Source organism: Hydra vulgaris, chromosome 13 (genome assembly GCF_038396675.1).
Source record: "Hydra vulgaris chromosome 13, alternate assembly HydraT2T_AEP".
Lineage (NCBI taxonomy): Eukaryota > Metazoa > Cnidaria > Hydrozoa > Anthoathecata > Hydridae > Hydra > Hydra vulgaris.
The window spans coordinates 34,133,548-34,277,726 of NC_088932.1; the positions used below are offsets into that span (position 1 = coordinate 34,133,548).

The following is a 144,179-nucleotide window of genomic DNA, read 5'->3' on the forward strand; positions in this document are numbered from 1 at the left end:
GAATCAGCAGATGCTATATTTTTAGTTTTAGAATTGCATAGATTAGATATTTTAGTGTTTCTACAAATATATAGGAAATACCTCAGAACAATTTAATTAAAACCGAAAACATATCACTTAAAAAACTTAATGGACAATCTTGAAACAATTATAATGGCCACATTATGGGGTGATATACTAGAAAGATTCAACAAAACTAGTAAACATTTGCAGTCAGTTAAGATTGATTTAAAAACATTTGCAAGTTTATGCAAACCATAAATTCTATATATATTAGATCTGAGTAGTATGTTTAAAATCAGACTTGGACAGGAATGGCATGCGATTAAGCAATATTGCTGACCACACAAATGATTTTATTTTTTGACAACTTGACCATGACTGTTAAGATATTTAGATGATTTTTAGAAATGCGCTGAAAAAAGAAACGCTAGCTAAAATTAAATTAGGAAGAAAATTTAAAAAAATTAGGAAAACAAGCAAACAATTCCTTAAGAAAAAGAAAATGTAAAAGCACTAAAATAAAACTCAAAAAACTCAAACTCGAAGCAAATTACTTTTTGTTTTTAATCACGTTTAAAATAAATTACTTTAAAACTTTTAAGCGTTTTATCAAATTACTTCTAATGATTGTTTAATGAATGAACAAATTTTAATTAAATTGTTAAAAAGTGTTATATATATCATTTTTAAACTGCGTCAACATTTATTTTTTCAAAAAAATTGCACAAAAAAAAAATCTGTTTAAAAAAATACTAGTCTATTTAAAATAGTAGTTTTGAATCATGCTTTGATTAGTTAGTCTAGTTAAAAAAAAAAGTTTTAAACAACACTTTGTAAAAATAGAAACAAAAAAAATAAAGCAATTAAATCATTCCATTGCAACGGAAGATTTAATTCAACTTATAATTTAAATTAACTTAAAAAATTATCTTTTGAAAGATTTTTAGAAAGACATGGAAAAATAGTTTCAAACGTTTAAATTAATCATTTAAAATACATGCCAGCATAAAAAATATTTAAATATAACATTTGTTAATTTACACAAAATGTGTTTATTTTAGACTATCACTATATTAATTTTTTATTTTATTTAAAACCTTCGCGTAAAATAAAAACTTTAAAAAAAAATCAATGAAACGATCAATTAAAGTTATTTATAACCTAACAGTTTTTTTTATAGCAAACAAATTGTTAAAACATCAAAACCGCTGTGGTCAAATTGTAAAGGAAAAAAATTATAAGCGTGGTCAGTTATGATCACACACCATTCCTGTCCAAGCCTGTGATATCTATAAAGAGAGAGACCAATCAATAAATTGGGACACATAACATATAAAAAAATACACAAAAGAAAAAAAAATCAACTGCAGATGAAAATATAAGGAGAAATAAATTTTGAAATTTGAGACTTTTTAAGGACTAATACATATTATGCTATTATTGATAAACTAAATTGTGAAATAGAAAGAAAAAAATTGTGCTATGATGAAACCAATAAAAAACTTTAACTTTTTCACTTCAAATAATAAAACTATCACTATTAGAAGTTTAAAAAAAAGCAGAAATACTTCAAAACAAATATAGAAAATAATCTTTCAACTTCATTTGATAATGATTGTGTACAATTAAGAAGTTATTTAATTAGTTTAACTGAAAACATAAGACCTAAAACTAAAATAGATATTTGTAAAATGATCAGAACTGATAAAACTCAAGAACTATATAACTATTCTTAATGCTATGTCTACTATTAGTAGATATAGCATTAAGGATATATCTATGCTGCTCAATGTTCAATAGTTCAGGCAAAAGATTATTTTCAGCATTAAAGAGGAGTAACCGTATTTGAGGTTGGGAATGACTGGTGATTGTCTTAATAGGTTAGTAACTCTATCTATTGAATCTGCACTTACCATAGATATGAACTTTAATAACATTATAAATACATTTGCAAAATAAAAATCACATAGAAAATTATATTTAGTTTTTTAATGTTAAGTGAGTTGAACTTAATATATATGTTTGTGTTGAAAATGTTTTTTTTTTTTTAATAATCACTCCATATTAAAGTATACAGTTAATTGTAAAAGAGGGCGCTTAAAGGATTAGTGCTCCAGTGCGTCAAAAATATAAATACGTCTCTGTATTTATATATTAATATATACATGCATATATATATATATATATATATATATATATATATATATATATATATATATATATATATATATATATATATATATATATATATATATATATATATATATACCATATAACATTTTAAAGTTATGTTATACTTCAATCGGTTACAATTGTTACATCTTAATTAGTTAGCCTTTCAACTATAACAATTCAAACCAACTACAACAAATTTAACCATCAACTACAACAACTTATTGGAGTTTTCGCATGAGAAGACAGGACTCCAGCTCAGCAAGTGGCGTTCAACGAAACTAGAGCTAGACTTAAAAAGAAAAACAAAGAACTGAAAGATGCTGGGATTCTCGACAAACCATTTCGGAATGTCATCCACAAAAGAACCAGTCAAATATGCTGTATCAATGTCACAAAGTCAAATAAGCAAAAGAGATATATATTCGTCTCAACAACAACAGCTCTCAACAAATATCAACAAAGCAATACAGCAGCTACAACAAGCACCACTCAAGAGAACTCTTCTGCCTGAAAAAACACACAAATAACACCCAGCATTCCTGTAATAAATAAAAATAATCTGTCTCCTGTAAATCTCCGCTTTTGGGCCAACAATCCATGCCCATTAAATAAAAATAAACGCAACGAAGCTATAGCCCGATTATACAACTTGGACATTAAAAAAACACGACACATTTTATTCTTTACCAAAACTTGGTACAATAGAACGAGTGACACGGTTATAGTTGACTATCAAATTCATCGAAGAGATAGAGACGGAAAGTGGCGTGGCCATTTATATACAAGAAGAAATAACTACACTAGAAACCAATTTTGCACAACTAAACTCAGACTCCATTAAACAAATGTGGAGCATTATTAAGCTTGGCAACAACTCAATTCTTCTCGGATGTATATATCAATCACACGACCTAAATGACAAATATCTCAAGAACTGTATAGCTTCGAAAGCTGCCGCTTAAAGGTTAGAGTGAGATTTCATTCTAATCTATAGTGACTTTAATTTTAGCAACACATTTTATGAGTATATTGAGATTGGCTGTGTGGCGACAACAGCACTCATGCTAAATGAACAACCAGGAGACATGAGATTTTAAGTTTGCTTAAACGAATGCCTATTCACACAATTGAACACCTTTAAAGCATATCGTAACAACAGATGTTCAGAGTCTAACAGTACTCTCGACCTAGTAATTACAGACAAACCAGATCTCTTGATAGAAATAAAAGAGGAAGAAGAAACAAAACCAACTCAAAATATGTATTCAACTCTATAGAAACAACTGATGGAACAATTTCAACAAATCTTCAAATGATTTGCACAACCCTGAACAATTATTTCCAATCAGTATTTGTCAACGAGCCAGACGGACCTGTGCCAGAATTAGAACCCCGAACTGACAAAAAATGTATATTAGACAAGAATATCTTTTCAATTATAAATCTATGTCTCTCTATGATAAATCTAAATCTCTCGGTGTTGATAACATTTACCCTCGTGTACTCACTTCGCAGAAGCTTTCACATTGCCCGCAGCGTTAATTTTTAAGAAATCCTTCTCAACCAGCAATGTACCAGACCTGTGGAGGAAATCCAACATCATGCCCCTTTTTAAGATAGGAAGCAAACTAAAAGCATTGAATTATAGATCAGTTTCTCTCACATCCATACCATGTAAAATATTTGAGAGCATATTACATGAAAAAATAATGCTACACTGTAACTTAAATGGTTTAATAAGCATAGTACAACACAGATTTGTTCAAAGAAAAAGCTGGTTGACTAATCTCTTCGAAACTTGCAACTTCCTCACAGAAGCCGCACACAAAAAGTATCCAGTCGATGTGATTTACACTGATTTTGCAAAAGCATTTGATAAAATTTCACACAATCGCTTGAATGCATATGACATCAACGAGAAAGTATTTATGTGGATAAATGCTTGGCTCATCAATAGGCAACAGTGTATTGTCATTGATACTCATTCAACTATAATATTCACATCAGATTGGAAAAAAGTCACAAGTAGCGTCTCTCAAGAAAGCGTCCTCTGCCCTCTCCGTTTTGTACTATTTATAGACAATCTGCCAGACAAAATTACAAGCCAGTTCAAGCTCTACGCAGATGATAGTAAATTTATGAACATCATAAGGTTGAATGAAGATATGCTAGCTTTACAATCAGACATTGATTAAGCCATAAAATGGTCACACAAATGCAAAACAATGCATGTCAGTCGAGGTAACAGAAAATTTAATCAAGTCTATTCAATGACAAACACAGAAGGTACTCGTCGAAACCTAAAGAAAACTGAAAATGAAAAAGACTTAGGTGTTCTGATATCAAATGACCTTAAAGTCTGTGCCCAAGTGGAGTCTGCAGTCTGAGTAGCCAAATACAAATTGGGCCTACTCAAAGAAGCATTCCGAAGCAGAAACATTAATCTCTGGCGAATGCTTTACATCACATACGTGCGCCCACACCTGGAATTCGCTATTCAAGCATGGTCTCCTCACCTAAAAAAATATGTCAATAGGCTTGAAAGAGTTCAGCGCAGAACAACAAAAGTTTTCTCAATCAAACATCTCTCATATGAGCAACGCTTAAATTTATTTAGAATGATAACACTGGAAGAGAGAAGAGCCAGAGGAGATCTTATTATTTATATATTTAAAATTGTAAATAAAATTGATGATGTTAATTTTTTTGTTCCTCAAAGGATCTCTAACAACGCATATAGCAGGAGAAGTCATAATAAACAACTACACAGACAAATTATTAACGATCGGGAAAAGCGACATCACTTTTTTACTAATTGTGTCACACCATCCTGGAATATGCTACGACAGGAAGCAATTGACATTCACATGGTCAACTTATTCAAAAGTTTCCTATCATGATGGACAACTTGTCTCGTCAACAATTTGCCTACACATTAGATAGTATAGAGATGCCTGGTGTTGCATCTATTCGCCAATATACTTTATAATTAATGATTGACTAATTTACAGTATTATTAAATTTTGTAAAAATATAAAAAATTATTCTTGATTGTAAATTTATTGATTCTAAATAAAATCAAATTCAAATTCATTACGCTATGTCTTGGTTGGTTATACTTTTAAAGGTAATAAGTACCTTAGATTGCTTAAGTATCATAAGTTATTTTAACTTTTAAATGTAAAATACAACTTTTAAAGCCTTAAAATTTATATTGACCATTAACAAGTCTCTTTTAAAAACTAACCCACAAACTTAAGCGTGGGTTAATTTTTTTTCAATTTTTTTTATTACAATAGTTTTGACAAACGTGTTATTGCTTTTTCAATAATCAAATACATAAATAATCAAATACATAAATAATCAAATACATAAATAATCAAATATATAAATAATATTGTTAACAAAACAATTTTATTAAATACTGTAACTTATGAGTTACGGTGTTTAACAATGTGTTTGTTGAGGCATTAGTAACTAAAAAATATCTTTTTTAAAACTACAAATTATCATTGTTCATTTTAATTGTAAAATAGATTTGTCTTAATAAGTTACCTTTTTTTTGTAACTAATTTGTCATGAAAAAAAAAAGTTTGAATTCGCAAAGTTACATCTAATTACTTTATGTAAACTTATAAAAGTGCAACTTTTAAAAAGTGTAAACTGAAACGTACTTTAATGTAAAAAAAAATCTATATTAACTACGCCTCATATCTAGATTTTGTTACGTTACATTACATTGTTCTTTTTGTCAATAATACAATCATAATACTTCACGAGTTTTTATAAACCCACAAGCAAAAATGTATATAAAATGTCAACCTTTCTTATGATAACCAACCATAATATATACAGTGATTAGCTTAAGCCAATCATGTGTATAGTTTGCACTTTCTGTGCGATATCTACACCCACTAATCTATCTTACTGATATGACTTCACTGTTTTACTAAGTCATGGTTATCTTTTACATCTCTTTCACTCTCAGGATGTTAGCCAGCCTGATGGCACCGCGTATAACGTGGCATTTCCAATTGGTTTAAATTTCCCAAAGGTTCTTAAGATCATGGTCAAAAAAAAAAAATTAAATCAGTCTCAGATTTTAAGTGTCGCACTAGACTAGTAAAAAACGCAATTAGTACGCGCGACAAGGAAATGAATGCATTTAATGAATTCAGAATTAAGATCGATTTTTTTAATGTGAAAAAACGTGTCGTAATTAACAAGCAAGATTATTCATTCAAAAGTTGAAAAAAAAATTTTTTTTTTTTTTAACTGACGTCATTCTCTGGTTAAGATTATTCAATATGTTTAATAAATTATTTGATTAATTTAATTTTAATATTCAAAAACTCTTTATTTACATTCTTGCTGTTTATCTTAAGTAGGAAAGTTACAAAGAAATTTGCATATTAATAAATATTATAATTTAAAATAAGTTAGCTACGTTTTTATAATAAAAGATTTATTAATAATTTTGGTAAAAAATTTATTGCTGGTAAAGTAAACCAAAAATAACAATACAAAAAATCAAAAATAAAGCTTGCAATGAGACGTATTATCTATATTATATATGCGTAAAACATAAAAAAAGATAATTATATGATATTATAATATTAATTATTAACCAATATTTATAATAATTACAAAAATTATTTTTCTTTTAATTTACAAAAACAAAAATTACGTAGATATTTAATGTATATTTGTAAATTAAAAAAAAACAAAAAAACAAAAAAAAATCAGTTTTTGTATTTAAAATATATTTTTTTTACTAAAATACCTAATTTACTAGATATTAAAATATGCCGATTAAATTTAGTTGCTGCCCTCATGCGGTGAAAGAATCTCGATCTGCCCTTTAAATGCCTTTGTTACTTACTCGGTGTAGTTAAGGCAATTTAAAAATACTATAACGTCTGTATGATATTTTGTTGACTAAGAAATATTTTCGTTAAATAATCAGGTCTGTGTATTATGAAAAGACAAAAAAAATTAAAATGATAAATTTTGCGGTATCATAAAATATAAATGTTTAGAGCGAAAAAACCTAGACCGTAGATTCTTTTTTTTTTTTTTAAAAAAGAAATCTTCTTAAAATCCCAATTGCTTTTCCAAAGTTGAATAAGATTTTAAATAAATACGTTTTTTAGGTAAAATAAACATCATATTTCAAGAAATGATCTGTTCTGTTCGTTTATTGGTGTTTTTTCTTAATTATAAGCTCTTTTTTGGTCGGAATTCTAGTATTTTATGTAAAAATTGATAGAAATTTTGTATTTTGACAACTACATAAAGCTAATATACGTCAGAATCGATTAGAACTAGGATCTATAGTAAATTAAGTTACTTTTTTAAAAGATTTTAACTAAATTCATGTTAACGCCAATGAGCGAAAGTGATCTAAAGACTCCAAAATGGTGTTTTTTAAACTCACTATTAAGGGTAGTAAAAAGGTTCAGAAAATTATATAAAAAAGAGAAAAGTTTCTTCAAATAATAAAAAAACCTAAAGCGTAAAAAATTATAACATCTAAAGCTTTTGTTTGAACATAATACGCTTATAAAATCATGTAATTCAAATAAAAGAATTCGAATAACTTGTAAATCGCCTTAACTACGCCGAGTATTTAAATTAAAGTAGCATTAAATTTGACGGAAATCGGCGAGCAAACCAAGTTTTTCAATTAAAAGTTATAAAAACTTCGAAAACTTTCATTTAGCTTTCATTTAAAAGCTATCGATTTAAATAATTTTTTTAACTTTTAAATTTATCTAATGATAAAAATTATAATATACAATATGATAAACAATAATACGATTACCTATGTAAAAGAGTTAAAAAAATTTTTTAAGTATTTTAAAAGTTTTAGTTTTAAAATACTAAAGTATTTTAAAACTTAAATATTCATTATCTTTCCATAAAATTAGGATTGCCAAACATCTGGATTTTACGGAAATTACAATTTTACAGACTTTACAAACCTGTAATAATTTTTTTTACTGTTTTCCTTCGTAAAAGCCGTAATATTCTGGCAATCCTACGTATAACGTTTAGTGTTTTGTATCGACTGTCATCATTTAAAAAGTTGTTTTAGCAATTTGAAAAGTTACAAGAGGATCTTGAAAATCGTCGAAAATATTTGTTAAAAATTAAATACTATTTAGCTTTTTTTTTTACATTTATAATTCAAAAATGAAAATAAAAATAAAAGAAGACAATATATTTAACTAATCGTTTAAACCTTTTAAAACTGGATTTAAAAGCGAAGTACGCAATTAAAATAGATCAAGGTTTAAATGAATAAATTTATCAATCCATTCATTAAAACTGCAAACAATTATCTTTTGTTCTTGTTTTCACTCTACAATATCAAACAAAGAAGAGAAGCGATTTAAAAATGAAAACTGAAGAAGATTGCTGAAAATGGAACAAGTTTAATAATTAGAATTAAATATTTACGAAATAGAAAAATATTCTTGAAAAATAAAATAGAAAAAAATTCCTATGAATATAAGCCAGCAAAAACAGAAAATTTATTTTTATTGAAACTTAATTGTATCTAAAAATCTACTTTTTTAAATGTCAGAATGTAATGATCGTTTTTTTTTTTTTTTGGCCGCACTTAAATTCCCAATTTCGCTAAAATGCTGTATGAATTTTTTCCTCGCTAACACCCTGACTCTATATATAGCTCATTCTATATATATATATATATATATATATATATATATATATATATATATATATATATATATATATATATATATATATATATATATATATATATATATATATAAATATATATATATATATATATATATATATATATATATATATATATATATATATATATATATATATATATATATATATATATATATATATATATATATATATATATATATATATAGCTCTCTCTCTCTCCATATAGATAAATGTACATATGAAAAAACAATTAAATAGAAAGATACCATAGGTTACAATGTTACATGTAATTAGGTCAAAATGTTATGTGTTGTTACATAACATTTTGCACGTAGCGTTATGTGACAGTGTTAATTATTGCTACATTACAATGTTACTTCTCAGTTACATAAAAATAACAGACATTTTGCATGTAACGTAACGAATCTTGTCTACGTTACAATACATAACACAACTTTAAAATATTATAGGGGTATATATAACAAAACACAACAACATTAAAATGTACCTTTTGTTTCACTGAATGAGTGCCTTTCCATATTTTAAAATGTTTATCAGTTATCTAAAAAAAAATTAATTCTTTGTTTTATTATCAAATATAGTTACACCACAATTACTTCACCAACAGAAACTGGTTAAACTGAAGAAATAGTTAAAACATTAGGACATGATTTAACAGGCATTAAAACTTTTTTTTTTAATTTTATATATATATTGATTATTAGAAAATTGCAGAAAAATATCAAAAATTTTATCAGCAAATTTATATCCTGCAAATTACTGAAACTAAATTAATTGAATTAGTTAAAGACTGAAAATTAACTTTTGACACATTTAAGTAAAACTACTGGTCAATGTTTAAAGGATCATTAAAAAAACAATGTAGTAAATATATATATATATATATATATATATATATATATATATATATATATATATATATATATATATATATATATATATACATATATATATATATATATATATATATATATATATATATATATATATATATATATATATATATATACATATATATATATATATATATATTGCCAGATTGGGTAAAATGGCCACATTTTGACCGATTTTGTTTTTAATAATTTGCTCAATGCAAGAGCTAAAACTTATAGATTTTATTCAATAATTATTCTTTCAAGGCATGTGAAAATCAGCTATAATGTATCTTTAAAACTTTAGCCACAACTTATTAATGAAAACCATTTTTGAAAAATCTAAAAATGGGATAATTTGGCCTTAACAAAAAAAACCTAACTTAAACAACAAAACATTGCAATAAATGTTTGAGAAATTAATAAAAGTTGCAAATCAAAAAACTAGATTATCAAATAAAATACAAAAAAAAAATAATACAAGCTTAAACTTGTGAACTTTATTTAATAATTAACTTTATTTAATTGCTCTGTCATTGCTCAATTTTAAGTCATGAGAAGCTCTTACTCAGCAGAAATAGCAGTTCAGCACAGTGTCCGCATCTATTTTTGGTCTTACCACATAGATGATTTCTAATAGTTGGTCTGGAAACTTTATCAAATAAATCAATAAGTAGCCATATTACCCCAATTTTTAAAATAGCCTACTTATCCCACTCACCTTAAGGTAAGTGCTTTGACCTTAAAAATGCACTTACTTAAGTAACTCATAGAGGTCTGGTTAAAAATTTGGCTCAATTGCCCCACAAGTATTTGCTTGGCAATAGTAGGCGTTTTTAAAATCTGAAAAGACATAAAAAATAACATGCAAAAAACATTTCACAAGAGTATTATTATTTTAATTTTTGTAACAGACATTAAAATATCAGGTTAACATTTGGCTATAAAAAATACGTTGAGTTGGACACTGCATCTTCAAATCTTTAGCATATTTTAGCAAAAAACTGATAAATATGCTTAACTGGCCGTATTACACCATCTGATGGTGTGTATATATATATATATATATATATATATATATATATATATATATATATATATATATATATATATATATTATATATATATATATATATATATATATATATATACATATATATATATATATATATACATATATATACATAAATATAAAAATATATATATATATATATATATATATATATATATATATATATATATATATATATATATATATATATATATACATACTTAACATTCTGTTCAGCAACAAAATTATATACATAAATATATGTTGGTAGTGGTGTAGTGGTAGAATGCAGTAGTAATGCGGTAGTGGTGTAGTGGTAAAGCTCTCACATTCTTTTTATGCACTTCTGAGAGGTACATATTTATAATGTGGTTTGTACAACAGCAAGCAATAAATAACATTTACTGTCCTTTTAAAAGTTTGAAGATTTTTTATCGCAGTATCTCTTTTTAATAGACTGCATTGCTTTAATAAATTTTTGTTCATAACATTTATGTTAAAATCAAAGATTTATTTAGCAAATCAGATTTAGTTAGCTAAAATCAGATTTTTCCTGTGCAAGGCAACACAACAGTTGCCTTGATCAGTCCAAATATCACTAAATAAAAATTGTTACTAAAAATAGGTATAAAAAAGGTAAATAAAAAGGTAGTGGGATGGTTTTTATTAATTTCTAATCACCATCCCACCTATCCTAAAATTATAGATTTCGTATTTTGTGTAGATTAAATAAAGGAATTATAAATCCCTAGAGTATCCCTATAGTAAAAAACCTATATTAAAAAACAACTTGAGGTCCGTTATATTCTTAAGAGACTGTCACCGTAAAATATTGAGTTGAGTTTCACATCAAACGTCATTAAGCAATCAAAAAACAATGGTATATTTAAACATTTTATTTTTAAACAAGTCTTATTTTTTGTATTTACCAATTTTTAAATAATTGAAAAAAAATCCGGTCAGAATATCTTCCAAAATGTTTCACTTTCATTTATAGACTTGCCGGCGCTTCACGATTATAGAATTATAGAATGCCGGCGCTTCACGATTCCTAAAAAATATTCATAAAAAAACAAATTAATTGGATGTTTTTGTTTACGTTGAAAAAAATAAAAACGAACTTAATTTTTTTCAAGTTTTTTGTTTTATTTTAAATAGTGTTAAATTTTGTTTTTAAAATAATATATATATATATATATATATATATATATATATATATATATATATATATATATATATATATATATATATAATAATTATTTTTTCTTGGGTTTTGTTTATATTCAAGTGCGTTAGTCTTTGTTTTATTCTAATCCACTTTATTTTACCCATTGTATATTTATTATATAGGGCCTTGAGCCTGTCAATAAATTTTGATTGATTGATTGATTGATACATGCGTAAAGTTATTAGTAAAAATATCAAACTGAAATATGGCTGCAATAAACAGCCTTAAAACGGCAAGAGACACGATTTTAATTGCATACTCAGAGGACATATTAGATGATTATGAATTCGCACTGCTCAATGAACTAAACTATTCAAGAAATATATATCCTTACTGGGACTACAATAAGTTTAACCTATCGTTGTTGGATGATGCACAGTGTTGGACCGATCTACGTTTTCGTAAAATTGACCACATTTGCTAAATATTTTCAGGTTACCTGATGTAATAAAATGCTCCCAAGGAACAATCTGTAGAGGAATAGAAGCCTTATGCATTATGCTTAAAAGATTAGCATTTCCATGTCGCTATACTGATATGGCAAATACGTTTAGAAGGAACCCTACAGAAATTTGTCTGATATTTAACAAAGTAGTTGATCATGTTTACAATTTGCATAGTCATAAACTATTACTTTGGGATCAACCAATGTTACAGTCAAACAAACTTCGAGAGTTTGCTGATTATATTTATCGAAAAGGGGCACCCCTTAATAACTGTTTTGGTTTTATCGATGGAACTGTTCGTAGAATTGCTAGGCCTAAAACAAATCAAAGAATTGTCTATAATGGTCATAAGAGAATCCATGCACTGAAATTTCAAAGTGTTGTAGTTTTCAATGGCATGATAGCAAACTTAGCTGGTCCTTTTGAGGGTAAAAAACATGATAGTACTATGCTATACGAATCTGGTTTATTGCCACAGTTGCAGGAGTTTGCGTGGCATGATGGGAGTCCTTTATGCTTATATGGCGATCCAGCCTATCCACTTCTAGTACACCTGCTAGCACCATACAGAAGTATGAATGTTACGCCAGACCAACTTGCATTAAACAAAGCTATGAGTCCACAGCGTGTTAATGTTGAGTGGGTATTTGGTTTAATGACAAATTATTTTAAATTCATAGATTTTAAACAAAAAGTCTCAAAAACTTGGCTTAAGTCCTATTGGAAAGGTATATATAGTTTGTTCATTGTTACAAAATGCACACACTTGTTTCTATGGGAACATTGTTTCAGATTATTTTGGTTTGGAAGCTCCCTCCCTACAAGAGTATTTTCAATAATTTAATTTCAAATCATATTAATACTTCCTAACTTATTAATAGTATTGCCTGTTGTAAATCTTATAGATAGTTATTGATAGTCTTGTTTAACTTTCATGATTCTTTAAAATATACAAATAAAGTAACAAAAATAATTATTTATTCCAAAAAGAAAACGCAAACAATAGTTTTGCTTAACAAAAATATAGAGTTTATTAAAAATAAAAACTAATTTCTTTTTTCTAATAACATTTTAAATATTTCTGTTTGTTGAGCTAACATATGATTAAACATATTTTGAATATTATTTTGTTGTTGCTGGGCAAGAACTCTTGCTTCAGCTCTTTCTTCTCGCTCAATGGGCCTATTTTCCTTATCTACTTTTATTTTTTCACGCAAAAATGTCAATGTATCACTTGATGATCTGCGAGAAGGTTTTGGAGACTTGTCTTCAATATCAAGGGCTTTTTGCTTCCTTTTTTCCCCAAAACGCTCCATAGCAGTATTTCTTATATCTAAAGCTTTCATACGATCTTTATCTACTGCATTTTTTCTTTCTTTAGATTTTTCGTCTTTCTGAGCATCTGTGTCATCACTGATTTCACTTAATTCTTCAACCAAAATATCATATTCAGTTATTTCTTCTCCGCCTTCACCAGTAAGTTTTTTTTCTTTGTTCGCCTGAACACGATGCTTTTTTATATTAATCGATAATCGATCTCGTACTCCTCTGCTTGTAACACAGAAACCATTTTTGTTTAATGAGTCAGAAACCAGCTGCCACAGCTGCCCACGTTCTTTACTTCCAGGCTTTTGTATTAAAACACCTAAAGCTGCCACTTCTCTCATCATCATTAGATCTTTTTCAATATTCCACTGCATACATGTTCTAAATTAAAACAGTTAGTTAATGTTAATGCTAATTCATGTCAAATCCTGATCATAAATTGATTGATAAATTTTGATAAACATTGATATTTTCATATTGTATTTGTATCAAATGTAGTTTATAAAGTTTATATATTTATAATTGATATATAATTTATATATATATATATATATATATATATATATATATATATATATATATATATATATATATATATATATATATATATATATATATCCAATAATTTGAATTTTGAAGTTGTTTGAAGCATTTTTAAACTCTGTTTTTTCCCACAAGACAATGACCATTCACAAGGTTGTATCCATGCTTGTTACAATAAAGTTTGGATTTGAGACAACTCAAAAATTGATGAAGGATCCTTTAATCCAAGAAGTTTCAAACTTCTTTTTGCTGTATAGCAATAGAAGATTTCCACTTTAGGGAAGTGTAAAGATGGAGGACACTTTGGCCCATTTCTTGGATCCCCAAGCAAAAGGAGCAATGACAGAAAGACTAGACCGTTTTGACCTTGCAAGGAACATATGTTATATGTATATATGTGTATATATATATATATGTGTATATATATATATATACACATATATACATATAACTTATGAAATTATATATCAAATATAAATATGTAATTTATATAAACTATATTTGGTACAAATACAATATGTAAATATCAAGCTATTTGATATTTATTCAAATATAATAATATATTGCATGCGATATATAATTATATTTGCATAAAATATCATCATAATTTTATTACATCAATGTAAAAATATATTACCAAGTAAATTAGCAATATCTCTCAAAATGTTGTGACATGCTTAAATTTCAAAACATTTCTAATAAATTTAAAGGTTGAAAAATCTTACAAAACAACAATTTACCTTTTTTGGTTTGAAATTGATAAAGAATATGCAGTATGTGAATTTAATTTCGAAATTAAATGTGAAATTAATAAAGAAGATATAATTTCTGAATTTGAACTCGATGAATTACATGTAATATCCATTTTTAATGAGCCGTTTATTAGAACGCGTATAAGAGAACGCGACTTCAAAAAATCAAAACGTTAAAAATTATTCTGCACCAGTCTTATTTTGGGATTTCCCAAACACTTTTAACGTTCCTGTCTTGTTTTCTAAATCAGCCAATTAGCATCGCGACGTCCTTTCCCAAACCACTTAATGACATAATCCTTTGGATCGAAATGCGTAATTGGTGGACCTACTGATGAAATGAACTCGACACAGTTTTTATTAATAAAGAGTTTCGCAAGGAAGATAAGATTATATTCAAAGTAGAAAAAAAACGCTCACATTCAGCTGTTGTAACAATCAAGGTATTTATAGCAGTTCTCAGAGGCTGAAGATCATTAGGGGTTTTATTACAGTCACCAGTGGAAATGTATTCACGAAACCCTTGGACTGCCGTAATTTCACAAATATTTAAAGTTTTTGCTAATTGTCTAATATCGTTATCTCCAAAGCATGGATCTTGGTCTGCAAACCATTGTGGCTTATCAAAAATTTGTAAATTTTTTATTAAATTATCGTATTTTTCTTTGTTTGAATTATTTTCTTTGTCTTGTAAAGATTTATGCGAAGCTCTAGTTTTAAACATTCTAGAATCAAGATTTTCACTTAGTTTACTAAAAAATTCATTTTGATTAATTTTAGAAACTTTTCGGATCTGTAGTTTGACGCCTTTAAATTCAAACTTTTCTACTGCAAGCTGCGTTTGCGAATAATATTCACCTGAATTATTTCTCATTGATTGAAATATATGGTATTTTAAGGTGATAAGCCGATGTGCATCAGGTAAAGCAGTTTGCCTATCTTGTAATTTTTTAGAAAGATGTTCTAGTTCTATTAAAGCATCTACCATTAGTCCCATGTTGAGTATGAAATTGATATCACATAATTTATTTTTAAGACCTGGATATTGGGCTCTATCTCCTCCATTACGCCTTAAATCCAATGAAGATTTATGAATGTGTTTATACAATGCTGCATAATTATTCCAAACAGCCATCACAGATCGAGCGCTAGACGACACCCATCTAGTGCCTAGAATTCGTCCAATGGAATTTAGTTTTACACTTAAAGCCATAGCAACAGTTTCCAGTTCTTTTTTGTTTTCAGGAGATGCACTGTAAATGGAATATAATTTATCAAAAAAGCTTTTCATGTGACAAATTGGTAAGATATCGCGCACAACATCATTTACTGCTAAATCTAATCGGTGATTGCTACAATGCCATAAAATCAAATTAGGAAACTGATTCAAAAGTAACTGGGCCACGCCTGCCTTTTTGCCAAGCATATTAGAAGCACATGCAAAAGACGCCCAATTACGTAACAAAAAATTGTTGTCAAAACCAAAATCGTGTAAAGCACATATAAAAGAGTTTGCAATAGACGAGGCTTCTGTATTTGTTAATTCGATAAGATCAAAATAAATACTATTGACAATATTTATTTCTGGAATTTTCACTCTCAAGCAGATTGACAGAGCAGACTTTTTGCTCATCGTGGTAGATTCGTCTATCATAAACCCTACTTTATTATCGTTATAAAGAATATATTTTACAAGCTTAGTGCGCATTTCATTTGAAATGTGATAAACAATATCAGCGCATGCGTGATCAGATTGTAAAATTCGTCCCATGTCTAAACCATTTTCTACCTGTAATAATATTAGTTCTTTCAAATCAGAAAATGGACGATTCATTTTTGCAATATGATAAACAGTGCGAAATATGCGGTAGGTAGTTTTGTGCTGATTGATCTGCATTTTTGAACTAAACATCTCTATGGTGTTTTTTTTGGACTGAGAAATAATTTTATAAGTTCTTTTGTGTGCAACTGATAGTTTATGGCTTGAAAGCTTTTTCCTCATTGATTGCTGTTTTTTTCTTTTGTTTCGCCATACTCCTTAACGTTGCACTCGCTAGCCAATTTTATTCCTTGAGATTTTTCGGCACCTAAATTATTTGCTGACATACAAACAGAACAACCAAGACCTGTTAATGAAACTGTCAACCAGTGAAATGTTTTTAATTCCTCCTTCCACTGTAAATTAGACCAGTAATCTGGAAAAATACCATCACATTGAGGAAAGGATTGGCAAGTTTCAATACTCGAAAAATCTGTCACCTCTTTATTTATTTCAGTGTCATTTTCCAAATTACTTTTAGAACTATCACGGCTTAACTTTCTTTTCCTTCCGCTTGCTAGCCATTTATCCATATTTATAATAAGTAAATTTTTTTTAAATCATAACATTTAATGTTGAGTAAATCTACTGTGTACTATATTTTATTTCACCAAAAAAAACTCTAAAGATACTTTAACGAAAAAAAAAGCAAATGTCGCTTTTTGTTGCTTGCTAACTTTTTATTTAAAATACAAAAAAAAAGACGCAATGTTTTATAATTATCGATTTAGTTTTTGAACTTTCTACCGCAAACTTTTATATAACAGCTGAGACTTTAGTTCATTTAAATTCGCATATTGCCGCAAACTTTAAAATTGTTTTTACAAGTTTATTTATAGGAGGAAAATAAAATCTCCATTAATTTATTATGTACCGGGATGGCATCCCACCCCAAAATATGCATTAAAAAGGAGTGGGATGGTTTTCAAAATTTAAAAAGGTAACGGTATGGCATCCCGCCCCATCCAGCCTCACTTCGAGCACTGATGATACATAAAAGATGTATGCAGGGCGTTAGTAGGGCGTATGTAACAACCTTTAATATATTAAAAATCTTGTTTTCTTAAATAAAATTTTTATTTTTTGTTGAAATTTTTAATTTTTTTTTACGTTTTATATATTTTATATATACTATTCAATATTATACATAATATACATTTAAACATTATTAATATTCAAATATTTATTATGATACAGAATTTGGACCAAGAAAACGGTTCCGTAAGGTCGGATTTATGCTTACCTGATATCGATATTATGTTTAAGGATGCAGATTACAGGGTTATTCGTTTTTATATGCGCGTTTATATGCGAGTCAACCACCCATAAAATCTCTAATATAATTTTATATAAACAATAAATAGGCTTTTATGTTTTTTTTATAGAAATATTTAAATTATAAACTAGGTTGTTGCTGCTGCTATTTATTTAAAAAATGGCTGCTAATTTATGTAACTTCGCATATGGTTGTAAAATGGTATTAAGTTAACTCTGTAGTATCCATAATATTTTTAAGCTTCCTGAATAAACCATCCATATTTCGAGGCTTTTCTCTCTGTTTGTAAGTATGCTTTAAAGAAGAAGAAAAATTATTCTATTAGATTAAGCTGTGGCGTGTATGCTGAATAACTCTTAATAGCTATGCAATGAGTGGCTAGTGTTTGCCTAACAGAAAGACTCCAGTAGAATTTAAAAATGTCCATAACAAACACTGACGCTTCCACTGCATTCCTAATTGCTGGACCCAACATTGTAATGAAAGTACAAAATGAATCTGCATTCCAGCCTCCAGTTTTTATTTCATAAGCCAGCACTCCCATTGTTGAAACAGCACAAATCGAACTAACATTCTTGCCACGATTAAAGTTTTTCCAAAACAAATTGTTCTTGTTTCCTGGTAAACGAGATTAAGGATACTTAAGGTGAAAACTTTTTACATTCGATTATGGTTTATTTAATTTAGTATAAGGTCTTTGTTTAATTTTATTATTAAATTTATTGATTGATTAAATTAATAATAATAACAATAATAATAATAACAACAATAATAATAATAATAATAATAATAATAATAATAATTGAGACTGTGTTCTTGAGAGTCTGAAGAAAGAATCTAACAACAGTAGATGTTAGATATTAACAGCGTTTTTTTTGCTTAACTTGCTAAGTTTGTTTGTAAAATTAATCACTGAAATGGAATTAACAATATCACCTTCCAAACGATTCCAATTTTCGGTTCGTGAAGAAATAATGCCTCGGCAAGAAGTTTGGAACATACTGTCTTCTCAACCTTTGATTGTGCCCTCTGGTAAGCCTTACCAATACTTCTGGTTCACGATGCCAATTGATAGTATCATGTTTGTTTAGGACTTTATACATTTGGATAAGATCACCGTTTTCTCTTCTATTCAATAGATTTTGTAAGTACATTTTCTTTAACCTTTGTTCGTAACTGTCTCCTTTTTTTTGTTGCCAATTTTTATAGCTTTTCGTTGAACCCTTTCGATTAAGTTTATGTCCCTAAAAAAATATGGATTCCATACTTGAAAGTGCGGCCGAACGAGTGACGTATATAACAACTTTCATCTGGATAGAGAATTGCGTGTTTTAGCATACCTAATTTTTGATTTGCCTTACTTACCATTTTTTCAATATATTTTTCCCATTTTAAATTGTCCGAAACATAAACACCTAGGTCTCTTTCAAATTTCGTTACTACTAGTTTATGTTGAATTGTATCTGATTCTGTAGCATCATATTTTAAACTATATGTTTTTTTCGGATTATCACGATCAAAATTTACATTTATCTTTATTAAAACTGATTAGCCATTTATTTGTCCAGGTAAATAATATATCAAGATCATACTGTAGACTTATATATATCAAGATCATACTGTAGAATTAAGGCTTAACAAACAGATTTTTGGTCATCTAGTCTTTAAAAATTAAGTTTAAAAAATATTTTTGATTGCTGCTTAAGATTAGTCATTCCTTGACGTAAAAAGTGATATATGCATATTGAGAAATTAATTTTAACAAAAGTTATTCATGTTTTTTTTAACATGCCTTAAGTGGGCCTTTTTACCCCCCTAGAGGGGAGTAATAAGGCCCACTTAAGGCATTTAAAAACATTTTTTATCCAAAAATTAAAACAATTTTTAGTAAAATAATTTTAATTTTTAGCATCCTTAAACTTATATTTACTTTTTATTGAACCCAGATATCCTATAGTGAGCTAAGTCCAAATATCCTATAGTGATCTAATTAGGTCTTTTATAATACTAAGTGTAAACATTAAATGCTCACTATTTATTTGGGTTAGGGTAACAAAATCAGTTTTTGTTATGTCTAATAACATCTGTCCAACAACATGATGTTACATCTGTAAATATAATGATTTATAACACCATCTGTCCAACAACATCTGTAAATACATTAAGTTATAATAACATCTGTTCAACAACGTTTGAAATTTTATTGATCTCTAATAACATCTGTGTAAAAAGTATATGATTACTACAGATGTAATTACATCATTTTATTTGTCTAAGTGTAACAACATCTGTGCAACTGCATCTGAAAATTTTACAGATGTAGTTACATCTTTTCAATTATGCTAAGAATAACTAATTAGGGCTGCCTCACTTCCCGGTACACCGAGGCATGCCCCAGTTTTAAGCTCTGTTTCCCAATGTCCGTGTCAAAGGACTTGTTGTCCCGGTCAATATAAAATTATTAGGCGTACTTATAAAATCTCCTACAACTCATAAAACTCTTAAAAATATTGATATGCGCACGCGCTGAGTACCACCTTTTACAACAAGAAACATTTTTTGTTACGTAAGTGTTTACTTGATAAAATTTTTCTTAAGAAAAAGAATTTTGGTTTGCAAGCCATGACTTCCTAAATCAGTATTTTTTTTAATAAAAAAAATGAGCTTAAAATTTTAAATTACTCAACACCGTGCTTATTATCTGTTGTATTAAAGTTGATCTCTTTAAATTATTAGCATCAGATTGTTATTGAATTTTAATTACTCGTTTTAATTTAAATCCTTTAACAAACATGCTAAAAAGGAAATGTCACTTTTCAGACGATATTTAAAAAAAAATGGCCTGATATTTAAAAAGGAAAAAATGAATACGAAGCATTTTGCTCCATTTGCAATATTTTTACACCGGTGAGTCATGGTGGAAAATCAAGCATAAGAGATTACGATAAATAAGGTAATCACAGTTCCAGATTAATGCCTGCATCATCATCAAGAGATATATCGTCTTTTCTGATAATACAAAATTCTCCAGAATATATTTATATGTGCTGCGGAATTAACAACTGCATATAAAACTGTTAAACACCATCAGACATTCAGTTCATTATACTGCACAACTAAACTCAATTCCATCATATTTCCAGATTCCAAAATTGCAATCTACTGCAAGAACAAATGCAACTGCTCTAATTTAAAATCTATTAGCATTTCATTCCGTAGAGATAATTAAACAGGAATTACAAAAGGTTTCTTTTTTTCGAATTTCTTCAGATTCAAGTAATCACAAATACATGAAGATGTTTCCAATCTCATCCATTATTCCATGGAATGTTATGGGCTAAAGTTAAACTCCTTAAGTTACAAACCTTTCCTAATGAAACTTGCAATACAATAGCACCGTTTTGTCAGATATATTGAACAATTATAATATTCCAGCTAAAGGCCTGGTGACATTTGGGGCTGATAATACTAATACTAATTTCGGAGGGAGAGAAAGGCACGGAATGAATAATGTGTTTTATAAATTAAAAGAAACATTGTCTGCAAATATAGAAGAAGTTGGTTGTCCTGCACACATTATTCATAATACAGCTTTTACTGTCGCCAATGTCTTGTTGGTTGATATAGAATCTGTAGTTTTAAAATTTTATAAGTTTTTTTCAATATACACAGTAAGGAATGAAAAACTTAAACATTTCTGCGAGTTGGTTGAGTTAACATATAACAACATATTATCACATTCAAGAATTAGGTGGTTATCGCTCTTTTCAGCAATTAAAAGAACATTAAAGTTGTGGGAACCATTAAACGATTTTTTCTTGGAAGGAGAAAATCCCCAAAAGCAATAATAGATTTTTTCAAAAATCCATTATCACAAGTATACACTTTATTTGTACACAGTTAGATGAAATCTTTTATTGAAAGAGAACCGAGTGAAGAATGGAAAATGAAAGTTGGGCATGCTAAATGGTTGCACTATTTAATAAAGACTGAAAAGAAGACAAAGAAAAGTTAATTTATTGAAAATGTTCCATTACTTGTTCAATACCATTAAAGTAAGTTATAGTTGTACAAAAAATTTAGAAAGAATTATAAAAGGCCACAACTACGCGTTAATTAATAAAAATGAACATATAAAAGAAAAAAACACTGATTATTGTAATTGTAAACAAAAAATAGATTGCCCTCTAAATGGAAAATGCCTTTCGAAAAATATAATTTACAAGTGCATTGTTTCCTCACAAAATAACCCTGATAAACAATATATTGGCTTAACCGAGGGGAATAGAAAAAACGTCATGCCAACCACAAACAATCGTTTAAACACAAAAAAAATTCAAGAGACTATGCTGTCAAAATATATTTGGGATTTAAAAGAAAAAAAAATTTAATTTACAATGGTCTATTCTAAAATCTGCCCCTGCCTATAATAACATTTCCAAAAAATGTATGCTATGTTTGCAAGAAAAATTTGAAATAATTACTCATTTAAATCAAGAAAATTTATTAAATAAAAAATCTGAATTAATTTCTAAATGTAGGCACAAAAATAAATACTTCTAAAAAATTATAAAAACAAATGACCAAATTAAACTATTCCCATTCCAAAGAAAATTATTTAATATTTACTTTCTGTAACTTCCCGTCTTCCCGTTAACAAAAAAAATATAGTAATTGAAAAAAAAATTTTATAATAATTTATAACTTCTATAATTTGAATTTCTATGAATTGAATTTTTTTTTTGAGATTGAGTAACTCTTCCTGATGATCCAGCAATGGTGAAGCTTAAAGTAAAAGGAAAAAGTTAGATAAGTGTTTTTTACTAATTTATATGTATATATATATATATATATATATATATATATATATATATATATATATATATATATATATATATATATATATATATATATATGTATATATATATATATATATATATATATATATATATATATATATATATATATATATATATATATATATATATATATATATATATATATTATATATATATATATATATATATATATATATATATAGTATTGGACAAAACATTTACAACCAACATCGAACAATGCTAAAAAGCGTTCCTAATTTTACATGTCTTAAAAACGAAACGACCTATACTATCACAGCAAACAGTTCAGGAGTCTGGAGTCATAGCATGCCATGACATGAGCAATCAGCTGACAGGTGACAGCACACAGGCAGAATTTCGTTGACAAGTGCCATTTTGCAGCGGACAAAACAAGTGCAACTTTTTTGGTTTGTTTCATTTTCTTAAGTCTGGTTTGTGTTAACGTCACGGAAGTTTTTTAATAATTAAAGGAAGTATCCAGAAGTTTTCAGAAGCGTGCAGAAGCTTCCCAGAAGAAGCATCTGGAAGCATCCAGTAGCATCCAGAAATATCCAGAAACATTCAGAAGCATCCAGACGCATCCAGAAGCTTCCAGAAGCATCGAAAAGAAGCAGAAGATAGAATCTTCCAGAACAGGTTCGCACAGGTTTATTTTACTATATAAGAGACATGTAAATCGACATGTAATTCAGTCAGTATATGGAAGTCAATCAGTCAGTATTATCAAGACAGTTTATCGAAGTGAGTTTTATCAAAGTGTTTTATCGAAGAACATCAATACAAGAAGTGAAATACAACAATTGTTTCATTACATCAATACAGTCCACATCCAACCAAGACGTTGTGTTCCACAGAGCATTATTGTATCATCACAAGGTAAATGTAACACGGTAAGCCTTGAGAAGCGTGATTATTTATTTTTATTATTTTTATGACTTCAAGTGCAAAAATGGCTCCCGACAGTCTTGGATTGGAACTAAGAAAGAAAATTATTGGCGATTACGTAAGTGGAATGTCACAAAAAAGTATTTGTAATAAATATCGCGTGAAAAAATGGACCGTATCAAGACTATGTTCCAAATATCGTTCTACGGGGAAGTTGGCAGCAGATAACAAAGGTGGAAGACCGCGTTTCACCACTTCTAGAGAGGATTCTATGATCGTCAGATCCGTCAAGAAGGATCCCAGGATATCATCAGTCGAGATTCAAAAGCAATTAGAGCTGCCTGTATTGGACCGAACAATCAGACGACGTGCTGTTGAAGCCGGATTGTTTTCTCGACGCCCTGCAAAGAAACCGCTGATTTCACTAAAAAACCAGAAGAAAAGACTCCTGTGTACCACATCTCATATTAACTGGAATGTGCAGAAATGGCGAACTGTCCTGTTCAGTGATGAATCGAAGTTCAACATCATTGGGAGCGATGGCATTTGCCATGTACATCGACCGGCTGGAAAACGCCTAGATTTACGTTACTCCCATAAGACCGCGAAGCATGGTGGATGATAATGTAATGGTCTGGGGGTGTTTTTCTTCTAACGGTCTAGGTCCAATACATCGAAACGGTGGAATAATGGACCGTTTCATGTATAAAAATATCCTGAAAGATGTTATGTTACCTCATGCTGAATGGAATATTCCAATAAAATGGGTTTTTCAGCAAGACAACGATCCGAAACACATTACAAAAGTAGTCAAGCAGTGGTTTCAAGACAACCACCTATCGAAGATGGATTGGCTGCGTCAATCTCCGGATCTCAACCCTATCGAGAATCTGTGGGAGATCGTCAACCGCAGAATTAATCGTGAAAGTGTTCGTAATAAGGATCAACTGTTTGAACAAATCCAAAAGGCCTGGGCAGCGATTCCACAAAGTTTCATTGATCACCTGATCGAATCTATGCCTCGAAGATGGAAGGCTGTAATCGACAACAAAAGATTCGCCACGAAATATTGATAGCGAAATACAGCTTGGTCAACATTTTGTCAAGTTGCACTTGTTTTGTCCAGAAGGAAATCAACTTTTTTTAATACTTTTGATTAATTTATTAATTTTTGCATTATTTGGTTGCACTTGTTTTGTCCGATACTGTATATATATAGTACCGGTTTTAAGGGGGGCGTGGTCGCTTGAGGCGGAAAAGTAATATAACTAGAAACTATAACTAGAACAAGATTTTCCATTGTTCTTTGTAGCATCTTCCGTGCGATATTTCCCCTTGGAATAATTTTGAAAAGCAGCAAATAATTTAAACTAATGCAAAAGTAAAGAAAACAATTTGCATTTAAACAAACTTTGTGACGTGCTTTTAGAAGCAAAAATTAGGTGTCAAAACCGTTTGTTATCAAGTTTTTGATATGCATGATGCTTTAACTGCATTGTCAGAAATTGAAAGATAATGAATTTACACATAAAGCGATAATATATATTGGTTTTATAGTTACTATGTAATAATATAGTAACTATAAAACCATTATATATTATCGCGTTGAGAGGGGCGCCTAGAATGGTTGGGCGCACCGTCCTAGGCCCCCCTCTCAGTAAAAGTACTACAACAAAAAAATAAAATACTAAAGAGATATGATAAGTTCCTTTCCAAAAAAACTTTCTTTAAGAATGTAACAATCCTTTAACTAAACTGAGAACTAAAACTAGTATTGATTGTCTAAAACTGTGATATTTGTAGCAAGTGTCGAGGTGTTCAAACGAAACGGTTAATTTAAATAAGAACGTGATTTTTGCTGTGATTACTTTTTGATAGTTTGAACGGTAATTAAATACTAATTAAAGTAATTAAATAATTATCCAGTCAGTTTTTAAGAGAGTAATTCACTTCGATTTTAACTTTCAAAGGTTACAAACTATATTTTAAATCTTTCCTCTTACAACGTACGCAACGGCGCAATATTGACTTGCCACTTGAATAATTATTCTACTAATACCTTGACCACCACGATAGAATTTTAAAATCTTACAAATTTTTCTGTTGTCGGTATGTTTTTCAACCGAGATTTCGGCTTTTACCGAATTTATAAAAATTACCGAAACCGAATTTTCGGTGTCAGTTCAATTTGAAATTTCGGCCGATATCGAAACTAAATTTCGGTAGATCACTACTTTTAGTTCATTAGAGTTGAATATTTCAAGCCTAATTGCAGGAATTTATTTTTTACCTTTTAGTGCAGCAGATTACCAAAACATTTGTGCAAAAGTGGATAAAAGCATGAAACTTTTTTTACACATAGAGAATAAGTATACAATGCATTTAAAATATGGTGACACGTTGAGTTAGTTGGATCTCGTTCGTAAAAATCAAAATTGAATTTTGTGTTTATAATAAAACGCAGACCAGATATATTTGAGCTCGAGGGCATTTTATGAAATATTTATATGATTTTCTATATATATTTATATATCGAATAAATTTTTTTGTTTATAATTAATCTTGTTTTTATTTAAATTAATATATTATCAGTTATATATCCAAGAACTTCTAAAACACTTCTAGTCTGCGTTTCGTAAAATCGCGAAATTCATTTTGCTTAGTTAAACAAAGACGTATAAATACTTTATACTAGCCTGTGGAGAAGCTTCGAAATTTATAATGGAATCGATTTTTGATTAATCAGTTCGAGATTCAATTCAAATTTAAAAGAATGATTCAAGTTTTTTGAATTCTTATTTGTTTTGATTTTGTTGCGTATTTTTTTAAATATTTGACGCTTTGGCGCTATCAAATTAATTTTGTTTATCCGTAAATACCTTTTAATCAAACGTTAACAAGAAGCAGTTTAAAAATAAGTTCATTCAAATATTTTTCATTCAAATATTTTTTTTTTGAAAAATAGTATATAAAAAAAACTTCAGATTTCGAGTGAAGATTTGCTTCGATTCGTGTGCTAAAAATGCCGATTAGCAGGGCCCTTATCTGTACATCCTTGGTTTATAAGTATAAAGTTAACATATAACTTAAAATTTTATACTTTTATGGTTTAGCTAGCTTCATCTATAAAATGAATTGTGAAATATATATATATATATATATATATATATATATATATATATATATATATATATATATATATATATATATATATATATAATGTAATTATTTTAAATATAAATATTACGCAGTAATATTTATATTAAAAATAATTTAATTATTTTAAATATAAATATTACGCAGGTTAAAACTTTCAATACATAAAATTTTAAACAAATAAAAACAACATATTAAGTTTAAATTAAACAAGAACCAAATTATATATATATATATATATATATATATATATATATATATATATATATATATATATATATATATATATATATATATATATATATATATATATATATATTATAGGTTATGAATAAATATTATAGAACTGAAATCCAAGCTTTCACTTAAATTTTGAAGGTAAAAAATAACATAAATATGAATTAAAATTTTGTTAACAAATCCGGCAAATCTGGTTCTGGCCGAAATTCAAAATTTTTATTCCGGTACACCCCTAATTTTTATGCTCAAAACAATTTTTAAAATAGTACAATAGTGTTTTGTGAATATGTTTTATTATGTGATTTTGAATAAAATAAATATTTTTTTTTAGATTTGTCTACTGCTTGGCCTAATGTGTAGCGGGATAAACATAAGCGTCAGTACCAAGTTTACTAATAGTAGGAACTTCAGTCTCGTGACAAATTCCGTCGACAAAATTTTCGCAGTTTTTTATATATAAAGAATACTTTTTCGCAATAAATTTAGACAGGTTTTTTATCTTTTATGTCATAGTAAAATATTTTAAAAAAAGTATAATGATTATACTTTCATAAAATATCTGCTAGATTTTAATATAAGAGTTTATCTGTAAGAACAATTTTAGTTAAGTTTTTGTTATAATCTTAGCTAAAAATTATTTTATTTTCTATGTTCTAGCACCCTTTAAAATAACCTATACCTTTAATGTAACCTCTACCGTTTTTTCTGTGTATTTTTTTCTTGTGATAAATTGGTCGGTCTAAAATAACTTTGAAAAAACTAAGTTTTGACTTATTATAAATTCGTTACTTCATCTTCAATTTTAAAATTAAGTTAAAACCTGCTTGATTCCCTTCTTTCCTTCCTTTCAGTCCGCCTTAATATTATTTCAAAAATTATTTCGGCAATTAATGTAACAAAAACTATTTATTACTTTATTATTAAATATAGAATAAAACCGGGTCAAACCGCACACCATATCTTTTCACACACTGATCGAAATTATCAATTAAAAACTAAGCGGATATGGCTATGAAAAAAATAAAAATAGATTCAAATGCAGAACTATCTCCTCTATTCGAGTTGATAAAATTATATGTCGATTCAACTCCATCTTTTTCTTTTTTTATACAACTTTAACGGGGAGTCAAAATATATTAGGAACTCGAAATTAAAAAAAAAGAAATAGCCGAGATAAAACAAAGTTACACTAAAGAACAGCTGTAAAAAAATAGCATTCCAATAGGAACACAATATTCAAAGTAAAATTTAGGGATCAAGTTCAAACAAGACTTGATTAAACAGAAAGTTAAATTTTTTAAACCATTAATTATATGACTTACTGGAGAGTACTTCTTGTTTCTTTAGACAATCGAATTCAATTTAATTGCTACTGTGATAAAAGGCAGAAAGCTAACTCTCCTTTCAAAAATAGTATGTCAGAAGTAGATTAGGTTCAACCCTTCACTTTTACCAAGAGTTGAAGTATTTACCTCCGGAAAATATTGCGAAAATGCTATTTCAAAAACCAGAACAATATTGCTGATTGATAATCTTGACTCTTATTTTCTCCTAAATTTATTAAAGCCACTAGCTAAAAGAAATCAAACTAGATGTGACTGTATGATATAAAAATTTTTTAGTCATTTTTTTCAAAAAAAAAAAAGCCCCGGGCCCCGAAAAAGTCTTATTCCGCCATTGGGGAGGGAGGGGAGTGAGGGCAATACTACTGAGTAGGTCAAATAGTAGTAGGTCAAAAATTTTTTCTTTTGCAACATTAGCCAAAAGTCGCAAAACCTTAAATATAGAAGTTTTTATAACGGAATCAAAGATTTTCTGATACTTTATTTTTAGATTGATTCGTGAATCAGCTCGTCAAAGAAAACGAAGACAAACACTTAAAGAGAACATCAAAACTGTGTGTCAGAATATCCCTGAAGCATCAAGTGCTTTGAAAGTTTAGTCAAAACAATACCGGACGACCGCGTCTCAAAGTTGATCAACCAGAGCATTTATCAACAGTCATAAAAATTGTGCATAATTCATCAGCAGCTGACGAACGTCGAAGAACAGAATGTCACCGTAGCGTCTCCACTTTGAATGACCTTAAGGAAAAGTTGACAAAGATAGGCTTTAGCTTGAGTAAGAGCTATACCTTCGTCATTTACCACGATGTGGAAACATTTCTGAAGGAAGAAAACATGTCAACACAGTTCCAGTAAAACTATTACATCCAGAAAACTCAAAGCGAAAAAAAATGACGATAGAATGTTTGCCAAATCATTCATTGATGACATGTTTGAAGTTTTCAAATTGTTTGGACCAAAAGCTGTGCTTTTCATTTCCAACAATGATGCTAGGGTCCCATCGGGTCTTGCTGAAGCAAGACGCAATGGGACCCTTTCAAGCGCCGTTGCTGGTGCATACGTTGTTTGTTGTTACGGGTTACAATGTCAAACGCATGGACCACAATTTTGTCGTTAGCCCACAGCACAAATTGATCCTATCAGTGTATGGCGTATGCAAACTTAACAATACTGGAAATATTTCTTACAGTGGGGACACCTTTATACACATAAGAAATGCAAAATATAGAGAGTTTTGATGTTAGAGAGCTTTTTAAAACCAAGTTGATTAAACGCTTTGTAAACAACCGAGTTGATACTTAACCGGGTCCGGAGCCGGGGCCGGGTTTGTGACCGGGGCTGCATAAACATTTATACATCCTAAAGTATAATTTTTTTATTCAAAGTTTGTGTTATATTTTGTATATATATGCATGGATAAGCATCATTATGATCAACATGATCATCATAATAATCATTACCATCATCATCATCATCATCATCATCATCATCATCATCATCATCATCATCATCATCATCATCATCATCATCATCATCATCATCATCATCATCATCATCATCATCATCATCATCATCATCATCATCGTCATCATCATCATCATCATCATCATCATCATCATCATCATCATCATCATCATCATCATCATCATCTTCTCTTTCGGCAAATACTAAACCATATAAATACTAAAGTTTATATAAACATGAAAGGATATTGTATGCCAGCATGTAAATAAACAGCAAACATATATGTTTATACCCATAATATGTATGCATAAAGCGCATCTCATAAGCCCTTTATTCCTTCTGGACTAAAAGTTTGGAAGCTTTTATTCCAACTCTTCAAGTCAAACCCTATTCTACTCCGTATTTTTTTTACCATCTTGAGCAGTTGCTTTATTAATCATTTATTTAATCTTTTTTACAAGAAAATCTCTCTTATAAACAAATGTCTTTTTATTATTCTAAGAAGCCAATGTAAAAAGGTCCCGTCTGATGTTAGACTCTGTTATTATCAGTTTACTAAATTTTTTATCTTATATCAGATGTTGGGTTCTAGAGACTCTTGGTTAGTCTTTAACAATTTCATTAACTAAAGTAAGTCTAACATTTAATCTTATTAATTATATAATATTTAATAAAATTAATTTTTTTAAAAGTGATAAAAAGTGGTTCCATGTTCTTTCTAGAAAACACATTGACCTCTCCAACTATCCTACGACTAGTTTCTCTGTTATTAGTTTCTTTACATAAAGATTTTGAGATTATTAAATTATTTCTTACTAACTGCAGTAATAACGTTATTCTTGAAGGCTTACACTCTTCTTTATTTCAAGTAACTTTAAGGGTACCACACGATATCTTGTGGTACCCTTAAATCTTTGCTCCTGTATTGTTTCATATCTACAATATCAATCTTCATGAAAATTTAACATTTAAAGTGGCTTTATTTGTTGACGACTCAACTTTATACTCTTGTCTTGACAAAAAATCTTCACTTTTTGGTTGCTTAGAACAAGCAGTTGATTTTTAATCTGATCTCTCTTCTGTATTAGCATAAGGCTTGCTGTGGCTTATGGATTTAAATTCTGGACTTAAAATCTGCAATTTTTGTTAGACAAGAAAACTCATTTATTTACTGCAAATAAAATTGTAATAATATTGGTTTTCCTATATTGATAAGTAACAACCCTCTTAAGTATAAAATGTAAGTATAAAATTATATTATATAAAATGTTATAAATTTTTTCTAGCCCCGGCTATCAACCCCTGCTAAATCTTATAGTTTAGCCGGGGCCGGGTTTGAAAAAAGTCTCATTTTTAGCCGGGACCAGGTCCGGGGCCCCGGTCACTTACTAACCACGCTTCCCTAAAACCTTAACAACTGCTGTTGACCTCTTTCGCTTGCTTAATTTAGATGCCTTTCTTCATAGTGTGAATGCTGGCCTTTCAGCCTTTCACCCCGTAGAAAGAAGAATGGCACCTCTTTCTCATTTTTTGGCAGGATTTGTTCTTCCTCATAATTTTTTAGCAATCATCTCTATTAATAAAAGTGAAGATATCAGTGAGGAGATATAAAAGCTAATAAAAGTGTGGAAGCAGAGTTCATGCTTGTATTATATAACATATTTGATTTAAGCCACCATTTGAGGAAAAACTTTTTTAGAAAATTTTTCTTTACTTCAAGGTGGTATCCCTAGAAAAAAGCTATTTTCTTTTATAGTGATAGCAAATCGTTCTAATATCAATTTTTCAATACTAGAAATAAGTATGAATTTAAAAAGTATAATTTTATAACAAAATGGACATTTTTTAAGTCAGCATTTTTTTACAGTTTCATGTGCAAAATTAGGAAAAATTTGGGACACAATAATTTTAAAAGAACTTATGCATATGATATGAAATTTAGTACTATGATATTACACATATATAAAGGGAATGAGCGAAAAAAAAAATCTATAGGCAGGCTTAAAAACTAATAATGGTGGCCAACGTAAAAAAATACACTTTTGAAACCCTTTATCCAAATACAAAATTGAAATAAGAGAAATCAAATAATGAGTCATTAACTTCTTTCCGCTCAGTTTTTAGGTATATGTTTAAAGAATGTTTCCAAAAAATTTCAAGTCATAAAGTTTAATAACGGGTGGCCCAAGAAAAATAGGTAGTACTTTTATTATAATTCGTTATTTTTTAAGCTAGAAAAGTGAATTTTTTTTTAAAAGATTTATTATTAAATTCTTTACAAAATGACATGATTTATTTAATGTAAATAGTCTCCATTATTTTTTGACATACGATATAAGCGATTGGTCCAACTAGTACAACTTTCTAAAGCTGCATTTACTCTAATGTTTTTTACAGCTCGTTTAAGTTCTTGAATTAATGTTAATTTTGATTTAATTTTATTCCATTTCATTTGGTGAACGAGTTCATCCTATATTGAGTAATCTAAAGGATTGAGATCGGGGGAATTTGAAGGCCAGTGGTTTTTGTCAATAAAGGCAGGAAAATTATTATGACACCATTGTTGAGTTAAATGATGCGTATGTGAGGTTGCCCCATCTTGTTGAAATGTCCAATCATCACCAAACATCTCGTTTCCATATTTCAAGGCCACTGGCAACACTTTTTTTATATACCAGTCATGATTTACTGTATCTTTGTCCAAAATAACCAGTGGTGTAACACCTTTTGAACAAGCTCCCAACCAAACCATTACCTTTTGAGGGAATTTTTGTTTCTGTTTAATACCACCATCTTTATCAGCTTCATTACGATTAGTGGACCATATGCGATCATTTTGGGCATTGTACATATCATTTAAATCAAAAACTTTTTCATCTGAAAACAGAATTTTCAGTGTTTGTTCTTTTCGAAAATGGTTTCTTATTCAATTTGCAAATTTAATTTTCTTGACTTTTTGACCATTTGTAAGCAGTGGTTCAACTCTGTGTTTGTATGCCTGCAAATTGAGAGCCTTTTGAAGTATTCTTTGAACACTGGTTCTGGAGATATTGAGTTCATTAGCTAATTTTCGAGATGAAATCCTCTTTTTACGTTTAAGTCGACTTCTGATTTTTTGAATGTTTGCATTTGTTCAAACTGATCTTCGACAACCTGATGGACATTTCAACTCGATAGAGCCTGTCTCTCTTATCATTTGACACCACCGATTTATTGTACGAAACCCATTGACACCCTTAATATCAGCAAATATTTTTGATGGACCATCACCATTTTGGTATTTAGAAAGTACAAGCTTTTGCAAACCTTTAGATTTCATTATCTACAAATAAGATTAAAAACCATAAGACAAAGCCATTTAGACAGATTAATAGAGAATTTAATAATAAATCTTTTTAAAAAAATTCACTATTCTATCTAAAGAAATAACAAAATTATAATAAAAATACTACCTATGCCATTTATCTTGGGCCACCCGTTATTTATGAAAGTATGAGATTTGAAAAACTTAAAATTGCATGAAAATCATATTTCGCAGAAAATACTTTTTAAAAACTTAAATCCAAAGAAAAACAATACAAACTTTTATTCTAAAATCCAAGTTTTTTATCTTTATACTTCAAAAGACCTCTCAAATAATATATCATTGGAAAGAGTATAGAATACCATATAAAAAGTATATATATACTAAATTTTGATTTTTTATTTCATGTTTTTTTCTAGGGGAACCACCTTAACAAAAACCGGAAAGTTATTAAGAAATAATTTTCCCGGCACAGAGAAATTAACTTAATGTTTTTTGTCTTTAATAATTTGAAAAATTAATGCGTCGGGGAAGGAGGAGGGGGGGGGGGGGGAAGGCTTGAATTTATAATAAATAATGCGTAAAGGAGGGAGGTCGTTTAAAGCATACAAGTGCGTACAAGGGGGGAGGGGGTCCTAAATCAGTGGTTTTACTGCGTACGTACTTTATGGAAGCCCCCTTAACGAATTCGTTAAAGATATTTATAAGAACAATCTAGACTTAGGCACAATTCCATTTGCAAAACGAAAAACACGTAATCTAAAATTGGAAACAGAAAAAAGAGTTTACTATTTTAGAGTAAATGCCAGCGAGTTGAACAGAGTAAATCAACACCAAAGAAAGTTATTGGTATTGTGCTTTTAGGAACAAAAAAAAGTGGAGTTATAATGCGACAAATATAGCAAACTTTATTACCACCAGTAGGCTGAAGTATGAAAATTAAGGTATTTACTGCATAGTGTTGATAAGGCCAAGGGGTTTTCAAGGAAGCTGAATGTATGTTCTGTTAAAAAAAAAACAACTAGCGATTACTCTAACAGTTTTCTTCCATGATTCATATATGTTTAAAAAGTGTTCATAGTCACTACCGTTGACGGTACTTAAGGTACCAATTGCTTCCAATCATCTCAATTTTCCTCAGAGAATCGTCATATATATATATATATATATATATATATATATATATATATATATATATATATATATATATATATATATATATATATATATATATATATATATATATATATATATATATATTATCATAGTCAAACATTAATTTGAAGTCGCTTGTGGCAAAAAATTTTGAACTATTTTACCGGATTTTTATAATATTATTGAAAACGATTTTTTAAATGTTACTATTAATCAAAATTAATCGGCAAATTTTTTAACTCTATGAAACTGTAATGTAGATTTAAACAAGCACACTACAGGAAATGTAGCAAGTTTGTCTACATAATGTACGCGAGTGAAACATCTACATTCAATCTAGATAACTAAAAAACTACAAATTTGTAGATAAAATAGCTTTTTTGATTTTATTCCCTTATTAAATTTGGTCGGGCTTTGTATACAAAGCCCGACCTAACTTATTAAGGGAATAAAATCAAGAAGTGACAATCAGCATTTTTTTGTGTTTATCATTTTAGTTTTTAAAAATAATCATGATATCCATTATAGTTTTTAAAAATAATTATGAATAATATTATTTAAAAGTAAAAAAAATTTAGTGATTTAAATGACATTTAATCAACTATCTGTAGCAAAATTATTATTAAACCGACGATGCCTCTTTTCTCTTATATATTATTTTTTATAATACTGGCACGTTTAATTTAAAAAATAGTAAGATTTTGTCACCATTTGAGAACTAAAATATATATAATTTTTATTTAATGTACCTAGCTATTTTTTTTAGTTAATTGAAATCTTTGACAAAATTAATATACAGAATAACCTAAAAAGTCCTTATTAAAAACCTTTTTCATTTTAAACAACTTTCCAAATTTTTATTCAACACGATGTTTTCGAATACTTAAATTAGCTTTATCGAGATTTCGACACGTTAACCAAATATCCAGCCACATATATGCATATTATCACTCAAACCAGAGCCGTGGCTAGGCTCCCCCACACCCCCCAACTGGGGGGAGCCCAGCATTTTTAGGGGCCCTTTTTGTAATTTGAAAATATTTTTTTTTGTTTTTTTTATAATAAGAATATTTGAATATATATATAGTTACTGTTACTATCAATAAAACATGGCTTTTTAAACACGATATTACCAAAATTAAGCAAGCGTGAAAAAAGCAATAATATTTTTCATGTAGAAAAAAAATGTTTAACTCCCGAGGTCCGAATTTTATGAAAAACGCGAGCTTTATATAAATCTGTCAAACCGTTAAAAAGAAACCATTAAGCAGCAGCCACTCGTGCGAAGAAATACATTTCTCTAATTCGCATATTTTATTAGGTGCAAATATATTATTATTTGTATCAGGTAACCAAAAAAGTTCGTGCGGTTTTTCCGTATATAATAAAAGCACACAAAACGACAAAAGTAAGTACATTTATTCATCAAAATAGTCACCATTAGCATCTAAAACCTTTTCCCAACGTAAAACAAGCTTATTTATTCCACTTCTAAAAAATTCTCGGTCCTTTGAGTCTATAAAAGCTTTCAACTCCTTTTCAACCGCGTCCTGGTCTCGGAACTGCTGTCCTTTTAAATAATTTCCCAGGGAAAGGAAAAAATGGAAATCAGTAGGGGAGAGGTCTGGCGAGTATGGTGAATGAGGCAAACTCTCCTAACCAAGGCTTTGGAGCTTGTCCTGAGTCACGCGAGCGGTGTGCGGTCTCGCGTTGTCGTGGAGAAGCAGAACTCCTCTCCTGTGCACCAGTGCAGGCTGCTTTACAAGCAACAGGTCGTGAACTCGTTGCAGCTGTGCTGAGTAGACCAGTCCAGTAATGGTTTGGCCTGTTGGGAGCAGCTCGTAATGCACCACACCAGCTGTAGTCCACCAAATGCAGAGCAAAACCTTCCGCTCGTGGAGATTGGGCTTGGGTGTCTTTGGGATGGGGTCATCGGGGGACAACCAATGGTAGCAACGCTTGGTATTGTTGTACACAATCCATTTTTCGTCGCATGTCAATAAACGATCAAGAAAAGGCTCAACATTGTGGCGTGATAAGAGTGATGTGCAGATCGTAAGCCGTTGCTTCTTGTTGTCAATCGACAATTTGTGCGGAACCCACCGACTCAGCTTCCACGCTTTCCCAATCGCATGCAGATGCAGGCGGATGGCTTCAACACTCACAGCAAACCTCACTGCAAGTTCTTGGCAAGTTTGGCTGGAGTCAGACTCGACAGCGTCCTTCAGTTCATCCTCATCAACCAACAATGGGCGTCCAGAACGCGGCAGGTCTTCGATGGACTCATCTCCCAAAGAGAATCGCTGAAACCACTTCTGTGCTGTGCGTTCACTTACTGTACCTTCTCCAAATGCTGTGCAGATGTTTTTGGCCGCTTGTGTTGCATTCCTTCCAAGTTTGAACTCGTAAAGTAAGCAAGATCGAATAATCGTTGGTTGGGTTGCCATCCTTTCTTTACACAAAACCTTTCCTGTAAGCTCGTTACAAGACTACACTATATATGCAGCAACTGCGCGTGACACACGCGTTCTATTACGCAACAAAGCTACTTGCCTTGTGCAATGTGGGTGTTGTAAAAAATGCTAAAAACAATTCAATTACCAAAAACCGCACGAACTTTTTTGGTTACCTAATATTTAGATTACATATTTCAATGTTTATTTATTTATAAATTATAAATCGTTTTTTATTTTTGGCGATTCACAATTTATCTTGGTAATAATTTATTTTATTACTATGTATATGTTATTACTTTTGCTTTAATACTATGAAATAAAGAGTCTATTTGTTTCAATTAAATCATACGCATTGTTTTTAAAGAAACAAATGTATAGCATTAGAAAACTGTTACGCTTTGCATTTGTTTATTTTAAAGTTCAAATGATTATAAGGCATTATCATTGTCATTATCATTGAACTGATTTTTTTGTTTTTAATATTATTATTACTATTATTATTATTATTATTAAGCATTGTTAGTTTTTTATATATAAAAAAAAAAAAACAATAAAGGTTTCCAAAAATTTATAATTATATTTCGATAGTATATCACGATATAATTATTGGTATGAAAAAAGTGAAAAGTGGTGCCACTAAGAGAAGAGAAAAAGCTGTAGCCATGGAGGAAATTGCCCCAAGCTAACACATTTTTTGAAACCATTAGTTCAGACTAGAAGTGTTTCGATACCAACAGAAACTACAAATAATTCTGATTGTCATTATTTGAATACTAGAGTAGAGTCAGATAGGTTGATATGCAAGTCTACGTCAAATGGCATAACAATTCCGCCTATTTTTCTCAGTGATGATCCTTCTGAGTGGCCAGATAATGTTTCTGACGCACAGAGGTGTGACATTGTTAAACGTGGTTTCAAAACTTATCCCAATCTAGTTATTGCGTTACGAATCATTTTTACTTTACCAGTCACTGTTGCAAGTGCAGAACGTAGCTTCAGCAAGTTAAAACTAATTAAAACATTTCATAGGTTAGTAAAAATAATCTTGCTTCATTATACATAAATACGTGTAGCTTTATTTCTTTGTATTTTTAAATAGGTCAACAATGGTCGATGAACGTTTGTCTTCCTTTGCAATGCTGTCTATTGAGAACGAGTTTGCAAGAACATTAAGTTATGAAGGCATAATAAATAAGTTTGCAAGCATGAAAACACGTCGCAAACCCTTTTTTTGATGGTTTGCGACGTACTTCTATTATCTGCCTAATGCATTTACAGTAGTTAAAGAAACTCTTCACTAGTAACTCTATATTAATTTAACAATTATAAAATATATCTAATTGAATTTAAGCGTTAATTTGATTGCATTTAGTCTTATGAACGGCGACGTTAAAATATGTCAGGTACCCAGCTGTTTTGAAGTAATCTGTAAAATTTATCCACTTTTTTTTAAAAAAAAAAAAAAAAATTGGGGCCGTAATGGCTAGTTTTGGGGGGGGCCCCAAATCCACAAGCCACGGCACTGACTCGAACAATTAACTTAGCAAATAATGCTGAAAAATACTTTATGTCGAAAGAACTTGTCAACTTTGAAAAATGCAAGACAAGTATATTAAGTTGTAAAAGCATTGCAAGCTATTTGAAATAACTTGCAATACTTTAACTACTGCAACTTCAAAAATTCAAAAAACAAAACGCTGTAGTTAAAGTGTGTAAGATATAAAAGCAGTAACTTTCTGATTCATTGACAATATACATTGTTATAGTTACAAAAACTAAAAAATACGTATACAATATAAACCATAAATAATAAACATTTAAATATGCATAATCTAATAAGAGTATAACTTCTTTATACAGTGAATAAGTGCGATAAAAATTCCCTACATAAATAACAAAAAGTCTTTTCGTATCAAAACAGGTTGCCTAAATTAAAAACAAAAGGTGAAATTTAATAGGTTCTATATATATATATATAATCTTTGAAAGTCATTTTCTTGTTATACGATATTTAATAAAAATTTAATAAATACAGCGTATAAACTTTTTTGAAAAAACAAATATTTGTTTTTATTTCAATATATATTATTCGATATTTCGTTGATCTATTGTGATCAGCGTCATCAGGTAACTGAGTAATTAAACTTATATTACTTAAATTAGAATTAAGTAGCAGTATACAATATATACTGTTTTTCGACATCCTAATAACTGATAATTTATTTCTCGTATTTCTAAATATATTTAAAGAGTTTTAATCATAAAATGTAAAAAAAAATCTTACTTTTTTGAAAAAATATATATTTGTTTTTATTTCAATATATATTATTCGATATTTCGCTGATCTATTGCGATCAGCGTCATCAGGTACCTGATGACGCTGATCGCAAAGTTTAAATACTCAATGACAATTACAAGTATATATAAAAACGTATTTTGTGATCAATTCTGTTGTATTTTCTAATATAGAAAATAATATTAAATATGACTAGTGCAGGACATGTTGGAAAAGCTAGTGGAAGAAGAATTCTTTATTTGTTGGGGTACCCTCTACATATACTTTCTCCAAATAGACTTCCTATCTGTGGGGAAGTTTGTCGCAGAATTTACTGGATTAACCAGGTTATACAACTTCAATCAATACATTTTTATCCAAAATTGGATGTCCTCTGGCGAATACAGGCAAGTGGTATGTGTTATGCTAATATCAGAAACGAAATTTCAAATGTGCGCATCAAAAGAGAGCTGGTTAACATTTGGAACATGGCAGGCTTTGATAAAAAATTTTTATTCAGCAAACGGTCAATTAAGTAAGTGACTAAATATAAAAATCTCTTGTTATAAAATTTAAGTATTCTGTGAAAGATATTTAGAGTTTTAAAGATGAGAACATTAGAGATAAGCAAAGAAACCATGAGTCAACACATTCAAGAGCTCTTAGACAAGGCTAATGCTTTGTTTCCTAGAGGCTGTAAAAGAGGATTCTATTTTTTTAAAGAGATGTTTGAAAAGGGACATGGTCACGATGTCCTACAAAAACGACAAAACATTTTTGTCATTTTTGACAAAATGACAAAACATTTGCCTTCAACTCAGTCTGAATGATGTTTTAGATAAGTGGATTCCATTTATATTATATAAGGTAAATAAGTTAATGTATAAAAAAGTGAAGTATTATTACAAATATATATAAAACTTCTAGTTAAAACAACTTTAATGTTACATAATTTAAAAATTGACAATAATTTTTTTAGGTATCAAGTAAGCGTGATATTTTCTCTCTTATTCCGAGCTGGGGGAGTAGATATTGACAGGTTAAACATTTCTAAGTTGCAGATAGCAAGAAAAAGCCATGAAGTTATAGAGAATGAAGCACTTATAGTAAGTGAGCAGAACCTGGATAAAATTAGTGGTTTAAAACTTGTTTTAAACCACTAACCTCATTTTAAAACAAAGTTTGTCAAACAGTACAGGACCGAGGTCAAGATTTTGGAAACAGTAAAAAGGTTGGCAATTGGCGTTTTCTCTCCAGAGTCCGGTTCACTTAGCTTTCTTCTGGGAGAACTTGAAGTACCCTCCTCCAAAAGAAAAGGTTTAGCACTTGGCTATCCAAAGTCTTGAGGGATATTATGACCTAACAGACCAGACCACAGCATTGTGCTGACACAACTCACTCGAACATGGTGCAATTAGAAATATTCCAGTTAATCTATACCTAGTCCAACTCTTTGGCTAATCTGCAGGTATGATATTTTACTATATAAGTTACAGGCATTTTTTTACTTTTATTTTTTCTCAGAGTAATTTACAGAAAGTGATAATATTAAATTTATTTATATAATCACTTTCATTCCAGCTCAACTCAATTTATGCTCGGCACTATGCCACCTCAGATTTTGATGATTTTTGGTATACAAGCTTAAATAAATGAAAGAAAACTTCAGTCCAAATTTTAGTGTCTAACTCCTTACGGTTTTAGAGATTTGGATACTAATTCCCAATCTCTTTATTGACTTTTTTTCAGCGTCATTTATTTTTTAAAGCTAATTGCATAACACAATTAGCTTTAACTTATGAAGTACTTGCTCAATAGTGTTAAAAATTTGTACCTAACTATTTTTTAGGGTGAGAAACTCAAAAATGATTTTGAGCTTCAATATGAAAATTCAATTTTAAAATGGTGTAATACTTTTTATAAGTTTTCTGATGCTCCGTACTAAAAGAAGTATATCTTGAAATGCCTAAAAGATATAACTTTGAAAATTTTTCCTGTTTCAATAAATAACAAACTCCTTATTACAACAAAACTGCAAGTTTTTTTTTTTTGAATCTGATATATTTGCATTGAAAGTTTTATAAAAAAAAAACTAAGAAAAATTGTTATTTTATAATGAAAAAAAAATATTTACATCAATTTTTTTGCATTTTTTAAAAGGTTTTAGAATCGCAGGTACAGTTCTAATAAATAAACTTGTTTGCATTTCACATTTAAAATCTTTATCTTTTAATGAAGGGTTTTTTATTTACGAATCTTTAAATAATTATTTTCAAATTATTTTTCAGAACTAAAAAATAATATAAATATATGAATACTAAAAAAAGATGTTCGATTGGAATAATAAATAAATTTGTCACAAACAAACATATGTGAAATCCAATAATACCAAGAAAGTCTCGATAATACCAAGAAAGTCTTGATAATGTAGAAAAAGACTTGATAGTTAGTTGCTCTGGCATTGAAATTGATGAAAATACAACAGTTTGCTTACACCATGAATATGCTTACTTAAAATTTTGCTCCAAAATCCACATAACATGCTGTGATTCATTTAATTTACACAATAGAAAAAAAAAAGAAGATATTCTTAATTAACCATGAAACTTTTTTTAAGTTTTATTGTAGTCATATATACATGTTTTTTTTTTTTTTTACAAAATAATCACTAAAGCAATAATTTTCACTTATGTTTTTAGGAAGATCTAAAGAAACTAGTTTACAACTTGCTGGAAAATTGAAAAACATTGGTATTAATGTTATTCCTGGAGAGAAGATTTTTCCATCATGTAAAATTAAATTGATGTCATTTAAGGATGATGGACCAGGAGAACCGACATGCAGTCGGTTTTATGAAGATAAAGGTAATGAAGTTACGATAAATAAAGATAATGAAGTTAATGAATTGTTAAAAGAAAACCTCAATTCTTCCTTGACAGCTATGAATATAAGCCCTCTCAAAACGCTTGCTATGAATAGTCATTCAGGAGTTGCCCTCGGTAAAAAGAAATTATTACCTGTTTAAAAAACATTAAAGTTAGGTATTGCAAGGACTTAAAAAAAAATCCTGAGCAGTTAAGCCAAAAAGATTCCTTCAATAAAATATCTGAGGAAGTTAAACGTAAAGCAAATGACATGGACAGGGCGTGATAAATTGATGAACATTTGTTAAAAAAAAGACAGAAAAATGAACTTCACGTTTCCTAACTTTTACTTGAGCAGATGTTGGCGTTTGCTTAAAATTTTTAAAAACAAACGCATAACTTCAGCAATTTTTTTTACAAATAATTATGTGATTGAGTGGTTTTTATTTATTGTAAAAAATAACATATTTATTATAAAAAAAAAATAATTTACTAAAATTTAAAACGCATTTTCAACGACTTTAAAAGAAACCATGCTAATACTTTTTTCAATATCGTTACTTTTAAGTTTAATAATTAAGTACGCAACTGAAAAAAGTAATTATTTTTTAGCATGGTTTTTACATGCGTTTACAAAAGCATGGGAAACTTTAGTTAAAATGAATGCATTTGCAATTACTTTAAAAGAAACCATGCTTAAATATTGCTTTCTTCAAAAGCGTGCTTTTTTTAATTATCTTTAAAAATTTTTTTAAGATTTCCAAAAATATATAAAATTTAATAGAATATTTAGAACTATTATGTTTATTAAAGTTTTCATTTTTTACTGTGCGCTTAACAACACAAATAATACGATATTTTATTATTGAATACTTAATATTATTATAAATATAATATCATAATTGCCCGCACTTTGCAAATACATGAAAAATTGTTTTGAATTAATATAAAATTGATATAATTAAATAAGCATCTTTGATATATCTAATTATTATATATCTTATTAACTAGAATAGAAGTTATTTGAAAATAAAACTCCCTTATAATTTTTATAAAAAATTATTTGAATATTCATAGCCAACGACACTGGTTTCAAAGTGAAGGTGCACAACCATCTATTTCTAAAAAAAAGTCCTCTATATCTAGAATTTCTCTTAAAAAAAAAGAAAAGAGCCTATAGAAAAAAAAGGTGGTGGTGGTGGGGCATGTGCCCTCTCCCAGCCTTGTCAGCATTTGACATACCTAATAAATGAAACATTCGTCAATAAATAAAGAAGCGAACATCAACGTTTATTTTAAAAAAATGATTTGTTGCATCCTGATGAATATACTAATAAAAAAAAAAGAAAAAAAAATGTTAATTTCCAATTGGAATCAAAAAAATTCAATTACTAACACTGGTTCTAATATCTTGATCTAACAAATGTATAGAAAAAGAATTTAATGTGAATAATTATATGGTGCAGATATCATGCAAACTGCTGCAGAAAAATAATATTTTATCTTTCCCTGACAAAAAAAAAAAGAAAGGTATATCTCAATATAGACTGTAAATAAAATTATTGAATTTTTATGCAATGATGAAAATAACAGGCAAATGTATGGTAAAAAGATTTTGTGAGTATCAGCTCACAGATATTCAATAGCATTTGATTCTCTCAAATCTAAGTATTGTATGCTAAGTTTAAAACCAGTTATCCTGATAACTGGTTTTTAACTTAGCATACAGTACTTTTAGATAACTATAAATACTTGTTTTTCTAACTTTTACTCACATCGACCAAAATGGTGCATTACAGTATGAGGATCCTGCTCTCAATTACTGACCAGGAAAATAATAATTAGTTTTTTTTTCTTTAAACATCTTTGTTTCCAACAAGGCGGCAAGCAACCACTAATTAAAGTTGGAAGTTACTGAAAGAAGATTGCAGAGCAAGATAACAATTGACGGACGACTTAAAGGATTGCAAACTATATGAATCAGGAAAGCAAGATGAAGGAAGTGAATTCCAAAGGACTGATGTTCAAGGAAAAAAACTAGATGAATAAGAGTTTTTAGAGCACCTATGAACAGTCACAGAAAAAGGATGAGACTTAATTGAATGACGAGAACACGAGAATGAATATTAGTAGATGACACAAGAAACGCCAGCTCTTTAGAGCAGTACCCATTATAGTATTTGTAGAAAAGAGAAAGAGAAGCAATATTACAACGATGTGATAATGGTTGGAGGTTGGCTGCAAGACCAAGTCCAACTATGTTTACAATACGTTTTTGCACCTTGTCTAAAAAAGAAAGGACATCATTAAAAGATCCACCCAAAATATGGCAACGGAATTCCATACAAGGCTGGATTTGAGATTTATAGAGATAGAGAATAGAATCCGAAGTAAGAAAGTGTCGAGCTCAATAAAGAGATGCAATCTTAGCAGATGCTAATTTTGCAACAGATTTGATATATGTTTTCCAAAAAAGATCGTAAGTAAGAGTTAATCGTAGAAGATTAAGAGTGGATGACTCATCGAGTACATTACTGTTCATAAATATAGGAAGATCTAAATTACTGCTTTAACGATTGGCAGAAAAAAATTGAGTTTTATCTGAACTGAAGTTCATCAGACACTGTGAGCCCCATGCTGTAGCAGAAGTGAGATCTTTTCAAGCTCAAATGCCCCCTCCAAGCAATCAGAGTGTGTTGGCTTCTTATCACGACAAGAATAAATGGTAGTATCATCAGTAAACAATGCCACCTTAGATGTGAGAATATCTGGAAGATCGTTAATGTAAATTAAAAAGAGTATAGGGCTAAGGATTGAACCTTAAGGAACCCCTGAAGTTACAGAATACGAAGAAGAGTGCTGTCCATCGACAACAACTTTTATACTACGATTGGAAAGGAAGGATTCAAGAATCTTAAAGATGTTGTCGGATACACAATAAGAAGAAAGCTTATGGAGAAGACCAGCATGCCAAACTTTATCGAAAGCTTTTGAAATGTCAAGAGCGATGGCCTTAACCTCTCCATCTTTATCTAATGCACGATAAAACCTATCAGTTATTACTGTTAGCAAATCAGCTGTAGAACGAGAAGATCGAAACCCATATTGATGGTCAGAAAGTAAGTTATTAGATTTAAGATGAGAAATTAAGTGTTTGTTAAATAAAGATTCAAAAACCTTGCTTATGATAGGAAGAAGACTAATGGGACAGTAGTTAGACAAATCAGATGGCTCTCCAGAATTTTTGAAGATAAGGATAAAAGATGCCGCTTTCCAGCAGGCTGGAAAACAAGACTCTGATAAGCACTTGTTGAAAAGTTTTGAGAGCATAGACAACAGCTCCGAAGAACACTTCTGCAAGACATAACAGGTATGTTGTCCGGGCCATGAGCTGTAGAAGATTCTAAGCAGGAAATCACTTTAGATACAGAGGCTAGAATGATACGAATGTCAAGCAATGAATCAACCTGTTTATTGGGATAATCAGGTAGAACGCAACTAGTGGAACAAAGAGATGATATTGATGAAAAGTCTTTAGCAAACAATTCAGCTTTGTCTTTAGGTGAGGTGACAAAGTCTGAACCGTACAAGAGAGGTAAAATTAAAGATTTGCCCTTATTATTGATATTATTAAAGATTCTCCAGAAGTCACGAAAGCCTAATTTTTGAGATGATATACGAGATTTCATGACCTGAGAATAGCGGGCTTTGACGTCAGACAAAACCTTTTTACAATGGTTTCTAGCAGTAATAAACAGACGCCTGTTTTCTGGAGAATTGTTTTGCTGATAGATATGGAGGTAACGGTTTCGATTGGCGATTGAGGCAGCACAATGTGAGGAAAACCGTGGAGGAGAGAGTGAGGCTTGACCTGGAATCGTTGAGAGTTATGTAAGAAGCACATTTGTCGACAGAAAGACTAAAGATTTTTACCCAAGGGTCATCACGAAAAAAATCACGGAAAGAATCCCAGTCAGCTTTAAGGTAGTTGTAAGAGGTACGATAATAGGGGGATTCAGGTGATGAAGAAGAATGAGATATTAGTTTTATAGAGATCAAACTGTGATCAGAAGCACCTAAGGGTGAATGTGGAGAAACTGAGCACTGACTAGGATCAGAAACAAGATATAAGTCAAGTAAAGAAGGTAAATGATTCGGGTTGTCTGGAAAGCGAGTTGGAAAGTTGACTATTTGAGTTAGGGATTGAGAAAGGCAAAAGTTGTGGGCTTTGATGCCTGCAGAATCACTGACACTAGAGCCAAGCCAATCAGTGTGATGAGCGTTAAAGTCACTGATAACAACAATATAGGCTGATGAATAAAGAGAGAGGGCTTGGTCAATATGATCAAAAATAACATCAATAAGAGTGCAGTCTTGATATAAAGGAGAGTGATATAGAACAAAGAGAAAGGCGGTAGAGTGAAGTGGTGCTAAACAAAAGCACATGAAAGAATAGTCTGATGATTCAAACGGAGTTTTACAACAAATGGATGAATTCTTACGAATGTAAATGCCCAGGCCAAGCATATGACTATTGGAGTCTTTACGAATTAAAGGAAGATAACCATCAACAATAAGATCGCAAGATGAGACAGCCGAACTTAAATTAGTCTTATAAAGAGCAAGTAGGTCTGGTGAACTTTGCAAGAGATAAGACTCAACAGAAGAAGAGTTACTTCGAAGACCATGAATATTAGTGAATGATAGGTTTAGAGAACTTGGTGATGATGATTTTTTGTGTTTTTGGTACTTTATTCATTTTTAAATTTGTTGAAGACCTCGACTCAAAGCATAGTTAGTTGGGAAAAACTTGCCAGATTTTTTAGTCGTTAAGAGAACATTTAAGTTTATGTATGTTTGTAAAACAAATATTTTTGTTTTACGGACATACATACTTAGTCAGCTTATTTTTTGAACCATTCTATTGGTTCAAAAAATAAGCTGACTAAGTGAAATAAAGTTCTAGAGTATTCTGTTCAAATGTTTTAAAAACTGTATTACTCAAAATTTGTTAAATTTTGAGATTTCTAGCATAAATTGTTTTAAGAATATATTATCAAACAAACTATTATTTTAATACTATGGCTTATTCTTGGAGCCACATCTGCAAAGTTGTAAATCTTTTAAACTATTATTGTTTGTTTACAAAAATAAATGTTTTATATATATTTTTTAAATAGTCAAAATTTTGAAAGTTTATTACATATTATAGATTTTATTAGTATATTCTTATTTTTTTTTATTTAAAAAGTATGTGTTTTTTATGTAAATGTAATTTTGTGTATCTGTTTTTTATTCTAATGTAATCTTTTAAAGCAATTTTTACGATTTATTTTGTAAACAAAAAGACTTTCAACAATAATTGCATTTTCAATGAAATGATTAATAATCATCAAAGATAATAAAACTATTTATAAAATAAACATACAAGAAGTTTCTGGTTATCAAACACAAACATGCATGCAAAGTAACTTGCAGATGAACAAGCACGGCGCCTGAGGTCATGACAGAACACAGATATATATATATATATATATATATATATATATATATATATATATATATATATATATATATATATTCATATATATATACGTACTCTTGAGTACTAAATAGAAGTGGGTGGGGTGGATGTTTATTAATTAATTTATAGAAAATTTTCCCATTCATCCTAAGCTCATTAAGCCCTCCCATTTATTAATTTTTACTTGTTATCAACAAAAAAATTATTTCTCAAAACTAAAAAAATTTGAGTGAAAATCGGCCTTTAGAATTAAAAAACATACTAGTAACAGATAAATATTGAAACGTTCAGTGTAAATTTGGATCTCTTTTCAACTTGAACACTTATATACTTTTTTCTGTTTTAAATACTGATTAAAATTAAAAAGCTTACTCACTAAACATCATTTTTAAAAGAGCGATGTTTCGAAAATATTTGTTCTAAACATAATTTATTTTGTGTTAAGTTTTTTTGTGTTTAAAGTTATTTTCTTTTCCTAGTTTATATTTTTTTTGTAATTGTCTCTCATCGGTTTAATTAATTTTTTTTGCGCTGTTTTTCTGTTTTTTGAAATGTTCTCAAAATGACTAAAAAATCTGGCCAGTTTTTCGCAATTAAATATTCAGGCTTGGTCAGTAATCGAATGCAATTGCTCCCGCTTCTCGACCAAGCCTGCAAAATGTGAAGTTAATGATTAGTGCAGTTGAATTATCAAAGGATTATCACTTATTAACATGCTTGTTTGTAGTAGGGCTAACAAGAATTGCACAATACCTCATTGCCCTTTGTGCCCAGAAGACTCTACATTGAGACATTATCTTGAAAATGAGTTATACTCTCAAGAAGATGAAGATGATGATTATTGTATCGATTACAAACAATGGAAGCAATAGAACGATCTGAGCTAGTGAGTCTAACTGAAATCACAAGAAACTTCATCAATACTCTAATAAACAAGTTACAACAACTTAATGTTCATTCTTACATTGCGCAAAAAGTCAAGCTGCTTTTTTAAGGAAATTAAAAAATAAGTTAAGTAGTACTGAGATACTTGTCCTATGTGATTTCTCAGAAAACTAAGAGTTTGTTGTACAAGATAAAGTTTAAAGTTTTCACTGGAACAAAATTCAAGCCACATTGCATCAAACAGTAATTTATTATAAAGTAAATAATGTCCTTAAATGTAATTCATTATATTTCATCTCAGATAATTTGCTGCATGATGTAGATATGATAAACCATGAGATAAAGTTAACAATTGAATATATTAGAAGCAATATTTCTCACCAAATAGAAACTGTTCATTACTTTTCAGATTGGTGCGATAGCCAGTACAAAACTGCAAACACTTCATAAATATATGCCACCATGAACAAGATTTTGCTATAAAATGTACATGGTCTTTCTTTGCAACAAGTCACTGTAAATCACCCTGTGATGGTATTGGTGGGACTGTAAAAAGACTAACTTTAATTGCTAGCCTTTATCAATCAACAACAAACCATATACTTACAGCATCTGCAATTTTTTATTTTTTCCAAAATGAAATCATAGGCATTAGTTTTTATTACATATCTAAGGAGTCAAACAAGATAATCTGAAGAGATATGGAGCAAAAATATGCAACTGCAAGAACATTACCAGGCTCTCGCAGCTATCATAATTTCATTCCAATAAGCAACACAAAAATTGGAGCAAAAGTTGTTTCTGAACAATCAGAGTACTCATTTGTTTTCAATTTTCAAACTGATGAGTTTATTAAAGAATGCTTGTTTAATATAAGCATTGGAGTGTTTGTATGTTTAATATATGATAACAGTCCATGGATCAGACTAGTTGAGGATATTGATGTTGAAAATAAAGACTTTTAAGTTAGATTCATGCATCCATTTTACCCTTCAAGATCATATTGTTGGCCTTCTAGAGATAATGTGTGCTGGGTTCCATCAACAAACTTTAAGAAGAAGGCCACTACAGACAAGTAGGCTACTTAATTGTGGATTGTGGTTGTAATCCTCTCTCAACTTTATAATTCTGAAACACAAACCTTGACAAACAAGGACGCTGTGCGGAGAAACAAGTTAAGCGCAGTACTACCAGGGACATGGTGAGGATCGAACTTGGAACCTCTTGCTTATGAGCGAGCGTTCTACCACTACACCACTACCGCATAAGGTTAAGTAATAAAGTAAAAACTCTTGTGCCAGGTTCTGCAGCAGATAATTTACAATATAAGTAATGTCATTGATGGTGTTGGGAAATTCTTAAGACGATTTGCAACAAATCAAAAAATAAAATGTTTTCTTTTTTTTGTAAATGCATAGTAGATCTCTGACTGATTCCACCTTTAGCTACATAATTTACATTTGCCATGTGAGCAGACATTTCAAAAACTTTCTTGAAGTTTGAATTAATTTTTTACTGTTATAGTGGTTTCTTGAAAAGATTTTTCTTTGCCTACATCCACGAAGACATCAAAAAAAGATGTCATTCTATCTGCCAACAGATCCTCCGATTTCAACTGTTTAGACTCACTTGTCAACTTTACATGCCAAGGGGTGTCTAACAATGCCTTTCAATGTAGATTTTATATCATCTTTTCTTAAACTGACACTTACTCTGTCATCAAAAAAGATCATCCCAACCAGATTTTAAAAGTGAAATAATTTAAAAATACTTTAAAAACTCTTGTGCCAGATACAGATTTGGCTTCGTAAGTCTTGTTTATGTCAAAGAGTGAAAGCGCCACTAGGAAATTGAGCCCTTTTTAACGACATCAAATTTTTCTGAAAACCTATCCAAAAAAGGCTGTTGCCAGAAGAAAATCTTGTTTGGTTTTCAGAAAGGTTCAATTTCCAAGTGGTGTTTTGACTTAAACAAGACAAGTAAAATTCAGTAAAATTCTAGGATTCACTAGCAGTCTTTTTTTTAAACATCTCTTCCAACAAGGCTGCAAGCAACCACTATCAGAGTTGGAAGTTACTGGAAGACAAAATATGAAGTTTATAAAGCAAGATAACCATTAACAGACGACTTAAAAGATTGCAAATTATATGAATCAGGAAAACAAAATGAAGGAAGCAAATTCCAAAAAACTGATGTTCGAGGAAAAAAACTAGATGAATAACAATTTTTAAAATAGCGCTTAGGAACAGCCACAGTTAAAAGAATAAGACTTAACTGTGACACAGTAAAAGGATGAGACTTAATTGAATGATGAGTAACACAATAATGAATTTTAGTAGATACCCACCACATCCCTGGTAGTACCGCACTCAACTTGTTTCTCTGCGCAGCGGTCTTGTTTGTTAAGGAGTTATAGAGTTGGGAGAAGGTTATAACCACAAGTAGCCTCCTCATCTGTAGAGGCCATTCTTGGCCTTGGGAAGGTGAATTACAAAAAAAAAAAAAAAAAAAAAAAAAGCACCACAAGAGACGCTAGGTCTTTAGAGCAGCGCCCATTATAGTATTTATAGAGAAAGAGAGGCAACATTACAACATGAATCAAGTCTGAAATAGATTTTTTGTGCATAAATAGATTTTGCCATCCATCTCACATCTTGCAACCAGAAAAATAAAAGTAAAAAATGCTGATAATCATTCCTTGACTGCTGTGGTTTAAGAGCACCCAGTAAACACAAAATTTTTTTCTGATGTTCTTTAATATTGGATCTTCAAGCAATTTATCAGTTGCTGTACAATAAACATCTTGGTTCATTGATAGTCATTGTTTTTAAAATCCCTTTAACAATGCAGTTGATGGAAATGCAGCAATAGTGATTCTGCCAAAAAAAAAATCTTTTATCCATACAAGCAGCCTGTTGTCATCTATTCTAGATCCTCTGATCCAGAATAGAGGCAAAATAATGAAAGAACTGCAAAATAATATTATTTAAAAAAATTATCATTATATAAATTTCAAATGACAATAAAGAAAGTTCACCTTCTGTGAGCCTAATTTGTTGACATTTTCATACATTCTTTATATCTCATTTTCATCTTCTTCAAATTGGATTGAATCCATTTTATAGTTTTGTTTATAGTTTATTACTTGAAGAGTTCAGCAGCTCAATTCCAATTCGATGTCAATTCAATTTATTAATTTATTATATTAATTTATTATCATTTTTAAAGTAAAAAGAATATGCCTGTTAGAACATGGATGTTAGAATTCAGCACTCAAGTTAAAATGGAAGTCTGAATTGTAGAGGCCAGATAAGAATCATTGACAATGAATTGTAAATAAAAACTGTTAATATTACTCAATTAGATTGAAATTTTTATAATATGGACAAATACAAATCACATAAGGCAATGACTCTACAAACTTTAATTTTTGAGTATGATTTTTTAGACCACCTTATTATACAAGGGGTAAGTTAAACAATTGCATATTGTAAAGTATGATTTAAGCATTTAGAAAGTTTATTTTATCATTTGAAAAAATGGTGATCATTAAGTTTTACGTTGTAAAAGTTTTTTTTTTTTAAATAATATAAATAATTTTCTTAATTAAAATATACTTTATTAAATTTTCAAATAATACATAGTTTTATCCAAGCATAATTATTAGGTCCAAAACCTGATAGAGCGAGTGTTGTTTTAAAGAAGCACTTGCTTTATTATTTGAAGTAATGCCAACCCGCACATCTTGATGCGTATCATAGCAAGGAGCATGTTTTCTGGATGTGCAAAAAAGTTATTCGCTTGTATTACTATCAATGATAGTTTTACTACTGACATACCTGACATACCTAGATAAATTGATTGTCATTTTTAAATGTCTTGTCTTGCATGATGGCTTACATTTTATTTTGAACTAAATTGTGGAGAAAAATTAAATGATTAACTCCAAAGTGTCTTTAACCCTGGGCAAAGGTTTGCTACATTTAACATAATGTTTTCACTTTAACTAGACTGTTAGGTTTTTTGTTTTATAAATTTTAATTTTTTTTTATTTGTACTGGTACTTCATAAAATTGATGTTTACAATAATTAAATTAAAAAAAACACTTTTTAAAAATATAATTATTCATTACTTTTAAATTAACATAATTATTTTTAACTGCATATTTTTTTAATCAAAATTAATTAAACATAACCCAGGCCTTGCTTTAGATAAAAAATGCTTAATGTATTAGCAATACGCAATTGCAATTTTATTGTGAATTGGATATCAAAAAATTCTCTTTATCTTTTTATTTTTTAAAGACATTAACTCTTATAAATTACTGGAATGATATTAATTACCACAAAACAAGTTAAATATTATTTAACTTGTTTTGTATTATTACTATTAGGAAAATGTTTATTTTCTTTCATTTTTTTTTTTTATATAATTAAATTTAATATTTTATTTAAAACTAGTAAATCAAAAAAAAATTCTTTTTTCAAATCCATGCTTTATGCAAGCAGAATTCTATTGGGCCTAGAAATTCTTTTTTTGTTATCTTTTGTAGAAGGAAAAATTACTGTTACATTTTTAAATTTTTTTTTTTATTAATTCAGTGTTCTTATGGGGAAGTACAAATTAAATTTTTGTTAACTTAATTAACTTTTTTTGGTCAAATTTTTCCATTTCCTTGTATTGTCATCGAAAATGATTAAGTGTGCAAAATTTGAGCAAAATTGGTTGAGAAAAAAGCTTTCAAAAATTGATTTCAAATTTTGTGGCACACAAACATATATATATAGAAAGTAACCTTATATAAAGCATGGAACAAAATTTCATAAAAACAAATTCTTTATCTCACATTTGTATAAATGAATTAAAATATGATAAATTTTTTGAAATGATTATTTCTTAAATAGAGTAAACTGGGGTAAGAGTAAACAGTTTAGCTTCAGATTCAAATATTTTTTTTAAGAAAAAATATTAATTTATATAAATGTTAATTTTTATAAAATGTAAATTTATATAAATGTTAATTTTTATTTTTGTTTTAAAGAGAATTTTTTACATATAAATATATAAAAACTAAAAAAAATATTTTGAAAATTTTAAAAAAATCGATTTTTATGAAGAAAAAAACATTTACTTTTACCCTTTTAATTAGGGAAAAGTAAACTAGTTCATTTTTGATAACAATTTTTTAAGATATTAAGAAAATTAAAACTAAATAAAGATGTTAAGGAAATCAAGCAAAATTAATTAACAATAAAATAAAAACTAATCTTATTAGAAGTTAAATTTATAAAAAAAATATTTTAATCAAATATACGAACTATTTATTAATTAAAAAAAAAAATTTTATCGACAGAAGCAGGTTCACTGCATTTTTTCATGCAAAAAACTCTTCACCAATATTGTATTATTTGGGTAAACACGATTGACAAACCCAAGACTTGCAACTAAAAGCTTCACATTGGTTTTGAGTTGGCAATGCTTCTTCCTAAACTCTGCGACACTTTTTGCACCTCTTGATGTTTTAGTCTTGTCTCCGTTTTTTTGAATGTTGCACTTGCTGAGTTTCATCTGAAGCTTCACTGAAGTGAATTTTGAGTTTCTTTAATTGCTTTGACTTTTTGGCCTCATCAACTTACTTTAGTTTCTCGAGAACCTCAGATGTACTGAGACACTGGCCTTCAACTCTCAGAATGCTGACTCTTTTGATTTTTTTTTGCGTGTCAATATGGTGGTGCTGTAAAACATTTTTCAAATTGCCTTCAAGTCTTTCTGTGAAGTGTTGCAACAATTGATACGATTGAGCAGGAGTCACTGGTGTTGTTGTTAAATTTTGAAGTTGGCGAATCGTTGCAGTATGATGCTGACTGATCTTAGATGATGAAATAAGCTCAGTTGAGGATGATGAAGCAGGCTCAGATAAAGACAATCAAGCAAGCTGAGATGGTACTTGAAATGTTTGAGCAATTTGTAATTTTGATTGATCAATTTTACTTATATCAAGTGGGAATAAACCAGTGCTTTGAAATCCAGCAATTATTTGTGTTCATGTAAATGTATCACCGGAGCTAAAAGTTTTGCTTGAAGTTTTGTCAAGTTGTTGAAACTTTTAGATGCATAAAATTCTGTAAGTAACTTGCACCAAACTCATTTAATGCAACAATACACACCTATGTCTAACGGTTGAAATATGTGGGACATATGAGCCGGTAAACATATGTGAGTAACATGTGTGACAAATCCGTTCAAAACTAAAATGTGAATACCTGTAATTTAAAAAATTTGATTAGTTGATTAATTGATTAAACTGCTCAATTTAAGTAGACCAAACTAATTACCTGGAATTAATTTGTTTGCGGTATGAATACTTTGTGAGCCATTTAATAAGTGTGAGCAATTAGCATGTTTACTCTTCCCTCGAAAAACATTTATATTAGTTTTTTGCTCATAGCTTTTTCCGGAATTAGCAAATTCAATTTTGAAAAGAGAATCTTGATCGTCATAAGATTTTCTACAAAACAGCTTTTTTTGCTAAGTAAAATTTAATTTTAGTTTTAGAAGTTTTGAAGTTGATTTTTGGGTGAGAATTTTGAGGTTTGCTAAGGCAAAATTAAATTTTAAAAAATAATTTTACAAATTTAAGCAAAGATTATTTTTCCAAACACCATTTGTTAAAATTATATCGTTATAAATATAAAACTTATAAACACCATTTGTTAAAATTATATCGTTATAAATATATAATTTATTAAAAAAAAATTGCTGCGCTCTACTTTCGATATAAAAACATGTTTAACTTATGTTTTGTGCAAATTCTTGATACAGCCTCAGAACACGTTTATTTAATATTTAATTTCGAGTAAAAAAAAAATGCTTAGGAAAGAAAACCGAAAAAACTATTGCGATAAAAATGAGCTAATTTTTTTTTAAGAATAAATAAAATTTAAATATTGAACAACATTTTTTAATAAACTTGACAGTTAAGTTAAACCCAAGCATTAACTTTAATTTTAATAAATTTAAGTATTTTCTTAAATCAGAATTAATATATATTTTTTAAATCGAAATTAAATTATATATTTTTTTATCAGAATAAAATTGTATATTTTTATTTAATTACTTTTGAATTAAATTATATATTTTTTATCTGAATTAAATTATATTTTAATGTTTTTTACTTCAAGCTTAAAGTATTAAGGCTTTTCAAGCAAAAAAATTGATTATCACAATAAAAAAAATTAATTATAAATTATTTATTACTACATATAAATTTAAGTCAATTTTTTTAATGCAATCAAAAGTTGCATAAATATTCTTATGCTTTCAAGATGATAATTGTTTTTATTATATATATTTCTTTTATGATTTTTTTTTATTTTTACGTTAAATATAAACAATTTTGTTTTCTGTTCGATAAAATAATTAGCTTAATAGAGATTAAGTTTTTGTAGTTTTTAATTTTATTTGAATTTTTTTCATAAGTAAATAGCGCTTACATCTAACATATTTGCCATTCAAACTTTTTTACATAATCTTCATTCAGAAGTTAATGTGGTTTTTAAAAAAGTGAATTATTTCTTTTATCTTACCGCCTATAGAATAATTTAAAAGTTAAAAAATGATGAAAAGTTGCTTAATGGAAATTGCTCTAGACATTGGAAATGTGTACATAAATTGCCGGCAGCCTAATGCTTTAAAACAAGACCTGATAACCATTATTTTCAAATGCTTTTTAAACAAGTATTAAGGTTTTTTCAATATGTTTTTTTATATCAATGTATTGTAAAAACATTTTTTAGCTTGAAGATTTTTGTTCTGTTTTCAATATATAAATTACAATGTACAAAAAAGGGGTTTTAAACAGTTTTGCTTAAAAATTAATTTAATTAAAAGTTTACATAATTTATCATATATTTAAAATATTAATTTATCAAAAAATTATGCATAATAAATTTATTTAGGTAAGTTAATACATTAATACTGCTATTACTTATAGTGCATTGTTAGAAATTCAGCTAAACAAAATAACATTAGGGTAATTAATTAAAATAAATAGGTAAACAATGCTTGTGTTTTCTTTGTAAAGTTATAATCTGGAAATGTAAAACTTTGCTTAAAGCAACACCTGATATCATACATAAACTACATGTTGTAAAAATACTAATCTAATGCATCATTATTATATGTTAAGATAAAAAATTATGTTAGAGCACATTAAGTAGAGTTTTACACTTATAAAAACTATAACAAATTTGTTTTAATTATTACATTTTTAAACCAAATCAATAAAACAATCTACTTAATAAAATAACTTATTGCAGTCTAATAACAAACAAATTAACATTGGATCAACACTTTCAAAAAGTATAAACTATAGTTCAATACGTATACAAATATAATTATTGGCTGGTTAACAAAGTGTAATTTAGCTGTTGTTTAAATTATCAATCTTGAAAAAGTTTTTAAAGACTTATTTTAATTAAATCAATTACAGAAAAATATTATCTAACTGTAGGGTAATAAATTAGCCTACAATTAGATTATAACTAACTAAAAAAAAAATACGACATTACTTTATTTCTTATCACGTGGACAATGGCATTGTTCTTTTTCTGGAACTTTACTCATAACTGAATCTTTATGATTCCCACAACCTGTAAATATTAAATAAAATAACAAGATTAACAACCAACTCTGAAACATGCACTTTGTTAAACAAGGATGCCTATGCAGTGGAATAGGTTAAAACACTGGACCGAAAACAAACCAAAAATTTTAATATAACTTTTATAATAAACATTAAAAATGTACAAGCTAAGATTAATATTCCGAAATTTCGCTCATAGAAATCTCAATATTTAGTTTCATTTGTGTTCAGTTCAGTATTATGAAACACTTGTTAATAAAAAAGATTTCTGTTTTTAGATTGCTACACAATCATTTTGTTCTCATCCTCTGAATTCAGCAATGTTCAGCAGGTTTAATACTGAAATGTCTATAGATTATTTCATGAAGTGTCTATAGATTATTTCAGTGCTGGAAATAATTATTTTAATTATTTTAATCAACACTGATTAGATAAAATGCAAAATATCAAAAAATAAACAATCATATTATTTTCTGGAAAATCAAATTTAACTTTTGTAATTTCCACCTATTTTTTTAACTATAACACTTTATACATTACACTTTTTGTGTTTGCACAATATATTATTGGGTCACATTTTGTTAAAGTCTAATGATCCACAAAAAAAATATTATTTAAGAATAATTTTTGAGCAAAATACAATATTAATTTTTACATTTTTAACTTTTACTCATATTTTTATTTTTTAACTCTCAATAAACCTATTCACTTCTCCTGTTAACTTCACATTTTTAGCATATTATTTTTTTTCATCCAAATCAAATTTTGTAATTGTAATCTTTTATCGAGTTTTTTAATCGTTAACGAGTTTTTTAATCGTAAATTTCTTTTGTAAAGTTTTAATTTTTTTTTAGCGGATGGTTCAGATACTGATTTCTTATTAAACTATATAATTATCTGTCGTTTTTTGCTTATCATCATCTCATGATTATAATTTTTTACTTTCTATTTAATCAATTTTAATACTCATTGTTTTGACGCTTAATGGTTTTAAACTTTTGAAACCTTTATAACAATTCAAACAAATTTAAATTGTTTAAATTATTACCAAATGAATTATCAACAAAGTGTAAAATGTATGCTGATGATTATTAAACTAATTAACATAATTAGCCAAATTCATTTTAGAGGCCTGGTCTCGAAATTAATTTGACTTAGGGAAAAAAGTAAAGATGGTAACTTTGTTATTAAAAAAAATCAATTAAACAATAATGTCGCCTCTGCTATTAGTTCCTAATTCATCATGATTAAAAACGTAAATGATAAAAAAAATAGAAAAAGAGTCTTATGTGGTACTTTCAAGGAATTGAGTAACAAAATGCACATGTATTTACGTTATTTAAAGCTAAAAAATATACTGAAGCCTAATAGGCTATTGAATATTGTTATTGAATAGCAAACGTGCATTTTTAATGCAGCCTAACTTAAAATACCTAATATTATAGCTGAATGGTCATCAAACAAGATGTTTTGCAATAAGAAAATTAGTGAATATATCATTTACAAATATTGCGACCATAAAAAGGAAGGAAACTGCGGACTTCCTGAAAAAGCATAAAGAATGCTACAAAGTGACAAAATAAAATAGTTACCTGGTTATATGCTACATGCATTAAATCTATGAGTATAATATATATAGTGACTATTTGAGATCAGTTTTTTTACTTTTTGATTGATTTAATTCTGAAATAGAACATTGCAGTTGTTCTGTTAGTTCTAGTAGGTTGTGTTGTACTGGGTTCCTTACTTCCACTTTTATGTTTTTTAAAACACAGTAATGATAAAATACTAACTACAATGAAAACCATAAAGGAAAAGAATTAGGCTCTATCTTGAACAGAACAATTACAAAGTGTAACCAATTTTTAAAATTAAAAGTCCTAAAAAAAATAAAAAAAGACAGGACATAATTGCTATATCAGCAGATCCAGAACTAAGCTATTTTTAAAAGGATGTATCATTAGTTGTTTAAAAATTCAAATAACACTTTTAAAAAATGGCTGTTTAGTTGTAACATATTTATTTTGTACTAATGAAATTTAAATTTGAACGCAATTCATTTGTCTGTCAACATTTACATTATAAATACTCACATAGAACTGCCTTTGTTTTATCAGATTATATTTGTTTTAATACCTAATTATTTGATCCAATTATACTTCATATAGATAACAATAAAGTTGAAAACATTGACTTCTATATCAATACAGAAGATTCAAATGTTAATAATACGTGAGGAAAAAATAACACTTTTAAAAATAATACAAAAAGTGCCACTAACATCATCCCAAATACTACTGAAAATACTGATGTACAAAGCACTTATGACGGTTTAAGAGGCATAGCATATTTCTCATTAATAGAGAGCTTTTTAATAATGGTATTGTAAATATTGATCTCAGTAACCGCATGGCTCCAAAACGATGTGGTATTAATAACATAAGGATGGAACAAAACACAAAAAAGTGGCAATGATTACAGAAAACATAAAATTGTAGCTGGTTGACTATCTTATTTACTTTTTTTTTTGGTAAACTTTTAAAGTTTTATATTACGTTAGAATGTTTTTTAAAATTGGACATCTACACCAGACCTATGCCATTTAAAAGATATTTAAAAAGGTAAATTATTTAAAAACTTCTTTCTAAAGCAAAAATTTAAAAAACGCCTATACTTTATAAGCCTAATCAACAATAAATATAATATGGTTGTAGCCCTGATAAATTAGGTCCATCAAGAAGTTTGTTAGACTAGAAAACTCAAGTGTTGATTGTGTTAGGCCATGAACAACAATATGATTGTAAGAAAATGAATAACTGAAATTATCTTTAAATCAAGTTTTGCTATCTAATTTTGTTATGTTATAAGTCAAATTTGGCAATCTAGTTTTGTTATGTTAAAACCATTAAGAAAATTTATAGAAAACTTAAAGCTTGTTCCCATTGTAATTTTGTTAAGATAAAAGCAATTTTAACACTTTAAAAATTTTATTTTTGAACTTGTATGTGTATGAAGGGTTCCTTTTATAATTTTTAAAGCTATAATTTTCTCTTTGCTGAACTGTATCTTTGTTTCAGGATATCACTTTGTTTATAAGATAGATTCAAATTTTATTTTACCTAGTCGGTTTTTTTTAAATCTTTTTTCTTATAGTTCAACTGGGATAACAATGTCTGGCAAATTGTTTGTGTTTTATCTTTTTTTTTATAAACTTGTTTTAAACAACTTCATATAGGTTTTTTGAACACTTTGTGATCTTGGTAAACGATAGTATTTGAGTAGACCATATTAATTTTTTGATTTAAAATTATTATAAAGCATAAATCAGAAGCACAATGCAATTGAAGTGTTTTAAAAATCTAGCCAGAAAAAGTATAAATATTAAGATGTAGAACACTTGTTGATACTTTATCAAACTGAGAAGCTACCATTTTTATTTTTTTCCCTACATCGTAAACATAAGTGTGCAAACCGCATCAAATGAATTTGGCTAATTAGATCATCTTCTGATAGAGAAAAGACTCAAACAGATCTAAACAAATGAATGAAATGGTCAAAATTATGACTATTAAAATCTAATGTTAGCAAAAATATTAAGTATATATACACAATATATGATTCAGTGTTAAATAGAGTTAAACTACCAGAAACCAAAATTGAAAAATATTTAGGAGTTATGATTTCAAACGACTTGAAATGGTCTAGCCAAGTTGATTATGTGTCTGGTAAACCTAATAAAATGTTAGGAATAATAAAACATTTATTTAAAAACTTAGACATAAACGCATCTAACCTATTGTACACCTCTCTTGTAAGATTGTATCTAGATTAGGCAAATTCAGTGTGGTAACCTTACTTACAACAACACAAAAAATATTGAATCAATGCATTGTAAAGCAACACAAATAAAATGTCTTCAAGGGAAAAACTATGAAACTAGACTAACCTACTTTAAATTAACAACTTTACAAAATAGTAAAAAAAATAGATAATTTAACATTGGAATACCCACCTGATTTATTAGCTTCAAATACGAAAAGTCACAATATGAGATTTCATAGACAATTAATTAAAAATCCAAAGAGATACTATTTCTTAACAAACCATGTTTTTAACAGTTAGAATACTTAGATCAAATCAATGCAGATTCTAAAACACTTGAAGAGTTTAAATCAAAGTTGGACTTTTAACACAAACTGTTAAAGCCTAGATTACCTAGGCTTCGTACATTGTCATTGTACATGTACACAGTTATTATTAAATAAACAAATAATCTAAATATTGTTATGATCTCAAAACATGTTTATACCAATAATCAAAAACATTTAGCTGCCAACATAACCTTCTGTTTTTAAAGGTGTTTAAATTTTTTTATTATTAAGTTTGCCTTGAAACTTGCTGATCAAGTTTGATCGGCCAGAATTAATATTAGGAGATAAAAACATAATTTTTTCCAATCATTAATTGTAGATCAGCCATTATTTTCAGCACATTATTTAAAATTTTCTTTTTGAAACAATTTCTTTATTTTGCAGAATTCCAGGAAAGTTCTATACATGTGTTTTAATTTGTATATTTTAAAATGTATACTAGATCCTTTATTTTATACTTTCACAATTATACATTTATTGATTAAAAATTGGTTATTGATAATTGCTTTCGTTTGTTTGATAATTTTTTTCCATGAGAAAAATAACATATCCACACAATCAATCCTTTAAGGTATTCTTGGCTTGAAACACATGAAAATAAAATGAACTTTTACTTTGATTTATTTGAAAATGGAATTTTTATCAAAAATTTTTATATATCGAAAACTTAACAAGTTCAAATACATAGTATATGATTTTTGTATTAATAATAATTACTATTTATTTATGCACAATAATAAATAATTAAAATATTTACAAGGCTTTCTTAAAATGTGTAAAAGATTTAAAAGAAAAAAAAGAAGCTTCAAGAGTATGAAGTAAAGAAGCTTACACTGATTATATATGCTATCTAGTACTACTCAATTGAAAGTAAATCAGCAAGTTGTATATGAGGAAAAATATGAATCTAATTCAAGAGCAACTTTCTGAACAGGAATATACAAACTTGCCCCCAAAAAATCATATGAATATTCAGAATTTAACCAAAACACCTTATGAGAAACATCAAGTTTAATATTTTTCAAATTTAAGTATTGATGTAAAATAAATAACAACTGAAGCAGGTTGGCCATGTGGGCAAATTTATCACAAAATCATCAACATTATCATCATCAAGCTTTAGCCTTTCCTTTTTATTCTGTTTCTTTAATATAAACAATCTCAAGCATCTCCTTTCCTTAACTTTAGCTTGTTCACAACGCATGTAACATAATCTCACTGATTTCTCTTACTTCTACTATTTTCTTTGATGCTGATACCTCTAGATGCTGATACCCAACCCACTTTAACTTTTTTTCTGACTAACGTCATTTGATACAACATTTTTTCTAATCTCTGTCTAAGTTTATAGCTCCTTTTCTTGCTTTGTTAGCGTTATACTACATATCCATCTGATAAATATAACGAATTTACAATATATGAATTGTTAAACGAAAATCTCAACTCTTCTTTGACGGCTACGAACACAAGTCCTCTCAAAACGCATGCTGTGAATAGTCACTCAAGAGTTACTCTCGTAAAAAGAAATTAATACATGTACAGACTGACCTGAGCTAGTAAGATAAACAGAAATCACAAGTAACTCTGTTAATACTCTAATAAATAAGTTACAAAAAGTTACTGTTCATTCTTACATTGCAAAAAAGTCAAGCTGCTTTTATAAGGAAATTAAAAAATAAGTGGCACTGAGGTCATTGCCCTTTGTGATTTTTCAGAAAATTATGAGTTTGTTGTACAAGACGAAGTACAAAATTTTCACTCGAACAAAATTCAAAAAACATTGCATCCAACAGTAGTTTATTATATAGTAAATAATGTCCTCATTATTTACTATATTTATTGGAAACAAATACAAACAATTTTAAGACTTGCACATCATTTTTTCGTCTAAATGGTTGTTGATAAACTACATAACATTAAATTTAAATTTTAAAACTTAGCTGTAAACATTCACTGTATATTATTTCAAAAATCTCTGTGAAAGAGAGTCAATAATACTTATAAACTCTGTGACGTACTTTATGGATGACCCTTATCGGCTTATGGCCATAGAGATTAAATTTAAGGGTGGTCAAGTTAGCTTTGGATTTTTTTTGTTGAAATAATATCCCTTAAAATTTAATTGCGCCTGCCATAATTTATGGAACTTGGCTATAGAGATTCCTGCCATGGCTACAACGGTTATATTACACGTTACTAAAGTTTTATTCTATCAATAAATGCTCTCAAATAAATAATAAAATGTAGATGATTCAACCATGAAAATAAAACTTAATCACACAGTTGGTTTTAACGTGTCTGATTTAGAAAAATATTCAGTTAAATAGAAGCTAATGAATTAAAATATTTAATTGCTACCAAATAAAAAACCCTACTACTTGATTTTTTTAACTTAATAAAAAATAAAAAAAATATTTAACATATTTAACTTGCTTGTGCAATAGAAATAAAGCATGATGTGTTAAATTACAAAACTAGACTCTAGATTAACTAGATTAAAGAGCTCTTGCAGATAAATTTAATGTTTTCAAGAATACAGGATTCTTACCAACGTAATACAGATATGGTGGATTTTATATCCTTAACTAAAAGAAATCTTGGTTATACAGCAGTTAATTTTCGTTTGTTTGAGCTTTATAAAAATTTTATTTAATTGAAATAATATCACAAAATAGACCTAGATGTTAGATCTATGTTATTAATGGTTTGAAAAAATAGACCTAGATGTTAGATCTATGTTATTAATGGTTTGAAAAAATAGACCTAGATGTTAAATCTGTCATTAATGGTTTGAAAACATTGAAAAATACCATAGATGTTTATACACATACATTTCATTTAAACAAGACACTTAACTCTTCCTCCAACCCCATCTACAGCCCCTTTTCGAAGTTGCAAAAAATTTCCACTTGAACGTTTTATTTTATTGCAAAGGTATAGGTTGAGTAAATTCATCTTAAACTTATTTTTAAATTCTGATGACGGTCAACCAGTAAAAAGAGTTTTAGTATCATTATTACATTTTTCAAATATAAGTATTCATACAATTACCCAATAAAGAAAAGGATCTCACTTCTGCTAAAGGATGGAGTTCACAGTGGCTGGTGAACTTTAATTCAGATAAAACTCAATTTTTTTCAGCCAATCATTATCGCAATAATTTAGATCTTCCTATATTTATGAACGGTGATGTGCTCGATGAGTCACCTACTCTTCATCTTCTAGGATTAACTCTTACTTCCAATCTTTCCTGGAAACCATACATCAAATCAGTTGCAAAATTAGCATCTGCTAAGGTTGCATCTCTTTATCGAGCTCGTCACTTTCTTACTTCGGATTCTATTCTCTATCTCTATAAATCTCAAATCCGGCCTTGTATGGAATACTGTTGCCATATCTGGGGCGGATCTTCTAATGATGCCCTTTCTCTTTTAGACAAGGTGCAAAAACGCATTGTAAACATAGTTGGACCTGCTCTTGCAGCCAACCTCCAACCATTATCACATCGTCATAATGTTGCTTCTCTTTCTCTTTTCTACAAATACTATAATGGGCACTGCTCTAAAGAGCTAGCGTCTCTTGTGCCATCTACTAAAATTCATTCTCGTGTTACTCATCATTCAATTAAGTGTCATCCTTTTTCTGTGACTGTTCCTAAGTGCTTCAAAAACGCTTATTTGTCTAGTTTTTTTCCTCGAATATCAGTTCTTTGGAATTCGCTTCCTTCATCTTATTTCCTGATTCATATAATTTGCAATCTTTTAAGTCATCCGTCAATCGTTATCTTGCTCTACGATCTTCATCTTTTCTCTTTCAGTAACTTCCAACTTTAATTAGTGGCTGCTTGCAGCCTTGTTGGAAGCGAAAATGTTTAAAAAAAAAAAATGTCTCTAGTGTCTGAACAGATAAAATATGTTTTCCAATTATTGTTGTTGAAAACAGTACCAGTAAACAACAGAACAATGTTCTTACTCCACAGTGCACTTTGTACTTCATTTGAATATTTTCAAATATATGCCATTGCAAAATTCACCTAATGAAAGTATATTTTTCGGTCTTAGCTTACAGAATGTAGAAAAAGGCATTATATCTCATAGGATGATTGAAAAATAGAGTAAGCCTCTCTCAAAAACATTGTCAAAAAATATTTTCTTAGCTTTTTTTTTCCATTCTATCAAATAATTTTTTTCTTGTTGAATTTATTAATTGAGATTTTTTTTTGAAAAAGTAATCAGCATTTTTATTAAAAAAAAAAAATGTTATAGGGGTAAATTTTTACACAAGGTATGATTACTTTTGGAGTTATTTTAATCAACATAGATTTGAATATTCTCAGCTTTCTAATTTGTTTTTTATCGCAGCTTTGTTTAAATGCTCTGACAGTTTTTCAACAATTAACGATAATATGATTTCTGAACTTCTTTTAAAAGAAGTGTATTTAAATTGCTTTGATAAAACATTTTCATCTTTTATTTGCATAATAGCATTATCTAGTGTTATAAAGCAACCTATTGAATCTATCTATCCTGAAATCGGTTTTAAAAGGTTTTTTCTAATCACAGTTTTTTTAACACCCTTATAAAGCCTCGTATTCAAAAATTAAATTGTCAAGCACTGGTAAAAGTGCTTGTGACTACAAACTTGCTAATAATGATTATAAAAGTATTATGAGTTAATTAAATCAGATTTAAAAAAAGTAGTGTACTTGTTTTTCATGTGTATATACACTTCTTCTTTCAGATTTTTTTGTTTTTCTGAAGTATAATATAACTTGCGCTAATTGGTATCTTTTTAAACTAAAAAGCATTGCACTCAAAATGGTAAAATCATGTCATAAGATAGAGTATGGGTCTATAATTTCTTTTTGGTGATTGACTATATATAGAACTTTGCTGGTAAAAAGTTTCATAATTTATTTTAACTGTCTACGCTACTTTCTATGCCTACAAAGTTAATGTAATTTATCATATTTAAAAAAAAAAACGAAATTTTAACAGGCTGCTGCAAGTGCTAAAATAACTTTTAACACATAACTTTAATTTTTTCCACAAGTGGTTACTAAAGTACACAAAAGCAACAAAAAATTGGCACAGCTTGTCTGTTGGTATTGGACTGTAGCACATTAAAGTTTCCAAAATTTTTTCTAGTATTGTGTTATTTAGCAACTTTGAGGTACAAGAACTCAAAAACTGTTTAAAATCAGTCAAAAACACTTACAAAAACAGATAATTTGGGTGAAAAACTATTACCCTAAAAAATTTCATGTGATCATCTACTTTATTTAAAAAGTTATGATCTGGTAAAAATCAAAAAAATCTACTGTAAGCTCCAAATTTTTCAGATTTTGGTCAATATTAATTCAATTATAACTTTTGAATGGTTTGGTCAATCAAGCTGAAATTTTCGAGATTGTTTTTTTTTCTTCATAAAAGCCGTGGTTGGTCAAAATTTAAAGCAAATTTGAGGTGGTACCCTGGGGCACTTTTGAAAAACTAGGTGATTTCATATGAAATAACCCTATATATATATATATATATATATATATATATATATATATATATATATATATATATATATATATATATATATATATATATATACACATATATATATATATATATATATATATATATATATATATATATATATATATATATATATTTATATTTTATAATTTGTTTATATGTATAATATTTAATTAATTATTGTTTCATTTCTATAAACATTTGCTTATATGAAATAGGTCATTCTATCTCAAATCAACTCCCCAAAAAAATCAATTTTAGACTAACAAAGCCAAGAAAAATCATGTAACCATTTTTGAAAAAAATGTCTTTTTTTGCTTTTACCTATTAAAGGGAATTGGAAGCAATTATCCAGAACCCAGACATTATTAATTAGAGATAACAGTTCATTATCATTTGTTTTTGATTTTATGTATGGTGAAATATATTTTGAATAAGATGCTAACTGAGTAGTAGTAAGAAGTAGGAAAGAATGATTTAGACTGAATTGGTTTTTGTATTTTGTTTTCTGTAGGTGGAAACTTTTTTTTTTTGATACCAAGTAAACTTGTATCGCTCATAACAATGGTTGGTCATTTTTTTGGAAGATCTTTAACCAGTGTTACAAAATGATTTGGTTTAAAACATAAATTACTTATATTTTTTGTCTTATCTAAATTGCACTACAAAATATTTACTGGAAAATTTTTACCACTTTTACACATAATTGCTGGTATCGTTGATCATCTGTTCAATGTTCAAATCACCGGATTGTTGTTGAACTGATTCTGTTGGGGGATTTAGGTCTTCTAGTGGGGCGAGGTCTTTTGTTGAAACAGTATCAATTTTTCCATTTTGAAATTTTATTCGAGCGTAGTGGGGCGATATTGTTTCTAGCAGTTGATCTCTGTCAACGAGTGGATCTCCTTTCATTCGTACTTGACGTCTGTAAAGGATTGTGGAATCCTGTTCTGTTAAGAAGTTAGGTAAAACAGTGCCTATTATTGATGAGCGTTGAAAGTTCATCATCCTCTGATGGGGTGTTTCGTTAGTGACGGTACACAGAAGTCCTCTTATAGAGGACAAAGCCATTTGCAATACTATTTCCCATTTCTCTTTTCCTAGACTTAAGGTTTTCAGAGCTAGACTAACAGCTTTTAGTATTGTTCCGTTTATTCGTTCACACTGACCATCGCCTTGGGGATGGTAAGGAGTGGTTCTAGTTTTAATTACTCCGTTCTTTTCTAGAAAAACTTTAATTTTTAAGCTTTCGAACTGAGTTCCACGATCTGTATGAATAGATGATGGTGCACCAAATAATGAAAAGAGGCTAAGAAGGTGTCGTATAACAGTTTCAGCTGATATGTCTTGACAGGGGAATGCAAATGGGTAGCGTGAGTACTCGTCAACCACCACGAGGATGTATTTGTTTGTTGTAGTGGATTGTAAAGGTCCAACAAAGTCCATCGATAAGCGTTCCCAAGGCCTTGTTGCCTGAATGAGACAACCTGTGGGTGGTTTATAAAAACGTGGTTTGAGTTCATTGCAAGTTGTACATTGGTTTGTTAATTGTTTGATTTCTGCGGTGGAGTATGGTAGATTTCTGGTTTTGCAGTAATGTATCATTCTTGTAACTCCGGGATGGCATAGCTGGGAATGGATACTGTAAAACGCTTTAGTGTTATTTACAATCGAGCAACATCTTGAAAGGGCATCTGCTACAATGTTTTGGTTCCCCGGCCTGTATGAGATTGTATAATTAATATCAGCTAATTCTAAACGCCATCGAGTTAATTTTTCATTTTTTATTTTTGTTGCATTCTGTTTATTGAAAATAAGGGAAATGGATCTTTGGTTGGTTATTATATTAATATATGGTACTGAGTTAATCAAATGCCTCCATCTTCTACAGCACTCCACTATGGCAGCCGCTTCTTTTTCAACTATCGCATGCTTCCTTTCGGCATTAGTTAATGTTCTTGAAAAGAAGGCAACTGGCCTGCCAAGTTGTAATAGTGTTCCTCCGAGTGCTGAGTCGGAGGCATCAGTTTCTATTGTTAATGAAACTTTTAAATTAGGGGAGGCTAGACAAGCTTCTTCAAGTTTATTTTTGAGTATTTTTATTGCTTCTTTGGCATGTGGGGTTAAACCCTTTGTTGGAAAATTGTCTCTTGCTTGAGTAAGTGGGAGAGTTAATGCTGTGCAATTGTGTATCCACTTAGCGTAATAAGCAAATAAACCTATCATTCGGTTTAGCTCTTTTAACGATCTTGGCTCAGTCATATTTATCAGTGCTTCGTATCTTTTTGGGTCTGGCTTTATAGTTCCATTTTCAATAATGTGGCCTAAGAATTCGATATGAGTTTTTTTGAAGTTACTCTTTTCTTCGTTTATCTCAATGTTGGCGATTTTAGCTGCGTGTAGAAAGCGACTAAGATTTTTATCGTGCTCTTGGGCATCTTTTCCACCAATAATTATATCGTCAAGATAAGCGTATGTGTTTTCAAGTTTATTATCCTGAATGAATTCATCCATTACTCTTTGGAAGATTGGTACTGCGTTTGTACATCCAAAGGGTAAGCGTTTGAACTCATATAATTTGCCATTAGCTTCAAATGCGGTTAGTTTGTAATCTTCAGGTCGTATTCTCACTTGATGATACGCCGATTTGAGATCAATTGTGCTAAAAATTTTATGGACTGCTATTTTAAGTATTAAGTCATCGATTCGTGGTGTAGGATATGAATCGAGCGGAGTGTGTAAATTAATTGTATTCGAATAATCGATCACGAGGCGATTTTTATTTCCTGTTGATACTACAAAACATTGAGCTCACCAAGGGCTGCGGCTTACTTGAATTATGTCTTTTTTTTAGTAAGCAGTTTATTTCATCTGTTATGACGGAGATATTTTTGGGAATACGTTGTGAGGTTGTAGCTACTGGTTTTATTTTGTTAATATCGATTCCAGGAATTAAGGCGTATGTTGAACATTTCATGCTTTTTGTTGCTAAACAGAATTTTAGAGGCTCTTTGTTTCCTTTAAAATTAATGGTAATTGAGGAATGACATGTTAACACGTCCATTCCTATAATTACTGGTGCTACCAAGTCGTCCACAACGAGAAATTGTACTTTTAGTTTTTCTCTAGCCAATAATAATGAACCATGGAAGATACCTTTAACTTCTAATGTCAAGTTGTCTGCCAGTGATACCTTTGAGGTAGATTGAGTATCGTATGAAAATTTCCATTGTCGAAGAAGTTTTGATGTAATAAAAGTTTTGTCGGACCCAGTATCTAACAGTGCATATGTTAGATTTTCGTTTATGGTGACGTTAATTAGTCTATCAGGTGAGTCAATTGCTGCTATGACCGTAGATATTATTGTGTTATCATCCTTTTCGTTATATTCTTTAACAACTGCTGCTTTGGTATAAGTTTTGTTTTCTTTCTTAGAAAGACAGACAGTTGCCCAGTGGCCCTTTCTATGACAATGTGTACATGTAGAGTTTCGTGCAGGGTATTTGATTTTTGAGTGTGGATCATTACCGCACAAAAACATTGAGATTTGGTAAGATTATGACTTGCTGCAAAAGTTGGTAGCGTGGTAGTATCTGTTATGGTTGTTGTCAAATTAAGGGCATCTTCGGTGGCCAATTCCATCGTAAGAGCTGTTTTATAAAGTGACTCTAGATTGTCATCCGTAGCTTCAAGCAGTCGTTGACGAATAGAAGGTGAGCGGATACCAGCTATAAAAGCATCACATATTAGTAGGTTACTATGCTGATCTGCTGTTAGAGCTTCTGTTGGACATTTTCTGGAAAATTGTTTTAAGTTACTCATAAAGCTTTCAATCGATTCCCCTTCCTTTTGTTTAAAAGAGCGAAGTTTATGGCGCATCATGATCGCTGTCAATCGTTTTTGATACATGTTATCAAGAATTTTGATTGCATCGTCGTATGATGTAACATCCTGAATTATCGTAAAAGCCTTCACTCCGCATAGAACGAATAAGACTTGAAGTTTACAGTCCTCTGGGATTGTGGCTTTATCTAGATAAATTGATAGCATTTTTTTCCAGTATGTATAGTCTTCTTCGTTTGGTTCGTCGCACAGTACTTTTTTGAATATTTTTGCATCCATACTGATTTATATTTATATATACTAAATTTTTATATTTGATAAAATTGTTGTAAACCATAATAAAATAGTAAAACCATAATAATAGTATTGTTGTAAACTATAATTAAAAAGTCTTTCATGTATATTTTGGCTTTTATCAAATATAAGAAAAGGGCTATATAAGAACTACAAACATCTATCGTATATAAATAGCGTAACTAATAACCGTATGTATAATAGATTATATATAAATAGCGTTACTAATAACTGTAATATTCAGAAGACGGGAAGTGACGTCATTAATATTATATTGCAATATTACTTAAATTATAACATACACATTACTGTAAACATCTCAAACATCAATAAGAAACAGAAAAACTGATAAAAAATGAATACAAACTTTTAAAAGCAGAAATTAATAGACTAGTCAAGTTTGAGGTAAAGTTAGAAGTAGAGGAAGACAAACCGGATACAACTATTACATTTAAGTTCAAACTAGATTTAATCATGTTTGATGGTAAAATCTTTAATGCCCTTTCTAACACTCTGTCCTCCCAATCATGTAATGTTTGCAGAGCCAAGTCTTAATAACCCAGCATTGATCAGATCTAAACCAATCAATGAAAAAGCTTTATCTTTGGGGCTTTCTACTCTGCATTGTTGGCTCAGATCTTTTGAATATATTTTAAATATTACAATTTTACATCTGATGTTTGAGATGTATGGGTCTACAGTAATGTGTACTAGAGGGCTTTTTATTTAACCATACATTTTCATTCATGATGGTTAATTTAAGTGGAACAATAGCTGTCTGGAAAAGACTTTGCTTGTTAACTTTGGCCTAACCAATATTTTTATCAGTATATTTTTGTTTATAGACACTTTGACTGGAGGCACCATTAAAACCACCTTTAAAGTGAAGTAGACCTTTACACCTCCCCCACTTTTAGCAAACATTCGCATAGTCTTGGCATTCCATAAAAAATAATATCCTTTTCAGAGTGTTTAAACATACCCTGTAGAGTAGTTGAGGCAGATGTTTCTGTCACAATTAAACCCTCATGATAATTGTGTCTCTCATTTATGAAGTGAAGGATAAATATCTGCATAATGTATTATCAATAAATTTATAATAATTTGATACCGTTAATGAGAAAGGTCACACTGAGTTTTTAAGCTCAATCTTTGGTTTTTATTTTTATTGGAAAACTTATTTCCGTGCTTTAAACTTTTTAAGAATTTGTAGCACTTTCATGAGAACAACAAAGTCTTTTTTGTTAGGATCTCGAGTGGCTTTTTTTTATTGAAGCTAATGTCAATGCTTCAACCTTAATTTGGCAACATTAAACAAGATAATATTTAATATTTAAGTGTGTAAACTATTTTTTAAAACAGGCTTGAATTTAATTGATTTATTATTACCTTAAATCTTCTGCTTCTATCCCCTAAATCTTCCCAGTCCTTGCACTTTCTACTTGGACTTGCTGCATCTTTGTCCAACCAAGTTCACTTGTGTTCCAGAAGTCTTAAAAAAATTTTTTGAATGTTTCCGCAACTTTCATCAGAATTTATATTTAAATATTATTAGAGTTTTTATTAGATTTATCATTTCAGGTTTGTCAATACTTTCATAGTATAGACCCTCAAGTCTAAAAAATTCATAAAGAGCCTAGAGTAAACTATCATGAATTTCTATCTTCAAATTTTATAAAAACTTTTGCATTGCCTAAAATAATTTTCAAACTTGCAGTCCAATCTGGTTGATCAAGCTTCCATACACATTCCTAACCCTTGAATTGAGAACTAAATGTATTCTTTTTATGATGAATGTAAGCAATGAACTATTGTTCGCTACTTTATATGTAAGTTTTAATTAAAAACGGAAAAAAGATACAAAAAAAAAAAGAAGTATTTGAAAGGTTATTTTAATTGGGGCAAATTGGGGCAAATGATTTTTTTTTCTGCTTTCATATATACCTATCAATGGGAAAATGTTAAAACTACCATGGAATCTAGTGGAATCTTTAAGTTTTTGAAAATAACTCATAACTAAACTAATTTAAAAAAATCAATTTACGACACATTTTTGAGATTTCAGTAATGAAAATCTAAAATTAAAATTTATTGTCAAAAATATTGTTAATATATAATAAGTACATAAATAAAAAAAATGTTTTATATATAATAAGTATAAATAAATAGTGAACTTACCAGCCCATGTTTTTTTTTTACATTTATCACAGATTACTTCGTAACACATTCTTCGGCTTGTAATTATTAAGCTAAATTTGAATTTAAAAAAATTTAAACTCAAAAAAACTTCACAACAAAATCTCAAAACAATTAAAGAAAATTAACAAAATAAATAAATTTAATTCAACTTCGTGTTAAGAATTTCTTAACTAGTATTAAGTTGCTAGACAAATAAAATGGCTGAGCATTTTAGCGCTTTAATTGTAAGGAAACTAGTAAAAGTTAAACTTTTTATTGCATACAAACAACTGTACATTTTAAACAATTAAAACTTCAATCATCTTTAGATTTACATTTAACATTTCAGAACAGTAGTTAGGGTTAACCCTAACTACGGTTAACCTTAACTAAAACTAATTTATTAGTTTTACTTGGTTGAATATCTCTTACAAAATAACTGTTAAAGTTAAAAAATATATTAGTTAATTTTATTGCCTAAACTATTTTTAAAAATACTCACAAAACATAAAATTAATTGGAAACTTTGTATTTGCACACAAACAGAAAAATTTTAGCTCTAGAATTGTTACAAAAGTTAGTTCTAGCATTTAGTTAGTTACAAAATTATTACAAAAGTTAGTTCAAGAATTCGTTAGTTCTAGAATTGTTACAAAAACAAACAACTTTTTAAAGAAATAAAGTTTTATTTTCAGCATATACTTGTTCAACTTTAATAAACTTTATCCAACATGAAAAAAAAATTAATTTGTCACCTTTGTTAGATATAAAACGCTTTTCACATGAGAATTTTATTCTGGTTTTGTATAGGATGTTAAATAGATCACTAGGGGCCTTAATCTTATGAATAAATTAAATAGTCAAGCATCACAGGAATAAACTCATTGATTATAACCAGAGTGATTATGATAGTAGTAATACTTTAGTATTGATAAAAATATATATTATATATATACATTTATTTTTTGTGGATAACCCTTGTCTTACCAGGGTTAGCGACTATTTAATTAGTGAGTATAAAAAAATTAATCAATCAAATTCAAATATTTAGATAAAAGTAAGAACATAACAGTAAAGTTCTGTTTCTGAGTTTCTGTTTTGTGAACAAAATGTAACAGATGTTGCATTATTGCATTGTTGTTGTGAAACATTACAGCGTAATGGTTCACAACAACGGTTTGGTATTCGAGTCTCACAAATATTTCTTTGCACAAATTCTAATCTCTAACAAAATCAGATTAATCATAAATCAAAGCCAGAGAGTTAGATTTTTTACATGACATGTAGCACAAAAAATAATTACTAATAATTACAATACTACATGATTATAATTTTCATTAATAATTGTTAATATAAATTACTGTCTACCTGACAACGCACTTGATAAACCAAAAAAAAAAAAAGTTATCCACTGGCTCTGGCGGACTGGGTCGGCATACTATGAGTCACTAAGCGGAAATAGCATACTTACGTTTCTTGATTTTTTTTTTTTTTTCATTTTTTAACGGTTTCTAAGGTTTCTTAGATTAGTAGTTTTTAATTAAAATAAAAATTTCAAACACATGTTTTTTATTAATTTTTTTATTGCTAATTATAAAATTAAATTTCTGTATTATACTTAAAATTAACTGGGGTCAACGAAAAAAAAAAGTGAACGGTTTGGCAATTTTTTTTATTTTGCATTTATTGAAAGCTAAAACATAAAATCTTAAAAAATGCGAGGCATTGTTTTGTAAAGAATTTTACGGCTTTATCTAAAGATGTGAAAATTATTTTTAAATTTAATTTTGCCTTAGCAAACCTCGAAATTCTCACCCTCGTAAAAAAAAGTTTTTTTTACTGAAAAATTAACTTCAAAACTCCCAAAACTAAAATTATATTTTACTAAACAAAAAAGGCTGTTTTGTAGAAAATTTTAATACAATCAAGATTCTTATTTCAAAATTGAATTTGCTAGTTCCGGAAAAAAGTTATGAGCAAAAAATCAATATAAATTTTTTGGGGGGAGGAGTAAACATGCTAATTGCTCACACCTATGCATTAAGATAAGCGCGGTTAAACTGATTAATAGTTATTAATTATTTAAAACGTAAATAAATATGGCAGCCTTTGCTATTTATCTAAAAAAATTTAAAGCAAAATGACTCATGCTTACATTCGTAAAACGCAAACAACATACAATGAAGAGCAATTGCAACTTGCAGTAGAACAATTCAAAAAAGGCGAAATATCAAACTAAAAATAAAGCTTCAGAGGCATACAATATATCAAAGGCAATACTTCACAAGCGTGTGCACAACAAAGTTCAATCACATGGTAGAGGTATAACTACCGTGCTAAGTGCAGCATTTGAACTTGTTCTTGTTTCAGTACTTATCAGTTTAGCCAATTGGAGTTTTGGCAGAACCTTCGCAGAGGTCATCGCAATAGTTGGGGAATATTTAGTATCTACAAATCAAAGTCATCTGTTTCCTCTAAATGGTATATCAGGACGAAAATGGTATCAAAATTTCACGAAACGACGAAGTCATAAATTAAGCGTCAGAGTAGTAGGCAATATTTTGTCTCTCAGAGCTTCCTCTTATACCGAAGACAAAATAACAAGTTATTTCAATATATTTCAAAAACGATTTCTTGAAGCAAATATCAACTATAACACTGAAAATCCAATTTCTTGATGAAATCGGATTTTCAGACGATCAAGGTAAACAGCATGTAGGCTCGTTGCTAAACGCCCTTTATAATTGAATAGTAACAACGAAAAAGTTAACTACACAGTCGGTATTTGTGTCAACTCTACACCGTTACCACTCAGCTACCATTCGTAGTTTACAAACCAATATCACGTCTGTACAAAGACTGGTGTGTAGGAGGACCACTAAACACCGTATTTACAACATCCAAGTCGGGTTGGATGGAAGAGTAACAATTTATTCAATGGCTCACTAAAGTATTCATGCCGGCAAACAAATTAGTTCCAGGTAAATAGTGTGGTCTACTTAAATTGAGTTGTTAAATCAATTAATCAACTAATCAAATACTTTTTTAAATTACAGGTATTCACATTTTAGTCTTGGACGGACACGTCATACATGTTACTTACATGTTACGGACACGTCATACATGTTACAATGTTGCACGTATTTACATTGACAATAACATCAGGCTGATATGTTTACCGGCTCATTCATCCCACGTACTTCAACCGTTAGACGTAGGTGTGTATTGTCACGTTAAACGAGTTTGGCGCAAGTTACTTACATAATTTTATTTAGCTAAAAATTTCAACAACTTAACAAAAGAAAATTTCATTTAACTTCAAGCAAAACTTTTTAGCTCCAGTGACGCATTTGTACGAACACAAATAATCGCTCATCTAACATCAGTCAGCATCAAACTCCAACAATTCGCCAACTTCAAAATTTAACAACAACGCCAGTTACTCCTTCTCAAACGTATCAAGTGTTGCAACACTTCACAGAAAGACTTGAAGGCAATTTGAAAAATATTTTACAGCGTCACCATATTAACACGCAAAAAAAAAATCAAAAGAGTCAGCATTCCGAGAGTTGAAGGCCAGTGTCTAAGTACATCTGAGGTGTTCGAGAAATTAAATCAAGACGATGAGGCCAAAAAGTCAAAACAATTACAGAAACTCAAAATTCACTTCAGTGAAGCTTCAGATGAAACTCAGCAAGTGCAACGTTCAAAAAAATCGAGACAAGACAAAGACATCAAGAGGCGCAAAAAGTGTCGGAGAGTTTGGGAAGAAGCACTGCCAACTCAAAACAAAAATGGTACCAATGTGAAGCTTTTTGTTGCAAGTCTTGGTTTTGTCGATCGTTTTTACTCAAAAATACAAAATTGGTAAAGAGTTTTGCATGAAAAAATGCAGCGAACCTGCTTCTGCCGATGAAACTCTTTTTTTTATTTATAACTAGTTTTTTAATTAAAATAGTTTTTTGTAAACTTAACTTCTAATAAGATTAGTTTTCATTTTATGTTTAATTAATTTTGCTTGATTTTCTTAATATCCTTATTTAGTTTTAATTTTCTTAATATCTTAAAAAATTGTTATTAAAGATTAACTAGTTTACTTTTCTCCAATTATAAGGGGAAAAGTAGACAATTTTTTTGAAGATTTTCAAAATATTTATTCTTAATTTTTATATATTTATATAATGTAGAAAATTCTCTTTAAAACAAAAAAAAATAAACATAAAATATTTTTTCTTTAAAAAAAGTATTTGAATCTGAAGCTAAACCGTTTACTCTTACCCCAGTTTACTCTATATATTTTCAACTAAACGATATAATAATTAATTAAAAGCCAAGTAGAGGAAAAAAAGAGGTAGCCAGTTTTTATTTTAATTTTTTTATGTTATAATAAATAAAAATGTTTAAATGTTCAATAAAGAAAGCTATCGGTTTACAACTCTTTATACTTCAGTATACTGAAGTATACGTATACTAAATTAATACGGAAAAGAAAGAAAAAAAAAACTGCGATTTTATATATATATATATATATATATATATATATATATATATATATATATATATATATATATATATATATATATATATAAATATATTTTTAAATATAGACAAAAATAAAGGTATGATGTCCTGAATAAAAACTGTTTCAAAATGTTCGGATCTCGGATTGTTAAGATATTTCTTTTGTAGGTAGGAGCGCAACGTTTAGTGCGGTAGGACGCTGGTACATTTTCAGGCGTGCCCAACAAATTAGAGACAAGCGATATCCGAACTAACAAGTTATTTTTCCTGTATAGAATAAATTAATGTACGTGCTTGTAAAACATTATGTGCTGTTCAAACTTTAGTAAGCACAACGAAATTAATTTGGAATCTGCCTGTCTGTTGCCAACCTAAATGTATAATATATTTTTTATGTATAATATTTCATAATTCTTTGTGATAAATTAATTAAGTGGAGGCAGACAGTTTTACTATTATAAATCGCAAACAACATTAAAGTTGAACATTAAGCATTAAATTAAGGGTGCAGCAAAAGATGCATCGATCTTAAATATCGTTTGGGCATTATGTCAATAGAGAATTTTACGTAGTATTTTTTTCAAAATAATTTTATATTGCTATTTTTTAAGGCTCAATTTATTACTAATATTTAAATTTAAAATCAAACCGTCAACTCATGCTTATATTAAAAAAAAAACTTTCTAACACACTTTTAACAGACAGCTACTTAAATATTTACAAAGCAGTAATTTAACAGCTTAAAACACGATTACTTCAAGATTAAGTTTATTTGAAAAATTATTGTTGTGATTTTAATTATGTAATAGAAAACTAAAAAATATTTTCAAAACGTGCAAATGCTCACATAATTTTTTAGCGATAGTATTTTATCGGCAATTTTTTGTCTTGGCACGTTCTCCAGATTGTTGTTAAGTATCAAAATGATCATAGTTTATTGATATCACCAACATCAAAAAATCTCATCACTTATATCTAAATTGAAACCTAGAAAATCAATAGGCCAGAAGCAGTTTATGTAGCATTAACGGTTACATTTTATCTTAATAATCTAAATAACTCTGTCCACTTCTCATCAGTCCATATGTTTGATGATGATACTAATATCTTGCATATTAATAAGTCTCATCATTCCTTGTATAAGAATATAAACTTAGATCTAAAAGCTTTAGTTCAGTGGCTAAATGCAAACTATCTCTGAAATTTTTAAATTTCTCTGAACTTGGAAAAAACTGAACTAATATTTTTTTCATCTCCAAGACAAAAACTTTTGTACAACAATCATATAACTAAAATTAAAATTAATAATAGACGTTTATATCTGACACGTTGTTAAATATCTTGGTATTTTTATAGTATCGAACCTCTCATGGAATTTTTATATAGATGCACTCCGTAAAAAACTTAATCGAGCTAATGGCATGCTTACAATAGTTCGCCATTATATTGATAAAACCAACCTTAAGAATCTGTAGTTGGCAATTTTTCAGTTTCATCTCAATTACTGACAAATTGGCAACTGTAATATTAACAAATTGTTATCAGCACAGCGTTAATCAATCCGAATATCAAATTTTCAACTCCATATTATTTTTAACTCCATATTACAAAAACTTCAAAATTCTTCAAAAAACTTAAAATTCCTACCTTGTCAGCACTAGTAAAATTTGCTAATCTTCTTTTCGTTTTGACTCCCTTAATAAAATTTTACCTTCTTCTATTACATTCTTTTTCATGGAAACTTGATTTAAACATTTAACTAGAAACATCAATAATGGAAAACTAAATGTACCTCCCTATAAAACTTTGAGGTAAGTACTCAATTACACATCAGTGCATCAGTAAATGGAATCGAAATCTTGTGTGCACTGTGAATGAGTTTGAAAAATTAAAACTATAATATTATTTGTCTTTAATATTATAAACTAATATTAAAGACAAAATAAATTTAAACAAGTTTTTAAAAAAAAACTATTTTATTTTCTTATTGTTATTAACTTTTTTTAGTATTCTTATTTTTCTTTTTCTTCTTAGTATTTTTACAGAAACTTTATTGTCTTCGTCATTATTATTTATGGAAATTATATATAAATATATAAATAATAATTTATTGACAAGGAAGGAGTGACTTCTTCCTTGTCAATCAATTATTTATATTTATTCTTAATAATCATATCGTGTCTATTTGCACGTTTCGTGCAAAAAATATTTTGTCTACTCGCACGTTTTTCACTAGCGAATAGACTATATCTAATTATAGTCTATTCGCACGTTTTAAAAAAAGATAAACCAATCAGCTAGTTTTATTAAAGATTGAAAAACCTAAGATTTTTTTTTTTAATTAAGTCCTAAAGTCAAAATTATTCCGAGAATAGTTATTAGAATATAAAAATAATTTTTAAACATAGTCTATTGTTTGGCGCACATTTATAATTAGTGAGAAGTATCCAATGGTTCTAAACGTGTAAAATGAAAAGCGTATTATCTTGATTTAGTGACTTGCCATTTTTGTCGCAAAGAGCCGCTGGAGTTATATCGTGATGCCGAATACAAGAATACGATTGGTATGTTAATATTCCGAAAGTTTTTATAAATAAGATGTATACCATATTAAATATGTTGTGAGCCAGTCAGAAGTGTCAGAAGATAGATTGTATAACGTTTTCGTCGAACTTTATTGGTTTATCAAAATGAACTGTGTTCAAATATTCAATTGATGAACTCTCAGACTCCGGCTCAATTTTTGCTTGTTTTATTTTATACAAGAATCATCTGAACTTGAAGTGATCGAATTTTTTTTATTAGTGCCTTCCTAACGGTATTTACTGATGAACTGACTAGTTTCGCCATTTTTATATTTGCATCTTTATTTTTATTATTAAATCAGAATTTGCTGAGAGGTTTTTCTTTTTTCTCGAAGACGACCTTTTGGATTATTCCAAAAAAACCCACCTACTACTATAGTAGTAGGTGAATTTTTGGCAGCAGATTGAGGCGGTATGAAATCGGCGTCTCGGGTTTTTGTGTTCATCCTGAGCCCTTTTTTTTAGTTTTGTCAAACAAAATTCAAAATATGGATGATATATTGGTTTGATTTCAGCCTCTATATCATCAAATGCAGGCTTATATCTTTTGAATTTTTTTTCATGGAATAATGGAGCAATACAGTTCACACTCAACTTTTTTGATAATACAGACTTTTTAATATTTTTGATGTCTATAACTTGTAAACTTTTGTCTAAGGACAATCTTTCGACACATTTATTAACTTCTTTTTTCCAACAAGAATAAATTCCTACAACAAATTCAGATGGTTGTTTTTCGTAACAATTGTAATTAGAATCAAACACGGCAAGAATGTGACGACAAAACAAATTAAAGTAACTGAACTCGTCGCAGACGCATGTGACATGGTTTTCGTGGACTTGTACTAGCTTAGAAGCGTCGACTTTGTTGTTTTGAATAACCAAATAGCAATCGTTTTTATTGTCTGAGGTGTTTCAAAGACGGGTCACTGGATAATTGACTGTCTTGCATATCGTCCATTGCTCTATAACAAGATTCATGGCTTTTGAATTTAGCAAACTGTCTAACAAACCAAGAAGAGGCGAGATTTTTGTTTGAATGTTAGTACTTATCTTCATATTTTTTAGTGTGTTTTCCATTAGGCGAAGCAATAAATCTTTGATTAGATTAAAAAGAACCTCGATCATTTGATAGAATTTTATAGAATGCTTGGTTTCGCGATTTATTTTTTGGTGAAAAGCTTTGATGTGATTATTTGTTTGAGTTCCAAAGAGTAATTGACCCTAAATATTTATTCATTATTTTTAAATAAACGTCGTTTAAAACTAAAAAAACAACAATCATAAAAGGCCTATACCTTGCAAAAGAATTGAATCAAAAGTTTCTTGCACTTATTCCAATTGTTAAGAAAATATTCTTGAAAAGATTTTTGCGCGCTCAGAAGCAACTGTTGTAATTTTTGAGCATACGCCGACTCGTTATCAGCGTAAACAAGGTTGCTGCATTTTGACAAAAGCTCTTGATTTTTCTCAGCTGATATATCTTCTTTGGAAATAATGGTTCTGAACCACTTTATCACATGAAATGTGTAAAGATAAATTTTGATTCCTTTGAAGTGAGAGCCTATCAGCACAATGTTTTGTAAACCCTTGTCTTCAAATATACTTTGGATTTTTTCCGAATCGACCGCTGCATTAAATGATTCGAAAACAAAATTAACATTTTCATTTCATTCATTCTAAGCAGCGCAAAAAAAATTAGCAAGCTTTGCAAAGAAATATTTTGTGCGACCAACAAAAAAGGATGTAGTCTTCAGCGTTACAACAATACGCACCATCGAGGTGCGTAATTTTTGAATACTTATTAACCTATCTTTCTGAGTTTTGAGCATAAAAAAAGCAGCTTCACACACGTCCTTCTCGTTGATCCTACTTTTCACTGAATTCATTGAATCACTCGCCAGTTTTTTCATCAACTCTTCGAACATTTCGCTAGGTGTTTTATCGATTTGTTTATCCAGGGCTGTTGTTAAGTTGTAAATGCGTTTCGGTGTGGTTGCCGTGCCTTTTTGTTATTTATACTTAGCAATGTTTTAGCCACTTTACCTGTTGTTGGTGAATATACATTTTTTTAGTATGTATTCAAATTAGAATTGAAATTATTAACGTAGCTAGATTATCCATTTGGTAGGCCTGGGCAAAACATAATAAAACTTAATATTTTTGGTTAATGCCACGGATGTCTCTCGCCCAATCGCCGTTTTTTTAAAAACTCCTTGTCAAATTAGGAGTAGTTTATTGCTAAAAACGAATACAAACTAATAACTGTATTTGTGTTAAATATAGAAAAATGAAATAAATGTATAAAATTTCGTGTTTCGAAGGCCCTCTTTTCTTTGCAGGCCTGAAGCAAATGCTCCATCTGCACCGTGGTTAATCCAGCCCTGCTTATTACAATTACAAGTGACAGCTTACAACCTTGTTGAACTAATTTTAAAATTTCTTTTATTTCTGCTTTGGATGGCTTTCGATTAGATGGATATCGGGCGTAAAGTTCGGCTAAAACTAGATGGTTATGTGCGTTGTCTAAATTAAACTTAGAAATCACAAGCTTGTTCAAACTTAAATTGAATGACAGACAAAATTTGCATAGACAATTAATTTTCATTGATAATGTCTTACGCTTGCCACTCTTTGTATTTAAGTTTTTTCTCAGAAACCATGTTGAATACACCCAAACTTAATGCTCTGATACTTGAAAAGAGTAAACAAACGAAATTTATCAGGATAAGCGATCTTTATTCTATGAGATTTGATGACAGTCAGAACTTGGAAAGTGTCATCGCAATATTGCTGTAAAGTTTGTTTGAATTCTTCAACTTGATCGTTTCATTTTTATTTCGTTGTTCCATGCCTAAACAAATTTTTTTTAATCAAAACTTTACATTAATTTGTTAGATATTATTCAAATACTCGATTATTAATTACGTTTCAAAAACTAAACTTTTACACACACTTCAAGGGATCGTCCATAAAGTTCGTACGCTCGGAGAAGAAGATGGGTTCTGCAAATGGCGTATAAGAGATGGGTGGACAGTAGGTCAATTATATAATTATGGAGACACTAAATATCATAAAATATTGGGTTGGTAGCTTAAAAGCGTAAGTACTTTTAGGGAGGTAGAGGGTACTCAAAAGAGCGTATGGCAAAATGCGGATGGGAGGAATGGAGGGAAGGGGGGGGAGGGGGCGAAAAAAATTTGTACGCACTTTATAGACGACCTTAACTTAAATAGTGATTTGCTTCAGAAACTTTTTGTTGGTTGGAGAAATGCGGAATGCAAAACGTGCGAGTAGAGTATAATGATATATAGTCTAATTTCAAGTGTGTATCTTTTTATACTGACGTGCAAATAGACAAAGACAGCTGTTAATGAATACACATTTCTATTTGCACCGTGCTCTGACTTTTTTTTTTTTACTAAGAAATATATAGGTTTAATAAATGCGAGGTCATTCCCAGTTAACCAGCCCAACTGGGTCCCAGCTGAGATTGACTGGGATTGAGCTGGGATTACTGGGATTGGGTTCGGGCTGGGATTTGTTCTGGGTGCCAGATGGGTCCCATATGGTGTGAAAATAATGCCGCAAATAAAATCTGGGTTTTTATTGGGATCGGCATGGGCTTCCGTAAATGGTTTGCGGCTGGTTTGAATTGATGGAAGCGTGTATTTTCTAATCAAAGCTGTTTTTTTGGCATCGTTTTTATTAAAAAGTTTTGTTGAAATAAAATTACAAGATTCTTTTAAAATGTCATATGCAGTAAGAATTTGGAGTAAATATACACAGGAACTTCATTTGGTTTTTTTATTGTATTTTTGTAAAAAAAAATATTTACATAATAATATTATGTAAATATCAGTTTTAAATTTATTTACATATTATTAATATGTAAATAAATTTAAAACTGATATGTAACATATCAGTTTTAAATTTATATTAAAAGTGTAAATATGAAGAAAAAAAACGTGGCATACTCTTAAACTTCTTAAATGCTGTAAATTTCATAGCCATGAATAAGTTCAAGAGTGTGTCAACGTTTACTTTTTTACAGACTTGTAAAATGTTTTTTTATGTGATAGACAAATGTTGAAAATTTTTCAAATTAGTTTATATGGTTGACTTACAGTTATGGCTTAGTCACTGAGTTACGAAAATAAACTAAACTAATGTTAGTGTGTTTCGTTTTTAATTATCTTTTTCAAGCAAATCTCAATGTCACTTTACAAAATATGGTAAGGTTTTACTAAGTAACACTGTCGTATCTAAACTTTACATGTTATTTACAAATACATAAATATTTTACGTTTTTCTTTAAGTTATATAATTTATAATATATTACTTATATTATAAATACTGTAACTGATATTATAAGTTATAATATAAGGTTTTATATGAAAAAATGTTTAAATTATATTGTAAATTATTTGTAAATAATAGTAAGTAATAACAAAAATTATTAGGTGTTTTTCCATTTAACTTTATTTGTTTGTACTAACAAAATATTTCTCACGTTTACTTTGAAAATATTTGCAGTAACAGTAAACCTAATCCAGTAACTGACTATTTGAAAGATTTTGTTGCAGAATGGAAATATCTAGAAAAGTCACCATTTGAGGATAATAAAGGTCATAAGTTTATCGTAAAACTAGATGCAGTAATATGTGATGCCTCTGCAAGAGCATTTTTAAAGGTATGAAATCTCATACTGCATATCATAGCTGTAAGTGATGTTTACAAAATGGTTTGGAAAAATTGTTCTTCCTAATTTATCAGCTCCACTTAGAACTCACAAAAGTTTTCATATGCAAGCAGATAAAAAGCATCACATTGATGAATTGATATTTAGATTGATTTTTAGATTTATCATTTGGAATGGTTTCATCTTTTCCACTTGATTATATGAATTTAGTATGCTTAGGAGTAGTTAGAAGAATGATTAATCAATGGGTGCATAGGTGTAAAAAAAATCAAAGTTTATCAAAAAAATCATTAACAACCTTTTCTGAAAAACTAGTTTTATTTAAACATCATTTACCAAAAGAATTTTCACGCAAACCTCGCTCAATATGGGAATTTAAATGCTGGAAAGCTACTGAATTATGTCAGTTTTTGTTATAGACTGGTCCGGTAATTTTAAAAGGTACCTTGCCAAATGATGTTTATTTAAACTTGGATTTATCTGTTGCTATACGTACTCTTTTGAGTCCATCACTTTGTGAAAATTATCTTGATTATGTTAAAAGTAGAAGATTAAAAAAAGCTTGTGCGACGACCTCAGTTTTTGTGCTTTCAAATTGTGAGAAATATTTTTGAAGGGCATTTGAATCCCACTAATCAAGGTCAGTTCCCATACCATATCGTCACTGTTTGCAATATAAACAGTTTAATAGTGCTAAGTTTTTTGCTTTGATTAATGATTGTTTTAAAGTAAACATAAAAGTTGGTGTTATAAGAAATTTTTTACAAGTTCCAAATAGCGAATGCAATGAAGCCTATATTGTTTTTCAAAAATATGAACTTTTACAACCATTTTTTACAAATCCAATGAACTCTGACTTGCCTTCAATTTTTTTTGCAGAGAAGGTATCCTGTTTTAATAAAATATTCTTGATTGCAGATTTAGATTGTAAATATGTAAAGTTACCATTTAAAAATGGATTTGTAATTATTCCTCAGATGCATCTATACTAACTTTAATAAAATTTTATGATATTTCTTTACTTGCTTTTTTTATATATTCTTATTTATTGCATTCTATTGTACCTTTTTTTTCATTACATTCCGGGTACCCACAAGAAAATAACTGGGTTCGAGTCCGGGTACCTGGCAACAAGTCCATATTTAAAAAAGTGGTATAAAATCTTGAAAAATCTATGGGGTTACATTATTTTCACAAAATAATGTTGATTAATTTGCGCTAATTAAGTTTGCCTAATATATCAAGTTTCTTAATATTAAGTAATAATTAATAGGTTAATGTTTGGAATCACTTGCCGTCTTAACCGTCTAGGTTGTTAATGTTTGGAATCACTTGCCGTCTTTAACTTTTTAAAATACTTGATGATTTTCGCATAAACCTCGTTAATGCAAAAATCATCAAGAGCTTTAAAATTAAATCACACAAAAAATGGTTATTGACTCCATAACACTCTTAGACTTATATCAAAAAGTTTATTGGTTAAAGTTAAAACTTAAAGAAATCCTGTTAATAATATTTCAACACAATTTAAAGTACCACTTAAACATATAGTTACAGTATTTAAGGTAATTGTTATTAAACTTTTCTTTCATGATATCCGGTGCCGGGTACTGCAGAATTACCGGGTCCCCAGGTCTGAACCGGGTACCAGGCACATTTAGTCAAGTCTTACTGGCCTCTAAAAAACCCAGAAAGTTTTTCTAAGGCAAAAAGTCGGTGTTTAGAGGCAGAGTTAAATTGGCCTACTTATACTGCATGAATTTTGGCTACTGCTGGTAACTGTTTTTTTTTTTTTATAATTATATAAATTTTATTTTGCATGCCTTATACATATGGTTAGTAGTATTACATATGGTAGTATTTAAATTTTAATCATGTCATTTCACATTAAAACTGATGAAACAACTCTATAAAAGTCATTCCAAGTCAAGACAAACATTAATATTAAAAAATAATGTTGTTTTAGATTCACTTCCCGAGGCTTGTCAGAAAGTAATATTGGCTGAAGACACTTCGAACCTTGAAGTTGAAATTAACAAAAAACGAAGAAGGTGAGTTCCATAAAATTTTGTTAGTGTAGTCTATAAAAACTGTTCTAAATATTCTTGAGGAACATAGCAGTTAGAAATAGTAAATAAGGAAGTAAGCAGAAAGTTTCCTTCCTGCCTCCTTGATCTTACAAAGAGAGAACATAGTAGTAGTCCAAATAAAAGTTAGTTCTTTTGTAACTAATAGTTGTCTTGTCAACCTGCTAACCTAACAGACTACTTCTTTTTGGTAATTCCTGTCTTTTGAGACTTACGAACCTGCAATACCATACTACCATATCTTTATATATACATACTATATGTTTTATATATATGATATATTTATATATACAATTATTTATACTTATATGTATATATGGCTATATGTTTATATATGCAGCAGTGTCTACTCAAATAATTTATTAATTTCTTTAAATAATTTATAAAATATTTAGAATAAATGTTTTAAAAGCTGATAAAAGCGACACAAGTGAAGTTGAATCTGATAGCAGTGAAGAGTTTATTGAACAGTAATCTTTTGCATTAGCGATGTTAATGTTGATATTAACAAATACATATGTGTGTATATATATATATATATATATATATATATATATATATATATATATATATATACATATATATATACATATATATATACATATATATATATATACATATATATACATATATATATACATATATATATACATATATATATATACATATATATACATACATATATATACATGTGTATATATATACATATATATACATATATATACATATATATATATACATATATATATATACATATATATATATATATATATATATATATATATGTATATATATATATGTATATATATATATTATATATATATATATATATAAATATATATATATATATATATAATATATATATATATAATATAATATAAAATATATATATATTTTATATTACTAACTAATTTTAGACTTTTTGTGTAGATTAAAGTGATAGCTGAAATTGGTGGATTTGATCTTTGCGATTTATAAAACGATCAATGAAATTTCTTCTTGGCAACAATCTCTCTAGAAAGTTAAATCTTACTGGACAAAATCAAAAGCAACCATTTAAAACATTAAATTTATGTGAAGTTCTGTTTAGTGAGTCTATATATATATATATATATATATATATATATATATATATATATATATATATATATATATATATATATATATATATATATATATATATATATATATATATATATATATATACATTTATATATATAAATATATATATATATGCATTGTAATACATTGTAAAATTTAGCTTGCCCTTTTTCATTTGTTTTAATTTTGACCCTGAAATTGTCAAAATCAATACAATTCCAATTTGTGAGCAGAAATCTATAACTTTTTGGTGGGTTGGCATTGGTTTTTTTCGAACCAACAGGTCATGACTTTTTTTGTTATCTAAATTTATTTAGTAATTACATACAATTATATCTAATATGTGTACTTAAAGCTATTATTTTCTAAAATTGAAAAAAAATTTTTTTTTTCAGATAGTGTGAAAGTCAATGAAACTACTGAAGATGCAAATAAAAAACAAATTAAGGCAGAACTACCAAAGAGGTTTACTAATTCACAGGATCGTGATAGTGATTGTTGAAAAAAGGGGAAAATAGATTAAAAGGCATCACAGAATAGTTCTTTGCAAAATAATACTTTTAAATAAAATTTTTATTTAAAATTATTTTGAATTGATTTTCAAATTCATTTTTTCATTTGAGTTAAGTTTAGGTAACTTTTACCCAACATTTTATATCTCAATTATTTATTGTATGTATGTATTTGCATATTTTATTTGCAATAAACTTGGTATAGATAAAAATTGGATTGGTAAGGGACTTCTGTGAATAATCTTTTAATGAAAATAATGTAAAACAAATTATTCTTGATCTAAAAATATGTGCTATAATAATACCATTCACATTTCCTAGCAATTCACAGTCCATCTTCTAATCACAGAATTTATCTATTCACAGAAGCCCAGGTCAATAATAGGAAAAACCTGTATATCTTACAAATTCTATATATTTTTAATATACAGAAATAATTTTATTTATTTTATCAAACTCTGTAAACTAATAGTTTGAGATATTAAAGCTCGGGAAAAATAAATATTTCCTGAACTTTCTGAAACAAAAATATTCAAAATAATGTTGTCAGATTAAGTGTAAAAAATACACGCTACCATTATACAATGGTAGCGTGTATTTTTTATCAAGAGCAGTTTCATCGGCATTGTTTTCAATAAAAGTTTTTGAAAAAAAGATAAGAAACACTTTTAAAAGACATGGTGCCTCCACAATTTATTGCGTCTATTTTACATGTTGATCGATCTTTAATCCGTGATAAAAAAAGTGTATTTTGATAGCAATAATCAGACATTTATTTAAGAAACAATTTGGTCTAAATGTTGAGTTTTTAGGTTTTAATATTTTTTTAAATTAATTATCACAGGATGTTTTATAATGTTTTTTAGTATATTTTGAAATAAATTAAATATACAATCATAAAATGCTTCTTTAGTGCAATATAAAATTGAAAATGTAGTTTTGATATTAAATATTGCAAAAACTGGATGTTTGAATAATCATGAATGTTTTTGTATTTGCACTTGCTATAGTAAGTCAATTTTCAATGTGTTATTATATGATATAGTCATATATAATATATTTATTTACAAAGTTATAAAAAAGATATCAAATTTTTTTGGTAATACATTTTTTTAAATGTTATTATTGTATAAAACTTTATTAAATTTTTTTAAGAGGTTCAATAGTATCTATGTTTTGTTTTGAGAGTTGGCTTGTGTTGATTTATGATTAAAAAATGTTAGTTTTTTACACATGAAAGTTATGTAAAATCTCCCATGAAATAGTTCATCTAAATCTAGTAAGTTTACACTTAATCTGACAACATTATTTTGAAACTTTTTGTTTCAGAAAGTTCAGGAAAGATTTATTTTTCCCGAGCTTTAATATCTCAAACTATTAGTTTACAGAGTTTGATAAAATAAATAAAATTATTTCTGTATATTAAAAATATATAGACTTTGTAAGATATACAGATTTTTCCTATTAATGACCTGGGCTTCTGTGAATAGATAAATTCTGTGATTAGAAGATGGACTGTGAATTGCTAGGAAATGTGAATGGTATTACTATAACGCATATTTTTAGATCAAGAATAATTTGTTTTACATTATTTTCATTAAAAGTTTATGAATATATATGATAAAAAACTTTTTAAAAACTACATATACAGTAGTTTGACATGATTTGGAATATTTGAAGGATTTTTCACATAAACTTCATTTGGTAACTCAATGGTAGTTTGTTTTTATTTTTATTTTCATTTATCTGTTGATTAGTAAAATAATATTTACTAGTAATAATATATATATGCATGGTAAAGTGCGTATGTTATTCATGCAATATTATTTCAGTAGTCAATTTTTAATAGTTTAATGGCAGCATGTATTGTCATCAATACATGCTGCCATTGTCACAATGTAGTAAATTTTAAAAGTTATCTTTGTATAATGATTTTTTAAACCAATTTATTAGGGTGTTGTATATTTTTTAGAATTTGCTGTGAAATAAATTTAATATATAATCACATAATGTAACTCAAAGACTACATGGAATTAAACAACAAATTTTTGTTCACGATAATTTAAGTACGTTATGTTTGAATAATCATGAAAATAGCTGTTACATATATTAATATATAATACTCAACACTTGTTTATAATTGTAAATTTTAATTGTGAAAATGATTTTAATACAAAATTTATTGTGGTCAAACTACAATTGTTTTTAATTTTTTTTTAATGTTTAAATTATAACAAATAATTATTTTCAAGTAATTATGTTGCCTAAAACGATTATTGTTTAATTAGATATAATCAAAATGTTATTGATATTGATTACTTTTGCATTTATTAAGTTATGTAAAAGATATTAAACCCTCACCAAATGATTTAAGGGTTTGATGTTATGTTAACTCGAGTCAAGCTTTTAAATTTTAAATGGTAACATAATAGTCATGTTGTATTATTGTTGTTTACAAGTCTATTTATGTCATACCTAATTAATAACATCAAACATTAACCGTAAAATAACTTGGTTTTAGATTCCCTGCAGGATGCCTGGTTAAAAGAAAAACTGAACGAACTTTAAAACTAGATGATGGCAACTGAAAAAGTTGAAACACCGTTATTCATGGTGTCATAGAGGCTTCAGTTCTCCAATATTTATTTTTGTATTTTATTATATATGTTATGTTTATTTTGTTTTTTATTTATGTTATTTTTGTAACAACAAACTATGAGAATAATTAATTGTCCTGCCCTGGGTCTCTACTTCAATCTGGCTATGGGTATCTTAGTTATATCTCGTATATCGATTTATATACTGTATTGAGCTTGTGATTTGTACGTGTGTTTTTGTTTGCCTAGTGTTTGTTAGTTATTTGCAAGATATGGCATGGTATGGCACGCTGCATTGTACACTCTAAATAATATTATCAATAAATATTTTTATTTAAACTTTGTGAATATATATGCTATAAATATTATATTATTTAAATGTTTATCTTTAATTTTTAAAATTAGTGTAAAAGTGGATGAAAGCACTAAAGAAACGAAACGATAAACTTTAAAGCAGAATTTTGTCATGCGATTATGGTGGCGATATGAGAGAACTACTGTGGCAGAATATTACTATCATAAAACAGTTTGGCATCTAATCATTGTATTATAATAATTTTTTGTTGCTTAAAAATATTATGAAATTCAAATCCGTTTTTTCGATTGACTCGTAAAAATTATGTCAGACCAAATATTCATTTTGCCTATCACATTTTATTGCCCTGACGGCAAATTTAATATATAAAATGTGACGCTTTTTTATCAAAATATTGTCACATTTCCAGATAAAAAAATCAGCGTAAAACAAACTATAAAAATTTGAGAAAACCCGAGGTAATTAAAAAAATATCTGGGTTCGATATTGGTTGGATCCCACTGACAGAATCACAATGGGTCCCAGCATTTTCCTCACTCAACGCGGTTAATGCATGTACTGGAAAATACACGAATTTTGCGTTTTTATAAAAAGGTTATATTTCGCTGCATTTTTTTAACCCGAATAATTTTTAGAAAAAAAAGTTTTTTTTTCTCCTAGCGCTTTAGTTTGTCTAAAATCAAACAAAGTTAAATTTTTTTTTAATTACTCAAGTTTAGATATAAAATTTTGCTTTATAGTTGATGGACCATATTTTGGTATAAAATAGTGCTGCTCTCAATGAAGATAAAACATTAAATTGAGAAAACAACTTTTTCAAACAAGTTTTAAGTTATATGTTTAATTTCTAACCAGTCATATGTCTGCAAACATATTAAAGGTCGAAAAAAATTAGTTATTTCAAGTTTAAAATCTGTTTTTTCCATTTTATATGAAAGTTTTTATTAGTATGAGTGTGAAGAACACACAAATTGACATACGACTAGTTAGACTTTTAAAGTTAAACCTCTTAAGGTTTATTTAAAAGTCTAAGCTCAAAATTCAAACATTACTGTGATGTGAGCCATCCCTATTTTATAATGCCATAAAACTATTGAACTAAAATTCCGGTCTTTAAATTATCATAGATTAATATATTTTTTTTATTTGAATATATATATATTTTTATTTTTTTGTAGAAAGTATATATACATATTTTCATACTCCATCGCAAAAGATATGTTAAGTTCTAAACAATATATATATAGATATTGTTTAAACTAAACATATCTTTTAAAACTTAACATATCATATTGTTTAAAAACAAATGTTGCAGACCGGAAAAAAAATATGTTTGATATCACCGAGAACAAACAAGACAAAAAAGTTTGAGAACTTGCATTAACGGCGTTGAGCAGTTGGGTCCCACCTGGGACCCAGTTGGAATGGTTAACTGGGTTGTGTGTCATTTTAACAACCTAGAAGAAAAATATTCTAAATGCAAAAATAAACTATAGTTTTGCGTATTTATAGGCATAAATATCATAAATTGCAAAACAATATTACATTAAATGAGTGAATCAAGAATATACTCGCTTTATAAAAATAAAAAAAAAAATAAAAAAATTACTAAAATAGTCGGGATCACTGGTACTGGCATATTCTTTGAATAAGCTTTTAATTGTTTCCATAGAATCTTCAGTTTCTAAAACTGTCTCATTTTTCTCACTTTCTAATAAATTAAACAATTCAGGATTCATTTTAGGCTTCCTAGTTTTCGGACATGCTCTCAAACTTAACAAATCCTGTGGTTATTTGGGATTTTTTCCTCGTAAATTGTTCCTTATACTGCTTGTTTTATTTATTTCGAGTCTCTTGACCCTCTTTTGAATATTGTCCAATAGGAAGAATGCATGTTTCCATAATTTCTCTGCCATGAAACAAAATTTTATGAAGGCTAACAAGCATATGATACTATACATATTGTTAAATGTGTTGGTCTCCAGTTTTTCTTGCGTAGATTTCGAATTTATCCAAATTGATTTTATGACATGAGTTTATGCATTCTAGAATAATTCCCAAGCACTTAATTAAGTCCAAATAAACTCTTGGTATCTCAGCTGACTTTGCAGCATTTCTGAAAAATTGCGAGCAGTGTTTCCGTTGTAAAAATAAAAGTATTATTACTTTTATTTATTTATTATTATTTATTATTATGTATTTCGCCGATAAGAAAAGTTTACAAGTTTATGCAATACAAATAAATAAATACATGGCTGAGGCAAGAAGAAGACAAGTTCTGTCTTATCACTAAGCCCCTTTAAATAAAAATGTCAATAATAAAAATACAAAACAAAGTAACTCGTTAAATAAACGTTAAACAAAACGTTGCGTTAAAATAAAATAACGATAAATAAAAACTAAAAAACATTTTACGCTATATTACAGTGTAATATATCCAAAAGTATACGAAGATTTTTTAATTAATTATTTTAATTAAATTATTTTTTTCTTAACTGGTTTTAGATTTATAAACCTTTTGAATTTAGATCATAAAATAACAGATAATACACGAACAACAAACAAACAAACAAACAAAAAAAACATTTTTAAAAACATTTTAGTATCTTAATGTGTCTTTTATATATGAAAAGTTTATTATATCAGATAAAAAACAACGTCATAATGTACAAATTGAAATGTATATAGAATATATATTTAAACCATATTTATAAAGAAATAGAAAAACGTGATGACTCCTAATCAAAGGCTTCAGAAAAATTTTAATTCGTTGTCATTTATTAAAAGCTTTTGCTTAAGTTTGTTTTTTAAATTGTTTAATAGAAGAAATAGTTTTTAACTCATTATTTAATAGCGTGTTCCAAAGTTTAGGACCTCTGTTAGCAATTGAGAACTTAGTAACAGAGTAATAGATTTTAGGTTGAACATAATTGTTTTCTGAAAATCGTGTTGGGTATAGATGATATATTTTTTCCAAAAAAGAGTTAAATAAAATAGGTGCTATTTTTTTATTAACTTTGAAAATAAAAATAAGAACTTGATAAAGATTTAGTTGAAATACGTTGAGAATATTAAATTTAATGAATAGAGGTTTAGTGTGTGAGAAACGATCTACATTTCCTATAATTCTTAAAGCATGCTTTTGTTTAATTAATAGTTTATTTATTTTAGTTACGTTAGTGCTACACCAGGCAACGTTTGCATAACTTAGGTAGCTATGAATAAATGAAAAATAAATGTATTTTAAACCGGTTTGATTTAATAACTGCTTAGCTTTGTAAAGTAGACCAATATTTTTCGAAATTTTATTTTGAATTATATTTATGTGCTCCTTCCAACTCACATTTTCATCAATAACAACACCAAGAAATAACAATGAACGCTCTCTTATTATACAAGAGTTATTTACAACTAAAATTGGAAGATTTAATGGGATGAGTCTCTTTTTTCATGAAGACGATGGAAGAAAGTATATTTTGTTTTTTTTATGTTTATGGATAATTTATTTGCTATAAACCATTCACTTAGTTTTGCAAGCTCTTTGTTTACTGTTTCAAATAAAGAATTAATATCTTTATCAGAATAAAATAAGTTAGTGTCGTCTGCAAACCGGATTGAATTTAAGATACTTGAAAATTTATTTAAGTCATTTATATAAATAAGGAATAAAAGGGGCCCTAAAATTGATCCTTGTGGGACGCCGCAGGAAATTGTCGCTAAATCCGTTTTACTATCATTAAAAGAGATGTACTGTTTCCTGTTTGCTAGATAACTTTTAAACCATGCTAAGTTAAAACTTATGATACCATAATTTTTAAGTTTGTGCAGGAGAATATTATGATCCACCGTATCAAAAGCCTTACTTAGATCATTAAAGACGCCTAAAGTAAATTTGTTTTCATCAAAAGCTTTAAATATTTCGTGTACTAGATGAATGATTGCATGATCGGTTGAATGGCCAGATTAAAACCCAAATTGTTTATCGTAAAGAATTTTATTATTAGTTAAAAAAGAAAATAGTCTGTTATACATAACACATTCTAAAATCTTGGAAAAGCAGGTAAGAATTGAGATAATTGAGACATCAGAAGGATCACCTGTTTTATAGATTGGTGTAACCTTTGCACATTTTAAGTTTTCAGGAAAAATCCGTGTTTTAAGGATAAATTAAAAATATGTAAGAGTGGTATTTTTATAAAACTTATTGATTTAATAATGACAATACTACTGACATCATCAGCACCCGAACTTTTATTAGGTTTTAGTAAAGAAACTGAGTTTAATAATTCATCTTCTGTAAGTTCACGATTAGACATGACAGATTTATTTGGTGTTAGGTATGAACGAAAGTTTGTCTGAGATGGTCCTATTTTAGAGGCTAAATTCGAACCTAAATTAACAAAAAAGTTATTGAGTGTTTCTGCAACTAATGATTTATTTACAATTAAGTTATTATTAATTTTAAGATTAGTTGGAAGTGCATTTCGGTCCAGATTTTTCTTGCCAATTACCTCTTTAATAATGTTCCATGTTTTTTGTGTACTGTTGTTTTTCTTTAATTTTTCAGAATAATAGTTTTTTTTTGAGCGTTTTAGAACAGATTCAAATAAACGTTTATAACTTTTATAAGTAGTTTCATTTACCAAAGTTCTTTTTTTAAGATACTTACAATATAATCGTTGTTTAATTTTGGAAGATTTAAGGATTCCCTTTGTTATCTATGGGTTTAAAAGCGTTTTCAATTTGACTAATTTAGTAATTTTAGGGAATGCTTCATTATAATGAGTAAGAAATTCAGTTAAGAAGATATCGTAGGCTTCATTGGCATTTTGATTTTTTAGCGTCTCGTTCCAATTTACACACGATATAAGATAATGAAAATATTTTATGGATGTATCATTTATAATTCGTGTTGTAACTTTTTTTTTATAAGCATCAGGCTGAATGCATTTATTTGATATTATAAAAATCGGAAAGTGATCCGAAATGTCCGTTTTAAATATTCCAGTTTTAATTTTTGTATTGATAAATTCATTAGTTATAATTTGGTCTATTGACGTTGCACTACCGCTAGTCACACGCGTAGGTTTATTTATTATTGGAATGTATCCTTCCTTGCCCAGGTCTCTAATTTGGTGGACTACATTGTAATTGGGTATTTGGAAATATGAATCGAAAAAAAACTTTTCTCAACATTTTTGTCTTGACACCATGTTTCACAAAGACAAATGATTTGAAAATTAATTTTAATTTTATATAGAAACTGTTTTAATGATTCAAAATTTTTTTTTAAACTCCTAATATTAGTATGAAGAATTGAAAATGAGTTATCATCCATTTTATTTTGCTGATTAAACAATATTACACTTTTCATATAATCATGTACAAAATAAATAACATTGTAAACATAAAAACCTTTCTAAAAACGTTTTTAATTTTTTAATTATATACCTAGTAGTACCAATTGAAGTGCGAAATTTTAATTCAGTAAAAAAATTTAAGAGAACATGTTTTTAATGCAAGAACAAATGTAATATATACATATTATATGCATGTTATGTTTTAGTTAAAATGCTAAAGTACACATTAATAAAGAGAGTCCTCGAAATAACCCCCTTTTGCCCGTATGCACGCCTCCAGTCTTGGACGCCATTCCTCGATTGATTTACGCACGGTATCCATGGATAAAGCATCCCATTCTCTGAGAAGTGATCGCTTGAGGGCATCAACGGAAGTGTGAGGTTTGCAGCACACCTTCGCCTCCAGTTTAGACCAGATTGCATAATCCAATGGATTAAGATCTGGTGATGCTGACGGCCAGGCATCCGTAGAGATAAAATCGGGCACATTGGCTGTCAACCACCTCTGTGTTGTCTTCGCTTTGTGCGAAGGGGCACTGTCTTGTTGGAATGACCATTGTTCCCCATTGAACAACGAGTCATCTAGAATCTATTCAAACAATACAAATAAATGCGGGAACTATATAAAAAGCACATGCCTGTTAACATGACAAGTTTAAACAAACTTCGCACTTCAATTGGTACTACAGGGTATATATATATATATATATATATTATATATATATATATATATATATATATATATATATATATATATATATATATATATATATATATATATATATATATATGTATATATATATATTAGCCCTTAGATTAAATATATATATATATATATATATTTAATCTAAGGGCTAAGTTAAAAATGCGAAATGATCAATTGAAGGAAACCGATATCCTAAAGAAGTCGTTTCGGAATGACACCCAGAAACACACTAAAGTCCTATGTTGCATCAATTTCATTCTTTCCAGAGACGAAAAGAGATCTACGCCTCAAACTCTGATCTATCCTAAATGCTATCAGAGTATCAAAGAAGTATAAAATCTACCGAAATCATTTAGACTAATCAGACAAACTCCAACTGTTCATCTACCTTCTACATATCATCAGCCAACAGCTAGTTCTCATAATTCAATAAAAGATATACAAGTCCCTGGTAACATCAATTTAAATCCTTAAGCCACTGTCTTTAGACCAAATAATAGCCTAATGATCGCAATGCATTTACCAATTATACTTACTATCAACACACTTTCCATTGGTCCTAAGGCAGATCACCTCGTTCAAATTATGAAAACACAAATGGTAATATTGGATTTCTTACTGAAACATGGCTTACCTTCTCCACTCGCAATAATGTAATCAGTTGTATTCAAGAAATGCACCAACTATTTGATAACATCCTGTGAACGCAACTGCTTACCTAAAAAAGGAATACCCAAAAGAGCACGTGGAGTTATGATAATAGTCAACTACATAAATACCATCCAGGAGCTATCCCTCACGCCTATCATCAGCCAACCCTGGCAAACTACTGACGACTTGGTTACCATTCTGGCATATAAACTGGCAAGCTGCCGTTTATATACCAGAATGGTAACCAAGTCGTCAGAAGAGCTCAACCTCACAGCTCTCGTACGCCCTAGAAGATCCAGTAGCTAAATATTCCAATAACTATCCACCTCTAATTTATATAGCTGGTGACTTTAATGGATGCAATGTCAAGCCACTATGCAAGAAGCACCACTTATGGCAAATAAACCATGACCCAACTCGAGAAACAGCATCTAAATTGTCTTGCCTTGACATTATACTAACAAATGCTCCTAGGTGTTATATTTCCGAAACTCTAAAATCAATAGACCAATCTGATTCTTCAATTGATCAAGATTCCAAAGCTAATCTCTTATTAATTATGAATTCCAGAAATGCCAGTGATCACAATGTTGTCATTCCTTTTTCCCCCCAATGTATGTATAAAAACAGTTGACCAAAACCTAAACGCATCTAAATACGATCGGGAAAGATTAGAGATACAGTTGCTACCATACGACTACTTAACGTGCATATTATCCTAGCAAACCTTGACTCTGACCCACTTGGGTTATTCTCAGCCTTCCAGAATGCTATAATTGATGCACAAAATATTCATCAGCCACTACGTACAATTAAAGTATGCGGTGACCAAGAATGGATGACAGAGATATCCTTTGCTGCATTAAATAACGCCAACATTTACACAAAGCTGGTATTTATGACCAACGTAACTCCTTGACTGATATTATTGCTCAACTTATAACTACCCGGAAACCATCTTACTACAGAATAGTATGTGGTCACATGCCCGCAGACTATCAATCCCAATCCGCAGTTTACCCACAGATACTGATACACAGATATTTGGTGCAAAACTAAATGTGTAATTTTCAGATATAGTTTGGCAAAAAATTATTAAGCCAGATTTATCACCTTATTTCAAAACAATTACCTCCCCACCTGAATTGCCTATTTTCGCCTTTTCTAACGTCAGTGAACAACTCAAACGCATCAAATTGACACCAGCCGGTCATGACAGCATATCTGGCAAGCTACTTTATGCTCGTCTTGAACTAGTCGAAGCCTTATAATATTTTCTAACCATTGTATTAACAATTGTATGGTACCATCTGAATGGATTTATGCAAACACCATACCTATTCCAAAAGTCAACAATCCTTCTCTACCATCTGACTACCGACCGATCTCTATAACATCTGCAACATGCAAAATAATTGAACGCATCCTTGCAAAATATATTAAATTGTATGTTCAAGATAAACTATTATCAAATAGCCAATTTGAGTGAGTGACTAAATGGACTCTATGAAAAGATTGTGATGATAAAGGTATCATCTTCATATTCTTTGAGTCCCTCAATGATTATAACTATATATATATATATATATATATATATATATATATATATATATATATATATATATATATATATATATATATATATATATATATATATATATATATAATCTTTTCTTGAAATAAATATTGATTTGAATTTACACAAAACTAATAGTATAATACTTTGGAATATTCTATTGAATGATTTCAGGTAACTTAAAGGGTAGAGTTAGCTCCAGGTTTATTTGCATTATTACGAAGGTGGCGGATAAATTTTTTTAGATACGTGTTTAAATACATTGGTAATTTTTCAGATCTTGTGTTAAGTTTGAAAGTGGAATGTGATTGATTTTTTTAATGTAGACTAAGTTTGATTGGATGATTAGGTTTTTTTAAAATTTGTTTAAGTGTGCTGAGACATACGAGATCAAGATGTTCTTCGATATAAAGGATACCATAGTAGATTGCATCGAGTGGATCAATACTAGCAGCTTTTAGAAGGCGGTTTTGAAAGACTTGCATTCTAGACATAGTTTTATTGGTTGTTGAGGTAAGGATAACTGAATTGTAAGTAAGGTGACTGAGGCAATAAGTGCAGTAGACAGATATAAGCATGGATTGAGGCCATTCATCAAATGTTCGGAGCTGCTTAAAAAGATACTCATTAGAGGCAATTTTCTTATGTAGACTAGACCATTGCTTGTCAAAATTGGGACTTAAGTTGAGGTTGATGCCAAGGTATTTGTATGAGTTTATAACTTCAAGAATTTTGCTATTTAATGTTATGACTGGCTTTTCACCTCTACCATTAAAAATAGCTTTGCATATATTTATGTTGAGAAACATTTTATTATCATTGCACCATCTTTGTAGACTATCTGACACTTCTTGTGGAAGGTAAGAGCTGTTACCAGTTATGTAAGCTTTGGTTTTATCTGCATATTTCTTGTGAGTAATGCTTTTCGGTAGGTAATCATTTATGTCTAGTATATAGATTAAAAAGAGGATCGGGCTAAGGAGGCTTCCTTGTATCACTTCTGATAAAATATCTTTCCATTCAGTAGACTTGCTGTTGAATATAACATGTTGTTTACGGTTTGAAAGCCACTTCGCAATCCAGGATGATAACCATTATCGGAGGTTGATTTCAAGTTTGTGCATATAAATAATGTGGTCAACGAAGTCGAATGTTTTTGAAAAATCAAAGAATATAGCAGTTAATAAGGTATGGCGGTCAATAGCGTATCCCCAGTCATCAATTACTTGTATGATGGCATCAATTATATTTCTACCAGAAAGAAAATCAAATTAGCTGTTTGATAATAATTTGTCTTGAACATAGGATATAATATGTTTTGCATAGATGTGTTCAACTATTTTGCTTGTTGCAGATGTTATAGAGATTTGTCGGTAGTCAGATAAAATGCTTTTCAAGTCTTTATTATTATTATTATTTTTTTTTTTTATTATTGCTATTTCAAAACCTGCAAGAAATACTTTGGTGGGCAAAATTATTTTAACTTGTTATTTTATACCATTAATTTTTTATCCATTGCATCCACACTCAATGTCAACACCTTTCCTTTTAGCTTTTTGTATATGTATTTTACTTGCTCACTTCTTGAATTTTACAAAAGCGAAAGATTGTGTGATCAATAAGAGCTTGAAAAAGTTTATTTGGTTTTAATAAATTATATTTATAAGGTTTAACTATATATATATATATATATATATATATATATATATATATATATATATATATATATATATATATATATATATATATATATATATATATATATATATATATATATATATACAGTATCGGACAAAACATGGTGGACAAACTCAAATTTAGAACAAAAATTGATCAAAAACTAAAAAAAACTAGTAAAACAATTGAACATATTATTTTTTATGTAGTTTATTATGTTGTTAACAAAACTTAAAACTTTTGAATCATACTAAAAATCACTAAAAAAGTTTTAAAACACATTTTCCCTAACAAACTACATTTTTCTTTGGACAAAACAAGATGGACATTCAAAAAATCGATTGAAAATTCAAAAAAATTCAAAAATTAACTTATTATTTTTCAAAAAACTTCAAAAGTTAACTTAATATTTGGTAGGACCTCCTTTACTTTTAATTACTTCTTTCATTCTTCGGGGCATAGAAGCAATTAATGAGTCAACAATTCTCATATCAATCTCTCGCCAGGCCTTCTCGATTTGTTCAAATAATTCCTCACTGGTCTTCACATTTGCACGCTCAATCTTATTGTCAATTATTTCCCACAAATTTTCTATGGGATTCAAGTCAGGGCTTTGTGCAGGCCACTCCATTATGGTGATGTTCTTGTCCTTGAACCATTGTTTTACAACTTTTGACGTATGTTTGGGATCATTATCCTGTTGAAAAATCCATTTTAGGGGCATCTCCCATTCAGCATGTGGTAACATAACATCTTCCATTATATCTTTGTAAACAAAGCGGTCCATAATTCCATTAATTTTGTGAATAGGACCAGTTCCTAGTGCTGAGAAACAACCCCAAACTATAGCAGACGTTCCATGCTTAACACTCTTCTTGGTATATTTAGTATTGAATCTGGTGTTCTTTGGTCTTCAGACTCGCTTCTTGCCGTCGCTTCCAAAAAGGTTATATTTTGATTCATCACTAAAAAGTATGTTTTTCCACTGGTCTACAGTCCAATTTTGGTGTGCTTTGGCAAACGCAAGTCTTAGCTTTCTATTTTTAAAGGAAGTTAGCGGTTTCTTGGCAGGCATTCGAGAAAACAATTTTGCTTCGTTAGCTCTTCGTCGCACAGTGCGATTAGAGATTTGTAGTTCAAGTTTTTTGGTTAATTTTTTGGATGACAAAAATGGATCTTTTTTAAGCTCTTTAACAATTATTCGATCTAGTCTTTGTGTTGTTTTTCTTGGACGTCCGCCCCGATGGTTTGTTTTATAGCAGTCACGAGATCCAAATGATTTGACAGTTTTGCTTACAGTCGATTTAGCTATATTATATTTTCTACAAATTTCAGCTTGACGTTTTCTGCTTTTAAAATCATTAATAATATTTTCACGTAAAACACTTCCTAATTTGTCGTAAGCCATTTTAAGTTGCAATTTACTCCATATATCACGAGTTAAATCTATTTTTAGTTTAATTGAAAAAATAATTGGCCAGACGTTCCAAAATCTATTTTATTATTTTAGAGTAATGTTAGGAAAAAAGTGAAAACAAAAGAATGCGGTAAATTGAATAAAGACAATGAAATCTTATAAAAAAAGCTTCGTTTTGATTTGTCCACCTTGTTTTGTCCAAGGAAAAATGTAGTTTGTTGAAAAAAATGTGTTATAAATTTTTTTTGTGATTCTTAGTATGATTCAAACGTTTTAAATTTTGTTAAGAACATAATAAACTATTTAAAAATTAATATGTACAATTGTTTTACTAGTTCTTTTTAGTTTTTGATTAACTTTTGTTCTAAATTTGAGTTTGTCCACCATGTTTTGTCCGATACTGTATATATATATATATATGTAAATTATGTTAGTGTATTTTACAAATAGAGTGCTCAATGTTTTTAGAGAACAGAGCAATAATAAATTAGTAAAAAACACTTATCTAACTTTTTTCTTCAACTTGAAGTTTCATCATTGCTGGATCATCAGGAAGAGTTACTAAATCTCAAAAAAAATTCAATTTATAGAAAAAATATTTTACAGGAAGTTATAAATTATTATTAAAAAAATTTTAATTACTTTGTTTTTTTAGTTAACTGGAAGTTACAATGTAAATGCAAATACATTATTGAATATATTAAGTCTATCTTTTTTTTATTTTATTTATTTTTTAAGTATATCATAATTGTCTTTGTCCAATATTGTTTAGTATATCACGACTGTCTTCTCGAATTTTTAATTAAAAGGTTTTTATTGTCATATGATGAATATTTTCCACTTGGTAATTTGTAAAAATTCTTCTTTGACCCACGTGCAGCAACTTTGAACAATTTTATCCGTTTTAGACAAGTAGGTTAGTTTTGAAGGTCATACTAGTCACTTACGTGTATGTACATACATCACATCATATGTGCATATAGAACATTTGTATAAACGCAAGTAAACACATAGACATATACAAATAAAGCACATACATACATATTACATATATGCACACATACATACATAAATTCATAGATAGATACATATACGCACACACACGATTATACACACATTCATATATACATACATACACACAAACATACATACATACATACATATATACATACATACATACATACATACATACATACATACATACATACATACATACATACATACATACATACATACATACATACATACATACATACATACATACATACATACATACATACATACATACATACATATACACACATACATATACACATAGACATACATGTATATGTACACACAGGTGCATACACACATACATATATACACATAAATATACACACTCATACACAATAAATTTTACAAAGTATTTTTCACTAAACTATATATAATATTATTCAGGAAAAAGTTTACAGAATTAGTGTATAAGAACATAGTATATGTTTACAATATTTTATAACTTTAACAATAAAGTATTTTACTGGAAAGTACAAAATAAGAAAACTTAAAATCAAATTTTTAAAAAAACATAGATATTCATCAATTGAAAATATAGTATTTTTTAGTATTTTTAAACTTCGTTTCTTAAAAATATCAAAATTTTTGAAATTATTTTATTCCGCAGAAAAGCTCCACAAAACGAGATGTAAAACTTTCCAAAATTTATATGGTAAGTAGGTTGTTGAATAACTTTATCGTTTCTTAAGATAAATTTGTTCTTTTCTCTCAAAGTAAATAAATTTTGAAAGGGTTCAGGAGAAACTGTTTTTACATTTATAGATAAAACAAAGAACATTGAAAATATTCAGCTCATATTTACTAAAAGCATTCATGTCAATTAGGAGAGGCTTGGCATGAGTAAAATGATCCCTAAAATTAATAAGGCGTGCAACATGTTTTTGTTGACAATATAGAGGTTCAAGTTTACTTTTATATGTACTACCCACGCAACATTTGCATAGTTTAGGTGGCAATTGATAAATGAATGATTTAGTTGAGTTAAGATGTGCTTATTTAGGATATTTCTTGCTTTATATAATATTCCAATACTTTTAGATATTTTATTGGCCAAATTTTCTATGTGCTTTTTCCATGAGAGAATTTCATCAATATAAACGATAAAAATTTGGTGAAGCTTACTTTTTTTATTAGAGTATTGTCAATAAATAGAAAAGGCATGTCATTTGGCAGTAAGTATTTTTTAAAATGAGAGAGGAAAAAAATCCATTTGGTTTTATCAATATTTGAGAGAAAATTTATTTGTCTTGAACCAATCAGAGATTTTAATTAGTTCGTTGTTCATGTTTTCAAATAAATAATTTATGTTGTTGTGAGATAAAAACAGATTAGTGTCATCTGCAAACATAATAGTCATTAAGTTTGAGACTTTATAGAGATCATTGATGTAGTTGATAAGGGTCCTAATATTGATCCCTGGCGTACTCCACATGTTATATCAAGCAAATTTCTATGCCAATTTGCATCAACATAGACATATTGCTTGCGATTACTTTAATAGTTTGTAACCAAATATAGAACATTACCAGTTATTCCATATTATAGTAACTTTTTTATAAGAATTTCATGCTTTATGGTATCAAATGCCTTTGCTAAATCTATGAAAACTCCCAAAGTAAATTGGGAATTTTCAAATGATTCAGTTATACTTCTTAAAAACTGGATAACTGCACTTAGAATTATTATTTTTAAACCATATTGGTTATTATATACTTATATATATTTTATAACTTGATGCTCTGCGAAGGAAAACTTTTTTGTGTTGTTTATTAGTGAAATTTAGCATTGCGTAATTTAATCTAATCAAATAATAGATTGTACAAGGCATTACAAGTTCACTTATTACACAACCATTTAGTATGTCAAACAAAAATTCTACTGCAACCAAATATCAAGAGAAATGGAAAAAGAATTTGATTCACTTTAGAAAGAATAAAAGTTTACATAAGAGTAAATCTCAAGAATCATTAGGAAAAATATGTAAAATGCCAACAAGTTGGCAAGTAATTAAAAGATACACCGATTTGGCATCAGACTGTAAAAATGTGAAAGGACGAATAAATAAAATTTCAAATGAATGTTTAGAAATATGGGCTATTTTGAATTTTCCAACGATAGACAAAAGATCAGTGCCAAGAATAATAGAAAAATTGATTAAAAAAAGACAAAAAGAAATTAAAAAACCAGGTACTTATAGTTTTGATGGTTCATTAGATATAACAAAAGAGGATGGACTTTGGTTGCATTCTAAAGATAAAAATCTTTATTTAAAGCAATTAGAGACATCTCGTAGAGTGAGATATACTACAATGAATCCTGATGATCCTAAAAAAATACATCCTTTAAAAAAAGTAAAAATTGGAAACGTTCCATCAATGCCATCAACTTCAATTTTAAATGAATACAGAGAGGAGCACGAAAGTAGTAATGATTCAGTAAGTGACAGTGGCAGTGATTATAAACCTTCAATAAATATTAATAAATGAAAAATTAAACAGAGGACAGTCAAGGCTGTTAAACTGGTTTTTCAAGCAAAGCTGAGGACACGAAAAGCTGCCACAGTGTTTCAACAACTACAGATGGCTGGTGTCGATCTTCCTGCACCAATTCAACCAGAAACTTATATGGCAGTCATCAGAGAAGGTAAAAAGTTATGAGATAAATTTAGAAAAGAACTGAAGGTCATAATAAAGAACAACAAGTAGTCATAATAAAGAACAATAAAAAAGAGATTAGGCGTAAGCCAATGGTCTTTAGCCTAACCTCTTTTTGAATTTTTTTAACCTCTTTTTGAAACTTTTTTATCCTCTTTTTGAATTTTTTAACCACTTTTTGAATTTTTTATTGAAGAATGGAAAGTCAGAGAAAATTTTTAATGCGTAGTATATGACTAGTTTACATTGAACTCTGACAATAGTGGTATATACAATTGAAGGAAAATGAACTGAAATGGAGAGATAACATACAGTTTTTGAAGCATCTGATTAACCTAGTGAAATACTTTTGGAATGAAAAGAAATTTCGTAAGGTTAATTTTAAAAGTTTACCAAATATTAGCCATACTAGATGAAACTCCGGGGCAATTTATTTACCACTTGCTTGCATACTAATTCCTTCAGACAGACAACGGCTTGAGATGGCAGTTAAGCTTGTTGCTGGAAAATGGAGAGATATCTGGTTTTAAAAACAAATGTTTAACTCTGAAAATGGTAAAGAATTGGAGGAAGCCATTAATGATCATCCAAAGGCTATCAATACATTCACAAAGTTTTGGTGTGATATTGCCTATAAATACGCAAAGATCCAACATTTGTGCCGAACGAGCAGTAAAAGAAGATATCAAATGAAACTTTGTATTTGATATATTTATTAACAAATCACAATTAAAGCAAATGCAAACCTTTTTAGTTAATGTAGTTTTTCAATATAGTTTTTTAAACATTTTGATGTTTTATTAATTTTATCAATATAGCTTCATTTACGTGATATATATCTTTATTACTTATTTGATAACTTATTATTTTAAGACAAAGCCAAAAACATTTTACTTTAAATTACCAGTAAAGAATTTCTAGGCGTATTTGTTATGTGATTAACTGCTTTTGGCTTGCCTATTTAGTGGGTCAGTGCGTGAGTTTTTTTCTAGTAACGTTATAATGAATCAGAATGCTCATCGAGTTTGGAAAAATATTATACCCCTAATATATATATATATATATATATATATATATATATATATATATATATATATATATATATATATATATATATATATATATATATATATATATATATATATATATATATATATATAAATATACACACAATCGAAATAAAATTGATAACAGAAAGTTATTTTTTTGCAGTAACTGTAATCGATGAGACAATAAAAAACACTGTAAAAGCATTTAAAAAAAGCATTTAGTGAAGAATGAGCAAAACAACTGTTTTAGAGCATGCTCCAATAAAACGAATCAAATGTGCAGCGCCATGTGGAGTCAGAGATCAGATTAAGTACAAGGTACTTTATGGAGAGAGAAGACAAAAAACAAGCAATTGATTAGGTAGATTAGGGTAATATGAGCACCATAAGCGAAAATTAGAATATTTTCAAAAATAATTATGCTGGATCCAAAATTTTTGCGAATAAACAAGTTTTAAGGATTCCTACTCATGATCCACTAAGATATTTGGGCACCCGAAATTTTTTCTTAAAAACACAGAGGTTTTAAAAAAGTAGCAAAAGTGCTCATATGAGCACTTTAAACGAGCTCAAAAAAATAACATTAATTAAGTAAAAAGATACCAACCTGACAATTAGAACTAATTTTTGGAATATAATGATTCGTTATTAACAAAACTTTTCATTAAAAGATAAAATTTTAAGCTACTTTTTGTTGAAACAATACTACTATGTTTTCCGCAAAAAAAATTAGTTTGTTATTTTTTCAATTTTATAAACTCAAACCTTTGAACGATAAAAATCTAAATTTTTTGAATTTAAATTACAGAAAAATATTTAATATTGTTAAAATAATAAAATCTTTTGCTATGTTTTGTTTTTATTCAAAAAGCAATTAAAACCACTGCTATTTTAGGACTTTATACTAGATAATTTCAATAAAAAACACTGTGTAGTTTGAGCATGCTCATATTACACAAAAATAGCATCTTTAAATAAAGTCAAAACAAAATGTTTTTTTGCATTGTTTTTCAAACAAAAATGGTTTTTTTCGCGCCACAGATTTATTCATGCGTGATGATATTATTTTAACAATGCAAAAAGTTTAACAGCGTTTTAATTAGATGATAGCCGCTTATTACTGCATATAAATTTACGCTAATTGTACTGATTCCTGTTATCACCACATAAAGTCGATTCGAAAAATACAAATAAACTTGAACTTTACTGATTACATCTAAGAAATCTTTGAGCATGCTCATATTACCAAGGTGCTCATATTACCCTAATCTACCCTAAATCAAAACAATAATCAGCATTAATTGCAGTTAAGATTTAATATAAAAGTGCATTTATTACTATCAAGTTAGTTAATAAATATAAAATAATAATAATTTAGAGAGATAGTAGATTACAGTTATTTAAGCCTTAACAACCATTTTTATAATATTTCTATTTATATAATTCTATTTTTATAATATTTTTTTCTTGATGTTGGGTGTTGGGTTTATTTTTTAGCATTTTCCTTAATCATAACAAACAGAAAATAAAACAATTTGTGCTCGAGGAGCAGACGACATCAGGAAAAAATTTACGGTCTCAAGATTCATGCAGTTAAAGTTTAACCTTTTTCTTTACAAGCCGCTTCAATTTACAACCAAGTACCAGTACGAGTTCGTCAAGTTCAGCATTTTCATTTAAAGTTTAGCCATTTCTTGAAAAAATAATTTAAATACATTTACAATACAAAGTCTTGTCTTGAAACAAAAATTTTAGCTTTAACTCCTCTTTGTATTAGCTTTTCGTGAATCAAGAGGAACAGTTTTCAAAGAAAACAAAGGGAAATTTTCAAAACTTGTTGAACACGTTTCAAAATTAGAGATTGTTCTTTCTAAACATCTTAACTGGGTAACTGCCAAAGAAACTCATGAGTATTATTAAGCAAAAAAATTAAAGATAAGTTTTTTGATCTTTGTTTTGCAGAAAGCTTTGGATTATTCTATAATTATTGGTTGCACTGCTGACGTAAGTTATAAAGAGCAAATGATACTTGTTGTTCGGTTTGTTTACGCAGTTCCAGGAGACAAAGTAAACGTGAGGAAACGTTTTCTTGGATTTGTTCAAGTCTTAGATACATCTGGTAAGGGTTGACAGCTTGTTAGACAAGCTTTCAAAAAAAAAATGTCCCTACAAAATTTGCGTAGCCAACATTATGATAATGGATCATGGATCAAACATGAAGGGAAAGTAGGGAATGTAGATGTAGAAGAAAGAATCCTTTGTCTAAACCCACGAGCATTTTTTGCTCCATATGAAAACCATTCACTAAACGTTGTTGTCAATAATGCAGCACTTTCCTGCGCTGTAGTTGTTAACTTTTTCATCAATATTCAGGAGATTTATAACTTTTTTTCTGGATCAATCCATAGATGGAGTCACATATTAACAAATCATGTAAACAATGTGACTGTAAATCCCTTAAGTGATGAACCAGTAAAGTCGGCAAGTGAAAGATGAATCTGTGAAACTAAAAAAAGGAACCTTTCAAAGTAAATTTCTTTTTTGTAGTTTTAGACGCTGCCATTAATTCTCTGTCAGAACGATTTGAATAGATGGAAATTCAAAACAAATATTTTGAATTTCTCGATAACATGAATAAAATAGAAAAAAAGTGAAACAAATACATTTTAAAAAAAATCGCCAAAATCTGCATTCCTTTTTAACAGCTTACTGAATAAATGACGTCAATAGAAATGAACTGTTTGGTAAAATTGAATCTTAGCTCCAAAGTTGCGATACGATAGCTGCCCCAATGTTGCAATGCGAGTAATAGCTGCCCCAAAGCAATACTTGTATTACAAAAACTTAGCATTGAGAATTTTGCTTATCTTCCCGGTACCAGCGAAGAAACGAGTTTTTCTAAATTAGAGATTATCAAAATTTACATTCAATTTTTCCCTTTTTCAGGATCCATTTGTTGAAGACCACTTTAACAATTGAACAACAGGTTCTGAGTACAATTGAAACTGATTCATTTTTGAAACACTTTGCAAAACTTAAGGCAAGAAAAATTTGTTACTTGATGAATAGATTTAATTTTTGTCAATAAAAACTGTGCGATATGGATTTGTTAATTTCTTTGATCAAACATGTATTTCATGACGCTTAGAATTCTAAAGACAGTTTTTATGTAAAGTGCAATAAATATTTAATAAGATACTATGCTTTTATTGTATTTTAATGGTTTTAATAAATATTTCCAATTTTCCAAAACACATGATAAGTTCCAATTTTCAAAATTCAGATAAGTTTATAATAAACATAATAAACATAATATTTTGTTATGATAGGGGGGCGCCAAACATTGACCTTGCATATACCAAAAAAAATCCTTGAACTGGCCCTAGTAATGATTGAATTGCTGTAAGAGTGCAGATGGAAAACAATACAAGTAATGTATTAATATTACTGATGTAGTTACAATCTTATAATTATAATCTAAGTATCAACATAAGTAACAACATCTGCGCAACTACATTAGGAGATTTTACAGATATATTTACATTTTTTCAATTATATTAAGAATAACACAATTTGTGCAACAACACCTGTGGATTCATCAGACGTAGTTACATCTATTCAGTTATATTGAGAATAACTACAAATTTTTTTTAGATGAAATTAAATCGGGAAAAAAATATTATATAATAATTGATTATTTTAACCAGATGTAGTTAGATATACGATTTTTTCAGATAACCACATCTGGATGAAAATAATAACTAATAATGCATTATTTTAACCAGACGCAATTATCTATGAGTTTTCTTTCAGATCTTATTACATCTGAAGAATATTCTTTAAGAGTTATTGGACTTGGAAAAAACTCTCAGATGTAGTTATATCTTCTTTAAGATATTGTTAGATATCATTGAATTTTAAGATGATTTTGGAAAGATATTGTGTGGAATAAAAAAAAGTACAGATGATCTCAGATAAAAGTTTACAGGTGATCTTGGACTACTCCACAGTTACACAGATCTTGGACTACTCTGACGAATGACGAGTCAAGCGAGATTGAGTTTAAGTTGATGAAACTAGAGAGATAATAGCTACTTTGAGCAATGATGATATTATTTGTAGAAAAGAAAAAGAGATGCAGCTTTATGACGATGGGAAAGAGGCTCAAGCTCAGCCAATAGAACAGGTCCAACTACGTTTACAATGCGTTTTTAGACCTTGTCTAGAAGAGAAAGAGCATCATTAGAAGGAACCAGCCCAAATATTACAACAGTATTCCATATAGGGACGAATTAGAGATTTGTAGAGGTAGAGAATAGAATTAAGAGTAAGAAAATGGTTAGCACGATAAAGAGAAATTTTATCAATTGATTATATATATGGTTTACATGAAAGGTTAGCGGTAATCCAAGAAGACGTAAAGAAGAGGACTCAATTAAAGGGTTGCCCTTCATAAATATAGGAATGTCGACAGAACTGCGATAGATGTTTGCAGTAAATGTCTGAGTTTTGTTGGAATTTACAAGCCACTATGAACCCAAGTCTGTTACAGGAGTGAGATCAGATTCAAGATTGACTGCCTGTTCTAAGCGATTGAAAAAAGAAGAAAAAAGACACTTTTTGTTATGACAGGAGTATAAAGTTGAGTCATTTATGTAGATAAGAAACAAAACAGGACCAAGGATGGAACCTTGAGGTACCCCAGAAGTTACTGGAAATAAAAAAGAGTGTTGGCCTTCAAGAATAACTTTAATAAAGCGGTTAGAAAGAAACAATTTGGTCATCTCAAAAACTTTACCAGATACACCATCAAAGTACCCATCAACACTGAGATCAGAAAAAGAAATACCAAAAATAAAAATCAGAAATAACTACATTTATTATTATCACCAGCGAACCAGAATACTGTTTTACAATCGTATTCTATTATTGATAATTTTTTTTTACTAAACGTTTAATAAACTTTTACATTTTTTTAAATTATAAATTTTATAATTTTTAATTGAACAGAATAATCAAAAGAAAAAAATCCATAAAAGTGGCTCGCTTAAACAAAAAGAGTATAACAAAAAACGTCTCAATGAAAATGCTTCTAAATCAATTCTAAAGGTCGTTATTTTGGTCCTCAATTTTGAGGACCAAAACAACGACCGGTGGGGCATTAATCTGCAAGGTCTTAGGTATCACCAAATGTAAAAATTAAAATCCAATCTCTATAGCCAAAAGAGAAAAACACATTTAAAGTTTTATAGCATTTAGCACTTCTGATCGCACATGGAGCCCCGTTGTAAACCTATTCTGTTTTTGTTTTTCACTTTTTGGTAATAAAGTTTTTAAAAAATATCAAAAACTCTTTACATATATGTGTTGGCTATAACCTGACAAAAAATCAGCTCTTTAACACTTGTGGTTTGCGTACAGGGACCTTAAGTATATGGGTATGGCACTAAAAGCCTCTTTAAAAAGAGACAACGGATGCTTTACGTTTTTATTCTACCGATTATAATCGACTATGGAAGTTTCAAAATTTAATAGAATGAAGCCTTGAAATGTGTATTTCAGACAAAAAACTAGAAGCAAGATATCTTTTATCTGTGCAAAAAAATAGCTCTTATAGTAGAATTCTTGTCTTTAAAAAATCGGCCAATATAGCAGCTTTTTGTGGTTTTTATGCTTTTTAAAGATTCAAAGTTACATCAAATAACTAATTTAGTAATAACATCATGTGAATAGTGGATACGGAATTCTATGGCTGTTAGACTTCACATTTGTGTGTACTTTTTCTGCAAAAAGAGTGCTTTTTTTGACTAAGTTTGTATAAAATATGGGGCAGAAAACACATAGTTAGAGGCATTTTTTCTAATTGTCCTGAATTTAAAACACATGAAAACCTCTTTATATTTTAGTTGTTAAACCTGCAGGTTTGCTTTGTTGTTTTTGTTTAAAATGATTGACCAAATATAGGATATAATAAAAACTTTTTATCATATTGTAAAAATTACTTTAGAATTTTAAATTCAAAATTAATTGGTAATTTATGAAATAATTTCAAAACGAATGTTAGAACCAGGTTTTTTTTACATAAATCAAATATGTATAACCTTGTTGTGCTTTTTTTCTTGTATTGAAGTATCTCCTAAAATCTTTTATTGCTTTGACCAAGTTTTTCCTACTATTTAAAAATGTGAAAACAAATGTTTCTTATTTTCCGGGAAAAGCCACACCATCAATGTAATTACATTTAAGCAGTCAACAGCCTATTTAACTAAAAAGATTTTTACCTATTCAAGCTTGTACTGAAGTTATTTTTTAAAGATCAGTTTTTTAACCTCTGGAATGCCATATAAAAAAAAAACTCATTAAGATTGTCGGCAACCTGTACGCTTCTTTTATTTTTCAAAATGTGACAGGCATATTTCTGATTTAAACAAGGAAAGAATACTAGGTAATTTTTCTGGAAACTCCATTGATTTTAAGTATGATAGAGTTCCATTGGGCATATGCAATTCCGGCAGAGCAATGATACAAAAGCATGAAAAAGGCGATAGAAACTTGCCTCTTCGCAAGCTACATGACTTTAACAAAGTTATTATTAGACCAAAGACCAGAGGATTTGATTCTTGTAATTGTTTAATTTGCCAGGTTAACCAACTAAAAAGACATTCTACAAAGCTCACTTTTTCAACCAATCAAGCTCAAACTGTCTCAGTGTAGTAAAAAAAGGAATAACAAATGATTGTTCACAAGCCACCAAGTTTGAAAACTTAAAGAAAATGATAGCAACTGATTCCAGAACTGCTGAAAAACTTGCGTCCTCTGTAATAACTCAAAAGGTATCCTCTCCACAGGGCACAATTAGGTAGAGCAGAGAAAGTGGTAAAGCTTTAACTATTACTCCAGGTCCTTCCAGAGCTCAGTGCATATCAAGAAATAACTACTTAATAATTCTCTAATTACTTTGGACATGGTTCAAGTTCAAATTAATGCTGGTTTTTCAAATAAAACGATGCAAGAACTGGCTTTAACATTAAACAAGACTACAAATTCAAAAACTGTTGAAACAAAATTTAGAGAAAATTTTACAATGGATGGTCAAATAGGTTGAAAGTTTATTCAAAGTTTCCAAAATCTCACTTACAAGGCCATCAGCAAAAACTGATTATTTGGTAAAGGTTGTTCACTGCAAGAGTTTAAGGGATTTTTATAACTCTATTCTCTTTGTTAGAGCAACCACTTCACCGCCTCTCATCAAACTAGGTATTGATGGTGGAGGATCTTTCCTCAAGTTCAGCTTGAGTTTTATCTCCAATGGTGGATGTCAAAATGTCAAAACAAGCTCAGCCTCAAATGACAAAAGGTTACTGACTGTAGTACATGGGAAAGAAACAAGTGCTAAGCGTAAGCTACTTGTTGCTGAAAATGTTTCAGAAACCTATGAAAATGTCAAAAGAAATTTAAGTTTATTTGGGAAAATTGATATGCCTTTCTTAATTGCATGTGACATGAAGTCAGCTAATATCATCTGTGGCATTCAGTCTCACTCAAGCAAACACCCTTGATGCTGGTATCATGTTAAATCTAGTGACCTCAAAGAACAGGGAACTCCGTGAAACTTTAGATTCATTAGGATGCAATAAAAAGCAATCATTGAGAAAGAGAATGGAAAAATGTGCGCCAAAGATTTTCATAATGTTGTTCATAACCTATTGTTTGACCGAGAAGATGTCAAACAAGTTATTGAGTTTATTCCCCCAATGGAATTCATCTTCTATTTGGAATTATAAATCATCTTTACAAGTCAATGCTAAAGATGTGGCCTAAAGGCAAAGATTGGCCATTACTTCTTAAATTAAAATTACAACCCTATCATGGTGTAGAGTTTATTAGGAATGATTGTCTTAAGCTTTTGAAGAATATGGATGTTTTGCAAAGAATTATTGAAAGAGAAAAGACCATATGCTTGGTTTTGTGAAAACATTCCAACATTTTAAGAGTGTTGTTAGCTACTGTTTTGGAAGAACATTAAATACTGCATATGTTCAGCAAATCAAAGACTTTAAGAACTCATATTTTCAACTCCCAGTTTCAGTCGTCCCAAAAGCCCATGCAATGTTTTACCATGTTCCTAAATTTGTTGCTTTAAAAGGTTCAGCATTGGACATTTTTGGTGAGCAATCAACAGAAGCCCTGCATTCAATCTTCAGTGCTCAATGGGCTATGTACAAAAGAAACCCTGAAAACCCTGTTTATGGAGGCTAGTTACTGAAATGTGTTATTTACTATAACAGCAAACAATTTTGAATTCGATTTTTTAAATAGTTATTTTTTTTTAAACAGTTAAACAGTGATTTCTAGAATTTCATTCTAGAAATACTTGATATATCATTTGTTGATGAGAAATATTCTTGCCTGAAATTTTTGTTTATATTATAAACTATATAAATTTAAAAAAAATTGATCAGAAGAATTTTATACAAACTTGGATAAAAAAAGCACTCTTTTTGCAGAAAAAGCATTAAAACCACAAAAAGCTGCTATATTTTGGCCGTTTTTTTAAAGACAAGAATTCCACTTTAGGAGCTATTTCTTTGCACAGATAAAAGATATCTTGCTTCTATTTTTTGCCTGAAAGATACATTTCAAGGCTTCATTCTATTAAATTTTGAAACTTTATTAGTCGATTATAACGGTAGAATAAAAACGTAAAGCATACATTGTCTTTTTTTAAACAGACTTTTAGTGCCATACCCTATACTTAAGGTCCCTGTACACAAACCACAAGTGTTAAAGAGCTGATTTTTTGTCAGGTTATAGCCAACACATATATGTAAAGAGTTTTTGATATTTTTTAAAAACTCCATAACCCAAGTGAAAAACAAAAATAAAATAGGTTTACAGCGGGGCTCCGTGTGCAATCAGAAGTGCAAAGTGCTATAAAACTTTAAATTTGTTTTTTTCTTTTGGCTATAGAGATTGAATTTTAATTTTTACATCTGGTGATACCTGAGACCCTGCAGAAGAATGCCCCATTGATCGTTGTTTTGGTCCTCAAAATTGAGGTTGCAACCGTTTTAGGATAGGTGTGGGCAGTGAGTTTGTTTGAGACTTTCGGAAAATCATTGTATAGCAGGAAGAGTAATGGAGCTAGCATCATTTTACGTCATTATATGAAAAAACTTTAAACCAAGTCTCGCTGAACACAGGTGTGTCATCCGTCTAATTAAATGTGCAGTACTATGCAATTTGGATTTATCAATAAACGTTGCTTCTTCTCGGTACACTACCCCCGCGACTTCGCGAGTTGCAGTATTGATTCTAGTTTTGACTAAACTATCCGTATTCTTTTGCATAATGGATCGGTGTTTGTTAAGACCTCAAACGAAAAATAAGCGCTAAAAAAATGGGGTTTTTTAGCAAAACGCGCAACTGGTCACATAGGCACTTCATTTGGTACGTAGATAGGTTATATATGCCAGGCTGAAGGTGCTAATGGTTACATAGGCGCCTTAGTGGTCAAATACGTGCACACAAAAGAGCACAACTACCTTTGCAACTATTTACTAAGTATTCAACATATATATTTAGGTCAGGAACATGTGTTTCCTGTTCAAAAATATCAATATTTTTGAACAGGAAACACATGTTCCTGACCTAAAACGCAATTTAACGCACAAATTTGGATCCAGCACCCAAAAAAAATGTATAGATTGATATATTGCACGCTTATATTTGCGAAAATATAGGGTTTTTTTTACCATTTTTTGGACGGTATTTTCATAAAAAAAGCAAATTTCTAACCAAAATTGCTGTCGAAGGCCAAAAATTTTTCCAGAATTCCGCGTCACATTTTTTTTTAGAAACAGCTTGTTATAGAAAAACTTTTAGAATTGCCACACCCTGCTTTTAAGGTTAATATGGGTAAAAACCGTTTAAATTTTAATTTAAAGTCATATCTTTAAGGTACTTGGAAAAAAGAGAAGTCCTTACGATCTGATCACAGAGCACCTTGGATGAGCATTTAGTTGGAAGTTCGCGCCTCCTTCCTAACCGATGTCGCAAAACTTGCTCAGAGGTGAGATTTGAAGCACGGTTCCTTTATTTACATGGTTAAATCACGCGAAGAAGTGAACAAAAAAGTTGTTAAGAATTGATAACAAAAATTATAAAAACTTGTGCTCCAAGTTATTCAAACAACAATATAAATAGCAGTAGTGTAAAGATCATAATCACTTTTTTACTTTTTTCTACTTTTATATCTGAATTCAATTAGGTACTTAAAAATCAAAAACAGCGTAAAAATTGTTTACATTGTTAATTAAACTCAAATAAAGAAAAATAGTTTTACGATATTTTTTAAGGTTTTCTTAATATTTACATTTCACGGACTCTACCATTTCGAATAGTGTAACAACATTACAATCACGTGGTAACCGCGACTTTTTAAACCCGTTTCTTCACATTATAACTATTTCATTTTAAAGCACTTGCTGAATATGGAGCTTTATTTATAATGGTTTCTGAAGTAGAAATTGGAAATTCTTTACTGCAACTATAAATCGATTACCATGATACTCTTTTAAAAGATTTATAAACTGACTTTCTTCGATCCATTACGAAATTTTAACTGTAGTACCAATCAGAGCCGGACTGTAACTTTTTTCAACTTTATTGAATTCGTTTTTATTGGGTTTTATTTCTAAAAAAAAAGTTTTACAAAGAAATTACAAATCAATTTGCCTAGCCCTTTTACGGTTGCAATTTCTATCGACAGTATTGTAAATCCTGAAAGTCTTTCATGTGACATTAAAGAACGTAGATAATTTGCAATTAGTTTTGAATTAGTTTGAATTAATTTTGAAAATGATCGTTCACAATAAGCAACGGTAATGGGTATTGTTAAAATTATTCAATATACGCGATACATACATTTGGATATAATTCTTCCAAATTCCTATCTAAAATAAATTCCAAATTCACTATAATAGTATAATTATCTTCTAAAATATATCTTTAATAGAAAGCACTTTTTTGAATTCCTCCTCTTCAGCATCATTTCCTCAGTGTTTGACCAGATTTGAACAGTTGGTATTAAATTTATTTGTATTCATAGTTTTTAGCTTTTTATTATCAAAAAGTAAACCAAAAGTTTGATTTAAAAAATTATACGATTCAAATCGTTCTTGCAATGAATCTTTTACTTTATCGATTAGTTTGTTAAAACAAGATTCTTAAAACCTATCTTTAGCCGTTTGAGTTAGATGGTTATATTAATCATCAATTTGAGAAACGAGATCACGGATATCAATATCATCATAGCGTTCAATTAAAGTAATCATCGTACATTGGTTTTTCTTTTTTGAGTTTCTTCATTGAGTTTTTGAATCTGGATGGCTATTTTTAAGTTCATCTAGCGCAAGACTAACTTCTTTTATCTGGTATTTCAATTTTCTCCGGTTGATGACATTATATTTACAAAGTTTAAGAAACTATCTTGAACACTTGGTTTTTGATCCACTTATATAACATACCGAATAGTGATGGACAATTGGTCTTTTTCGGGAAATCTGGTGTAGAATCATTATGGAAAAGTATCTTGATGATTTAACATTATGTACTATTGTATATAAAATCTAGATGCTAGTTGTAAGATAATTTCGATTTGACTTTTCACAGAAAAATATGATTTAACTTTTTTTTTCTGTATCAGTGATTGATATTAAATGCATTTTGAGTTCTGGAACAAAACCAGCAAGTAATTCAATTACTCCTAAAAAGTTACCATTATTTAGTTCAAAGAGTTTTTGTTGCTGCCCCTAAAAGCTAAATTTCGTTCACTTAAAAACAATAGCACTCTTACAATACATTTAAAAATTATTCGCCATCTTCGTTCGCCATCTTCGTTTTTCTTAATTGAACTCATCTTTATCGAGATGATCTATTCCTGTTCTGTGTTTAATGTTAAGTTCTAGAATTCGCCATTTTTTACACTGATTTAAGATGTTTCTTTCTTTTTTGTATGCCGCTTTTATAACATCTTTTCGACATTTAAAGTAACTAAATGTTCTATGTAAATTTAAATTAAACGATAAGCGAGTTTAAAAATGTTAACAAAGCGCTTAAAAACATAAATAAAAACTAACAGTTTGAATGAATAAAACAACAGAACTGTTAGGTTTTTTATTTTTTGTTTTCATTATTTGAAATATATTTGAAAAATATTATTTTTCAAATTAAATCGTTATCAAATTAATCAAATTTTTTTTTGTTTCTACTTGATTGATTTTTAGTAGGGGTGCAGGCCGATGCCGATGCATCGGCCCTGAAATCAAATAAGTAGTATATATTGGATATATGATGGAACTATATACTGGAATGGAAATGCTAGATTCCATTTCAGTGACAATGAAAGCAATATTTTTTAAGTCTTATTAATTAGAGCAAATACTTTTAATGAAAAGCTCGTTTTCTAAATATTAACTTCTAAATATTAACGTCATTCTGCTTGAATTAAAACGATTTCGTTTTTTTTTTATTAAGAAAGTTTCTATAAAGTCATTACTTCTAATAATTAGCAAATTTTAAGCAAACGTTTGTACGAAATTAAATAATATAGCATTTCTTATATTGAATGTTTATTTATTAAACGATTTTAATTTAATAACAAACTTGTTTTTAATTTAACTTTAATGTAAATATAATGAAACAATCAAATAGTAAAGAATAATTGCAAGAGTTTCGAATCAATCAATTTTCTCTTTCAATTCTCATTAATTCAAAGTTTATATAAACTTTTATTTTCTAAAAAAAAAGTAAAAAAGCAAAAAAAATTACGAAGAAAATTAAAATTCTACTTTATCATTCATTCAAAGTAAAATTACACAAAAAAAAATTCTTTCTCTTTTCTTCTACGCTTCTAGCGCGTAATGAATTAAAGACTTTTCAATCTTAACATAAACATATAGTTAAACTTAGAGATAAAAATAAATTAGAAATATATCAACAATGAGCATAGCAACTAAAAGTCCAATCTGGGACTATTTTGATATTGATGAGAATAATCATTTAAGGCAATTTGTAAATTTTGTAAAATGAAAATATCAAGAGGAGGCACATTTGGCAAAAAAACGACAACATCCAACTTAAGAAGACATATAAAAGTTTTCCGGAAAATAGAAGATCTAAAAAGTTTCAAAAAAATTAACACAGAAAAAAAAAGCTATGTTATTGGATCTACTTCAACCAATAAAAATAATGATAACAGCAAAGATTCCTTTAGCAATAGTTTTACAGTTACTCTAGACCAAAAACATTAACCTAAGCTTAAAGATATTAGTAATAAGCATAAGAAATGGACATCAAATGAACAAAGAGCTCAAAAAATAACTCTGCTTATCAAAGAAATGATATGCGTAGACATTCAGCCATATTCTTTAGTTACAGATTAGGTATTTAACATACTAATTATGCATCTTCAACCTAAGTATACCATGCCCTCTAGAAAACATATGACCAAAACAATTGTTCCTCTAATTTATGAAAAAATGAAAATACAAATTATGAATGATGTTGCAAAAGCGGATTTTTTGAGTTTCACCACTGACGGATGGACTACACATCACAATATTCTAAGTTTTTATTCTTTAACAGCACACTGGATAAACTCAGAGTTTAATTCTATGACAGCTGTGCTTCAAATTGACAGGCTCTCATACAGGTGTAAAGATATCAAAATTTCTAAAGGATTCTTTAAATGAATGGAAAATACCAACTAACAAAGTATATTTTATCCTCTCAGACAATGCTGATAATATGAAATTAGCCATAAAAGAAGCTGGTTTAGAGAAAAATTCTTTAAGTTGCGTAATCCACACTCTTCAACTTTGTATAACCGATAAGCTTTTTAAACAGAAAACAATTGTGGATGATCTTAAGACCAATGGTTATTGGCTGAGACGCTTATCTTAGTTATAAAGCATTTTGAGGCGGCTACACTCGAGATGAATGAAAACAGGACATCAGTGTCTCAAATTGTTCTATTTATAGTTTCGATGGAAGCGTACCTAGCCTACGCTTCAGAAAATGCATGTAAATTAAAAACTACAATAGAAGATTTAAAAAAAGATTTTATTTTAAGGTTTTCCAGCTGAGTTATGTCATATCAGATGAGGAGAAAGAGACTATAAAATCAAATATTCTAGAACAATACATGAACCTAAATAAAACGTATATTGCAGAGAGCTTTATAACTACCGACAAGTTGTAATAATTTTAAAATAAAAACTTTGCTAACATTTTGTTCTTGTCTAATTTATATTAAATTATTAAGGAAAAAACGTTATTCCAAATTATTATAAATTATTATTTAAATAATAGTTATGGAAATAAAATAATATTGATAACATTCATTAATGGGTAATATTTTGAACAATAAAAATTAGGATTTTTTATTATTGTTTGATTTTTTTTATTTACTTACATTTCTTATAGAGTTGATAAAAAAAACTTTACTTATCACTGCCTAATCTGAATCAAAAAGAATGTTCTTATAAATGGTGGGGAAATTACAAAGAAACATGTATAAAGAAACACTCTAGAAGCAATAATGTTTTAGACCTCTCACACCTAGCAAAAAAATATTTAGGAGCTCCGCCTTCTTCTGTGTTCAGCGAAAGATTGTTTTGTACTGGGGGAAATATTTATGACCCGACATGGTCCCGACTAACTGCAGAACATGGCGAACATCTAGCTTTTGTACAAAAAATTTCTAATTTGCATGCACAATTGTGCATGCAAATTAGAAATTTTTTGGAGAAACGGAAACAAAAAAATAGATTCACAGCTTTATATAATATATTTTATTACTTTTCATAACATTATAAAAATTTATATTTCTTTCTAACATAACACAATTTGTTCTATCCCAGTCAACATTGACACACGGGTACCGTACGGGTCGTCAACTTTGTCCCGTATGGGAAGACCGACGGTATCCCACCGGATCTTGGCCGTGGTTTCCATATGGGGCTCATATGGGTATGCCCGCCGGGTATCCCGTATGGGTCCCAGTCAAATTCCGTACTTTAAAACCGTAAGGAGTCCATTTGGGTTAGCAAATGGGACCCATATGGGAAGCCCATCGGGAATCCGCCGGATCTTGGCCGCGGTTTTCCTCTGGGGCCCATATAGGTATGCCCGCCGGGTATCCCGTAAGGATCCCACGAGGTTTACCCATTGCAAATTTTGAAAAACTACGTTTAAATGTTTAAAATTTACAAAAAAAGCAAATTTATATATAACTTGATAGGTTTATTTCAACAAAAAAAATTAAAATTACAGTCGAAATTAAGCAAACTTTTAAACGATTCTTTAATCGTGTTTCAAATGCTTTCACGGTTGTCTCGCGAATTGGGAGCTTTTCCATTGTTGTTTTAACGACTTCTTTGAAAACCACTTTACACAATAACTCATTTCATTATGATCTGTGAAAAAATTAAAAATTAAAAGTTAACTGTTAGTCGTAAATATTATAAGTAACATAAATTATTTTTAATATGCTATAAAACTCTTACGATTTCTCCTAAAACTCTTCAGATAAAAAATGTAATTTTCACTTTCAAAGGTAGAAAAATATTATCTTTAATTTTATAATCGTAATTTAAACGTTTTAAAATGTACTTGTAATAAATAAGTGCATGTATGTGATTCATACAATAAATTGATAACGTTCCTTTAGTTACTGATAAATAAATTATATAATTTTATACTTATATTGAATATAATTTAATATATACTGTTTATAACTTTATATATATATACATATTGTATATAACTTAGTATATATATATATATATATATATATATATATATATATATATATATATATATATATATATATATATATATATGTATATATGTATATATATATATAAATATATATATATATATATATATATATATATATATATTTCTGTATTTAACTTATATTTCATATAAGTTAAATACAGAAAATGTTTTATGATTATAACAAACAGGTACTAGAAATTTATTTAACAAAGAAAATAGATTTATTTACTTTACTGCTCACTTGTATTAAAAGAAATGCATGCACATGAATGCCCACCAATGAAAAAGAAATATATATTTATAAGAATACTCTTAAAATGAAAACAGCAATGATATATTAGGGTTAAAATAAAATCAAATATATAGTTCTTAATAATAATTAACATATGCTAATTAAAATAATATAAAAATATATAATTCTTAATAATCAAAGTTTAATTTGTCGTGTCTTCCATAAAAAACTCTGGCTGTTGGCAAAAGTTTACTTTCAAGGATCTCTTTGTAGTTATACTGGTTAATTCTGCATTTATAAATATTGTATGAACCTGTTCCTTTATGGGAGAAGCATCCCATATTTTAACTGATCCTCCTCCGCCTTGTATCCTTGGTACACAAAAACACTCTTTGAACTTTTCACCAGCCAGCCTCTTGATGAATGGTTTTTCGATGTTGTTTGTACACATTTAAGCAAAACATTGCACATTTGAAGTATTTCTTGTTGGCTTTTTGTTTTATCTTTTAGCAGACCTACAATTTGCCCTCTTGTCTGAAATTTGTCCTACAATTCAATATCAAGCCTACAATATCAAGCCTACAATATCAAGCCTACAATATCAAGCCTACAATATCAAGCCTACAATATCAAGCCTCACTCTCCTCCATGGTTTTCTTCACACTGTGCTGCTGCGATTGCCAATCAAAACCGTTACTTCCATATTTATCAGCAAAACAATTCTCCAGAAAACAGGCGTCTGTTTATTACTGCTAGAAACAATTGTAAAAAGGTTTTGTCTAACGCCAAAACCCGCTATTCTCAGGTCATGAAATCTCGTATCTCATCTCAAAAATTAGGCTCTCGTGACTTCTGGAGAATCTTTAATAATATCAATAACAAGGGCAAATCTTTAATTCCACCTCTCTTGAATGGTTCAGACTTTGTCACCTCACCTAAAGACAAATCTGAATTGTTTGCTAAAAACTTTTCATTAATATCATCTCTTGATTGCACTAGCTGCTTTCTACCTGATATTGCCAACAAACAGGTTGATCCATTGCTTGACATTCATATCACTCCAGCATCTGTATCTAAAGTGATTTCCTGCTTAGACTCTTCTACAGCTTGTGGCCCGGACAACATACCTGTTATTGTCTTGCAGAAGTGCTCTCCGGAGCTGTCGTCTATACTCTCAAAACTATTCAACAAGTGCTTATCAGAGTCTTGCTTTCCAGCCTGCTGGAAAGCGGCATCTGTTATCCTTATCTTCAAAAATTCTGGAGAACGATTTGATTTGTCTAACTACTGTCCCATAAGTCTTCTTCCTATCATAAGCAAGGTTTTTGAATCTTTAATTAACAAACACTTAATTTCTCATCTTGAATCTAATCACTTACTTTCTGACCATCAATATGGGTTTCGATCTTCTCGTTCTACAGCTGATTTGTTAACAGTAATAACTGACAGGTTTTATCGTGCATTAGATAAAGGTGGAGAGGTTAAGGCCATCGCTCTTGAAATTTCAAAAGCTTTTGATAAAGTTTGGCATGCTGGTCTTCTCCATAAGCTTTCTTCTTATGGTGTATCCGGCAACATCTTTAAGATCATTGAATCTTTCCTTTCCAATCGTAGCATAAAAGTTGTCCTCGATAGACAACGCTCTTCTTCTAATTCTGTAACTTCAGGGGTTCCTCAAGGTTCTATCCTTGGCCCTACACTCTTTTTAATTTACATTAACGATCTTCCAGATATTCTCTTATCTAAGGTGGCATTGTTTGCTGATGACACTACCATTTATTCTTGTCGTGATAAGAAACCAACACCCTCTGATTGCTTGAAGGGGGCATTTGAGCTTGAAAAGGATCTTACTTCTGCTACAGCATGGGACTCTCAGTGGCTGGTGAAATTTAATTCAGATAAAACTTAATTTTTTTCAGCCAATCGTTATCGCAATAATCTAGATCTTCCTATATTTATGAACTGTGATGTACTTGATGAGTCACCTACTCTTCATCTTCTAGGATTAACTCTTACTTCCAATCTTTCTTGGAAACCATATATCAAATCAGTTGCAAAAGCAGCATCTGCTAAGGTTGCATCTCTTTATCGAGCTCGTCACTTTCTTACTTCGGATTCTATTCTCTATCTCTATAAATCTCAAATCCGGCCTTGTATGGAATATTGTTGCCATATCTGGGGCGGATTTTCTAATGATGCCCTTTCTTTTTTAGACAAGGTGCAAAAACGTGTTGTAAACATAGTTGGACCTGCTCTTGCAACCAACCTCCAACCATTATCACATCGTCGTAATGTTGCTTCTCTTTCTCTTTTCTACAAATACTATAATGGGCACTGCTCTAAAGAGCTAGCGTCTCTTGTGCCATCTACTAAAATTCATTCTCGTGTTACTCGTCATTCAATTAAGTGTCATCCTTTTTCTGTGACTGTTCATAAGTGCTCCAAAAAGGCTTATTTGTCTAGTTTTTTTCCTCGAACATCAGCTCTTTGGAATTCGCTTCCTTCATCTTGCTTTCCTGATTCATATAATTTGCAATCTTTTAAGTCGTCTGTCAATCATTATCTTGCTCTACAATCTTCATCCTTTCTCTTTCAGTAACTTCCAACTTTAATTAGTGGCTGCTTGCAGCCTTGTTGGAAGCGAAGATGTTTAAAAAAAAAAAATTTGCCACCTTGCCACTTGTCCTACAATTTGCCACCTTGCCACTTTTCCTGCAATTTGCCATCTTGTCTGAAACAGCTTTTCTGCCCATTTTTGTCTTTTTACTTTACCAAATAATTACCAATGTGAATAACTCAAGATATAAAAATGATAAAATAAAAATATTTTATTTTATTTTTGCAAGAACGTTTATATTGTTCGAAAGAAATCAAGCACCAAATTTTAGATCGCTCGGAAATAATTTTATTGAGATTTTTCAACTTAAGTCGCTAAATTTTAGTTGACTCTATATTTTTGCTACATTAAAATTACAGGTATGTTCTAATTAAATTATTAATTACTCAAGACTGGTTAACCTAATGAGTTCCAATTATAAACCATTTAATAGAGAATCAATTAGTTAAGACATTTAATATGCTTTTAATCGTATTAATTAGTTGGTTTCAAAGATAATTGTGAAAAAAACAAAAATTTCACATAAACAAAGTAGTGACTCTATATTTATGCAACCCACTGTATGTATGTATGTATGTATGTATGTATGTATATATATATATATATATATATATATATATATATATATATATATATATATATATATATATATATATATATATATATATATATATATATATATATATATATAAAACGACTAAAAAGCTGCAAATTCCTCAAAAATAACCTATTCGTCAGAGAATTCGTCTGCTTTTAAAACCTTTTTAACTAAACCATTTTTTTTTTAGATTTTCAAAAGAATTATCGCCTTAATTAGCTGAAACAAAACATTCTAAACCTTGATAATTTTAAATTGCAAACAATGTCTCAATGCAATATTTACTGATCCATCAAAATTAAGAATACTAAACTTCTGTTTATATCCTTGTACATGTTAATTTGAGCAACCCTTTGTTCTTTGAACAAGCTTTTTTAATTGATCTGAAAAAGTTTTGTATTTGAATGAGGGACATCTATCACGTACTTAAAATTTAACTGTATCATTTCCTATATGCATTAAAGAATGGACATTGTAAACTAGTTGATCCTTACCAAAAGTTCACCAAATAACTGCACAAAATAAGTTAGTAACTGCAAAATCAACATATTTTTTCAACAAAATAAAACATTCTAAAATTAGAACTGTAACTGAAAGTACTAAAAAGTTTGAACAGATTTTTGGCTAAATCATCCCCTTTAAAAAACTGGCCCAGTGTATACTAAAAAAAGTCTAAGTTCAGTTGCTTTTGATTTTTTAATATCTAATTAGAACATTGGTTTTCTAGAAATTTTTCTTGGAATGTAACGACATATCTGGAACAATCCGCCAGATAAAGTATTGAAATTAATCTGAGACAATTGACAACATTTGGGCCATTTAACCATAAGTTGATGAGTCTTTGTATACCCCTAAGCATACTAGATGCATAAAGTCTAAAGGAAACTTTGTCACCATGTTAAAATTTAATTCCATTTAACACACCACTAAGATGTTCAGAATGCTTTTGATGACAAAAATCTGAATCAGTGTTAAAATTGATGAAACATGTGGGAGTATTATCTTGCCACACCAATCTCCTTTCTGAACACAACGCTTACATCAGTTATAACCATTGTGCCCCTAATACACTTAACAAATGCTCTTGCTGGTGCATCACATATGATAACAGCAAGATTGATTTCATACTCAATATTTTATTAGATAAAACCATCTTTTGGAATAATTTTGAACTCTAACAAAAAATTATGTAGATAATCAAAAATGGAATTAGGTTTTTGGGCACCACGTTTTAAATAAACCTCTAAAAATCCAATTTGGGTTGCCCAAAATTGCGAGTCGTAGGCCTAGGCTCTGACAGCAACATTTATAAACAGCAAAAACTTTTTGCAAATTTTATTAAAAATTTTTTACATGAATGTTTAAATTTTGTCACTATTTTAGATTTTCATTGAATAATTTCCAACATGTTTTTTTAATATAAAATATTTATGGAGTATTATTCTTTTACTATCAGCAATCAAGCTGATTGAACTGACTTGATCAGCTTCAGCTTTAATTTGAAGCAAATGAGTTTAAAGCTGAAGCTGAAATATCAGCTGCAACCCTTTACTTACATACAACATAGTTAATGTGTGTATATACTTTATCATAATACATGTTGTTTTTTTTATACTTGAATACATATATTTTTTATTTTATAATACATGTTTTTTTTTTAATATGTGTTTTTTTATAATATTTAATAACTAATAATATAGGTAATAAACTAGGATAATATTTACTCCATTACATTTGTCCCCCAAAGTTCATGCAATTCTTTCATACATAAGTCTTTCACTAATTTTAATAAACAGTAGTTATTACCATTATTATAATTATATTTACTAACCTGCCATTAGTAATGAAATTCTAAATTTCCAGAATGTAATTTCGATTAATATTAGTAATGACATTACTAATATTAATCGAAATTACATTCTGGTTGTTGAAGTCACTTTTACTCATATCAGTATGCAAATATTGTTAACAGTCAGAGTGCACCAAGCAGAAATATTCTTAAACATGCTGCAAAATACAAGATATACATAAGATACCGTCAACCGGGGTGACTTCGGACAGCGGGGTGTCTTCGGACAGAGCATTACTTATTATTCTACTTCAGTTTCTTTTAGCGATGGCGCGAAGCTACAAACGTAAACTAAACTTTAAAGTGTTGTGTGGAACAAGCTCTAAAGAAGATATAAAAAAAGCTATAGAAGATCACAGTAAAGGCATGAGTATTCGAAAAGCTGCTGATAAGCATAAAGTCAAAAAATCAACATTGCATGATCACATTAGAAAACACACCTTAAAGAAGGTTGGAGGCCAGAAAATTATAAACAAAGCAGATGAGGTACTCATTGCTCAAATGCTAGAAGCTGTTGCAGATTAGGGTTTTCCTATCGGAAGATTAGAAGTCAAAATGATGGCTTTTGATTTCCTCAAAAATCATCGTCGGTAAAACAGTAGCAATTTGCAGATACCTGGAAATGACTGGTTAAATTCATTTATGAAGCAAAGCAATATTTCTAGCAGAAATGCTTCTAACATTAAACGATCGAGATTAAAGTTAGGAGTAGAAATAATGAATAATTATTGTAGTTTTGTCATTAATTATATGTGTATTTGAAATAGTTTACCAGTAGTTGTTTTTTTGTTTTTTTTTGTTATTTGAAATAAATAAATTTTAATCAAGTAGCTTTTTTACATAGTCATACATTCATTTTAAAATCCTTGATGTTGAAATTTTAACTGTAAAAATCCCAAGCTTCAAGTGTCCGGAGTCACCCCATTTCCTGATTTTGATTTTTTGATTTTCAGACCGTTTATTTATGCTAATATCATATTGGGAAGCTGAAAGCCAAAATTTCTTCATGTTCTTTATAATTACAGTGGTACGATTCACAAAAATATTTCCATTTTGTATTGATTTTAATGAAACAGTTTAATATTTTCTTCAAAAATCGTCCGAAGTCACCGGTTGACGGTACATTTCATATAAGACCTATGACCTGGAACTTAATACTTTTATCCCAATATTTTAAAATTATGTTATGAAAAACAAAAACAGAGTTCAACTTACTATAACTCAGTTATAATAAATAAGTATATGGTCATGATCTATATAATAACTTTTTTTAGTTATCGTTATTTATGTTAAAGTTATCAAGTTAAATTAAAGTTTTATAATTAAAACTTGAATTCAAAAGTTCATATCAATAATAATTTTATCAATATTGTAAACATAAGTTAAGTATTATAAGTATTTACAAGTATAAGTATTGTAAGTATGAGTTATTATTAATAATAATAACTTATATATAAACTAAGATATAATTGTATATATTATTTTATATATAACAATAATTTTGTATATAATATATTACATATAATAGGTACGTAGAATTACGCGTTTTACGGAACCGATATTTGTGCTAAAATTCTGTGCCACGTTTTTTGAAGTTTACTTTTCGCTATTGAGGGAGAAAAGTAATTTGAGGATTTTTATTTAGAGTTATATATTAGTATAGATATTTTTTAAAAACTAGAGTAATTAAACTTTATAAATTTGTACCTTTTGATTACAATAAAAACTTTTTAAAGTAGATTTTTAAATGACAAAAACTTAGTTATACTTTGTGCATTCAGTAAATGTTGAAGAAATGCTTGTTTTTTTTGCAATACTATTCTCGATGTTAAGTTTACACAGTTTCTTTGCACCTGCCAAATTTCATTGATTTATTTCATGCAGCACATACTCTATTTTGTGCAGCACTTTTGGTACTTAAATTTTTATTTTCCGCTTTTATTTTGAGACATGGGGAGGGGGAGGGGAGGATGAAGAGGAACTTCAATCTGCTTTTAAAGATATTATAATTAGTTCAGATTTAACTAAAAAGAAAAATGAATAAAAACAAAAAAATAAAAATTTTTGTGTTAATCAAACGTTCTCCTCAATAATCCTCTTATGACAATCAAAGTAGTGGTAAAATCATTTTAATAAATGATATTACCACTACTTTTTGTTGAATCATTCTAAATTACAAACCATTTATTTGAATCATACTTAATATGATTCAAATAAATTACCATTCAATGAATGGTAAATTATTTGAATCATATTAAGCATGATTCAAATAAATTTTTTAGCTAGTTTCAATTTTTATAAGTTTTTATGCTAAGTATTGAGACAGTTCAATTATAATACTCTAATATTTTTAATTACAGTTCAACTGTAGATAAAGCTCTTAAAATTAATAAAGAAGTATAATTAACTTTATTATTAGCACAAAGTTTTTTTAACTTAATAAAAGTTAATATTACTACAGAAATATGACAGAAGGCACTGTTAAAATGATCAAAAAAAGTTACAATGCTTATCTATTATTCAGTTATGACTTTGGCTTCATTTATTTAAACTTGAAAAGTTTATTTGATTCATTTCTTCATGATTGTAGTTAAAAAAAATTTTTTTCATTATATATTTTCATTTCTTTTATAATTTGCTTTTAATTAATAATTTTTCAATTAAAACAGTTAATTTGCAATTTTAAATAGTTCTTTAACCAATTTTTGTTTAACTTTTTTTTAATATGCAGTTAATAAGATTAAAATTGGTTTTATATTATAAATTCAATAATACATGTTTTTTGCTCAGTCCAATCATGTTACATTTTTAAAAAGCTTTATATCATATAATAATATAATATACTGCTTTTTTATGTATTTAGAATATATCATATATTAGTAATATACTAATATTTGTCTAAAAATATATAGACATATATAATATATTTATAGTATATTAAATTTAATATACTATTTATAGTATATTATATTTATAATATATTATATATTTAATATATACTATAACATATACTATATTATAGTATATATTAAATATATACTATAATATAATATATACTTAATACATACTATATCAATAATAATTATAAATGATATGATTCCGATACAGCAATGACAGCCTTGCACAATAGCAGAGTAGAAAAACTTAAAAAAAACACAGAAAGGCTATTACTATTTCTTACTGGACTAGAAAAGATAATGATTCTGAAGCTGTTGATTATTATATGAAAAAGGTCCAGCTAGTTGCTGACATTGTATCCTGTGAGCTGACGTTTTCCTAATGTGAATATTTAAATGTAATTAAAATAATAAACTTTAATATAAAAACATCTTTTACCAAAACTCAAAATACATCACATAATGCTTAGTTTAGTTATAGATGGTTCCCCCTCTGACGTGAAAAAAAGTTTTAAAAACAAAAAATGTTTTATAATATTATTTTAATTAGTTTACATCTCGGCTTTTAGTTAATGATTAAGATATTAAATTCCATTAATGAAACTATATTTTAATCATTGTTAACAATAGACACGACGTGAATGTTGCCAATTATTTTTTGATAATTGGACATGCATTTTATTATCTTACTACATGATTTTACTATTTTTTGACTATATATATATATATATATATATATATATATATATATATATATATATATATATATATATATATATATATATATATATAATGTGCAGCAAGTAGTGGAACTTGCAAAAAAAATTTACATCGAGTTGTGGAACTTGCAAAAAGTATGTACAACGAGTAGTGGAACTTGCGATAAAAATTTACAGCGAATTGTGGAACTTGCAAAAAAAAAATTACTGCGAGTAGTGGAACTTGCAAAAAAATATGTACAGTGAGTAGTGGAACTTGCAAAAAAAAAATTACAGCGAGTAGTGGAACTTGCAATATTTTTTTCATGTTGTGTCTATTGTTAACAATGAATAATAAATAGTTTCATTAAAGGAATTTAATATCTTAATCATTAACTAAAAGCCAAGATGTAAACTAATTAAAATAATATTATAAAACATTTTTTGTTTTTAAAATTTTTTTTCAGGTCAGAGGGGGAACCATCTATAACTAAAACTAAGCATTATGTGATGTATTTTGAATTTTGGTAAAAGATGTTCTATATTAAAGTTTATTATTTTAATTACATTTAAATATTTTTTCGAATCTCATTAAAAAAAATTTTTTTTTTAGGTTGTAAAAGTGGAGGGTTATAAAGATAAATTTATAAAAAAAAAAGAGTCATTTTTGATAATAGGGTGTTTGAAACCATCACCCTTACATCCACCCAAAGACAATGATGAAACTTCTATATTTGACTGTGGTCTGATAGCTAATTACAAAACATCTTGTATATAAAAATTTACATTTTTATTAAAAAAACACTTTTATATATAATATAGGTAGTCTTTATTGCCGGTATGAATGGTGGTTTTGTGCCCCCTCTTGCCCCCGGATGGGCCTGTAATCTAGAAACCTTTATAAATTTGTAAATAACTCTTGTATCTATCTTTTGATACCAAGATATAAACTTTTGGATAAGAATTGATTAAGTTATAATAGTTTTAGTTTATAAAAACTTTATCATGACCACAGTTTCTTCAACAAATCCTATTATCAAAAAATCGGTACTTAAAATGTCATAACTTTTTGTAGGGTGGTTCGATTTTGAAAATTTTTTCACTTTTGGAATATTGAAATGAAGCTCTTTTTAATGATATATAACAACCCAGAATTTGATGAATTTAAAAATTTCATGTAACATACCTACATATAATATATCAATTATATTATTTATAATAATATATAATTATACATATTTATATATAAATAACTTATATATAAATAATATATAACTTTAACATAATATTATGTATATTATGATATTATTGGTAATATTACAAGCGTACAAGTCAAAAAATATCAATGATTGAAAAATGAGGTAAATGCATAACAATAAAGCCATTTTTTGCATTTATATGTAAACACTTAATATTTATATCTCACGGTGGGTAAACTTCGTTAACATCAGTCATTTTGCTTGAAAAAATATAGAAAAATCAATGGAAAAAAGTGGATCTGTAAAAATGATTTAAAAGCTTTAAATTCCTTAAATATAACTTATCCAATACAACATTTGCCTGTTTGCTCTTTTTAAATGTTTCTGACTAAACCAAAGTTTTGATTAAACTCAAATCAGTTATTACCATCACTAGCAGAAACAAAACTCTATATTTTGATCATTTTAAAAATGCAAACAGTGCCTTAATGGAATAGTTACTTCATGTTTAATATTTACTGGAACATGTGCTAAACATATATGTTAAACTTTGTAAATTTATTTTTTTAAATGTAAAAAAATTCTTTTATAATGGTAATAAATGAAATTTTAAAACAACGTCTTTTTAATGCAGTTTCACAGTTAAAAAATACATCGAAAAAAATTTCATCTTTAAATACAATGTAAATATAATGTATACAAAAATATAATGCATAAAAGTTAAATTTTTAAATTTATTTACGAATTATAAATGGCTTTATTTTTTAACCATATGGGGCACGTCCGGAAACCAAAACACTTTCCCGTTAAAATCCCGTTCCGTAAGCCCAGACAAAAACCATACGGTACCCGTCTGTCAATGTTAGCTGGGATTATGCTTAAAATATGTTATACTTTATGTTGATATTTTTTAAATTTGCATTTCTTGATTTTGAACTTCTCTTATTGTATAGTTGGGATCCATAAGTTATATAATTAAATAAAATTTAAAAAGTTTTCAAAACAACCGGCATCGGCCGATGGTTATTAAGGCCGATGCATCGGCTAAATAGTCGATGCATCGGTGCACCCCTAATTTTTAGATAAACACTTTTCCGAAGGGAAATTTTAAGCGGAATTCCATTTTCATTTGAATGGAGTTTCATTCGATTGCGCGTGCAAAATTAGGAAATATTCCTCGAACTCTTAATAAAATAAGTTTCTGATCGAAAAGTAATTCAGTACTAAAGGTTCTTAAGGTTCGGCTTCTAGTGCTAGTTTCTTATAAATAAGTTTCATAATAGAAAAACGCGTTTTTAATATTTGGGGCCCAGTGCGGTTGCACTTGTGAAAGTACGGCTCTGGTACTAATTTACTAAATTCAAACAAATTTAATGGAGCAGGTTAATATCTTTTTGTTCTTGAAAAATATAGCCAAAAAAAGAGTCTGAAAGTTGGAAAACTATACTTTAAAAATTGCAGTGGTAACATTTTCAAACAATCATTTTAGCAATGGGTGAGAAAGATAAGAGAAAGTTTTTTTGATTTTGAAAAGGCTGTTGCTAGGGGCGTAACTATGAAAAACATTTTTAGCACTTCGTTTAGAATTAAAAATATACCAACTTACGGCCTAAATTTAGTTAAAGTTATTTAAAAATGTTATACTAGTATAAATTTTGCATAAAATCTTGCACCTAAGAATTATATAATTAGTCAACCGCGAGGAAGTAATAAAAACGGAGGAGGCGTTGGTATATATGTTTTAGAGTTATATTCATACAAAATAAAAAATAAATTATGCTCATCAAATCTTAATTATGAAAGTCTATTCATTGAAATAATTAGTGACAAAAACAAATATACCGACCGTATACCGACCGCCGAGTGGTAAAATTTAATGTTTTGAAGAATTTATTAAAAATACGGTCCTAAAAACAAACAAAGAAAAAAAAGTTTGTATATTGCTGGTGACATAAATTTGAACGCTCTGACTTAAAAAAAAAATTTCCTAAAACGAAATCTTTTTTTAATATGCTTTTTAAATATAATATTTTACCAGCTATAAATAAACCATCTAGAGTAACAAAAAGCTCTGCAACTGCAATCGATAATATTTTTATTAATAATTATATAGAAACGTCATTTGAGACAGATATTTTTAAAACTGACATTAGTGATCACTTCCCAATATACATTAAAATAAATCTTTTAAATGTCACATCCAAAGGATTTTCTAAAATTATAACTCTAATAAAACGCAACTTATCAACAATTAATAAGAATAATCTTTCTAATAAACTAAAGCAAGAGACGTGGAATCAGGTTTTTAAATGTGATAATATAGATAAAGCTTTTAATATTTTTCTACAAACATTTCTTGATATATAAAGGGTGTTTTTTTTAGAGGTATAGAACTTTAAGTTGGCATTATTGTTCAAGATGGCGACCAATTTAACAGGTGACAAGTGATTTATTCTCAGTTTGGTTTGGCAATTCATCATGAATAGACTCACGCCTGAACAACGCTTGCAAATAGTTCAATTTTATTTCGAAAATAATGGTTCTGTGCGGAATACGTATCGCGCTCTACGTCCATTTTATCCTCGACAAAATCATCCATCAGAGCAGTTAATTCGATTAACCATGGAACGTTTTCGCACCACGTTTACTCTTATTGATAACTCGCATCCCCAGAGACGCCGTACGGTGCGTACAGAAGAAGCTATTGCTACTGTAGAGCGTAGCATTGCGGAAGACCCGAATGAGTCTATCCGCCATCGAGCACAGGAATTGGATCTGTGTCCATCCACTGTATGGAAGATTTTGCGGAAGGATCTTGGTATGCGTGCTTACAAAATCCAACTCGTGCAAGAATTGAAGCCAAACGATCATCAAGCAAGGCGTAGATTCGTCGAATGGGCCCAAAACGAGATTGCCGTTGTTCCCGATTTTCATAAGCGAATTTTCTTTAGCGATGAAGCGCACTTCTGGTTGAATGCCGCATTTGGAGTGAAGATAATCCTCAAGTGTATGTCAAAACACCGTTACATCCAGAAAAAATGACTGTTTGGTGCGCTTTATGGGCTGGTGGAATTATTGCTCGTACTTCTTTAAAAATGATGATGGCCAGAACGTTACAGTCAATGGTGATAGGTATAGAGCCATGATTACAAACTTTTTCATTCCTGAATTGAACAACCATGATGTCCAGGAGCTGTGGTTTCAACAAGACGGCGCAACATGTCACACAGCTCGTGCCACAATCGATTTATTGAAAGACACGTTTGGTGACCGCCTAATTTCACGTTTTGGACCTGTGAATTGGCCTCCAAGATCTTGTGATTTAACACCGCTAGACTACTTTCTGTGGGTTATGTAAAGTCATTGGTCTATGCGGATAAGCCACAAACGCTTGACCATTTGGAAGACAACATTCGCCGTGTTATTGCCGATATACGGCCACAAATGTTGGAAAAAGTCATCGAAAATTGGACGTCCAGATTGGACTACATCCGAGCCAGCCGTGGCGGTCATATGCCAGAAATTATATTTAAAATGTAATGCCACAAGATTATCTTTCTAATAAAAAAAATTCTTGTCAATCGAATAATCCATCGTTGTTTTATTGCAATTTAAAGTTCTATACCTCTAAAAAAAACACCATTTATAACAAAACGTGCCCATATGAATTAAAAATAATTAAAAAAAAAACAATACTAAATTCTTGGATGAATAAAACTCTAATAAAATGTTCAAAAAATAAACAAAAACTTTACTATAAATTTTTGAAAAACATAAGTGAAGATAATGAAAAAATATACAAAAAATATAAACGGTTTTACGAAAATCTTCTCATGAAAGCTAAAAAAAACTATTATAGTGTATATATTAAGAACTTACAAAAAACAAATTCGATGTAAAAAAAACGTGGGATGTAATTAATAATATAATGGGTAAAAATAAAATAAAATTACGGCTTTACTGCCTCAAAGAATAAATAAAACTGTTATTTATTGTCCTTTAAAAATCTCGAATGAGTTAAATAAATACTTGACAAACATTGACCCGAACCTTGCTAAAAAAATTATAACCACACCCAACTCATTTCAGTTATATCTTAAACCGTTAAATGACGGAATACTTCACAATAGCGACTTTTCTCTTAAAGAATATGAAACAGCCTTTTCGTTTCTTAAAAAAAAATAAATCACCTCGCTTTGATGACGTTTCTAGTAATATAGTTATTTTAAATAAAAATTACATTTCCAGACCTTTGAACCATATTATAAAACTTTCAATTAATGAAGGTATTTTCCCTGAAGCACTAAAGTTGGCAAAAGTATGCCCAATTTACAAAAACAATGATCAATCAGAAATCTCTAATTATAGACCTGTATCAGTACTTTCTGTATTTTCCAAAATATTCGAACGTGTAATATATAATAGAATTTATAACCACTTTAATGAAAATAATTTATTTTACACAAAACAGTTTGGTTTTCGAAAAACCCATTCAACTGAACACGCAATAATTGAAATAGTAGACCAAATTACTAAAGGATTCGAAAATAATAACTTTACTCTAGGATTATTTATTGACCTATCAAAAGCATTTGGTACGTTTGATCACCTCATTCTTTTAGAAAAAATTAAACACTATGGAGTAATAAATAAAATCTATGATTGGTTAAAAGCTACCTCACTGTAAGGAAACACTATGTTATTAATAAGGAATCAGGTGAACTAAAAATTATGTATGGAGTTCCGCAAGGGACAGTTCTTGGTCCCTTGCTGTTCTTGATCTATGTAAACGATTTGCATAATGCTTCAGCAAAACTTAACGCGATAATGTTTGCTGACGACACAAATTTTTTCTTATCGAACAGTGACATTAGGCAACTTTACTCTGACATGAATTATAAATTAAGAAATGTAAACTAATCGAAATAAATGAGTCAATAATATTCTTAGGAATTCTTATTGATGAAAATTTATCATGGCTTCCTCACATAAATTATATCCAATCAAAAATTAGTAAAACAATTGGTTTGATGTACCGTATTTGCCCATATGTAACATCGGAAAGTCTGAAACTAGTATATTTTGGCCTAATACATTGTTTTATTTACTATTCCAATATTAAATGGGCTAGTACTCAACCAACAAAACTTAAAAAAATATTTTCTCTACAAAAACATGGATGCAGACTTATACATAAGAAAAAAAATATGAACATGCAAAACCACTAATGAAAGACATGCAAATGATGAGTATATATGAAGTTAATATTTACCAGTACTGAATTTTTATGTATAAATATAATAACAGCCTGATTCCAAAAATCTTTAATAATAAATTTACGAAAAATGTTAACAATAATTACTCTCTTAGATAAAATCAATGGAATACTTATAAATTGCCTAGAATTAGGAACAAGTATTCTGAATATGGAATAGCATACCGTGGTCCGAAACTATGGAACATATTTCAAAAAACTATAAAACTAAACATTTAAATACGGTAAAATTACTAAACTTCTTTAAGTTTCTAATAAAAAATGAAATTTTTAAGCATTATAAATAATTTTTTAATTTTTCTAAATGAACATCGAATTCCATTATTCTTAGTTTTTTTATTTTTTTTGTTTGATTGTCTCTTATTTTTTTATCTTTAAAATAACTTGTCAGTATTTTTAAATGACTATCGTTAAAATTATATTGATACTATTTACTTTCTTTCTTTAAATGTAAATATTTATGAAAGTTTTTATCTTTTTATTATATTGGAATTGTACATAGTATTTTTAACAATCTTATTCTATTTTAAACTTGTAAAGTCCGCATAGGGGCTCTATGAAAAGATTGTGGTGACTTTAGTCATCCATATCTTCTTTGAGCCCCTGCCTGTTTTTTATAAATCAACTTTTTTTTGTATGTAAATGTTTCTTTGTAATTATATTTTCTTGTTAAATAAACAGCAAATATATATTAAAAAATAAAAAAATTTAACCAATGGGAAAATTACATAAGCTTAGCCAAACATACCGTTGGAAAACCTTAAATGGCTGAAATTCAAGAAGTCAAATTTGAGAAAGTGTTGACTGATCTTTTGCTAAAAAAAAAGGATGACGAGAAATACTCATCTTACCAATTTTTCAAAAAGAACTCAGAGAAGAAAAGTTAAAATTGGGTTAATTCATGAAGCCAGAGTTTTGATGCGTAAAAATTCCCAAGACCAAATTAAGTGATATTTTTACCAACTATTTTAATTTATATATTTCTTAGTCCTCAGCTCTTAATCCGGTCAAAATAGACAAATATTAGTGGCAGATTTGCAATAATTCGCATAAAGCTGAAAATTTGTACATACCTTAAGCACATTATTACAAATAAAGTTTTAAAAGTCCCCATCGATCCCATATCTGCAACAAAAGTTAATCAAGGTTTAAGGTATAAAAAAAAGTTGTTTTTTTTTAAAAAAAAAAAGGAAATGTTTTATCATAAAAATAGATCAAACAAAAGCGAACAGCATTTAAACGCATTTTTGAACTGTTTCATCGGCTTTTCTCTGAACTTGTATAATAACAATGAAAAATGCTTTTTTCTGATTTTTCTCGTCTGACTTCCCAAAATTCTTGGAACAAAGTTACGAACAGTGAAATACTTTTAGCGCTGAACGTTCCATTGCAGTTAAGAGTATCGAGCAGTATTTTTTATTACGATTGGAACCGTTTAATACTTTTATTAAAATGTCGCAACTATGTTTTATATGTACATATACATGTTTTATATGTACAACAACAGTTTCACTTGCTTTTAAAAGTTTACTACATAGTAAACTTTTAATAGCAAGTGAAACTGTTGTTGTTGATTGTGAAATGAAGACTTTGATTGATACAAGTGTTAAAAGAAGTGACGGGTTTTATGAATACCTGAAAGATCTTAAGTCTATGACAATTCATGTGGTGTGCCGTAAAAAGTATACTCGGAAGAGTACTATTATTGCATTTAAAAGACAGCAAGATATAGATCAAGTCAGCACATCTGAAAATAGTCCACCTCGTACCAGAGCGCGCGTAAGTGAATCACTTTTTTGTTTAAAAAAATGTTGCTTATTTTGCGGCGATGAAGCAAACGAGGAGGCCGAGAAGAAGAAAGCGAAGAAAGTTCGGCGTAAAATTCATAAAGTTGTGACTCTTGAATTTAAAGAATCAATTCTGAAGGTAGCATGGAGTCGTTCTGACGAGGAAGCAAAAAAGGTTACTGCACGCATTGAATATGAAGTTGATTTAGTTGCTGCTGAGGCTAAATATCATAATACCTGTTATAATTCTTTCTTGAGACCAACGAATGGGTGTAAAATTGGTCGTCCTCAAAATGAATCTACAAATGTTGCGATGGAAGAAATATTTAAATACATTGAAAATAGCAATGACTGCCAGTTTTCATTAGAAGAACTAAAAAATATTTGCAAAAATCCACATTTAGATAACAGATCAATTAAGACACGATTAAAGTTGAAGTTCGATAATAAAATTATTATCACTGAAAAACCGAGAAAATTAGCTTTTATCTGTTTTTTTGACAGTCATAGTGATATTCTTAACCAATGAGAAGAAAAGCCAAAATAAAGAAGAAAAACGATTTCAAATTTTAAAAACTGCGGCAGCAATCATTCAAGAGGACATTCTATCATTGGTATTTGATAATACCAATTATCCCTCGCCTAGTCAAATGTTTGAAGATATTAACAGCGATATTCGAGAGTAATTGAATTATTTTTTAGAGCAAGTTATTTTGAAAAATAAACGATCTAAATTAGAACATTTAAAATTAGTTTGTACAAGTATCAGCCACAGCATTATGTCTGTTGTTAGGCCTAGGTTTTTTAAATCAAAATTGAAATTGGGTCTCTCAGTATTTTTCCATCAACGGTTTGGTTCCAAACTTTTTATACAAATCTTTTCGTCTTTTGGTCTATGCGCATTCTACAATGACACTTTGGTGAATGATGCAGCAGCAGTTCTTCACCATCCGCCTTTTATCTTACCACCACAAACTGGCATATTTATTCAATAGGTTGCGGACAATGCTGATATAAACGTAAATAGTTTAGATGGTAATAACTCGCTTCACATAATGGATATAATTGAAGTTGTTACTCCAAAAGGTTCAGTTTCACAAGAGGATCATATACCACGAATAAAGGAAATCCCTTCTGCAAAAGATATTGCAGCAAAATCTCATGTGCCAATTCAAATCTATCAAAATGATGGTGTAGTCGCTTATAGTAAAATAAGTGTGCAAAATTTAGCTTATGAAAGTGAAGCACCCATATCTTTAATTCAAAAGGTTGAAGCAATATGGTTCTATGGTAAATGCAAGAATTTAGCTCGAGAAATTGTATCTACAGCACCTGATGGATCTGAATTATCAAAGATCATAATAAGACTTGGAGGATTTCATTTACTAATGTCATTTTTTGGATCAATTGGTTATATTATGCAAGGAAGTGGCATACAAGAGGCACTTTCGTAAATTTATGCACCTAAGTCGTTGGAAAAAATGCCCAATGGTCATGCTTACGCTAGAGCTGTTAGAGCACGTACATTACTTCAGCTCACTTTAGCTATAATAATTTAAAAATGATCCTGCAATTGATGAAGAGATGGTAGCAAATCTTGATATTACCATTACGAACGTTATGAGTAACAACGTTTCATATAGTGATATTGAAAGTGGCAATGATAATGAAATGTGCAATGCATTACTTTATAAGTTCAATGAAAAACTAAAAGAATTTGAAAAACCAGGACCTACATCTAAACTATGGATATAATATCTTAATATGGTGTCGATTGCAAAAGAGTTTATCAGAGCTGAACGCATGGGAGATTAGCAAGGTTATTTGAACAGCATTGAAGAAATGCTTCCTTATTTTTACGCATCGGGACGTTTTCCTTATGCTAAGTCTGCGCACTTATATCTACAGGATATGCTACAATTAGAGAAATTAATGAACCAAAGTGTTTATCAACGGTTTATCGAAGGATTTTTAACTGTCAGACGTTCTGATAAACTCAATTGTGGTACCTCAACGGATATGGTGATTGAGCAATCAATGATGAAATCAATGAAGACATATGGAGGTATTTCTCAAGGAATAAGTAAATTGGTTTATAGCATACATGAAATGAACACTGTATGTGAAGGATTGGAAGATCTTGCTGATATTAAAACGTATACAGCAGATCAGCATGTAGATGCAAGTGATTCACGAATAAAGAAAAATGATAAAGATATTGAAAAACTTCAGCAGTGGTTTTTATCACATAATCCTTTTCCCAAAATTAAAGAAATCATTTCAATTGCTAGTGGAATTGTTGGTGATAATAAAATCAACTGTCATAAAGCTCCCGAAGTTGGGATTGCTGCTATGTCTAAAATGACAGGTGAAACATTTAATATCAAATTAAAACGCGCTGATAAAGTTCTTCCTCTTCTAACCATGAGTAGCACCATAAAAGTTCATGATGAGAAAGTACCTATAAATCCAGTATTACTATTTCAGCTTAGTGAAGCAAGCAGATAATGATGCTGATATCCTTATAATTGAAACACCCATAGAACAATCCAATGCAACAAATAATTCTATTGTTGTCGGTGTTGACTTATTAGTATTACTGACTGCACGAACTCCAACTGATAAGATTATTTACTTTTTAAAACTCGGGAAAGCTCATCAACCAACAGAAATATATTCATCAAAAAGTTTATCTGCTTATCCAAAATGTCAAAATCATATCTTATTTCTACATGCAATTACTGGCTGCGATACTACATCAGCATTTTTCCGAAAGGGTAAAACAACCGCATTTAAATTATTTGAAAAACGCGATTTAAGTAATTGCGCCGAAGTGTTTCAAAAGATAGACTCTTCACCACAAGACATTGTTACAAACGGGATTTGTTTTCTTCTTGCTCTATATGGAGCTTCAAATAAAATTGATTGCTTAGACAAGTATAGATACCTAACTTTTGTAAAAAACACCCGGAACAATAAAAGAGTGCAGTTATCTTGTCTTCCTCCAACATTCTTCAAGTCAACACTTGTATCGAGTATATTATTACGTTCAAGTATGGCTAGGCAATCAACTGGACCCATCTGACTGGGGTTGGAAATTAGTAGATAATACATTAGAGCCGATTGACACTTTACTTCCACCAGCTCCGTAAAGACTTCTCAACACCATTTTCTGCAATTGCAAAAAGGGTTGTAGTGCAAAATGCAGCTGTAAAAAAGTCGGATTATTATGTTCATCGGTGTGTACTAATTGCCGAGGCCAGTCTTGCTCCAATGTGAATCAAATTCAATAAATGATAACTTTGATGATATCAATGAGGAGAAAATTGATGTATCTTATTCACATAT

General features: G+C 29.0%; 3 protein-coding genes and 2 long non-coding RNA genes across 10 annotated transcripts in view; 1 reads left to right on the plus strand and 4 right to left on the minus strand.

Moving 5' to 3' along the window:
- Positions 1 to 11,783, minus strand: part of LOC136089249 (zinc finger protein OZF-like) — a 20,171-nt gene extending 8,388 nt beyond the window's left edge. For 2 of the 4 annotated variants that reach the window (XM_065815082.1, XM_065815080.1), the window contains exons 1-2: positions 11,760 to 11,783; positions 9,395 to 9,448 (exon numbers count right to left, since the gene is read on the minus strand). In XM_065815082.1, coding sequence (XP_065671154.1) covers positions 9,395 to 9,425 — 31 coding nt within the window. In that variant the 5' untranslated portion in view covers positions 9,426 to 9,448; positions 11,760 to 11,783. Of the gene's footprint in view, positions 1 to 9,394; positions 9,449 to 10,537; positions 10,639 to 11,759 lie in introns of those variants that run through there. The other 2 variants (XM_065815081.1, XM_065815079.1) reach the window with 2 other exon arrangements.
- Positions 11,784 to 13,465: 1,682 nt separating this feature from the next.
- On the minus strand, positions 13,466 to 15,277 carry LOC136089479 (uncharacterized). Its single transcript, XM_065815499.1, has 2 exons — positions 15,114 to 15,277; positions 13,466 to 14,211 (listed from the first exon to the last, which is right to left on the minus strand). The coding sequence occupies exons 1-2, from the start codon at positions 15,236 to 15,238 to the stop codon at positions 13,551 to 13,553; spliced, it is 786 nt and encodes a 261-aa protein (XP_065671571.1). The 5' UTR covers positions 15,239 to 15,277; the 3' UTR covers positions 13,466 to 13,550.
- A 176-nt stretch (positions 15,278 to 15,453) lies between these two features.
- LOC136089824 (E3 SUMO-protein ligase KIAA1586-like) lies at positions 15,454 to 16,959 on the minus strand. The gene has a single exon (XM_065815913.1). The coding sequence runs from the start codon at positions 16,957 to 16,959 to the stop codon at positions 15,454 to 15,456; it is 1,506 nt and encodes a 501-aa protein (XP_065671985.1).
- Positions 16,960 to 38,788: 21,829 nt separating this feature from the next.
- Positions 38,789 to 79,461, minus strand: LOC136089345 (uncharacterized). Of its 3 annotated transcripts, none has more exons than XR_010642974.1 (4): positions 79,438 to 79,461; positions 73,270 to 73,340; positions 57,205 to 57,285; positions 38,789 to 39,011 (listed from the first exon to the last, which is right to left on the minus strand). It is a non-coding gene; the product is annotated as an uncharacterized LOC136089345 (long non-coding RNA). The 3 variants fall into 3 exon arrangements; XR_010642972.1 differs by lacking the exon at positions 79,438 to 79,461 and adding an exon at positions 74,638 to 74,763; XR_010642973.1 differs by lacking the exon at positions 79,438 to 79,461 and adding an exon at positions 74,025 to 74,049.
- On the plus strand, positions 75,423 to 77,277 carry LOC136089463 (uncharacterized). The gene is made up of 2 exons (XR_010643077.1): positions 75,423 to 76,250; positions 76,326 to 77,277. It is a non-coding gene; the product is annotated as an uncharacterized LOC136089463 (long non-coding RNA).
- Positions 79,462 to 144,179: the final 64,718 nt, after the last annotated feature.

Bases quoted from the DNA above. Each gene is read 5' to 3' on its own strand.
- LOC136089824 (XM_065815913.1), bottom strand. From the start codon at position 16,959: ATGAATCGTCCATTTTCTGATTTGAAAGAACTAATATTATTACAGGTA.
- LOC136089479 (XM_065815499.1), bottom strand. From the start codon at position 15,238: ATGGATATTACATGTAATTCATCGAGTTCAAATTCAGAAATTATATCT. The intron at 14,212-15,113 runs GTAAATTGTTGT...GTTTTAATTTAG, and splicing joins TCAATTTCAAACCAAAAAAG to AACATGTATGCAGTGGAATA.